Source organism: Balaenoptera physalus (assembly GCF_965194825.1).
Source record: "Balaenoptera physalus genome assembly, chromosome: 16".
In the NCBI taxonomy this organism is placed as follows: Eukaryota; Metazoa; Chordata; class Mammalia; order Artiodactyla; family Balaenopteridae; genus Balaenoptera; species Balaenoptera physalus.
Window position 1 is genome coordinate 83,335,269 of NC_138898.1, and position 121,896 is coordinate 83,457,164.

The 121,896-nt window shown below is 53.7% G+C and overlaps 6 protein-coding genes and 1 long non-coding RNA gene across 26 annotated transcripts; 4 read left to right on the forward strand and 3 right to left on the reverse strand.

Annotated features, from left to right (window-relative positions):
- Positions 1-17,982: 17,982 nt before the first annotated feature.
- On the forward strand, positions 17,983-20,470 carry ABHD11 (abhydrolase domain containing 11). 6 transcript variants are annotated; one of them, XM_082432393.1, is made up of 6 exons: positions 17,994-18,185; positions 18,339-18,474; positions 19,157-19,330; positions 19,499-19,669; positions 19,773-19,954; positions 20,261-20,470. In XM_082432393.1, the coding sequence occupies exons 1-6, from the start codon at positions 18,070-18,072 to the stop codon at positions 20,307-20,309; spliced, it is 828 nt and encodes a 275-aa protein (XP_082288519.1). In that variant the 5' UTR covers positions 17,994-18,069; the 3' UTR covers positions 20,310-20,470. The 6 variants fall into 6 exon arrangements, with proteins under 6 accessions (XP_082288520.1, XP_082288517.1, XP_082288516.1 ...); XM_082432392.1 differs by having other exon boundaries at positions 17,999-18,185; positions 20,177-20,470; XM_082432391.1 differs by having other exon boundaries at positions 17,987-18,474.
- A 48-nt stretch (positions 20,471-20,518) lies between these two features.
- Positions 20,519-27,718, reverse strand: LOC309646280. 2 transcript variants are annotated; one of them, XR_014255241.1, is made up of 4 exons: positions 21,480-27,718; positions 21,064-21,158; positions 20,719-20,839; positions 20,519-20,636 (listed from the first exon to the last, which is right to left on the reverse strand). It is a non-coding gene; the product is annotated as an uncharacterized lncRNA (long non-coding RNA). The 2 variants fall into 2 exon arrangements; XR_014255242.1 differs by having other exon boundaries at positions 20,583-20,839.
- Positions 27,719-31,818: 4,100 nt separating this feature from the next.
- STX1A (syntaxin 1A) lies at positions 31,819-48,710 on the forward strand. Of its 3 annotated transcripts, XM_082432411.1 has the most exons (10): positions 31,819-31,881; positions 39,595-39,672; positions 40,048-40,147; positions 42,978-43,052; positions 43,830-43,903; positions 44,002-44,110; positions 44,201-44,274; positions 45,124-45,261; positions 46,843-46,953; positions 47,274-48,710. In XM_082432411.1, exons 1-10 carry the CDS (start codon positions 31,852-31,854, stop codon positions 47,349-47,351), a joined length of 867 nt encoding a protein of 288 aa, XP_082288537.1. In that variant the 5' UTR covers positions 31,819-31,851; the 3' UTR covers positions 47,352-48,710. The 3 variants fall into 3 exon arrangements, with proteins under 3 accessions (XP_082288537.1, XP_082288538.1, XP_082288539.1); XM_082432412.1 differs by lacking the exon at positions 42,978-43,052; XM_082432413.1 differs by lacking the exon at positions 47,274-48,710 and having other exon boundaries at positions 46,760-46,940.
- A 734-nt stretch (positions 48,711-49,444) lies between these two features.
- BUD23 (BUD23 rRNA methyltransferase and ribosome maturation factor) lies at positions 49,445-60,809 on the reverse strand. Of its 4 annotated transcripts, none has more exons than XM_082432414.1 (12): positions 60,678-60,807; positions 60,537-60,574; positions 59,089-59,184; positions 58,911-58,993; positions 58,719-58,815; positions 56,411-56,507; positions 55,134-55,184; positions 54,302-54,387; positions 54,025-54,070; positions 53,800-53,858; positions 49,880-49,969; positions 49,445-49,737 (listed from the first exon to the last, which is right to left on the reverse strand). In XM_082432414.1, the coding sequence occupies exons 1-12, from the start codon at positions 60,723-60,725 to the stop codon at positions 49,683-49,685; spliced, it is 846 nt and encodes a 281-aa protein (XP_082288540.1). In that variant the 5' UTR covers positions 60,726-60,807; the 3' UTR covers positions 49,445-49,682. The 4 variants fall into 4 exon arrangements, with proteins under 4 accessions (XP_082288540.1, XP_082288541.1, XP_082288543.1 ...); XM_082432417.1 differs by lacking the exons at positions 49,445-49,737; positions 49,880-49,969 and adding exons at positions 51,043-51,061; positions 51,961-52,018 and having other exon boundaries at positions 60,678-60,809; XM_082432415.1 differs by lacking the exon at positions 60,678-60,807 and having other exon boundaries at positions 60,492-60,553.
- An 87-nt stretch (positions 60,810-60,896) lies between these two features.
- DNAJC30 (DnaJ heat shock protein family (Hsp40) member C30) lies at positions 60,897-63,861 on the forward strand. The gene has a single exon (XM_082432418.1). It carries the CDS (start codon positions 60,936-60,938, stop codon positions 61,614-61,616), a length of 681 nt encoding a protein of 226 aa, XP_082288544.1. The 5' UTR covers positions 60,897-60,935; the 3' UTR covers positions 61,617-63,861.
- MLXIPL (MLX interacting protein like) lies at positions 61,975-117,986 on the forward strand. Of its 9 annotated transcripts, none has more exons than XM_082432315.1 (17): positions 61,975-62,113; positions 64,720-64,878; positions 104,254-104,360; positions 106,904-106,979; positions 108,594-108,676; positions 108,841-108,930; positions 109,228-109,272; positions 109,790-109,991; positions 110,116-110,196; positions 113,187-113,356; positions 114,721-115,249; positions 115,476-115,769; positions 115,926-116,248; positions 116,413-116,540; positions 116,621-116,744; positions 117,302-117,431; positions 117,718-117,986. In XM_082432315.1, exons 2-17 carry the CDS (start codon positions 64,788-64,790, stop codon positions 117,834-117,836), a joined length of 2,592 nt encoding a protein of 863 aa, XP_082288441.1. In that variant the 5' UTR covers positions 61,975-62,113; positions 64,720-64,787; the 3' UTR covers positions 117,837-117,986. The 9 variants fall into 9 exon arrangements, with proteins under 9 accessions (XP_082288441.1, XP_082288444.1, XP_082288445.1 ...); XM_082432316.1 differs by lacking the exons at positions 61,975-62,113; positions 64,720-64,878; positions 106,904-106,979 and adding an exon at positions 100,066-100,427 and having other exon boundaries at positions 115,476-115,543; positions 115,619-115,769; positions 115,926-116,038; positions 116,129-116,248; XM_082432317.1 differs by lacking the exons at positions 61,975-62,113; positions 64,720-64,878; positions 106,904-106,979 and adding an exon at positions 100,066-100,427 and having other exon boundaries at positions 115,476-115,543; positions 115,622-115,769; positions 115,926-116,038; positions 116,129-116,248.
- VPS37D (VPS37D subunit of ESCRT-I) lies at positions 68,665-72,649 on the reverse strand. Its single transcript, XM_082432389.1, has 4 exons — positions 72,402-72,649; positions 70,908-71,079; positions 70,354-70,436; positions 68,665-69,750 (listed from the first exon to the last, which is right to left on the reverse strand). The coding sequence occupies exons 1-4, from the start codon at positions 72,537-72,539 to the stop codon at positions 69,388-69,390; spliced, it is 756 nt and encodes a 251-aa protein (XP_082288515.1). The 5' UTR covers positions 72,540-72,649; the 3' UTR covers positions 68,665-69,387.
- Positions 117,987-121,896: the final 3,910 nt, after the last annotated feature.

Genomic DNA, 121,896 nt, shown 5'->3' on the forward strand with positions numbered 1-121,896 from the left:
AAAGAGCACATTCAATGCTATGATTTCATATTTGGGAAAGGAGAACAAAAAGATCTATTGTTTTGGTAAAACACACTACCAAAGAAAGCTGAGTGGAATCTTCTCACCAGGAGAAGAGGTGAGAGAGGGGCCTCATTTTCTTCCTGAAACCCTTGAGGGAGGGAAAGGGGGGGGGACTCAGAACTCTCTGGTGACATTCTAATGCTAAGGTAAACAAGGTTTGGAAACACTTGTGTCTTGGAGAAGGTGTAAGAGGTTCAGGCAGTGGGAAAGGGGGATGGTGTCCAGAACCAGGAAAGTGGGATTCCAGTGGCTGGGTAGATAACAAGGTGACGGAGGAAGTGGCAATGGGGCCCTGGGCCCAGAAGAGGCCAAGTCATGGAGAATCTCGTGTGCAGAATTACAGATTTGGGACCCTAATCTAATGTTATGGGAATCGTGGAAGGGACGTACCTGGTCAAATTTACACTCTAAAATAACCTCTCCAGCTGCCCCTGCAGAACTGGGACTCAAGGAGGGGGATGAAGGCAGGAGACCATCTTAGCGGCTGTGCAGCTATCCCTGTGTGAGATAATGCAGCCCAGAAATAAAGCAGGGACAGTGGGATGGGGGACCAGGCCTGATGGGGAGGGGGCGTTGTAAAAGAAGCAAGACGAGCAGGGCTGGAGAACCATTTGGATATGCGGGGTGAGGGAGTGGAAAGAGCTAGGATAACCCCAATTTTCTGCCTTAGGTCACTGATTGGCTGGTGGTGCCATTTACCAAAATAGGACCAGGTTGCTGGGGGAAGATGACGGTTTCAGTTGTGAGTGAACAGAGTTTGGCAAGCCTGTGGGACCTCCAGGCAGAGACGTCCAGGAAGTGACAGGGCATATGTAGAGATCTGGAACTCAGGAACAGTAAACCTGGTTGTTGTTAGCATACATATGGCAACCGAAACCACGGAAGTGGATGAGGTCAGTCTAGAAACCAAAGAGAAAAAAAGAGTTTCAAGAAGGCGGGCGTTGGCAATGGCATCCGAGGCTGCGGAAGTCGTCAGGCAAGAAGAAGCCTGAAGATTAAAAGCAGCAAGGTGGTCACTGGAGGCCTTAACTAGAGGCGCGGGGGCAGATGCAGTGGACAGAAAAGTGAGTGGGAGATGAGAAGCAGAAACAGAACATGTAGACCATGCGTCCTAGAGGTTTGGGGAATCCAGGCCAGGAGAGCCACTTTCAGGGGAGCAAGGGTCACAGGACAGGTATTTGGGATTGTGGAGGCTTGCAACTATTTCGAAGTTATTGTATCTCGAACTTCTTGGCCTGCAGCAAAGCGAAAGCAAAAGGCCCCAGGGGCAGGCAGATTTTTTCAGTAGAATGCTTCACATAGCTCCCAAAAAATTCTCCTCTAGTTAAGGAACAACAGACATGTTTTTACCCGTTATGACCCGAGGAAGAGGAAGTAGGTTACCATGAACAGTAAGAGTACCCTGGCTTTAGATCCTTCTTTCTCTGTGGGATTCCAGGAAAGGACTTGGGGTTGCCATTACTCTCTCTCCAACCCAGTCCCCTTTGGGAACCAGTCTTCTAGCCTGGGGGGAAGGAAACAGAGGGACATGGAATATGAAGGTGAGGGGGGCTGCTAGTGATGGATCCTAGGGAGAGCTAGAGGGAGGGGATGTGGGCTCGGGGCGGGGGGTGGGAGGGCTCCATGCGGAGGCCTCAGGGGAAGGGGGCTTAGCCACGTGGAAGTGAGGGGAGGGAGCCCAGTAAGAGGGAAGGGACTCAGAGAAGGGGGTCAGCGAAGGGGAGGGGACTCCGTGGGGGGAAGTGTCAGAGAGGGAAGAGGCTTAGCAGTAGAGGGGGAGGGAACTGAGATGGGATTTGGGGGTATAGGCAGAGGACCAAGGGATTGCATTTGCCTTCACCCAGCCCCACGGTCTCTTGGCCAGTGGAACCAGGGAGTCAGGTTGGCCCAAGCCAAAACTGAGGGGCACCAGGTGGCTTCTTTGTCCCAGAGGGCCCTGCAGGCAGGAGCAAGTTTATTCATTTACCACCGGCTTCATGAGGGCAGCCTGGATGCAACGCCTCCCAGCCACACTGTGGCAGAGCTGCAGCCTGAGGCTCTGAGCCAGCCAGCCCACTGTGGTCCATCCCCAGCACGCCCGCCAGCACCCCCGAGCCAGAGGGATGTGGCAGAGAAGGTAGACAGACCCAATCAGATCCTCAGGTGGGGTGGGAAGGGCTCCCGGGCCTCAGACCCTCCCCTGGCTCCCTAGTCTCTCCCCAAGCCTGGGCTCTCCTGGGCTCCCCTGGCGGGTAGTGGTGAGGTATCCTACCCCATCCTACACCCTCCCACCCCAACTCGCACACACATCCTTGCCTGGCTTCAGGATCTGTCCTAACTCAAACTCTTCTTATTCTTTCTGGAGTTTAGGGTCTAAACAGAGGGGGTAGAGTCTGCAGCCTAGAGACCACAAACTGAGGAGGGTCCCACGTGAGGGGTCCCAGGAAATCTTGATACTGCTAGAGGAGAGAAAGGCGTTTGGTGTGACTGGACTGGGAGTCAGCTGGGATCCGCTTCTTTCCCTGTGTGACTCTGAGCAATTCCCTTCCCTTCTGGGTCTCAGTTTCCCCATCATTTCAACATAGGGCTTGGACCAGATGATCCATGAGGGCCCCCGTAACTTGTCTTTTCCATCCCCATTTTTATCCTTATCACCCCCTGCAGAAGAAAATTAGTCAGAACCAAACTGACCAGGTAAACAGGCAGTTCACTCTCTGAGTCTCAGTTTCCTCATCTACAAAATGGGTATGATAATAGCACTGAGCTGTGTTGAGGATTAGCTGAGCCATCCTCTGGATTCCCATACAGTCTAGTTTCACCCCATCACAGCACATACTACACTATGTTGTTGTTCTGTTTCTTGGGAGATGTCCCCCCCCTGCAGAAGGTCATCTCCCAAGGTCAGGGGCACTATCCTGAGCTTCTCTCTGTCTGCAGCACCCAGTACAGGCCAGCGCCCATTTGTGTTCCTGTCTATGTGCAGGAGTAGCACCTGGCACAATGCTAGGCACACAGTAGAACGTCAGTTAACTTGAGTTGGTATCGTTAATATTTTGGTGTATTCAGCCAGGCAGGAGTCTGGGAACATGAGGGAGATGGCTGGGTCGTGAGAAAGTCCTTGGATTTCTTCAGAATCCACAGCCCCTGGAGCCCCCTGCCAGGCCCTGGGGCTCTGTCCCACCCCACCTCCCACTGTTGTGCTGCAGGCTGCCCTGGTCTTGCCACACCTGTTCTAGCTCTTCCTCCTACCAAAACCAAAAGCCAAGTGTTTTATCAAACAAATACAGCATTTATTGTGGCTCCCTCAAGGTCTGCGGCAGGCCTGGAGGGACAGACAGTACCTTCCTTCTCCCTCCCCTGCCAGGGCTCCATTCGAGGTCATCCTTGCCAAGACAAGTATGCACTGCAGAGGAGATGAAGAGAGAGAGAGCGCATTGGCCCTGGTGAGGGACCTTGGACAAGTCACTGGCCACCTCCCACTCTCCTCTGTAAGAGAGGTGATGTTGTCCCTGCTCTATTTGATCTCCGTAAGAACCCTTCAGGGTAGGCATTACACGATGAGACCACCGAAGCTCACAAGCTGATAAGGCTGGGCTCCAGGCTCTGCCACCTCCTGTCAATTACCAGCCTGTTATTATTTCTAGATACGTCCACCTCTCTTCTTCCCCACTTGTACCACCGATTCCAACCAGGCTAGCACCATCTTTCTGTAACAGCCTCAAGAGGGTCTCCCATCTCCAGATTGCCTCTCCCTACCCTCAACCCTGCTCAGTCCATTTCCAAGCCATTTGGAATAGCCGAGTGACACAGTCCTGCATCTGGCCATGTCACTCCCCTATTTAAAATCCTTCCAGTACCCCAAGCCGACATGGCTCTTAAGAGCCCACCCAGACACCATGGCATGCCTAAAGAGCCCCTACAAGGGCAGAGCCATGCTTGCCTCTCAGTTTCTGCCTGCACTCTCCCCATTGCCCCATTCTGCCTCCCCACCCCAGCCTCCAAGGCCCAACCCCACTAGACAGCCTTCCCTTCCTCAAAAATTGTGCTCTCTGGACCCTCAACACAAGTCATTCTCTCTTCTTGGCACAGTTTCCCCATCTTCACTTCACCTGTCTTAGGAAGCTTAGAGGTCATTTTATATCCCAGCTGAGGGATGCTTCCCTGACACCCAGCCTATTCCTATAGAGTCCTGGGCATCCCGGGCAACACCATAGCATTTGTCCCTCTGTGTCAGAATCACCTCTTTTTTTCTTTTTCTTTTTTTTTTTTTTTGGCCGCGTTGGGTCTTCGTTGCTGCGCGCAAGCTTTTTCTAGTTGCAGTGAGTGGGGGCTACTCTTCGTTGCGGTGCACGGGCTTCTCATTGCAGTGGCTTCTTTTGTTGCAGAGCACGGGCTCTAGGCACGCGGACTTCAGTAGTTGCAGCATACCGGCTCAGTAGTTGTGGCACACGGGCTTAGTTGCTCCGCAGCATGTGGGATCTTCCCTGACCAGGGATCGAACCCATGTCCCCTGCATTGGCAGGTGGACAGATTCACCTCTTAGCTTGTCTTTCTCCTGCCCTAGACCATCAGCTCTGTCGGGGAAGGACCTAAGCATCCTGTTCACCTTTGTATGCCCCAAGCCTAGCAGAATGCCCAGCACAAAGCTGATACTCAATAAAGGAGAGACAAGGTTAATGTCCATGGTGCCTTTTGGAGATAAAAATGACTGTGTCTTATGTGCAATCAGGGAACAGCAGCAGATTGGTTCTAGAAGAGTTCAGAGGTCATGAAGAGCTGTAACGGTCTAGGAAGGCTTTGTGGGCGGCGGGGGGGGGTCCCTGAAAAGGTCTTGAATAAGTAGGTTTTAGATGGGCAGAGCTAAGAGGAAAAGGCTTTCCAGGCAGGAGTCACTGATTGGGCAAAGGCAAGGTGTCAGACCAGAAGTCAGGAGCTGACCGAAAGGTCAACCTGGTTGAAGTACAAAATTTGTATACAAGCCAGTAAGAGAAAGGTTGAAAAACTTGAGTAGGGACACGGAATTACATTTCAACCCAAATTTCTCTGCCTGGTATTCCAGACCCTTCAGTGCCTCCTTCCCAGACCCAACAATGCAGCCACCTAGAGCTGTTCCAGCCTCCACAGTTTTTCTTTTATTGAAGTATAGTTGATGTACAGTAATGCTATATAAGTTACAGGTGTACAATATAGTGATCCACAATTTTTAAAGGTTATACTCCATTTATAGTTATTATAAAATATTGACTATAGTCCCCATGTTGTACAACATATCCCTGTAGCTTATTTCATACCTAGTAGTTTGTACCTCTTAATCCCCTGCCCCTATATTGCCCCTCCTCCTTTCCCTCTCCCCACCCAGTCTCCACACTTTTTTTTTTTTTCGGCCATGTCGCACAGCAGCATCGGGGATCTTACTTCCCTGACCAGGGACTGAACCCGTGCCCCCTGCAGTGGAAAAGAGGAGTCTTAACCACTGGACCGCCAGGGAAGTCCCAACACTTTTTGCTATCCCTATCCTTCCACCTTGCCTTCTGTCCACATGCTAATCATTGGCAATTCATTGGGAATCCAGATGCATTAAAGGTCTAACACAACAAAACAAACAAGCAAACTAGAAAGAACTAGAAGACAATGCAGAAAACATTTTTATGATATCAAAATGAGGAAAGCCTCCCTAAGCAAGACACAAACCCCAGAAGAAGTCAAACAAAAGACGATCAGATTTGAGTGCATAACAAATATAAAATAAATAAACAATCTGAAAAGGAAAGTAAGAAAACAACTCCACTTACAATAACATCAAAATGAATAAAATTCTTAGAAATAAAACCTAACCAAGGAGGTGAAAGACTTGTACACTGAAAAGTACAAAACATTACTGAAAGAAATTAAAGAAAACACAAATAGATGGAAAGACACCCCATGTTTAGGGACTGAAAGACTTAAAATTGCTCAGACATGCATACCACCCAAAGTGATCTACAGATTCAATGCAACCCCTGTCAAAATCCCAATGGCATTTTTGTTTTTGTTGTTGCAGAAATAGAAAAATTCATTCTGAAATTCATATGGAATCTCAAGGGAACTGAATAGCCAAAAAGAAGAACAAAGTTGGAGAATCCACACATCTGGATTTCAAAATATTACAAAACTATAGTAATCAAATCAGTGTGGTACTAGCATAAAGACAGACATATAGACCAATGAAATGGAATAGAGAATCCAGAAATACACTCTCACAAAAATGGTCAAATGAGTTTCAACAAGGATGCCAAGAACACTCAATGAGGAAAGAACAGTTTTTTCAACTGGATATCCACATGCCAAAGAACAAAGCTGGACTCTTGCCTGACAGCATATACAAAAACTAAAACTGGATCAAAGACCTAAACATAAGAGGTGAAACAACAAAACTTTTAGAAGAATGTGGGGGAAAAGCTTCACAACATTGGACTTGGCAACAATTTCTTGGATATGACATCAAAGGCACAAGCAACAAAAGAAAAGAATAGACAAATTGGACTTGATGAAAATTTAAAATTTTGTGCATCAAAAGATACTATGGACAGAATGAAAAGGCAATCCACGGGATGGTTTTGGAATATATTTGCAAATCATGTATCTGATATATGATTAATATCCAGGATATATAGAGAATTCCTAAAACTCAAAAAGAAAAAAAAAAAAAAACAGGAAATAACAACTGTTGGCAAGGACATAGAGAAATTGGAACTTTTGTGGACTGTTGGTGGGAATGTAAAATGGTACCGATGCTGTGGAAAACAGTATGGGGGTAAAAAACTTGAACTACCATATGATCCAACAATGCCACTTTTGGGTATATATACCTGAAAGAGTTGAAAGCAGGGTCTCAAAGAAATATTTGCACACCCGTGTTCATAGTACTATTCACAATAGCCAAGAGGTGGAATGCAAATGTCCATCTATGGATAAAGAGATAAGTAAAATGTGGTCTATACATACAATGAAATATTCTTCAGCCTTAAAAAGGAAGAAGGGGCTTCCCTGGTGGTGCGGTGGTTGAGAATCTGCCTGCCAATGCAGGGGACGCGGGTTCGAGCCCTGGTCTGGGAAGATCCCACATGCCGCGGAGCAACTCGGCCTGTGAGCCACAATTACTGAGCCTGCGTGTCTGGAGCCTGTGCTTGGCAACGAGAGGCCGCGATAGTGAGAGGCCCGCGCACCGCGATGAAGAGTGGCCCCCGCTTGCCACAACTAGAGAAAGCCCTCACACAGAAACGAAGACCCAGCACAGCCATACATACATACATACATACATAAATTAAAAGAATGTAAGCAGACAAGAATAGCATTAAAAAAGTAAAAAAAAAAAAAAAAAAAGAAGATTTTGACATATGCCATAATATGGATGAGCCTTAAAGATAAATACTAATTGAAATAATCCAGCCACAAAAAGACAGATACTGTATGATTCTACTTATATGAGGTACATAGAGGAGTCGAATTCATAAAGACAGAAAGCAGAATGATAGCTACCAAGGCGAGGAGAGGAGGAAAAAGGGAGTTGTCCTTTAATGGGTATAGTTTCAGATTTACAAGATGAAAAAGTTCTGGGGACTTCCCTGGCAGCCCAATGGTTAAGACTCTGCACTTTCACAGCAGGGGGTGCCGGTTCGATCCCTGGTCGGGGAACTAAGATCCCAAATAAAGAAAAAGAAAAAGTTCTGAATATATGTTTCACAACAATATGAATTTATTTAAAATTACTGAACTATACTCCATAGTTCAGGTGGTAAATTTTATGTTATGTGTTTTTTGCCACAATAAAAAAATTTACATAGAAGGGAAAAATGAACAAATGTCAAAGATAAGCAAGAAACAGGGAGAAAATGTTTGCATCATATGTAACAGAAAAATGGTTAAAACACCTACTATAAAGAGTTCCTGGGCTTCCCTGGTGGCGCAGTGGTTGAGAATCCGCCTGCCAATGCAGGGGACACGGGTTCGAGCCCTGGTCCGGGAAGATCCCACATGCTGCGGAGCAACTGGGCCCATGAGCCACAACTACTGAGCCTGCGCGCCTGGAGCCTGTGCTCCGCAACAGGAGAGGCCGTGATAGTGAGAGGCCCGCGCACCGCGATGAAGAGTGGCCCCCGCTCACCGCAACTGGAGAAAGCCCTCGCACAGAAACGAAGACCCAACACAGCCATAAATAAATAAATTAATTAATTTAAAAAAAAAAAAAAAAAAAAAAGAGTTCCTGCAAATCAACAAGAGAAAGTACAGCAGTCCAAAAGAATAATCGGCAAAGGAGAAGAAGCAATTATAAAAATAACTATTTATGCTAATAAACATATGAAAAGATGTATAACTTCCCTATTAAGTGGTATTTCTCTAAATTTTCTAAGTGAAACAAATTTTTCCTCCTTTTAGATTGGCAAACTTTAAAGACTGATTGTGTCACTGGGGGCCTGGCAGAAAGCAGACAGCATGCTGGATTTTATTCTATTTATTTATTTTTTATTTTTTTGGCCATGTGGCCAGCGGAACTTCCCCAACCAGGGATTGAACCTGTGCCCCTTGCATTGGAAGGGCAGAATCTTAACCACTGGACCACCAGGAAAGTCCAGCATGCTTGATTTTAAAGAGACTTTATTGGAGGGACTATGTACAGAGAGGTATGGGTAGAGCTAGGGATTTCAGTAAAGGATATTGAGGTACCAAGAAACTAACAATTAAAAAAAAAAGAAAGAAAGAAAGAGGGCTTCCCTGGTGGCGCAGTGGTTAGGAATCCACCTGCCAATGCAGGGGACACGGGTTCGAGCCCTGGTCCGGGAAGATCCCACATGCCGTGGAGCAACTAAGCCCGTGCGCCACAACTACTAAGACTGCGCTCTAGAGCCCGCGAGCCACAACTACTGAGCCCACGTGACACAACTACTGAAGCCCACGCGCCTAGAGCCCATGCTCCGCAACAAGAGAAGCCACTGCAATGAGAAGCCGCGCACCACAACGAAGAGTAGCCCCCGCTTGCTGCAACTAGAGAAAGCCCGCGCACAGCAACGAAGACCCAACGCAGCCAAAAATAGATAAATAAATAAATAAAAAGAGCTGCATCTCCAGCAGCATTAAAAAAAAAAAAAAGAAAGAAACTAACAATAGTGGGGAGCCATTACCACCCCCCAAGGCTAAAGAAGCAATGGGAGGAAACCGAGTTACAGGGTTGAAAGATGGAGCCATGGGAAACAGGGTTGCTGGACAGTAGCCACAGCTGTAGAAGGACACACCCTCTGCTGGAACCACAGCAAACCTGGGAGCAGCAGGAGAAACAAATAGGCCAGCATTTCTCTTTCTATTAGCTTTGCAGGCTAATACAGCCTGCAAAGCTGAGCCTCCCAGAGGCCCAGTCAAGAGCAGAGAATGGATCTGCGACACTAACCAGCACTTTGATGATATCCCAATGAGAGAAAATAATAGCTAACAATTTCTAAGTGCAAGTGTTGACTGAATAGTGGTATTATCATCATTATCCCCATTTTATAGATAGGAAAACTGAGGCACAGAGAAGTTATACTAGTTGCCCAAAGTTCACACAGACATTACACAGAGACGCTGGGCTTTGAACTCAGGCATCTGGTCTTCTAGAGCCCAAGTTGTTAAGGACTGCACTCCTCTGCCTCTTGTTTTCCTTTTCCCTTGTTGGTGAAGTATATATTGATACAATAACCAATTTTTTGGAGGGCAATTTGACCACTTCTACAAAAAATAAGGTCCTTTATAAGTATAAAAAAAACTGAGATCCAGTAACTCCACTTCTAGGTAACATTGTTCAGAAATACTCAGTGTGCAAAGATATGGGATATTCATTTTATGCATCTATAGATAACTAGAGCAGACCCCCACCCCCAGCTCCAGTAATAACTCCTGATTAGACTAAGCCAATCATGGTGGTTGGTCTCTTTCCCTCCATGGTGATTGGCTCAGAGTGGGCATGTGACATTTTTGCAGCCAGTGAGATAGGAGGGAAGGTCTGTTGCCGGGCCGCAGGACTAGGCTTCCACTTGCCTAGGAAAGAAATTAGAAAAGTGAACACTGAGTGTATAATTGATAATATTAAGAAATATTAAGTGGTCCAGTGGTTAAGACTCTGTGCTTCCACTGCAGGGGTACAGGTTCAATCCCTGGTCAGGGACGTTCCACATGCCAGTGGTGCGGAGGGGAAGAAAGAAAAAAAGTATGTAAATGATATGGTGGTTTATGTTTAAAAAACAAATAGGTCCTTAGCTTTTAGAGAAACATACTGAAATATTTACAGATGAAATAGTATGATGTCTGAGGTTTATTTCAAAATAATGCAGAGATGGGAGAGGAGATACATGGAGTACAGATGAAACAAGATTGGCCTTGAGTTGATAATTGTTGAAGCTGGGTGATGGGTGATGGTGATTCTATCTCCCTTCATATATGTTTAAAATTTTTCATAATAAAAAGTTTTTTTTTTTTTTAAAGGTAGATCCAGGGAATTCCCTGGCGGTCCAGTGGTGAGAACTCTGCACTTTCACTGTCGTGGGCCCGGGTTCAATCCCTGGTCAGGAAACTAAAATCCTGCAAGCTGCATAGCGCAGCCAAAAAATAAAAGAAAATAAAAGTAAAAATTTTAATTTAAATTATAAAGAAACGTAGATCCAATAAACTAAATTAAATAATAAAAATAAATTAAAATTTAAAAATTAAAAAAAAATTTTTAAACTAAAAAAGGTAGATAGAAAAAACGATCTCCCTCAGAAATACCTTATTTCTCTTGCATTAGCAAATACCACCCACTCTCTACAATATCCTTCACATCAACATATAAACATGTTTATCTCCCATCTTAAAAGAAAAAAGTTCCGTGACTTCACACCTCCAAAGAGATGCCACCCCTTTTCTCTGTTCACCTCAAGAGTTATCTCACCCCTGATTTTGCTTCCTCCCTGCCCACATGCCAATCAGCCCCTCCTGTCTGCTCCTACTCCCACCCCTTCACCACTCCAAGCTGCTCCTGGCAAGGTCCCTGGGGCCTCCAAGTTGCCATGGCCAACAGTCACCTTTCCATCTGGAGTTTACTCATGCTCTCAGCAACTGTTGACAGAGGTGACCTCTCTCTCTCCTCCTCAGAACTCTCACTTGTCCTGCTCGTTGTGACACCACCCTCGCCTGGCCTTCCTCCTCCTTCTGTGCACTTCCTCCATCTCCCTTCCTGCCATCCTCCAAAGGTCCTCTGTCTTAGGCCCTCTTCTCTTCCTCCAATGTACTTTTATCCCCTGTGAGCGTCTCTCCCATTTCCATGGCTTTAACATCCTCCAGCTCCCAGACCTCTCCTCCGAGCTCCCCACTCATGCATCCACCTGCCTCCTTGAATGCCACGAAGACAGTAGAGGACACTGGCTAACAGCATGGTCCCTGGAGCCCAACCACTTGGGATTGGATCCCGTCCCTGCAGCCTCCAAGCAGTGTGATCGTGGGCAATTAATTAACCTCTCTGTTGCTCAATTCTCTCAGCTATTAAAGGAGGGATTAAATAATACATGTACCCTCTCACAGTCATTATGAGGAGTAAATGAATTAATGGATATAAAGCATTTAGAACAGCGCTTGGCATGTTAAACTCAATAAATGTTAACTATTATGCTATCTCATGGGCATCTCAAACTTAACATGCCTCAAGTGGAACTCTAGATTCTCCCTTACCACTTGTACCCTATAGAGGGGGGAAAATAAATTCCTCTCCAGCCTTCCCCATCTTTGTAAATGGCACAACTACCCATCCAGAAACCTGGGAGTTGTCCTTGATTTCTTCCTTTTCCTAAGCAGCATCTTCCTCTCTATCCATCTAATTCTTCATCCAGGGAATTCCCTGGTGGTCCAGTGGTTAGGACTCTGTGCTTTCACTGCTGAGGGTGCAGGTTCGATCCCTGGTCGGGGAACTAAGATCCCACAAGCCACGCCCTGCAGCCAAAAATAAAAAATAAAAATAAAAATAATTGTTCATCCAATCCTATTAATTCTAACTCAAAATATATCTCAAGTCTATCTACCGCTCTCTATCTCCACAGCCACCTCACAGTCAAAAGTTACCATCTTGTCTCAACTAGATAATACAATAGCTTCCTAGCTGATTTTCCTTCCTCTCCTCCACCTCCCCTCTAATCTTTCTCTCCAGCCTTCTCCTGCATATCCAAATAGTCTTTGTAAAATGGAAATCATGTCTCTCCCCGCTTAAACCCTTACTGGCTCTCATTTCTCTTTAATAAAGACCAAATTCCTTACCAGGCCCCTACATGGACCCACCCCAGCCCATCTCTTATATGCCTTTTTCCCCTTGCTTTCTCTGCTCCAGCTTCCTCTGCCTTCCTCTCTGTTCTTCTAACAAGGGAAGGTCTTGTGTACTTCAGGGCCTTTGCACATACTATTCCCTCTGCCTAAAACACTTTTCCCCCTGGTGTTTATATGACTGCCTCCTTCTTATCCTCCAAATTTCACCTTACCTGAGATCTTTCCTTACCACCCTACTTAATATCTCCCACCCCAATTATTGAACACAGCACCCCTGCCCACTTGAAAGCAGAAATGCTGGGGGGTTTTTTGGTTTTGGCTTTTTGTGTTCCTTGAGGAAGAGGGCCATGTAACTGCCATATCCCTGACTCTAAAATTCATATTTAGCATCCGCGGGTGCCCAGTAAATATTTGCCGAATGAATTATTGGATTGTTGATTTATAAAGAAAGTCCGTGCATATGGCATTGTGGCAATTATGAAAGTCAGTTCATAAACTGAGCCATGCAATAACATTATTTCCTTGATGCTCCATTCTGCTGAGGCAGTGGCTGGGCCACAATTCCAGGACATTCAGCAGGGCCAGATTTGCTGGGGGTGTGTTGGAGGGGGGAGATGAGGGAGGAGGCTGGGGGGAGGGTGAAGTTGGACAGTATCCAGCCCTCAGGCAACAGTGATCACTGCTGAGGCATCACCATCTTGTCTCCATGGTCCCTTTGGTCCTGTGGTTTGTACTGTGTCTGCTTTGGGCTCAGAGCTAGGAACAATTTTGCAAGCTGCCTATGATCCTGCCTGCCTGGTAAGCCCATGAGCCATTCCTTTCTGGGGACCCTGCTAAGAAGTAAGTGGCAGACCCCTCCCATTCTTGGCCCAAACACTTATCTCTACTGAGGCTTCCTCTTCCCCTCTGGGCTTCAGCTTTTGAAACACAAAAACCAGCTTTTCTACTCTGGTCTGCCACATGCATCCCCAGGAGCACTGAACACAGAACCCAGAGCACAGAAAAATAGGAAAATGTAAAAAGGAACAAACTAGATTAACGTAGAAATATATTGTATGTTTGGAAAAGATCAAGCTGCCTACTATGTAGGGAAAATACTAGAAAGGCCAAAATGGACAGGTCCAGTGAGAAGGTGGTGATGGAGGGGCGAAATGGGGCCGTGGAGATGGACAGAAGTCGATGGATATCAGAGCTATTTGGGAGATAAAAATCAACAGAACTGGGTGAGGGATTGGATGGGGGTGGAGGAGGTAAGGAAGGAGGCATCAGAAATGACCCCTGATTCTGCCTTGAGAAATGGGATGGCTTTGTCATTGAACATGGTGTGCCAACTTCTGGAACACCGTCCTCCACTGTAACCCGTTCACCTGGCCGACTCCTACTCATCCTTCAGATCTCCATTCAAGCCTCACTTCTGCAGGGCCAGTCGGATTCCTCGGTTTTATGCTCTCACTTTCCTTTGCATATTTACTGGGTGTGTGATCACACATCCATTCGAATCTTCCCCACCAGACTGTCAGGTCTGTGAATTGATCCGGGCTCACCCCTGCATCCCCAGTGCCTGGCACATAGCGCTCAGTAAATGAAGGCTCCAAAATGCAGGCAGAGGGGGCTGGTGTGCAACCTGCAGGCTGCTGTTTCTCAAGGGGAGTGAAGGCTGCTGGGTTTCAAAATACACAGACTCCCTCCACCCCAAAAGAGGAGGTGTCCTCACCCCACCTACTTTAAGAACGTGTGCCTGTGATGAGGCTGTGACTGGGGGTACAGTGACTGTGCACGTGAGTCTGGAGGTAGGAAAAATGTTGACAAGAGTTAGCAGGGCCGGTACTTCCCTGGTGGTGCAGTGGTTAAGAATCTGCCTGCCAATGCAGGGGACAGGGGTTCGAGCCCTGGTCCGGGAAGATGCCACATGCCACGGAGCAACTAAGCCCGTGTGCCACAACTACGAAGCCTGGGCTCTAGAGCCCGCGAGCCACAACTACTGAGCCCGTGTGCCACAACTACTGAAGTCCGTGCACCTAGAGCCCGTGCTCTGCAACAAGAGAAGCCACTGCATTGAGAAGCCCACGCACGGCAACAAAGAGTAGCCCCCGCTCACCGCAACTAGAGAAAGCCCGCGCACAGCAACGAAGACCCAACACAGCCAAAAATAAACAAATAAATAAATTTAAAAAAAAAAAAGAGTTAGCAGGGCCTGTCGGGAGTTCTGGAGCAGAGGAACAAGTAGGTGAAAGCAGGAGATGGAGGATCTGTGGGTCTGGTGGGGAGCTTGGAGGGGAGGAGGTACAGGTAAGGCCTGGAGGTGGCAGAAATGGTCCCCAGAGGTGTTCTGGACACCAGGGCTAGAGGATGATCACGCGCAGTCTCTGTCTTCTACACGGGGTCCCCAGGAGCCTCCCCAACCTGCTCCGAAGAAAATAAATACTCCACACCATCCACTGTTGTGTGGTTCATTAGTCTGTTGTTTTGTTCACTGGCTGTCTCTAGAAAGGCGCCTGTGTCTAGAAAGGCATGAGGCCCCAAGAATATCTGTTGATTGTTGAATGAAAGAAGGCAGGAGCAAATGTTCTCAAAGTGTTCCCTGAGTCGGGGGGAGGCACAGGGGATTACCACCACTTCCACGCAGAACAGGCTGCTGTGCTGATTAAACAAGATAATGCATACGAAAGTCTTGGCAGTTTAATAAACTCAGGGAAGAGAGAAGTTGGGTTGGGGGTGGGGTGCTATGGGAGGATGCTGGATGGGAGTCACCTGAGGGGGGCCACGGGGACAGCCCCAAGGGAAACCTCGAGGGGTCTTCCAGGAGCCCCGGTGACACCCGCCTGACCGACACCCCTGCCCCACCTGGCGGCGGGGAGGAATTTGCCCTGTTGACCTCCCCAGGCGCCCTCCTGTCACCATGGTGACCAATCGCGGAAACAAGCAGCCTGATTGTCCCTGCTCAGCGGGGCAGGTGAAACCCTGGCCACGTGACCGATACTGAGCCAGGTGCGGTTAAGGGACACCCGCCACCTCCCTGTCTTAACCCATTCAACGCCGCCGCCACCAGGGTGCAGTGTTCCTGCGGCCGCAGGCCGCACCCCCTTGGCTCTCAGTCCCCAGCCAGAAGGGCGGTGACGAAATACTCGGAGCACTGCACTAGGAGTCACACAGCCGGGGAGGGACTTCGGGTTGCGCCACGCGGGGGCTGCATGATTGGAGCTGGGTGACTTCACCTCCCAAGTCTCCATTTTCTCAGCAGTAAAATAAGGATGCTAACACCTTCCCAGGTTGGACGGCTGGGAACAGAGATGCTGAAGTGGAGAGTCGATCACCGAGGTGGAGCGTCCTCATTCTGCACCCCGTTTCTCCACCTACATCAACCTCAGCATATCAGGGGCTTGACACCCCCCAAGAAGGAGACCCTCACCAACCACCAGCGAGGCCACTGGCCTGTTCCTGACAAGATGGGAGGGGTGGACGGCCCTAAGGTTGACCCCTGCCCAACACCCCATCACCAGAGTCCTTCCAAGGTAGCAACAACCCCTCTCCTGGCCCCACTGCTTCTTCTGGAGTGTTCAAGTGAAAACCTCAAGCCAACTGGTTTTTCTGCTTGCCAGCCAGCCAGGTCCTGACCGGCCACGTGACACAGCTGGGCCCCAGGATGCAGAAACGTCTCAAGACTGCTTCTGCCCCTAGACCCAGGACTCTGGCTGGGGGCAGATGGTCAAGGGTTGTGGGCCAGGCTCAGGTTACCCAGTTAGACAGTAGGCTGGGGTGGGGATGGGGGCCCACCTGAAACCACCTTTGAAATGCTACTCTTCTGAATCACCACCATGACGTCAACCCCCTTCTCCTTTATTCACCAGTTCTAGAAAAACTTCCTACCTGATCTCCTCCAAAGACCCTCCCAGGCCTTGGACCAACCCCCCTCCAGGGCTCAGATGTTCTCATCATGCCCCTATTGACTATGCTGGCAACAAATGATCACACCACCTGGTGTGTTTAGAGTCCCCAGCGACCTCAAAGCCCTCCTCAGATTAGAACAAAACACCTGCCCATCACCAGGCTGGCTCAAGATGGGGGCCACTTCGTTAGGCAAGGCATTTATGAGGCCATGGAGTTAGGATGCATCCTACTGTACTGACTCCATCAGGCTTGTCAGAAGGAGGTGGGGGAGAAGCCAGTGGAACCCTGGCTAGCCCAGGTGCCATGTCCTGGAGGGGGCACTGACCCAGCTACCAGCTGAACCTACACCTAAGCCTCAGCTAGTGCTTGAATCTCTCCATAATCATTCAGTAAAATTACTATCGCACTTTGCGCCAGATGAACAAACACGACCCAGGTCCTTCAGGAGCCCCCAGCCTATGGTGGACACATAGAAGTCCAGACTCTGACAAATGTTTAGAGAACATGTGGTGGAAGAGATTAGTTTCAACTGGGAAAAGCTGGGAAGGCTTGAGGAAGAGGTGGCAGTTATCTTGGACCTTAAAAGATGTGGAGGACTTTTAAGGTGGTGGGGGAAAGGACCTGAAGGGAGGTGTGCAGTATAGTCCTTGGGGGTGCCTGGCACTGCGCAGTTTGTGGGATCTTAGTTCCCCGACCAGGGATTGAACTCGGGCCCTCAGCAGTGAGATCACGGAGTCCTAACCACTGGACCACCAGGAAATTCCCCCTGACCATTTCTGAGCAGAAGAATGCTGTAGAAAGAGCAGCTACTCTTGCAACTGCTGAAGGCTGGACTGCTGTGGAAGCCAGCTGAGACCTGAGACAATGTCGCCACTGCCACCACTACCCCAGACTGGTCAGAGAAGATGGCAGCCAGTCAGTGTTCCAAAAGGAGGCGACTTCCCTGCATGATGTGCTGAGCGGGGTGGGAAGATTATTTATTTCTCTGCTGGTAAATGCGGGGCGGGGGTGAGCAGATCTGAACCATTTCAGCTCAGTGCAGCAAATGCCCCCTTTAGTACAAACACCTGGCCTCCCACCTTGACTCGCAGACCAGAGGTTACAGTTATACCGCTTGTAAAAGTTATTTGCCTCAGTTTCCTCATCGGTAAAGGGCGGGAGCGGGGGTCGAGGGGCGGGTTGGAAATGACCTCTAGAGTCTCTCCTAGCTCTTTCTAGAGTAGACTTCAGGATTGGTAAGAGGTGCTCCGTCCAGCCTGCATGGGCCCCCGGCTGTGGAGCGCGGCGCCTCCAAGCTGGCGCCTCGACGACGGGAGCCACTCACGGCGCCTCTCGCCTGCGACCGCCAGCGGCACAGAAAATACAGCATCCGGAGCGGGCCAGGTGCGGGGTCCGCAGCGGGCCCAGGCAGCGCCTCCTCGGCTTGCCAAGGATCTGCCCCGCGGCCAGAGTTCAAGCCCCAAACCCAGCACGTTACGAGCTGCGGGAATGTGATTCCAAAACTCAGGCTCCGACTCCCCGCAAGAATTCTGCGCGGGGAGGGGCCGGGCGGAGCTTAGCAGGGCGGGGCCAGGGTATTGGTTGGCTCCGCCCAGGGCGTGGCCAGGTGCGGTGCTCTCGCCTGTGGGCGTGGTGCCCACAGGGTTACGTAGTGACGCAAGGGGCGGAGCCGGGGGGGGGAGACAGTTTTCCGGGATTACGTAAGGAAACGTAAGCGAAGGAGGAGCGCTCCGCGATAGGGGGCGGGGAGAAGGCGGAGCTCCAGTCGGAATTGGGCGGGGCTGTGAGCGAGGCGGAGCCGGGGGACACCACGAGGTGCGCGCCGGGTAGGAGATCCAGGAGATGCTCCGCTGGGCCCGCGCCTGGAGGCTCCCCCGTAGGGGCCTGGGCCCCTCCAGTCCCAGCTTCTCCAGAGTGCCTGTCGCACCCAGCAGCAGCCAAGGCGGCACCGAGCCAAGGTCAGTCAAGGGTGTCAGGTGCAAGTTCGTCCTTCGCCCCTCCCCCTCCAGTCCGACCCAGATGGCTCCACTTCCTCCGCTTGGGCCCGCCCTCTCCCAGGCCGCTTCGCCACCCGGCTCAGACCCTTCCCCTACCCTTGCTCCTCCCGCCAGGCCGGTGCCGCTTTCCTACAGACTTCTGGACGGGGAGGCAACCCGCCCGCCCCTCGTCTTTCTGCATGGGCTCTTCGGCTGCAAAACCAACTTCAACTCCATCGCCAAGGCCCTGGCCCAGCAGACAGGCCGGAGGGTGAGCTTCCGGGGGAGGCGGGGACCCGAGGGAGGCGGGGCCTGGGTGGGCGGGGCCCTAGAGGAGGCCGAGGTGTGGCCAGCTTCTCTGTCCTCAACTCTGGGAGTGGCAGGTCCTTCTAGGCAGAAATGAAAGAAGGGATTGACCTTCTAAGGTTGGAGGCCCCAGGGCAGACCCAGGCCCTAGATGAACCCCATTCATTCCCTCGTGCTTTCACCCATCCAGTCCTTCATTCGTGTTACAGGTCTGCGTGCTGCACCCTAACCTAGGCTCTGCTGTCAGATGCCTAAGCACCAATACCCTACCCTCTAAGGGGGCCAGACCCTGCTTGTTCACCAGGGATGACACGGGGCTTTCCACCTCATACAGCAGCCCGTCCTGCTGTGCTCCAGCTGTTGCCAATTCTTGGTGTCTGCTTTCTCTGGAGTTGCCACCCAGCTAGGCCAAACCTACAGAGACGTGGTCACATTCCTTGGGCCTTCTGGCACAGTGGCTCCAGGTTCGTCATCTGGGCCTCCAAGGTCTGAGAACTGGGCCTTCTCACCTTTCGGGCCCTTCTTCCCCTTCTGGATCTCCCCCCCCCACCCCAGGCTGTCCACCTCCCTCAGCCTGCAGATCTGCCAGGCTTTTGGCTATGCCCTGAATGTGGATGCCAGAGCTGCCCGCCTCGCCCACTCCCCAGGTGCTGACAGTGGATGCTCGGAACCATGGTGACAGCCCTCACAGCCCGGACATGAGCTACGAGGCCATGAGCCAGGATGTGCAGGACCTCCTGCCCCAGCTGGGCCTAGTGCCCTGCGTCCTCATTGGCCACAGCATGGGAGGCAGGACAGCCATGCTGCTGGCACTTCAGAGGGTGAGCCGTCTCTATCCAGGGCTTCTTCACATCCACTGTAGACCCTGAGTGCCCAGCAGGCAACCTGGAAATCCAGTGAGCCTTGGATGGCCAAGTTCAGGATCCGGGAACTAGGCCTGAGACCTGCTATGCCTGCCCTAAGGTCCCCAGTCTGATTCTCTCCCACAGCCAGAGCTGGTGGAGCGCTTGATTGCCGTGGACATCAGCCCAGTGGAGAGCCCGTCCAGCTTGAACTTTCCAAACTACATAGCAGCCATAAGGGCCATAGACATCCCGGATGAGGCATCCCTCTCTAGTGCCCGAAAACTGGTGGATGAGAAGCTCAGCTGTGTTATCCAGGTAATGCACCCAAGCCCCTGTATGGTGTTGTGGGCAAAGGAAGAGTGGCGGCCCCGGGCCTCACAAGGATTCCCTCCCACCTGCAACTGCTGGACCCCCACAGAGCATAAGCATGCGGCAGTTCCTGCTCACCAACCTGGTGGAGGTGGACGGGCGCTTCACGTGGAGGGTGAACTTGGATGCCTTGGCCCAGCACTTGGACAAGATCTTGAACTTCCCACCACGACCAGAAACCTACTCTGGGCCAGCCCTCTTCCTCCTGGGTGGAAACTCTCAATTCGTGCTGTAAGCCAGGCTGGGTGGTGGGAGGCGCATACCTGACTTACCCAGCCCCCAGCCTGGGGAGGGCTGGGGTGTGGGCAGGGGGCGCCTGAAAACCCAGAAACACCACTGGGCAGGTGGACTCACGTGGCTCTCCATCCCTCCCCACTTGGCCTCCACTTCTCTCCTTCTCTCTCCATCTTCCTACTTTCACCCCCTCTCGGTGGCCTTCTCTCCGGCGGACAGTCCCAGCCACCACCCTGAGATTAGGCGGCTCTTCCCTCGGGCCCAGATGCAGACCGTGCCTAACGCTAGCCACTGGGTCCACAGCGACTGCCCGCAGGACTTCATGGCTGCCGTCCGAGACTTCCTGGCCTAAGGGTTGCTGGCCAGAGGGGACACGAAACCCCAGGCTTCAAGGCCCTGCGGGCTGCTCCTTGTTTCTGCACAGAAGGACTCAGGTGGGCACTGAGAGGGCACGAGGATGCGTGGGGGGTGCGTCAGACCTTAAACTTTAATGAATAAAGTTACTCCTCCCAAGGTCTTGGGTTGAGCTCTCTCACCGCCAACGTCCCCACCGACTCAAGGTGAATCGGACCCAGGGGGTCCTGGCAGTTCCAGGGTCCATGGGGGCTCCCAGAGCGCCCCTGGACTCTCTCTGCAGCTGACTCTCGACCTGCTGCCTCACCAGCCGCTGCATGTCGTCCTGGGGGCGGGAGAGCAGGTTCAGGGGCCAGGCTTGTGCCCGGGGCCCTGCCCCCTGAGCCCGGCCGGCAGGTCCACCCTACCTCCCAGGCCTCCACCTCCTGCCTCAGTCTCAGCTTCTCCTCCAGAACTTCCAGCAGCTGGGCCTCCACAGCTCGCAACTTGGCTTTGAATATGTCCAGCTCAGCCTCCACTGCCCGCTTCCTGAGGGGCAGAGAGAGCAGCCTGGGCGTCAGGCCCTGCAGAGCTGGTTCTGGGCCCTGGGGGTGGACAAGTATGGCCACAGCCCCCGTCTTGTGACAGAGTGGGTATTTGTGTGGCTTTTCTTCCAGGAATGCCTGACGTCCCCCCTTCCCCTCCTGGCAGGACAGAGCTTGCGGGTGAGCCAGCCACCACCCTCCCGTCCCCCACAAGCAGCTTCCTCTCACTTGGCAATGGCTTCATCCCGCTCCCGGAGGACCTGGTCCAGCGAGGGCTCTGTCTGGGTATCCCCCAGTGCTCCAGCCACTTGGGATTCTGGGCTCTGTGGTAGGGTGACAGAGGAGGGAGTAGTGGTTTGGGGCTTGCCTGGATGAGGTGTCCCACTTGGCCTTTCCGCCCTGGCCTTGGCCCTGATGCTGATGTCAGGAGGGGAAGGGTCTGAGACGTTCCATACCTGCCCCCCAGTGCCCTGGTCTCGTGGGCAGGGGACTGCATCATGCTGAGGGGATAGTAGGTGTGGCCCCTTCCCACCCAAAGGAAAGCAGAGGGGGCAGGGTGTTTGGACCCCCCCGCCCCCAAGGAGGAAAGGAATTCTCACCTGATCCCCAGGAAAGAGACAAGGTGGGTTCAGAAGGACACTTACCCCTCGAGGGCCCCAGACTGAGAGGGTGGCCTGGTGACTGGGACTCTTGTCAGCGGGGTGGGGCAGGCGGAGGACGTGGCCCTTTGCCCTCCCTTCCTGCCAAGGCACTCCCTGTCAGGCCCCGCCCCGGGTAGGCTGACCATGCCCCTGCCTCCACTCCTGGATCCTGGAACCCTCCAGCCAGGCCGAGTTTCCTCACCCGTTCCTTGCCCAGTCATGCGTGCCCCTCACCTCAAGGGGGCGCTCTACTCACATCAGGAGATAAGAAAGGAGTGACAGCCGGATGACGCCAACGCTAAGAGACAGGTGCCCCAGTCCCCCATGGTGAAGAGTTGGCATCTTGGAAGCTTGAGTGGCATCACCACACATACAACCATAACCTTAGCTCAGCAGAAAACAGAAGGGCAAAAGCTTAACCGTTCCTGGCAAATGCCTCCTAACATCTTGAACGGTCCGTCCTCCCTAGCAATATCCTGCAGTATTCCCACAATAGTGCTCATTATTCCTCCAGTATTCCCAACATTCTGATCCTGGAGTGTGGGAGGAGGGGCTGTGCTCTGAGCGGGGGGGCAGGGGTAGTCTCAGAATCTCAGTATCCCACACCCCCCTCGATGTGACCGTTGAGAGCACAAGTGACCTCAAACGTGTAAAAGGGCCTCCCCATTGAGAGGCCTTTGCAGCAAGGTTCCATCTTGGGGATTAGACCCTCAACCCCACTCTAAATAGGACATACTTCCTCCAAGACCCCCCAGGAAGCTCCCTGCAGACATGACTCCTGATTATCCGGGTCCCACTCAGCCAGGTGCACCTCTAACAGCCAGACTCTAGTTTCTTTGGTTGAACCCAGGTGAAGAGGTGGAACTGAGCTGAACCCCCAAAAACCCCTTTTGTGGAGGAGATTCATTCAGTGTGTTTCTGGAGGCTGCTCTATGTCATGATCCAGACAGGACCTCTGCTCTCGGATCTCTGGGGCTAGCAGGGATGAAGCACAGATAGAATCAGAAAAGGGTGTCAGGGAGTCCAGGGACAGTGGGAGCACAAAGGCCCCTCACATCCAGTCACGGGGGTTCCACAGGAGCTTGTCCAGTAATGAATCCTGCAGGCCAGCAGGAGTCAGCCAGAAAGGTCTAACACTCATGCCAGGCATTTCTTTTATTTAACTTTTTACTTTGAAACAATTTCAAACTGCTCTTCAATGTCAAAAAAAACAAAACAAAACAAAAAAAAACTAATATGGTATCAAACATTGCACACAGTTGTCACATCTCTCTGGTCTCCCTCAATCTAGAACAATTTGCAGCCTTTCTTTGAATTTTGACCTTGACGTGTTTGAAGATTACAGGGAACTTATTTTGTAGACTGTCCTTCAATTTGGGTTTGTCCATTTCTTTCTCACAATTAGACCATTGTTATACATTTTGGGCAGAAATATCACAAAAACGATGCTGTGCTTTTTTTTTGGCCACGCCGCACAGCTTGTGGGATCTTAGTTCCCCGACCAGGGATTGAACCCAGGCCACGGCAGTGAAAGCGCTGAGTCCTAATCACTGGACCACCAGGGAACTCCTGATGCTGTGTTCTTGTATTCAGTATCATTTGGAACCATGACTGGTGCTGGTAATGTTGATCGCTTGATCATAATTAGTAGGTATTGGGGAAGGGAGGTACTTTAAGACTATGAAACATCCTTTTCTTCATCCCACTTTCACCCATAGGTTTCAGCATCCATTGATGTTTCTTGCCTGAATTAATTATTAATACAATGGTTTGCAAATGGTGATTTTCCAATTTTATCATTTCTTCTACATTTATTAGTTGGCCTTCTATTATAAAAAACTTTTTCTTCACCCCCATTTATTTATTCATTTACTTATTTATCAGATGAACTTGTGATTTCCTATTTTATTCAGTAGGTTATAATCCATTCCTATCATTTATTTTGATGCTTAAATTGTCCCAGGATTGGTCAACGGGTGCCCCTTGCTGACCTCTTGTCATTTAGATGTGTCACATCATTCTTTGGACACGTCCATTCTTTCTGGCTCAATAAGATATTCCAGGTTCATCTTGTTTTTCCCTGCCCCAGCCCTGAAATTAGCCATTTCAGCAAGAATACCTGTTTCTTTTTGGTGGAGAATAATATTTAGAAACCAAGATCTGGGTGTTAGTTGTGCTCAATGCAATTAGGGTAACCTCTACTGCCAGGCCCGCTCAGTAGACACATGTTTATATACACACATAAACATACACATTTATACCTATGTTTATTCCTTTATCTGTGTGATGGTTAATTTTATATGTCAACCTTACTGAGCAACTGAATGCCCAGATACCTCGTTAAACATTACCTCTGGGCGTGTCTGTGAGGGTGTTTCCAAAAGAGGTTAGCATTTGACTTGGTGGTCTGAGTAAAGCAGGTGGCCCTCCCCGATGTGGGCGGGCATCATCCAATTCATTGAGGGCCTGAATAAAACAAAAAGGCAGAGCAAGGTTGAATTCTGTCTTCCAGACTGTTGAGCTGGAATTGGTCTTCTCCTGCCCTTGAACTGGTACTTGCACCATTAGAGCTCCCTGGTTCTCAGGCCTTCTGTCTGAGTCTGGAACTCCACCACCCTGCTTTCCAAGTCTCCAGCTTGCAGACAGCAGATTGTGAGACTTCCCAGCCTCCATAATTGCATGAGTCAATCCCTCATAATAAGTCTCTTTCTCTATATTTATCCTATTGGTTCTGGTTCTCCGAAAACCCGAACTAATACAATTTCCATATATTGAAAAATAGTTTCCATTCAGACCTTAAATTCCAATGGCACAGGGTTCATCCTAGCTTTCCCCCTTTCCAGATTTTTACTTCCTTTTCCCCAATTGTCTTCAATATATTTTATAATTTGTTCAATCTCCCTGTAGGTAGCTAATCCTCTGAGACAACAGGCTGCCCCCGACTTAGATGCCCTCCTCACATGGGGTTGGGTCCGGCAGGGCTGCCTTCCCATCCCACTCCAGTGCCATCTGCATGCATGGTCCTGGCTGCCACTGGACTATCAAACATTTCTAAGACTTTTGTATTCATTCATTCTACAGATATTTATTGAGCACCTACTATGCTTCAGGCATGCTTCCAAGTGACGGACATAAAACAGGAAGATAGACAAAGTTCCCTGACCACCGGAGCTCACGTTCTAGGGGAGGGAGATAGACAATAAACAATAAACAAATAAATGAGTATACCAGGTGGTAAGAAGTGCTGTGAAGAAAAAGAAAGGGCAAGAGAATGATAAAAGACTAGGAGATTGCCATTTTATATAATTCTGTACTACCCTAGGGAGATCACAAATATTAACCTACCACTGAGATGAAAAATAACCATTCTCATGACTTGGAATAATTTTTCCAGCAACAGCATCATTCATGGATTCAAAAAGCTCTGGGTTCCCCTGATGGTTCAGTGGTTAAGATTCCGCGCTGCCACTGCAGGGGGCACGGGTTCAATCCCTGGTGGGGGAAGTTCCGCAAGCCATGCAGTGCAGCCACACACAAAAAAAAAAAATTCTGTATTTCCAAGCACAAGTGCAGATGACGCATTCGAGAAAACTGTAGTAGGGAACTCAGAGGAGATGCTAGGGATGACACGTGGCATGACAATGAGAAGCAGAAACGCAAGTGAAGGGTTTGAATAAACCTTCACAAACCGTGAGCGTGGAAAAGAATTGTTTCGAAATAAAGTTATTTGTAAAAATATGTGATTTAAAGTATTTCCATTTTACATGTTTTCACTAAATATCATTACTAGGGAGCTGCTTATTTCATTTGCATCCCTAAATGTTTTAATTAGACTTTTGGGCCAAATTTCTTTTTTAAAAATTTTCTCTTTGGGAAAAGGAGGGCAATGTATTCAGGCATATAGTCAATTCCATCACAAATACCTTAAATATCACACACTGAGCAGTGAGACTCACCCCCCAGCTGCCTACTGCCCGTATCTCCTTCCTCTGCTGCGCCCCCAGGGTGGCTGAGCCCAGGCCTCAAGAGTGAGCTGGAAGGTGGCGGGCTGGGGTTGGGGAGTCTGGAAGGGGGAAGGAGAGCTGCCTGCCGGGCAGGGCTGGACTTTGTGGTCAAAACAGCTTGGATTTGCAAGGCTAGGTGGCTTACAAACCATGTCACCCAACCCTCAGTACCTGGTTTGTGTTTACCTCTCTGAGCCTCATCGTCCTCATCTGTGAAATGGAACTAAAGGAGGGCCTTCCTGATAGGGTCACAGTAAGAGTGACCCTTACACAATGGCCAGCACTTTGTACTATAATGGGCCAGGGCCAGACTTCCCAGGGGAGGAGAAAGAGGGAGTAAATCTGCCAGAAAGCAGCAGAAAAGCCACAACAGGAGAACATCAACAACACACGCACGCGCACACGCACGCACGCACACATGCACGCGCACACACGCACACACATGCACACGCACTCTCCCCAGCCTCCGAGCCTGGGTTGGCTGGCCCTTCCTGCTCTGCGCCGCCCCGGGGACAGAATTCCTGAATTCTACACAAGCTGCCTCCCCTTCCTCCTCCAGACCCCGAAAGCCCATATACTTCCACATCATTGTCTTGTCACTGTCAGGGTGTCTCTCCCACCAGCCCGAGAGCTTCTGGAGGACAAGTAGTGACTGTCATCATCCCAACCTGGGCACGCAGGTGCTCAGCCGTGAGGGCGTGGGCAAGGCAACACCGGCCTTGCCCAGCAGGTGGCAGCAGTTCCCAATATTAGGGATCCCCACTCCCACCCTCCCAGCTGTTGGGATGGAAACCCCAAACCGTGCTGGGGCGAGGGAGCTCCCAGACGCCCAGCCTTTCCTTCAGTGCTCCTTTATAGGAACACGCCTCATTCAAGCATGCAAGTGTTTACAGCTCAGTCTGCAAACACTTTCTGTGCCAGCCCTGGGGAATCAACAAGAACATGACCCCGTGCCTTCCCTTTATGTGTCCCGATCTAATGAGGGGACAGACACTTAACACACACTATATGCACACAGGACAATAGTGCTATAGTCGGGATAAATACAGGCCTTTGTGGGACCACGCAGAAGGAGTCCAAAGCTCATTCTTGGGTGGTCAGGGACAAACTCTTGGAAGAGGTGATGTCTAGGAGGGAAGGACTAGAAGTCATTGGCCAGCTGCATGGAGAGGAGGAGAAAAGAGGGAGGAGAGGGCCCCAGGCATGTGCAAAGGCCTGAGAGGAGGGTGCAGGTCAGGCATTACGGCTGCTCACAGGGTGGGAGGGAAGGCGGCCTCCAAGAAGCGAGGCAGGGCCAGACCACAAAGGACCTGGAAAGCTATATTGTGGTACCAGCATTTCCCCCGCTCCTCAAGGAAAAAAGGAAACCTGAACAAGTAGAGGGGTGCAGAATGCCAATGTTGGGGCACAGTGATGCCCCTTTAATGAGAGTGGGGACAGGGCTCTACAGAACATTGGTCTGGACTGAATCTCCATCAATTACCCACATTAAAGAATGGAAGTGACGTGTGTTGTGGGGACTGTCTGGTTTCCACAGGGACTGAGCCCTGCTCTCTCACTGTCCATGTCCTTGTTCACAGCTTTGCCCCATTCTCCCTTCCCCCATCCTCCACCTGGCCACCTCCTACTCATACTTTAAACCCCAAGTCAAATGCCCCACCTCTGCGAAGTGGTCCCTGATCCCAGGGAGGTGGCTGCTCGGGTATTCATGGCATCTTGTGCAGCAGCTTCTACTTTAGCTCCTGCCGTGGTTCTGGCTCCTCCGTCTCTGGCCATCCCTCACCTGTCAGTTTCATCTTCAGCCCTTCACCTTCTTCCATAGACACACACACACACACACACATATGCACACACTTCCCTGGACTGTGGCCCACAACTTCCATTTCCACCCCAAGCCGGACTCCTCCTGCCTTCCAAGTCTCCAGCCTGTGTGCCACACTAACTCCTCATTGACTGTCTGCCTGTCTCCTCTGGATGTCAGGGCAGACACCTTAAATGCTACACATCCTGGTCGAACCCCTCCCCCAGGTGCCAGTTCTGTGCTTATCTGCACATGGTCAGTCACAGGGCCTGTGGCTTCTAGTTCATAATATCTGTCACTGTTTTGTTTTGTTTTAAATAAATGTATTTATTTATTTGTTTGGTTTTTTTTGGCTGCGTTGGATCTTCGTTGCTGCGCGTGGGCTTTCTTTTTAGTTGCAACGAGCGGGGGCTACTCTTCGTTGCGGCGCGCAGGCCTCTCATTGCGGTGGTTTCTCTTGTTGCAGAGCACGGGCTCTAGGTGCACAGGCTTCAGTAGTTGTGGCTCGCGGGCTCTAGAGCGCAGGCTCAGTAGCTGTGGCACACGGGCTTAGTTGCTCCGCGGGATGTGGGATCTTCCCAGACCAGGGCTCGAACCCGCGTCCCCTGCATTGGCCGGCAGATTCTTAACCACTGCCACCAGGGAAGCCTCTGTCACTGTTTTAATGTTTTACAACAAACATATTCTTTTCATAATTGAAATAAAGTGTAGTCGTATTAAATAAATCTCTCTCTCTCTCTTTTTTTTTTTCTTGGCCACATGGCTTGCGGGATCTGAGTTCCCTGACCAGGGCTCAAACCCGTGCCCCCTGCAGTGGAAGCACGGAGTCCTAGCTATAGCTACTGGACTGCCAGGGAATTCCCTTAAATAAATCTCCTGAATGCCTTTGACCCTTCTCTCCAGCTGATGGGTCCTGCTCTTGTTCACACAGTCCCCGTCTGTCTCCTGGACAACACAGCAGCCTTCCAGCTGGCCTCCATGCTGCTACAGATGAGCCTCTTCCTTTGCTTTAAGACCATCTATGCTGGCCGCTTCCAGCCTGGACCTCTCCCAAGAATTCCAGATTCCTATGGGCAGTGGCCTACTTGCCCTTCCTGGTGGGATGTCTAATGGGCCACTCAAACTTAAGGGTCCAAACCCCGAATCCTATTACCACCTGCCACCCACCTGCTACCTGCTCCTTCTCTAGTTTTTCCTCCATCTTTGCAAATGGCAACACCATCTTTCCAGGTGTTCAGGGCAAAAAACTTGACTCCAGGCATCCTTGATGCCTCTCTTTCTCTCAGTTGGCTCTGCCTTTAAAATGTGTCCAGGGGAGTTCCCTGGTGGTCCAGTGGTTAGGACTCGGCGCTTTCACTGCTGTGGCCCAGGTTCAATCCCTGGTTGGGGAACTAAGATCCCGCAAGCCACACGGCCCTGCCAAAAAATAAAATAAAATAAAATAAATAAAAATAAAATGTATCCAGGATGTGACCACTTCTCATCACCACCATTGCCATCACCTTTGGCCCAGCTGCCTACATGATCACAACAACTTCCTAAATATGTCCCTGCTTCCTCCCGTGTCCCCTTCCGTCTGTTCTCCACCCAGCAATCAGAGCAATCCTGCTGAAGCCCAAGATGGATCAGGTCCCTTCTCTATTCAAAACCCTCTGGGGGCTCCCATCACCCTCAGAATCAAAGCCAAGGGACACACAGTCAATTCCAACGCCCCTCCCTCGACTCCTCTGACTTCACCTCCTTGGAGCTCTTCCTCACCCACCGCACTCCAGGCATCCTCACGTCCTTGCTGTCTCTCCGATATGCTAGGCACACTCCCTGCTCCTGGTCATTGCACTTGATGTTTCCTCTGCCCAGAATGCTCCTCCCCCAGAGACCTACATGCCTCACTCCCTCACCTCCTTTATTGATTGATTGATTGATTTTTTTTAGAAAATCTTTTTTTTTAATTTATTTTATTTTTGGCTGCGTTGGGTCTTCATTGCTGTGCGCGGGCTTTCTCTAGTTGCGGCGAGTGGGGGTTACTCTTCGTTGCCACGCGCGGGCTTCTCATTGCGGTGGCTTCTCTTGTTGCGGAGCATGGGCTCTACGCACACGGGCTTCAGTAGTTGTGGCATGCAGGCTCTAGAGCGCAGGCTCAGTAGTTGTGGTGCACGGGCTTAGTTGCTCCGTGGCATGTGGGATCTTCCCGGACCAGGGCTCGAACCCATGTCCCCTGCATTGGCAGGTGGATTCTTAACCACTGCGCCACCAGGGAAGCCCCCCTCACCTCCTTTAGATATTTACTCAAGTGACACCTTCTCAGCAAGGCCCTCCTTGACCACCTGATTTAAAACTGGAATCCTGCCTCAAACCCGGCACCCTACTCCTTCTGTCTTGCTTTAACTTCTTCATAATATATTATCACTGGTATGTATGTTATTTGCTTATCATCTCTCTCCTCTATTAGAACCCCATGAGGGCAAGGACTTTGTCTGGTTTTCTGCCATGTCCCCAACATCTAGAATAGTCAGCACATAGTAGATGCTTTTTGATTAAGGGAATGGAAGTTGGACCCTTGATTGCCTCCCCCCTTGTCTGCACAATGAAGTTTAACGTTCAAGGCCTCCCTCACTGGACTCATCTCCCACCCACGTTCATCCCCACACCTGAGCACCGCAGCAGGCTCCTGAGGTTTTCCAGTTGCTCTCCACCCTCACCCCAGCATCTGGGCACACTCCTTCTGTCTAGAATGCCTGCACCACTGCCTGCTGCAATGCCACTCCTTCAATATCCAGCTTGAACGTCACCGGCTCTGGGAAGCCACCCTGAATCCTTCACATATTGAAACCATGTCTGTCTCTCCCACCACTCTAGGAGCACCTTAAGTGCAGAACAGTGTCCCCAGAACATGCATTCCCAGGTAATGTTTGATGAATGAATGAATGAATGAGAGTAAGACCTGTATCAGAAAGGCAGTTTAAGTTGAAGGGCATACATTCATTCTCTATTCATTTTTCATGCTACCATTTAATATTCATCTCCATAAGTGATGCTTGGCATGACACCAGGATTCTCTGAGGGCAGCAACTGTGTCTCCCCTTCCTGCCCTCTCCCCACAGGGCCAGACACTGGGCTCTGGGGCTGCACCCATGACTCACCCCACTGAGTCACCCTGCACAGAGGAAAGTACTCTGAACCAGGAATCAGCAGCTTCCCTGCCACCTGTTCCCTGTAACCCTGGGCAAGTCCCTCTAGCAGGTGAGTCCTGGTCTCGCATCTGTCAAATGGGGCACCACCAACACTTGCTCTGTGGGACACTGAAGGTTGAGGTCTGGACAAGTGAAAGGGGTGTGGCTGCCTCTCATGCCAGGCTACATCTGAGCTAGTCTTGGACCAGACTTTCCAGGGAAGGAGGGATGGCTGGAACAGTGTCTCCAGCCTGTCTGGCAGCCAGCTAACCTGTGCCCACAGTCTGGGAGAAGTGCCGGGCCTGGACACACTGGTCAGCAGGGGGCTGGCCCAGCTCCAGAGCAACACCTTGGCAGCCCTGGGGAAGGGAAGGGGGAGTGCTTGGCTTGAGGTCAGAGCATCTGGGCCAGGGCACAGAGGGGGCAGCTGGGGGTGTGTGTGTGGCTGCCGCTCAACAAGATGCTGGCAGGAACCAGAAAAGAAGCATCTGCTACTGACTAGCCCCCACCCACCACCCCTCCACAGTACTGAGAAGACCTTCCCATTAGTCCAGAGGAGTTTGGCCCCTGCTTAGCTACTCCCAGCTTCTAGCTAGGAAGTAGGATCTCAGGCCCGCGGCTGGGATGCAGGGCTGGGAATACAGGGAAAGGGGAAGGAGATGGGGCTATAACTTATATCACCTTCCGCAAAAACAGAGGGGTGCCTGCATCTTGCTGGGAGTGGAAACTAAAGGAAAAGTGGTTGGTCACTCAGCATCAGACTATGAACTGAGGAATCCTGGGGAAAGAAGGGGCCAGAGCCTGAGTCTGGATGAGACGCTAGGAGAAGGCAGGACAGGTAGGGGCTCAAAGGCTGGAACTCTAGAGGGTTTTGGCTGGAGGAGGCTTTTGGAGGCGGATGCTGGAGGTCCCAAGGCAATAAAACTAAGGAGTGAGGTGGGGTCTAACCTCTAGCATATCCCCGGGGATATGAGGGGCTCTGGGGGTGAAGAGCCAGGGTCCAGAAGGAGGGATGCTGAGCGGCTGAGTCGAGGAATGGGACGGGGGGAGGACGGAGTTGGGACGGGAGGGAGCAGAGACTCTGGGAACCGACCCCAGGCAGGGATCAGGCGGGCGTTGAGAACGCAGGGGGATGAGGTCCCAGGGCTGTGACCCTTCGGAGGACCTGATTGGGTGCGGGGGAGGGTGGGCAGTGGGAGCGGGGAGCCAGCGTCCCAGAATTGGGCTCTAGGCTGGGACCCGCCAGGGCGGGGCGGGCGCGGGGCGGGGCCGGGCTGGGGGCTGGGCCGGGGTCCCGGGGGCCGGGGCGGGGCCGGGCTGGCGCTGCGCAGCCGCGGGGCGGCCGCCGCGCATGCGGGGCTCACAGGGCTGCTGCCGGTGCCGCTGCCACTCCCGGGAGCATGAAGGACCGAACACAGGAGCTCCGCACGGTGAGTCCGGCCCCTGCGCGGCGCCCCTCGCCGCCCGCGCCCAGCGCCCGGGCCGCTCCCCGACCAGCTCTGGCGACCGCTGGGGCGGTAGTCCCTGCGTCCCTGGCCAGGGTGGGAGGGAGCAGTGCCGAGCCGGGGACCCCCATCCGGGTCCCGCCCCTTGGACCCACTGGGGTCACGGGCTCGCGTGAGCTCGGCTCCGATGGTTCGCGGACTGGCGGCTGGAGCCCGGGGTCCTGGATAAACTTTTCGGCGCCTCCTTCTTTTCGGGGGTCGGAGGGGTATTCTGGAATATCGGTGGCGGGACCGAAGCCTGGCCTCTCCCTCGCCCCGCGGAGCAGGTCCCGACTCTCTCTCCCCACGGTGCCTCATCTCTGACTCTCCTGCCCTCCCTCTGGTTTAGACAGACGGCGGGACCGGTGGGAAGGGGCCGCGGGCGGTCCCCTGTCCAGAGCCCCGCTGCAGGGCGCGCTGCGGAAACGGGGCGGTCGGGTGGGGCCGGGCTCCTCCGTTGGGCGCGGTCTCGCGGGGCGACCGCCGCCCCCATCACCTTCCATCACCTGTAGCTCCCATCACCTGTGGCTCCCCACCCGGTGGCGATCGGCATCTGCTGCCCGCCCTGGTCCAGGAGGGCTCAGACCCGCTCCCGGTCCACAATCCTGGCTTCTGGGCAGCCCGGGCCGGCGTTTCCAGACCCTTCCGGGGTTCCCTGGTCTGATTCCGACCTGAACCTATTTTTCCACCTGTGTTTCGGAGGCCCCTGGGGTGTGGCTTCTGGGGCGAGGCTCCGGTGGGGGAAGTAGAAGGATGCGCAAAGGTTCTGAGTCAGAGCCCGCCCTCTCCCAGCCCTGACAGAGACCCCTGCCGCCTGCTCCTCATCATCAAGGCCCCCCTCCCCTGGCCTCTGCTATTAACCAGGGTGTTCGCACCTCTCCCTTTAAAGATGGCATTCCTGGGGTGGGGGGGCTGGGGGGGACAGAGAAGGAAGGGAAGCCTGCCTGTGGGGAGAGGGGCATCAGGGCTCTAGACCCAGTTGAGGCTCCTCTGATGCCCTGGCTGACCCCCCTGCTGGAAGGCCCCCACCTGCTGATCTCTGGGGCGGGGGCGGGGCTAGCTCAGTGTCTCCCCAGAACACTTCCCCTGCTACCCACCTTAGAGCCAGAGACCTGGGTCCCCTTCTATGGAAAGTTCCAAGGGTCCTTTGGACTTTTGATCCCATTGCTTGTCCTCTCTGCCCATAGGTTCCCTGCATTTGTGCCTGGGTCTCCCGCCCGTTGTACCAGTCTTGTCTCCTGGGCAGCGTGGGGCTGGGACCTGTGCTCTCCTGCCTCCGTGTCCCCCTTGCTCTATCTGCCAGCCCCCACTCTCCCGTCAGACCTGTGTTATTCCTGGCTGAGTGCCCAGCCCCCGGAGTAAACCCCACGAGGTTTCAAAGGAAGAAGATGGTCCCTCATGTCGTGTATGGTGTCTAAACACTTCCCCCGCCAGCCCTTGTGGTTGCCCTCAAGTTTCCTGTGCTTGGTTGAGTCAGAAGGAGTGTGGTTATCTTGGTGATGAATGGCCGTGTGGTGCATTTGCTGGTGTTTGGGTGCCTGGTGGGTCAGGCGAGGGTGTATGTGGGAACCAGGTGATCAGGGAGAACACAGTCCTTTACATCTGACATCCTCTGACTCATCAGCTTCATCCCCTCTGCTGAAGGGAAAACTGAGGCACAAAAGAGATGTGGCTGGCCTGGAAGATGAAGTGGGATGGTAGAAAGGGGCTTCACCTAGTCCTAAAAATAGTCACACTCAGACCTGGCTGAGACCTAAGGCCTAAGGGATCTTGGGCTGTAGGAAGCTTGAAGCCAGCTCTTTGGTGTGTCTGTGATTCCCTCCTTCCCCCCAGGCAGCACACATACACGCACACACGCTAGCCAGAGTGGTCTTTAGGTGTTGAGGCCTGGCTTGTCTGAAAATAAACTGAGTCTTCCTCTCCAGACAGTCCCCTAGTCCAGGCATTCAGCGCCCATGCAGGCTGCTGTACTCATGGCCGGGTGGCTCTTCCCCTTGGGGGTTTCTAGCAGCCTTGAGGGTCCGCTGGCAGGAGCCCACACTGGGTGGGGTGGAACCATTAGTCTAGGGGGGCTGCCATTCCCACAGGTCTCCCTCTGGGCTGCACAGATTCCTATCTATGAAGTGGAGGTAGGAAAACCTAGAACCCAGTTTCTCAGGGCAAGAGGGGTGGTCACAGGTCTCCTGACTCTGACTCCATATTTGGGGGAGACCTTGAACCCCAGGAGCCAGAATCCCCAGGAACTGAGACTCCAGTGCTAGCTGGGCTGGACAGAGGGTGGTGCTTGGGACAGCCACTTGCACCACACCCAGCCTCCCTCCCTCCTCCTCCCCCCTCCTCCTCCTTCCCCACCACATTTGGAAGGAAGGCGAAGGGAGCTTATTTATAAAAGTCACACTTGGGGAAGGAGCTAGCACGTTTCCTCAGCGCTGCAGGCCAGGCCCAGCCCTCCAGCCTTCTCCATCCCTCATCTCTTCTGGAGCTGATTCTCTCATGCAGAGGGAGAATGAAGGGGTCCTCACGGGCCGGTGTGGGGACCTGAATGCTCTCCACAGCCCTCAGAGATCAAAAGGGCAGCCTGGAGGCCAGAATGGGTGAAGACCTGGGTCACCAGAGTATACAACCGGGGAGACTTTGGGGACAAGGTGTCCCCAGGCAGCCCCGCCTGGCCTGCAGCTGCCTCCTTCCCCCAGTTCAGAGGCCTCCCTGGTTTTCTTTCCGAGAACTCCTCGGAGCTGACCCACCCCTCCCTGGGCCCAGAATGTTGTTTATCTACATTCTGGGCCATGTGAGACACAGAGGGGCCTGCGACAGGAAAGAGGAGGGAGAATGGGGTAGCCAGACCCAGGGAGAACCTTCCTGGAAGGAGAGGACTTGGGATGGCCCAGAAGGAGGAGTTGGATTTGAATGGGAGGAGGGAGGGTGGTCCAAAAGAAGGGACCAGTGTGAGTAAAGGCAGAGGGGCTAGGATGCCCAACCGAGAGAGAATGGCGGGTGGGCCTGACATCTGGTCTAGAGCAGGGCCCAGCTCACCGGGGCAGCACTCTGCTGACCAGTTCCCTTTTTCTCTCTCACTACTGGGAAGAGACTGGGGGTCCCAGGGCAACAGCAGGCAGGTTGGTGCCTTAACCTCTCCATGCTCATTTGTCTGTACAATGGAGCCAGCCGGCTTTGCCCTGCAGAGCAGAAGAAACGGGGGGTGTAAGAATAGACCCAGGCTAGGGGTCCCCTCCTTCCTTCGTTCCTTCTCATCACCTCCTTGGAGTTTCCCCCCCAAAAAAAACCAGTGGATTTGGGCACGTGTTCATCTGAGGTACAGATGGCCTCCAGGAACTATCTAGTCCAACCTGCTATTTTACAGATGGAAAACTGAGGTCAGAAAGGGCCAGGAGTTTATCCAAGGTCACACAGCACCTGGAGGGAGGTAGAGCTCAGCCCCTACCCACAGCCCGAAGCTGCCTCCCTGAGCTGCTCTGGGGCCCTGCTAAGGGGTAGACCCGGCTGAGGGCAGGGATCTGGGGGAGGGGGAGGTTTGCAGGATGGGGAAAGGAGGGAGGGGTCAGAAAGGAGAGCCCTCTCTTTCTGGAGACCCAGCTCGGCCTCTCACACACCCCTGACTCAGCTCTGGGCCTCTCTGCTTTAGTAACATCGGCTTTGATTAGTCATTAAAAAGAACAAGGGGAAAAAAAAATAGCCCTCGAGACAGACAACAGCAACTCCTGCTCCAGCAGGAATGAATCAAGCCTGCCTGCCCGCCTGCCGCCATCCCCCCGGACGGGCCTGGAGGCTGCCTGGCCTCCACACCCCTTGGAGGATTCACACTCTTACTTCCAGGGGGGTATCCTGGAATCCTGGAGCCTCTGCCTGGAGAGACCACCAGGGCTGCACGCGTGGTGGTTCTAGTGGGATATCCTCTCCCCTGTTGCAGCAGGTCCCTGTGGTGGGGCAGTGCTTGCTCACTCCCGCCCCGATTGTCTTTTCTGATTGCTCAGGCCGGAGGTGATGAGGCTGGAGCCGAGATAGCCAGCCGGCCAGAGAGGAGTGAGACCAGACCAGTGATTCTCAATCCTGGGGGTGCTTAAAAAGAACTTAACCTCACCAGCCCCAGCCCCATAGATTCTCATTTGGTCTGGAAGCTGTTTTGTTTTGTTTTTTAATCCCCCACCGAGAGACTCAGGTCCTGGGCCAGGGTTGAGAACCCATGAACACTAGAACCAAAAAACAAACACTAAGACAAATTGGATGTTGGTTGGATGTGAGAGGAGGAGGAAGAGTGTGGATGCTCCCCCCAGTTTCTGACTTGGGGGACTCTTGAGAACGGGGGTTCTGAGCAGGGGGGTTCAGAGAAGGGGGCTCAGGAGAAAGAGGTGGAACTTAGTTTTGGCCAGGTGGCAGGCAGGATGCCCATATGATGTCTGGGTGGGTTTGTCCAGAAGATGTTTGTACCTTTGAGCTTATAACTGCCTCACGACTCCAGCTGCTGCCAACACGCTGCAGCCTCTCAAGTCCCCAACTCTAGTCCAGCCCTCTTTCCGGAGCTGTGACTGCCACTTAGAGAGGGCTGGCGGATTCCTAAGGGAGCTGGGGCCCTGATCATTCAGGGCTTTGGCCTAGATGTGGATGAAGTTGCAGGGGGCGACAAAGGCATAAACCGTCAGATTCTCACAAACTGAAGCAAGGATCAGAACAAATGAAGATCCTTCCCTTGAGCCCAAAATCCAACCAAGTAAACAGGGTGGGGAAGGGCTTGGGGGCTTTCCTTGGCAGGAAGAACTATATGATCACTTCTGTGATCCCTGGCTGCATTAACAGAGGTAGACTATGTAGAAAGAGGGAGGTGATGGGTCAGCTCTTTGGCACTGCTCAGACCACAATCAGCAGCAGATTCAGTTTATATCTTGTACTGCTGGAGAAGACAGAGGCTGAGTGGAACAAGTCTGGGGCACGGGCTGCAACTTAAGGCCCTGGGAAGGATCTGAAGGGGAGGGAATGGTCAACTTGAGAAGAAAAACCCAGGAAGGATGTGGATGCTACCTTCACATCTCTGGCGGGGCCAGCCCAGGGAGAGGGCACCAACAGGTTCTTTACAGCCTGGGGCCACACCGCAGGAAAGGGAAGGACTTTCTAACAATTGGGGCTGCCCCAGATAGGCAGAAGTGCCTGGGAGAGCTGGTGGGCTCTCCATCCCCGGAGGTGTGAAAGCTGCGGCTAGATGCTGCGGCCAAGGTGACTTTTCAGGTCCCTTAGGGCTTGAGAGTGTGTGCCTGTGGCTCCAGTAGGGATGCGAATAGGGTGTGGGGAACCAGAGGAGCAAGATACCCACCCCAGGGAGCTGAGGAAGGCTTCCGAAGGAGGTGGCATCTAAGGACGAGGGGAATGTCAGCTTCATGGAATTGGCACTGCCAGCAGAGGGAGCCACATGGGGCCAGCAGGGAGGATCATGGGTAGATTATAGGGGCAGGGAGAGGGTTATAGGTTATAGGGCGAGTGTGGTGGGATCAGATTTCAGGCTGGGGCAGTGAGATGAAAAGGGGGGTGACAGTGAAAAGGTCCTGAGGAGGAAGAAGTAGTAGCACTTGGTAAGGAAGGGTGCCCTTGGAGCATCCCCTCCATGTTTTGCTCAGAGTCACAGCTGTTTGACCCAGGCTGTGAGGTCAGGCCCTAAACCTTCCAATTGATAGAGAGCATGGAGGAGGGTGTGGCATCTCTCCCGCCACCCTTCTGTTGGAGAAACTACTCAAGTCCAGCCTCTATGCAGGGAGGCTGTGCAGGTAGCAGGTCAGAACTGGCTGGATGCCTGGAGAAGATAAGTCCGTTTCACAGATGGGCAAGCTGAGGCCCAAAGGGAGGCATCAGCCCCGGGGTCCCTGGCAGTGACTCTCATCTCCAGTGACTCCGGCGCCCTTGTCTTTGGCTCTAGCTGGTCATCACTCCGGAAGGGAAGGGAGCTGGAAAATTCTCCTTCTGCCTCTTCCCATCCACCCCTATCCTCCTCGGCACCAGAAGGACAGAGAAGCCAGGATGCTGAATGGCAGGAACTCCTGGGGCCACTTCCCAGCCTGGCAGGCTGCCGGGGAGGGGGCCCTGGGGTTCTCCAGGCTGCACCCTGCCTCGGTGTCCCTAGGGAGTGCTCCTCTGGCTTGGTTCCCGGGCCTTAAAGTATGGAAATGGCTCCTAGATTCTCTGTGGCTAAGGGTGGGCTTAGTGGGGGATGGGGGCCACCTGGCGGCAGCCACAGGCACTTGTGGGAGCGAGGATTTATTTTAGCTGCTGGGGGAGGAGGTGTGATCTCTTGAGGAGGGGGGCCGCCTCCATAAAGCTCCCAACCAACCCCCTCCCTTGGTTGGTCCCACTTTGGTGGGGTAGTGGGACCCCGAGAGCCCCAGGGTCACAGCCCTTACCGAACATGCTGGGCTTCCCCATCCGTTCTCAGCCCGCCTCCCCCAGCATGGCATCACTGTCCCCATTTCACAGAGGAGCAAACAGACCCAGAGGGGAAGTCCCTCAGCCAGTCAGTGTCTGTGCTGGGCCCAGAACTCGGCCCCTTCCCCAGCCGGCGGGGCCCCAGCCTCCCCGGCCCCTCAGCCTCCCGGTCCCCTCAGCCTCTGCCTGCCTCCATCCTCGCAAGAGAGCATCAAGGTGAGGGCTAGTGCCTCCTCCCTGTGGGACGCTGACAAAGGAGGAGGCATGACCCAGCCCGAGAACCCAGGTGACCATCCTGCCCTGAGCATCTGGGCCTTGGCTGTGGAGAGGGACCTTGGCCTTGCCAGCAGAGTGGGCCGACCATGGCTGATTCCAGGTGTGGGGCGGACAGTAGTGAGCGTGGCCGGCATGCTGGGAGGTCAGAGGTGTAATCACCCCCACCTTCTGATGGGCTGGCTTTTGTACGGCTGCCCCTGGGGCCGCGGGGTGAGGCTTGCACCTGCAGCTGAGGCAGGCCCTGAGCCAAGTGGCAACGTGACTGGCCTCTTGTGCCTGCCGGACCCAACTCTGGGCCTGGAAGGAAAGAGGATCAAGGTCAATGTCAAGACTAACAAGGAGGGAGAGTTCCCCGAGCCGTCTGAGGGAGCAAGCCTGGCGGATCACAGAGGCCCCTCACAGGCAGTAGCTCTCAAGCCGGCCTGGGTGCTGTGGGGATGGCCCATATCTGAGCCATTCCACCTTTTGGCAGGGAGGTGGTCGTGGTGCCCAGGCCTCCCCCTGCAAGGCCCTCTCCTGAGAGGGAGCTTGGAACTCAGGGCCAGCTTGGGAACTCCAGGCAACCTGTCTCAGACAAGGTGTGAGCTGGGGCCAGTGGCCGGGGGACTAAGCCCTGAGGTTTGCTTGCCTAGCCTGTGGCTGGGAGGACCCCAGTCCTGTGGGGGAGGGGAGGCAGCTGAGCAGGGGAAGGAGTGCCTGGCACGGAGGGGGATACTTGGCCCTGTCCCCAACTTGACAGGCAAGGCCTCTCTCCATGATCATGCTGGGTCCCCAGGGATCCTCCAGGTCTCACTGCGGCTGGAGCTGAGGGCACAGCCAGGCCTTGTCCCTGCCAAGGGCCCTGGAGCTGCAGCCTGCGGGCCTGCTGTATGTGGATGCTGGGCAGTTTGGGTGTCCCAGGTCCAGCGGGACCCAGTGGTCCTAGCACAGGTCCGCTCATGCGTGCACACCCCTGTGCAGGCCAAGGACAGCGATGATGATGATGATGTCACTGTCACCGTGGACCGAGACCGCTTCATGGATGAGTTCTTCGAGCAGGTGGGAGCAGCACACCTGCCTCTCCCCAAACACTGGCAGACCCGGGGTGGCCACGTCTCACCTCTGAGGCAGGCCGGGCTCTTACACACCTGCGCCTGGCTCAGCAGCCCACAGGCGCCAGTTAATGAGCCCATTTTGAGAGTGAATAGACTGAGGCTCAGAGGGGAGCAAAGTTTGGGATGGCCCATTCCTCCCCACTCCTACCCCGGTCTAGAAGGATCCTTGGAGCAGCCCCGCCTCCCCTCACCTACCCCCTGAAGCCTGGCCCAGTCTGGCCCTGAGCCCTGACCTTTAGCCCTACTCTGGGCAAGCCCTGGGCCCAAGAAGCCCCCTCCCTGGAGTTTTGCCTCCAGACCACCTGGCCTTGGTCCACAGGTGGAGGAGATCCGCGGCTTCATTGACAAGATCTCAGAGAACGTGGAGGAGGTGAAGCGGAAGCACAGCGCCATCCTGGCCTCCCCCAACCCTGATGAGAGTGAGTGTGTAGGTGTGAGGGGCCCCACAGGCCTCCAGGAAGGCGCTGCTGCGGAGGGATGCCCTTCATTGCTGGTCGGCTGAGGGCTGCCTGCGCCTGGCCAGGCTGGGGAGGGCTCCATGGGAAGCCTCAGGAAACACAGCTGTCCCAGGCTCGGGGTGCGGGTGGTCAGTGCCCAGTACCACCTGCCGGATGCCTGGTGAGAAGGGCGGGGTCAGGCGCCGGAGCCACCCTCCCCAGGTGAGCTGGCTGTTTTCTAAGGCAGCACGGCTGGCCGGCTGTAGCCCTGGGATTCTGGGAGGGAGCAAGGAGGGAGGCAGCAGCCTCTGATCAATAGCAGGCCTCTCAGCGCAGCCTCTCCCTTTCCCTCGCCTCCCCAGGGGAGCAGATGGCAGCTCTGAGGCATCAGCGCTGTGGGAGGGCAAGCCGGCCAAGCAGGCAGAGTTTCCGGAAAAGGCTGGCAGCCCTGGCACTTGGCCATTGGTACCCCGGAGCCGGGCGTTCTCAGGGCTCCAGGAAGTCACCTCTCTCCCTCTGCACAGGGAGGCGTTTGCGTTTGTGTGGGTCTGCGTTTCACTCTGTCCCCAGACGGGTCCCACTGACCTGGCTGTCACGATTCCTGTGGAGGTGTTGATTACTACTACACTAACACGGGCCAGGCTGACAGCATGCAGGCCCGTGACCCCCTCCCACAGAGGGGGCTCACCCTCAGCCCTGGGGAGGCAGTGACGGGCTGGGGCCCAGGCCAGCCACCTGGACTCATGAGATTGGGTGTGTGCACTGCCTGCCTGTTCTCGCGGCTTGCTCACCTCCTCTCTCCCTTCTCCAGTTCCTTTGGAAGGCGCCAGCCTATGGGGCCCCAGGACAAAGCACGGGGGAGGGTCCAGCTGCTGCCCAGGTGTTCATGGGAAAGGACCTACGGCCCATAGCCCACCACCCAGGCACCCAAAGCTTGATTTTGTTCTCAACCCCAGCAATGCCTCTCTATCCATGACCTCTCAGCCCCAGGCTCACAGGCATCCTCAAGCACCCAGAATAAATCTCCCCATGGCCCCAAAGTGTGCTTGAACCTGAGGCCAGTGCCAGGCCCTCTGAAGGCAGAGTGAGTCAGCTGGGAGCCGGGGAGACTGTCCCAGGAAGAGGTGGAAAGGAAAGAGGGACACCCCAGAGCGGGGCATATATCCAGTGCAGTCGCTGTGTCCTTCTGCTTTGCCCCTCTCCCTAGAGGTTTGTCTGGGATGGCAGTATGTGACGTGGTTTGTCTGTGGGCTCATGTGTATCTGGGTCAGTGCGTGTCCCTGGTGGGTCACTCCTGGTGAGGCGCAGGAGGGGGCTGACTGTGGGGCGAGACTATAAAGAGCTGGGAGTTGGCCCCTCACCTGCTGGAAGGTGGGGCAGGCGGGGGGCGACGGAACTGCCCAACTCCCCCAGCCTTGGCTGCCTTGTGCCAGCTTCATCAGACATCACTAGTGACCAGTTTAGAATCGCCACCCATGAGCTGGGCAGTCAGGACCCGGCTGACGGTCACTGATGTGGGCTAACAGGCGCTCCCCAAGGGGAGGGGCTCCCCATTAAGGGTTCTAGGGCAGAGGCGGAGCAGAGTTGAGGGGGCATCACAAAGAAAGTTGGCGGTGAGTGGGGGCTTTCCTGGGCCAAGGCTTGCTCTGCCTCCTCTGGGGGCTGCCATCCAGGCTGGGCTATTCTGGGTCTGAGCAAAAGAGGCTGCGACGTCAGAGCAGCTGGTAACCGAGTTTTCCTTTGTTTCTACAAACAAGGCCTCTTCCCCCGCTCCTGGAAGCCCCCAACTCCACCTCATTCACATTCCACTTGGGAAGTGGCCCTCCCACTTGATCAGCCACTGTAAATGCCCCTCCCGAGTCCCCTATGGGAGAAAACCCCAACCCCAGAAGCAAGCACAGAGTGGATGAGAAAGGTTCCAGCCAGGAGCTCAGTCCTGGTTTCTCCAGGGAGTGGAGCCATGGGGGGCTGCCCTGAGGCTGGGATCCACCCAGCACCTCAGAGGGAAGCAGCCATCTTGCCCCACTTTGCCAGCCAGCCCCCTGCAGGGAGCAGGGCTAGCTGGGCACCTCCATGGCCTCTGCCAGCTTTACGGAGATGGTTCCGGTTGGAACAAGGGCCAGAAACTACGCCACAGCCCTCCCCCAGCTTCGCCCCCTCATAGGCCCCACTGCATGCTACCTCTAGAGCTGACTGTACCCCAGGGGCCCACCTCTTTGAAGCTCTTCTCCCAGCTCCCACCCAGCCGGGTGCCTCCAGCCCCCATCCACCTACCGGGCACTCAGCAGTTGGCCTTCACTGAGCTCAGCACCTGGGGAGCGGGGCTTTGTGAAGAGAACAGGGTCTGCCCTGCCCAGGGTGCTTGATGGCGGCTGGTTTCTGCCTCCTTGGCCCCTGGCCCGCATCAGCCCATCAGCTGGATGTTCACCCCCAGAGCCACCAGGTAGCGCTAGGTGAGCCCGTACCGCCACCTTCGACTCAGGCAAGTATCAAGTAAACGTTCCCCAGTGCAACCTCCAGCATCACCAGCTGCTCCACAATTACTTCTGCCTTAAATTTAGCCCCATCTGTTTTCTGCAGGGGGTTGGGGGGAGCCAGCGAAGGCGGAAGGGAGGCTCCTTGGAAGGCACACGAGAAGGGGTGAGGCTGCAGCTGGTGTGGCCCCAGCCCGGGATTGGAGGGGCAGGCAGACTCTTAGCCAGGGGACGAGGGGAGACCCAGGGTCTGCCCAGAGCCCCCCTCGGGCCTGAGCCTGAAGATCAGGCATGGGGGAGCCCAGGGTGTCTACCCGCCACCCCTTCTACCTCCCCAGAAACCAAGGAAGAGCTGGAGGAACTCATGTCTGACATAAAGAAGACAGCAAACAAAGTTCGCTCCAAATTGAAGAGTGAGTCTGGGCTCCAGGCCTTGTCTGGGATATGGGGGGCACTCCAGGCCTGCTTCCCCCACACAGCCCATGGAATTTCACTGACTCTGAGGGGTACATTGGGTCTTGCTTTCCTTTGTGCGCCATTTACTCAGCAGCTACCTGGCAAGGCCTGTTTGTGCCAGGCTCTGGGCTGGGCCTTGGGACACATGCCTGAGGCTCCGTCCAGCGAGTGTTCCACTCTGGGCACTGTCAGCTAAAGAGAGTTAAAGGAGTGGCCAGCAGTGCCTGGTCCCACACAGGAGCCCCCATGCGCTCACGTGAGCACAGGCAGGCATGCCCCGGAACGCACAGGCCTAGGGGTCCCGTGCCCTGCGCTTGTGGCCACCTAGCCCTGCCCACCCCCCGACCCCCTCCACGGCATGTCCCGCTCCTCGCTCCATGCACAGCCTTCCTGAACAGGAGAGAGACAGGGTGGGCCTGAGCCACCAGGCCTAGCACATAGTAGGTGCACACACACACACAGAGATACACAGCTTGGTGTGTGCCCGAGGCCTCACAGGTGTGTCTGTGTGTGTGTGTGTATGCACGCACCCACACACACATCGTGCCTGGAAGAGCCCTTGTCGGTCCCTCCTCCATCAGTGCCTGGAGCTCCCTCTTGCTCTGCTTCCTGTGTGACCCCACTCAACAGACAACACAAGTCCCCCCAGGGGACGTCCTGAGCCAGGTCCTGGGTGTGTGGGTGGCAAGGCAGCGGTGAATGGGGCAGGTTATCAGCAGCCGGCTGTTCCCCAGGCATCGAGCAGAGCATCGAGCAGGAGGAAGGCCTGAGCCGCTCATCCGCTGACCTGAGGATCCGAAAGACACAGGTGTGGGCGGGACCTCTGGGGCGGGCAGCCGGGCACCTGAGGCTCTGGGGCCCGGTGGGGCTGGGCCTAACACCTGCACCCCCATCTCGGGCCCCCAGCACTCCACACTGTCCCGGAAGTTTGTGGAGGTGATGTCCGAGTACAACGCCACGCAGACTGACTACCGTGAGCGCTGCAAGGGCCGCATCCAGAGGCAGCTGGAGATCAGTAAGCTGAGGGGGTGGGGCCGAGGGGCGGGGCCGGGCTGCCACCGACCACCCTGAGGAAGGCCGGGCTCAGAGTGACCCCTGCTCACAGCCGGCCGGACCACGACCAGCGAGGAGCTGGAGGACATGCTGGAGAGTGGGAACCCCGCCATCTTTGCCTCCGGGGTGAGTGTGGACCCCTCCCCCTGGGGACCCTGGTGTGCGTGCAGAGCGCTGGATCTGGGCAGTCTTTGGACACAGCCACCTGTGAGGCAGGTTTTAGAGAAGAGGAGGCCGAGTCCCAGAGAGGGTTAGGGACCAGACAGAGGTCACACAAATGTTAGGGGCAAAGGTGGAATTAAGACCCCGTCTCCCGGTTCCTCCCAGTCGGGTCCGCTTCCTAGCTACCCCTGCACATTTGCCACTGGCTAGGGGCTCCTTCCACCAGCCTCAGGACCTTTTACCCCTCTTGGAGGACACAGTGCCCTTGGCCTCTCTACATTCAAGTGAAGCTCCATGTTCTACCCGGCAGGGGGGCTTCCTGAAGGAGGTGGCACACAGGTAGGGGAGGCTGCTTGGGCGTGTGGTTCTACGAGGGGGTGTCAGCTACATTCAGTGTGGGAGGAAGAACAGGAGGAGAGGGGATGGGAGAAAGGCCGAAAGGCCGTTCAAGGCCTGGGCCCCTCGGGGCAGTCGTCTCGGGCTCCTACAGCACTGGTGGTTAGAACTACCACTCAGCTGTTACTATGCACGGGCACAGGTGGGGAGCGTTAGCCCTGTGTTACAGGTAGGAAATCTACAGGTAGGAAATCAGGTCTCAGAGAAAGTAGGTAACAGCTAGTAAGAGCCGAGCAGAAAGTTGGGGGAGAGCTGCGGCTAAGGAAGAAGCCTCAGGCTCTGCTTCCAGAACATTCTGCTCAGGCCACTGCCCATCCCAGTGGCCTGCTTCCACCCTTGGCCTCTTGCTGTCCCGGTCCCCACCCCGGCTCCCTTCAGCCGGTCCCTGGGTCCCAGCCCACTGCTCCCACCCTCTAGATCATCATGGACTCCAGCATCTCAAAGCAGGCCCTGAGCGAGATTGAGACGCGCCACAGTGAGATCATCAAGCTGGAGAACAGCATCCGGGAGCTGCACGACATGTTCATGGACATGGCCATGCTTGTGGAGAGCCAGGTGAGTGCCCGGGGCCCCACTGTCCCTCGCCCAGCCCCCAGCAGCACCCAGGGCTGCACTAACCCTACCCTCTCTGCCTGCCATGCTGCCCTGCCCGGGAGGGACCGAGTCTTCAGGTAACTAACCACGTGCTGTTGAAAGTGCCCCCAGGGTCCTGCCCACCTGAAGGATCCTCTCTGCATGGCTCTGCTTGGCCCTCCAGGACCCCAGGCCCTGCATGGCCCTACCCACCTTCACCCAGCCTTGTCCTGTCTTGTTCACCAGCTGTGTGTCATGTGGGCACTGTGGATGGGCACTTTTCTAGAAGCCGGAGGTATAGCCGTGACCAGGACAGCTGAGGGCCTGCTCCCTGAGAGCTAATGTATGTTGGGCAAAAGGGCAGCATAAGTAAACGATGAATGGCATATTCTCCAGTTGTGCCAGACATTAGGAGGAGGCGATGTGACACAGCAGCGGTTCTCTAACTTTAAAGGGCTCAAGAGCCACCTGGAGGGCTTGTTATACGTTTCCCTATTCTGGTCCCCGTTCCCAGAGATTGGTAGGCAGGGTGGGGGTTCATGAATTTGCACGTCTCACAAGCTCAAGGGTGATACCGACGCTACTAGTCCAAGGGCCACACTTGGGGTGACACAGTCACTGCAGTGGCCACTTTGGACGGGGTGGTCAGGGAAGGCCTCTCTGAGGAGGTGGCATTTGAGCTCCGAAGACTGCCCAGGGGAAGAGTGAAGAGTTGGCCCAGGCAGAGGGACCAGCAGCACCACAGTCCTGAGACCAGCAAGAGCCTGACTTAATGTGAGGAGCAGAAAGGAGGTCCGGGCGGCTAGAGCACGGGGAGAGCTGGAGATGACAGGGATGGGGTCTCGGCAGGCGGTGCTGGGCTGCTGGAGTCTCTTCTAGATTGGAGGGTCTTAAGTGTGGGAGTGGCACGGCCCGAGTTAAGAAGCAGGGAGGCCTTGAGGAGGCTGCTGCTTCCACTGGGGCGAGAGACCATGGCGCTGTGGACGCCAGCGGGAGCAGTGGGCTTGGAGAGAGCGGCCAGCCATCAACACGCTGCTGCTGGGAGTCCTGGGCATTGTCATAGTCGAGTGGCCTCTGGGGGCTGCCTGGGACCAGACTGCAGGGCCCACGAGGCCTGTGGGACTGGGCAGGGGGGTCTCAAAGGTTGAAGACCAAAGCCTGTCAGGGCTGGACGGAACCATCATGCCTGGGGAGGATGGAGTGGGGGGCTCACCGTCGTCACTATGGCCAGACTCCAGCCCACCCACTCCCGCCCCTGCCCTCCTCTGCCCGGTGCTGTCCTCTGTCCAGCCCCGGGGTCAGGGCCCCTTCTGAGCGTCCTCTGCATGGTCCCCGCCCCCTTGGCTGAGGCTGCATGGCCAGTTCCCGCCCCAGGATGGCTGCATTTCAGGGAGCTGCGCGGGGTGCCTGGCAGAGGCGAAGGGCACAGGTGAGAAGCTCTACCCCATCCTCCTCACACTCCCCTTCTCTCTAACCTCAGGCTGCTTTCCCAAAATCCTGCCCTGGGCCCCCTCGTAACCCTGAGGGGGGCCCTCTGGAGCTCGGGTGCCCCTGGCCCTGCAGGGAGAGATGATTGACAGGATTGAGTACAACGTGGAACATTCAGTGGACTACGTGGAGAGGGCTGTGTCCGACACCAAGAAGGCCGTCAAGTACCAGAGCAAGGCTCGCCGGGTCAGTAGCCCCAACCCTGCCTGAGCCCCCATCCTCACGCATGCACAGAGCCCCCGGACCATCACAAACCCCTCCGCATCCTGCCTGCACCCTCCCTCAGCTCTGACCAGAGCCTCCAGCGCCCAGTTAAAACCCCACCCAGACATGTTCCAAGCCATCACTCTCTCCCTCATTCAATCCCCCAGACTCTCCAACCCTTATCCCTCACCAGAGCCCCCTCCCCAGCGGCCCCACAGCCTCAAAGCTCTGCCCAGAGGCTCAGCCTCCCTCCTGGCCCCACTTCTGCGCTCCCTGAGGCCCCTCCTTGCCTCCCTGTGCAGAAGAAGATCATGATCATCATCTGCTGTGTGGTCCTGGGCATCGTCATTGCCTCCACCTTCGGAGGCATCTTCGGGTAGAAACCACCCCACCCGCCACTCTGCTCTGGATGGCCCACCCCCAGGAGGCCCCCTGGCTGCTGCCACCTTCTGGCTCGAGCCCTCTCCTCCCCACCCCATACTGCTCCTTTCTCTGCACAGGGCCCCCCATTCCCACCCTGCCCTGAGCCGTCGTGTGCATGATCTTTGTGACAGTGTGCGTCTGTACAGAGGAGGCAGAGGGGAGCCAGGCTGGGAAACAGCCAGCCGGGTGGGGATGGGCCAGCAAGGGACAGACTCAGGCCCTGGCCCAGGCCACTCCCCTTCTAGGCAGGGCCGCCTGGGGTAGTTAGCCATGCTCCCCTCCCCCGGCCTTCAGTAATTCCACTCCAGCCTGGGGTCTGCCCTCTCCTGGGATCAAGGCTCTCTGGACCCCAACCTTGCCTCCTACTGACCAGCCCATCTGCCCCATCCTGTGTCCTCTCCAGCTGTCCCCATAAGCCAAGCCCCCTGAGGGCTGGGGACCAGCTGGCCACATGGTGCTGCTTTTCAGGTTAGGGGAAGGGTGGCCTTGAGAGACAGCCCAGCTCTAAGCCTCTAACAGCCACTCACTGCCAGGGAGGCTCAGGGTGCCGTGGCGGGTATGGCTTCTGGCCGTGTCAAGACCAGGCTTCCTCCCCTGCCTCGGGGCAGAGTCCAACAGGTCTTCAGCTGCCTCAGCCTCCCTTCCCACATTCCTACAGCCCCAGGAGCAACCCCTTTGGGCTACGCCTGACCCCAGGTAACATTCTGGAAGAGGCTGACTGGTGCCTGGTCTCCAGCCGCCCTCGGAGCTAGGGAGGCAGAGCAGGCCCCGGTCAGGCCTCTGCACTGGTGAAGCCCACGGCCCGGGCCAGCCACTCTCCCTGGCAGGCCCTAGTCGGGTCCTCAAGCCATTGTGTGTTGCATGTTTGGGACAGTGGTCCCTGCTCTCTTGTGCTCGGGAAGTCAGCGTCCCTTCAGGCACCCGCAATCTCGTCCTGCCCTTGCTGCCCACCACTGACATGCCACGTGGGTGTCAGGTGTCTAGGATGCAGTATTCAGCAGCCAGCCAGGGAGGGGCACCTCCCTCCTCCCCACTGTCTCGGGACTTCTCAAGTCTGAGATGTGCCCCCACCCAAAACCCGTCGCCCGTTGACAGGCAAGGAGCGTGCATGCGAGCGCATGCAGCAGGGGCCGGGGCCAGGTCTGGGCCCCGCCTTCCCTCGGCTTTGCTCCTGTCCAGTGACTGTGACCGCTGTCCGTGTTGCCTTCTTGAACAGCGACTCCCCTCCCCCTCCTCCACCCCTTCACCAAAGGTCTTGGTACAACCAGCTGCCCATTTTGTGAAATTTTTATGTAGAATAAACATTTGTACCTGTACCATGCCTCTGCTGTAGACTTCTTAGTGTCATGGCCTTCGGACTGGAGCTGATCGTATGTGGCACCATGGGGCTCAGAGACCAAGGATCCCAGCCGCCTCCCTTGGCCTTCAACTTCCAGACCCTCTGGCCCCTCCACCCCAGCTTGAACATCTCTCAGCTCCTGCTTAACACCTGATGCCTATTCTGTACTGTGGGCCCAGATCTACCCCCTCTTCCCACTTTTCCAGGAGTCACAAGCCACCACTGGATCCCCTCTCATCACCCTGCTAGACAGTCCCCCCCACCAACCCGGGGCAGAAGCTGCCCTTCTGACCACTAGTGATTGGAGAGAAGACAGGCCCCAGAGGCAACCAAGTGCTGGACTGGTCAGCTGATGCGGCGGCTCAGGGTTAAAGTCAGCCCAGGCTGCTGGGCTGGATAGTGCCTTCAGACCAAAGGGAAACCAGAGACTGGGCAGAGGCCTCAGGCCAATGGGTACCACGGACACCTTTCATTTCATCCTGCCCATGCTTCCCAACTTTGCCTGGTGTTCTAATACATAATATAGTCTCATCTAAGTCACATATGAGCAGCCCTAAATTAATCTACCTTGTTCCTTGCAGGTTAAAAGAATGCTTTCATACATTTAAGTTCTTTAAACCTAACTCATAACCTGGGAATCAAGCCCCCACCAATACAGGAACTTCAGAAATCTGTTTAGGATCACAGAGCTGGAAAATGCCAGAGCCGGAGTTCCACAGAAAGTGGTTTATTGCTCTTAGAACAAAATAAGATGCTCTCAGAACTTTTTTTAGCGAAGAAAATACTTTTAAAACTTTAAACCTTTTTAGAACTTTTCTAAAACACTTTTTGTCAGCTGATAAAGTAGGCACTTCAATATAGAAAACCCTCCAGAAGCAAGTGCCTGGGCTGGATGGCACAGCTCACAACTGTGTGGTCCCAAGCTGTCCCACTGGACGCGGCCGCCTGCTCAGAAGCGGGGCTTGCGCTTGCGGCCGGTGTACTGAGTGTCAGGTCGGACCTCTCTGTGTGAAGAAGTAACAGGGGCGGGAAGAACAGAACCGTCTCAGGAAAAACAACAAGAACCCCTGGGACCCCTGAGGTAGGTGAGCCCCGGGCCATGGGTGGGCAGACCCCCGCCCCCCCCCCCGCCCCACCTGCACTCACTTGCCCTGCCGCCGGCGGCGCTCCTTCTTCTCCAGCACCCACTCTCGGCTCTTCCTCACCACCCCCCGCCTCGCCAACCTGTACGGGACCCTGTGCAGGAGACACAGCTGTGAGCAGACGGACAGAGTGGCCTGGCTGGCACCCAGGTTAACCCCAGCAGGTAAGCGTGGTGAGCTTCCCCCGAGTCAGGTGGCCTCAGATGCCCCCTCCACAACAGAAGTCCCCATTCTGGACACCCCCTTCCTGGTGACATCTGCTGGCGCCAGAGCGGTTGTTTAGGAGGAGGCAGGAGAGGTGGGGTCCCCCCCTCGCTCGCAGGCATCCACGCGGTTGACCACGTGGTTAGGCATACATACATACCTGCCTGTGGGGCAGGCAGGGGCCGAGCTACTTTTGGAGCTCACAAGAGCCGATCCAAGGAAAGCAGGCCCTAGTCTGGCTGAGGCCAGCACGCTTGGTATAGACCAAGTTGGGGCTCCCAGCAACTACAGGTGTCTGAGGCAGGAAAACAAGGCTGCCCCGCTTGTGGCAGCCCTGACAATGATCCTCAAGGGGTGATCTTGGCCTCCAATCCTGGCTGAGGAGAAAAGGGACCTCCCACAGCTCTATGGGAGAGAGGCCCTGAGAACAGGGCAGCCTGGGCCCTCAAACCACATCCCCACCTGGCAGTTGGAATCCAACTGTTTTCAGCGTCGAACACACCACGGAGGCTGCTTGCCCTCTGAGTAACCATTCCCCGAGTACCTGCGTGCACGGCCCATGGATGTTCTACAGTGGCTGTGAACCAGCCCTGCCCCTAAAGAGTCCACGGCTGGGCTGTGGTAGCGACCACCCGCACGAGGCAAAGCAAGTGCAGAGAGACCAGGAGCTGCTAAGGCAGTGATGGGGAAAAGGAGAGGGCCACAGAGATAAGCTACTTCATGCAGAAGGTGGGCCAGTATTCCAGACAAGAAGCAATACATGAAAATGAGGCACAGGGAAAGGACTGAAGAGGAAGCTTAGGGAGCAGAAGAGCCCTGTTGCCTGGAGTCATTGAGTGTAAGGAGAGGAAGGGTCCAAGTGAGACTCTGAGGGTCAGCTGAGGATTGAGTCATCCTCATAAGTTTCCTCCTTGCCTGAGGACCAGAGGAAGCCGGACTGCATGACACACCCTTCCGGCTGCTACTTCTCATCTGTTCTAACCTAATAATAAAAGTCAGATTAAAAAAAAAACACCAACTCAGAATCCCACTTGGCTGGTCCAGTTCATGGAGGCGTGAACACCAACCAGCAAGGAGCGTGCTCTCCCTCCAGGAAGCAGCGAGGCTTTCTACCAAAGGAGGAACACAACATGTCCTAGACTTTGGGGTGTGCAGAGATAGCAGTTCATGAAAGAAAGTTAAGAGGGCCTACAATGAGGGGGCAGGAGTCCGACGTGCCAGGTGCAAAGCAGGCTGCTGGAGATGCAGGACTAATCCCAGGAGTCTCTAAGGAAGGACAAGCTCTGGGGTAGCACAGTCTGGGGTAGCACAGGGGGCAAGATGTGAGCTGTGGGAGGGACGATGGGAAAGAGTCATCAGCGGAGACAAAGGGAGCAGTGAAGACGGTGAGCGACCCCGACCACAGGTGCCAAGAGGGAAGTGGAGTCCACAGTGCAAATGCTGGAAGGGACAGAGCCTTTGGAGAGAGCAGCTGACGAGTGGTAGGGTAGAGGCTGGGTGGCGAGGATTAAGGAATACATAGGTCAAGCAAAGTTGTTGGGGGGTGGGGGGAAGAAATTAGAGATAAGTTAGGTAAAGGTTTAAAATACTTTTCCTTGATTTATCTATTTATTTACAGTAAGTGGCCTGAATGTGATCAGACAGAAGTGACAGCACCGGGAGAAGCCCCATCAGCCTTACAGTAGACAAAGGCCTCCTCCCCGCCCTCCTCAAATCCGAGGACGTCAAGGGGAAGAGCCTGTAGGGAAATGAGGTCCGCGCCAGGCACTGTGCCGAGTCCTGTACAGACATGCCCTCGACTCAACACACTGCCCGAGAGGGTGGCACATCCCCCCCAATTTTAAACAGACGAGAAATGGATGATCAGGTCCCATAACTTACCTAAGTTTACAGTTAGGACACGTCGTCTGTAGACACCAGTGTGAGGACAAGAGGGAGCCTAAGATGGACGGAGGGGAAGCAGGAGATGGGACCACTCCCTGAGAGCAAGCGATGGGCACCTTAGAGCAGAAACGGCTAGGAGAGCCCCCAAGTCCCCACGGGGAATGGGCTGAGGAAGCTAAGGGAGATGACCGCAGAGGGCCAATGGGTCAGAGGGCATCAATCCATGGTGGACACGAGGACCGCACTCATGATTTTCACCACCGGTGGGCCTTCCTAACTCATCCATTCTCGGCTCATTTTTCCTCTTAAATGTCTTAAGAGTCTGAAAACCTTTCACCCCTACCAATCAGAACTAAGAAATCACCTCCTTCTTTACTACCTTATAATCAATTGTTCCTTCAACAAATATTGAACACTTTTTGCTAACAAGACACTATTCTGGTGTCAGGGATACAGTGCAAGTCCCCACCAAGTTTTCATTCTAGTTGGGGACAGAAGTAATACCAAGTAAACGAATACTTAGGATTTAGAATGGAGGGAAGAAGTTCGGGGATGAAGACCAAGAGCTCTGTTTTGTGAAAGGTGGTAGGGAAAATAAAGGTAACGAGAACTCAACTGAAGATACTGAACAGAGAAGTGGCAAGATATGATTTACATTTTTAAAAAATAAAAGATAAAGGGAAGTCTCCGTCTTGCTGCACAGCAAATGAATTCAAAGAGGCAAAGTCAGAAGGAGACAAGTGAGGTAGCTTTCAGTAATCTAGGCAGCAAACACAGACCAGGTAGGAGTGGGGAAAAGGGATGGAGTGACTAGATGTGAAATGTAAGGAAAACAGGAAGGGCTGAGAATGGAAAGAATGGAGGGAAGAAGTTCGGGGATGAATACCAAGAGCTCTGTTTTTTTCCAGAGACCTGTGGGAAGTCCAGGTATGGATATTTAGGAGGGGAGGTGGTTTGGAAAGCAGAGGTGGGACTGAGACCAAGGATAGAAACCTGGAGGTTCTGAACCTGTAGCTGGTGTCTAAGGCAGCAGCACAGAGAGAAAAGGGGTCCAGGGTGGGCCCCAGAGTGGACCAAGAAGGAACAGCCAGTGAGGTTAACAGAAAACTGGGACCGTGGGTGGGAGGCCAAGTGAGGAAAGCATTAGGGGCGCGATCGGCTGCATCAGCTCCTAATGAGCGGGCAAGTTACAATGAAGATGGAGAAAGAAAGAAGACTGGGAAGTGACCATGGGTTTGGCGAGACAGCCTGGCGGTGGCCTTGATCAAGAGAGCAATTTGTGATGAGACAAGCGTGAGCCAGCGGAGAGGACTGAGAACGGCAGGGGAGGCAGTGTGAGGAGTTCGGTCACAAAGGGAAGCCGATGAACAGGGTGGCCGCCAGGAGCTGTTATGGGGTTAAGGGAGGACCCTTTTTGAAGACAGGAGAAATCGCACAGGATGTTTGTGTGCTGATGGGGATGACTCAGGAGGGTAAACATGAGGATGCGGGAGAGGAAAGGGAGCCACAGGGGCCAAGTGGGGATGGGGTCCGGGATGCAGGTGAAGGAGGCAGCCTTGGGAGGAGGGGACAGCCTGCTGGGTGTGGCAAGAGGGCAGGCAGAGAGGAAGGCTGCCCACAGACATCCAGAAGGGCTCCACTAGCTCAGCCAGAGGCAGGTGCAGGCACAGGTCCAAAGGGTTCCCAGGTCCTATTTCCGCCTTGGTGTCTCTGCCACACCGGACCCTGACAGACTTGGTGAAAGCAGAGAGAAACGGAGGACTCTTGCTGCTGTGCCTAATGAACCTGGTGGCAGCAACCGCCTGCACCTTAGGCAGGGCTGAACAACAGCCTTACCTCTCAACCGTGAACGTGGACTCCCTGGCCTCCTCTTCCTCATTCTCTTCGCTCTGGGCCTGCAGGAACCAAAGTGCTCTCAGATCACCCTGGAGATCTCTCAACCCACCTGCCCCACCCCAGAAGGCCTGGCACCCAGGCCTGAGCCCTTCTAACAGGCAGACGGCCCGGCCCCACAAGAAGGGAAGCCAGAAGAGATGGGCCTACAAACTCAGGGTCCCTCACCATTGGTATAAAGGTCGAAGGTCCAGAAAACAAACAGAGGTAGAACCTGAAACAAGAAAGTGGAGAGTGAGGGCTGGGCTCAGAAAGCCTCACAGAGCAAGACAAGTCCTCCCCCTCCCGGCCACAAACAGGTACAGACACAGCCAGGCCTCTTGCCTGCCCGGGGCCCCAGTGACCCAACCCAGCACTGCTCTGGTCCACGCATCAGTGGCCTGTGAGGGCCACACCGCCACCCTCCCTCCTGCAGCACGGCAGCACCCTGGCCCCCGGCACTCACTTCTTGGCTCTGGCGCTGTTGGGATAGTCCACCACCACACCACCAGTGAAGCCGGCCTTGGTGGCCTGGGTCGTGATCAGCTCCAACTGGGGAGAGAACAGCACGCAGTCAGGCGGGGCGGCTGGGGGAGCAGCAGCTTCCCGCCCCCTCCCCTGGCCCCCGTCCGGTCCCAGAATGGACCTTGTCTGGGAGAAGTGAGGGTCTTTATCAGACTATTCCCAATTCCGAGTCCCCGAAAGCCACGCAGAGAAGGTGCAGCCTAGAAGCAGCCACGGCAGATACCTCCCTCGGGGGATTACAGGATGACCAAGTCCCCCTGATTCTCACTTTCTAGCCTAGGGACCCACCTCCCCACTCAAATCTCAGGAAATGAATGGCCACCAACTGCGAGGCAGACTCATTCACGATATCAGTGAGGGACAGCTCGCCACCTGTCCGTCAGAGTCGGTACCTCCTGCCCCTCGCTGCTCAGGCATCACACTCCACAGAACAGACAGCTGCTGATGTCCTCCCCCACCCCCAGCTATTTCTTCGCTTACGGAAATCAGTAATATCAGATGGTTTATCTGTCAAGAGAAGACAGACATCCTACCCACCCCCCGCCACCGCCCCAGGTACCCGTCTTCCTTAGGACATTAGGTCATAAAATGTGCCAGCAGGGGCCATGGCGACCACTCTCGGGAGCTCAGCCCCTCCCTTCCCACCAAGCAGCCTAAGGTTGCTGGTTCTGTCACTTCCCAACAGCAGGAGGGCAGGTGGGTGAGGAGCAGGACAGTTTACCTATTCCGGGTCCCTCCCCCTTCCCTGCACCTCCACCAGCCAAGGGGTTCACCTGCTCTGAGTTCTCAGGGTACAGCTGCAGGACAGCCCGGGCTCCATGGACCTGCAACAGACACATGGCTATCTTTCAAATATCCCATGGGGTCAGGACCCAGGCACTCCTCCCTTCCTTATTCACGAGATATTTATTGAGTTCCCATTATGTGCAAGGTATACTGTTCTCAGGGCTGGGAAACAGCCATGGACAAAAGAGACAGCCTCCGCACTTCTGCAGCTCACATTTTAGTGGGTGAGGTAGCTAATTTACAGTAGTGATTAAGCGCCAAAAAGAAAAATAACATAGGACAAGGGATGGTGCACGACAGAAACTACCAAGTTTACTTTTGGCTCAAGGAAGGCCTCTCTCTGAGGGACGATGGAGCAGAGACCGGAATGTAGTAGAGGGCTGGCTATTTAAATGTCTGAGGGAAGAGCATTTCAGCAGAGAGAAAACCAAACACAAAGGCCCCCAGAACTTCAGGGTTAACCCCAGGACCTGAGAGAAAGAGAAACCACATAACGAACAAGACCCAGCTATCTGCCAGAACAACCCACTCTAAGAAAGCCAGCGGTGAGGTGAGGGGACTAAGGGGACCAAGAAACACCTGGATCCAAAAAAAAAAAAAAAGTGAAAGAACTCACTTTTAGGACTTAGAATCGCAGACTATCATCTAATCCTAGTAAACAGTGGAAATCAACACCATCACTTCTAAAGACAAGATAGGGAATTCCCTGGCAGTCCAGTGCTTAGGACTCAGCGCTTTCATTGCAGGAGCCTGAAGCCAAGGGGTATGGCTCAAATAAATAAGTAAATAAACAAATAAATAAAGACAAGAAAAAAGCTAATAAAGGCTCTCTCAGTGGTAAATAACCACCCTGCTCCCCATCTGAGCATTGGCAGTAGGTGGAAGGCAAGGTGGGAGTCGGAGGATGTGAGCACTCTGGAAGGTGTCCTCTGTGTGGCCTCGAAATGCTGTCCCTGTCCTCACTCTGTGGAGTCCAGGCCCCCAAGCCAACTTCTGAATATCAATTCAGCAGAGTGGACAGAGGAGTTGTGATCAGTCTCAGCTTCTGACATCAGTGTCTTTGCATTTCACTACAGTGTCAGCCCCCTGAGCTTTCCTTTTTTGGTGGCTGAAGACTTGGACCGAAGGAGCCAACAATGAGGTCCTGCCATCCCGTGTGGTCCCATCTAAATGGCATTCCCACGGGGCACCTCCACTTCATCATGCTATCTGCAGGGCAAGGGAGGGACAGGCAGCCAACCCAGTAAGGAGATCTCATACTCACCAGAACAGAGTAAAGAGAAGAAAAGAAGCAGTACAGGCGCTTCGCAGGAATGTCGGACTTCTTGTTAGCATTACAGAGCCACTGCACCGCAGAAATGCTGAAAGAGGAAGGGACCTAGTCAGCAAAGGGAGCGATACGCAGGTTCGATCTCCAGGCGAAACCCTCCTGCCCACGACTCTTTGTTGGCACGTGCAGGTCTACTCCAGGTCACTATTCTAAAACGCTGGACCAGGGCTTCCCTGGTGGCGCAGTGGTTGAGAATCTGCCTGCTAATGCAGGGGACACGGGTTCGGGCCCTGGGCTGGGAAGATCCCACATGCCACGGAGCAACTAGGCCCGTGAGCCACAACTACTGAGCCTGCGCGTCTGGAGCCTGTGCTCCGCAACGAGAGGCCGTGATAGTGAAAGGCCCGCGCACCGCGATGAAGAGTAGCCCCCGCTTGCCGCAACAATCAATCAATCAATCAATAAAATGCTGGACCAAATAGGGTCTACAGAAGGTGAATGTGAACTTCTCGAGGCCAGTCCAAGAAAACATTTCCTCAACCTTGCTTCTGCACACATCTCAAGTTTAGCGTTACTCAGCAGGCGCTCTTCCTGCCACCTACCCCTTCGTTCCCTTCCTCCAGTCAAGGGAAATATGCTTTGGACTTACACAAAGCCATTCGCTCTCCTCCTAAATCACTTCCTTCAACTGTACCTGCTAACTGTTTCCACAATCCCCACATTTAAAGCCTCAAGCAGCTAGTATGTCCTCCTTTCCAACATTCCCCTCCTCACTGCTGTGCACATACATCTACAGAACCCCAAACCCCGCTGGTGTGTCCGACCGCCTCTCCCAACTTTTACGTTCCTCCACTACTCTCCTGGGTCGGCACTCATTACCGCCTCCATTACTTCGACAACCTAACTTCTCTCTCCTCTCGCGTCTTCTCTCTTCTTTTAAATAATCCTCCTACAACACAGACCCGATCTCGTCACTCCCCAGCTCCCCATCAACTACTGAATAAAACCCAAACTTCTCAGGATGGAGTTAAAAGCCTCTAGGAACCGACCCCACATGATCTCATCTTCCGTGGAATTTCTCATTCCTCCCTACATCTATGAGACTCCTTTCCCCACCCACTTCTGTGCCTTTGCTCACACTGTTCCTTCACTCTGAAACCCTCTCCTTGACCATCCAAATTCCTCCCAACCTCAGGGCCCAGCCCCGGCCTCTCCTGCTTTCCTGTGCTCTTACTTCTCTTCCTAACTCTGGTGGGTCCCATGATTCGCTAGTGCACACCCCACACTGGGGCTCACGTTTAGTAACTTGGTCCACATCTTATAGCACCTAAAAAACCATGGAGAGTCTTAAAAACACGGACCTTTATTTCCACAAACAGCACAGCACCTCGGACAATTTCTTGCAGGTAACAAATGTTGAAAAGAAAAAGCCTGCCATACCACCCCTCCTCTTAAAAACAAACTAAAAATGACTATTTACTCCTGAAACATACAGTACCAAATTGCTGGCCTTTGGTTTTCTGCAGCTTAGAACATCTCACCTGATCACTACTAAAAAGCAATTGCTATCTTTGAAATGTTTTTTTCCCCTCCTATTTGTTCCCACATGTAAGCTAATCCCATACCCTAAAAGAAAATCTTCAAATCCAGATTTGTACTCCTCACCCAGATTCCTACTGTGTATCGCTACAGCTCAATCTATTATCACAGGAGGTCTTCCCCCAGCTAATGATTAAACTGTGACTTCCTACCCTAGCCCCTACCTCCACCCCACCAACAAAACACTAAACCAAATACTAAACAGAACTTACTACAGAAGACAAAGAACAACTTCACGTTTCTAACTGTAATTTCAGTGTTCTAAAATCTGTTATCAAAGTACTACGTACACATTCAAAACTTGAACCTGACGCCACAGAAAGGACTCCTAAGCCACCGAAGAGATTGGAGCAATTGGGGCCACTCTCCACTACAAAGTCCTTTGAAAAGAAGTCAACAAAATGGCTGCTGGGGCCAACAAGATGGCTCCTAGAGGCTCAGAAGACCACCCCCCCCACACACACCCCCCACACACAAAGCAGAGAAACCTATACCATGGTGCCTGAACCTGGCAGTGCAAGATAATCACAGGAGTAGTTTTGAAATACAAAAAAATACATATTTTGGGGCCTTGCTCTGACCTTATACATCTGAAAATCCCAGGGATGTGTATTTTTAAGTATTCTGTGTGATTCTGCTGCACAGCCAGGTTTGGGAAGCACTGGCCTGCAGAGGACTAAAAGCAGGACCTGAAGACTCTCACCTGATACAACCATCAAAGGAGCCCGGTTTGAAGGGGATGCCCTGACCCATGTCCCCCAGAAGCAGGTCTCCCTCCGTGTCTCGGTCCAAGGCCGCATCTACATTGGAGAAGAGTAGGTGAGGAATCCATCTGCATCACTGTTCCACACTCACGCAGGGGAGTCCACTCCCGTGCTAAATAGGACACACTTACCCAGCATGGCAGGGCTGATGTCAAGGCCCACCCAGTAGTGCCCCTCATCTGAGAGGTAATCTCCACTCAGCCCAGAGCCACAGCTGGAAGACACAATCAAATGGGGACTCAACAGTGTGAGTAGCAAAGACATCCCACCACCTACCTGGACTATCTGAACTGAGCCCCAGGATCTCACCCAATATCCAACAGGTAACAAGGCTTATCCTCAGGAAGACAAAGGAGCTCCAACGCTCGCCCAGCCATCTTGGTTTGGACATCAATCATCCGTGAGCTAAAAAGGCAGAAACACAAGCAAGTGGTAAAGGAGTTCTGGGCTAAAACCTCACCCAGACCAAGAAAAGCCGAAGAAAGAGAAAAAGGAACAATCATCCTGAGGTACCCTTTCCCGGTCAACAAACTCGACTACAACTATTTAAAAGTGACCCCAAAAGTCCATGTAATACAACGTTGTTATTTGGTTCTGACAAAATTAAAACTGTACTAGCTGCAGAGCTAATGTGAAGTTAACAAATCATTTATCTACTGACCAACCATTGGGTATTTTCAACTCTACCAGGCTTTGACATTGTATTACTTAAATACATGTTTTCTAGAAGAATTATCCACTGTAGCTACTCCCATATAGAAGGGTGAAGAAGACACAATAAAAATTATAGCAGTGCTGTCCATGAGAAACATAACGCAAGCCACTTGGGGCATTCTAGAAGCTACATTTAAAAAAAACTTAAATATGTAAAGTTAACTGTAGTAATAGTTAACCCAACATACTCAATATTACACTTTATTTAACCCAGTATACTCAAAACATCATTTCAATACATAACATAAAAAACAATAAAGCATTTTACATTTTCTTCATACCAAGTATATCAGATTAAATATGTTTCAATAGATGGCTGATGGCTACTGGTTACCATATTGAACAGAAGAGGTCTAGAGTGTATCTGGCTTTCCCAAGATCCAGGGAGAGTCACACGTACCAGTTTTCAAAATGCCTGAAACAGGGCTCTGCAACTGGAAAAAAGTTTCTATTTGCTACATAATGACAACTGACCAAAGAGTTTTTGCTGACTCTGTCTGATGCTCCAATTTGAACAAAAAAAGAGAAAAAAGGTTATCTGAAGAACTTTCTTACAGAGTACTGTATCGGAAAAAATAGGTTTGGAAATCCTTGCTCTAACCCTCATCTGTTAACTGACTTCATAATTATACAAAAAACTCTCCTCTACACAATTCAGATACTCTACCAACAGCTGTCCTAAAGATTTACTGAGATAATGTAAACTGCGGCGTACAGTAAGCATTCCATGAATATTATTTCCTTCCCCCCAACAGCACTGATCCCTTACACATCTCCACTGCGTCCTACCTGTTTTATCACATGCTTAAAATAAGCTGTCGTATGAGAGAAAGTAGGCGTGATCCCTCCCATTCTGATGCTAAGGTTACTGAGACCCATCCGAAGGTTTAAAATTGACTCTTCCAGTGTCAAAAATGGGATTAACTCAGGTCTCTTCCTTCTCCCACCCCCAAATTCTGCGTGCTTTCCAAGCAACCTCCGCAATCAGGGCAACTTGCCGGTTCCCGACCCCCGACGCCTCGCAACATCCAGGCTCCCCTTACTTGCGCACGTATTTCCGGGCTTCATTCTTGTCGTAGAACTGCAGGGACGAGAAAAAAAAAAGGCGGGGGAGTCGGGGAAGAAATCAAGACGCGGAGACCCTAGGAGAGGAGAGAGGGGTGTCCGCGGAACACAGGCCTCACCAGCTCCGGAGGCCCGCTGTGCTCGGGTCGCTGCCCACGGGACGCCATCCCCACGCCTCAGCAACTGGTCTCGTGCGATTTGCTCCGGGAGTCCGGCTTTTACGTCCTCGGCCTGGCGCCCTCCTCGTAATACGCATGCTCCACCCCCTCTCCCCGCCTTCTCTTTTACTCGATTGGCTACAAGGGCCGACCGGATGCGAAAAATGCACGCCTCCCATTGGCCAGTTCATCTTGCACCGCCCGCCTGACTCATTCAAGATGGCAGCCCAGCGCGATGTGAGGTGGTCGCGGCTATTACTGTGGAGGTTGTGGCAAGCCCGGGGGGTTCCACAAAACTTGGGATCGGGCCTGGGCATAGAAGCGAGAACTTATTCCCGGAGCGACGGCCCGTACTCGCGCACGGCGCTCTATGAGCTGCTCGGCGTCGCCTCCACGGCCACGCAGGCGCAGATCAAGGCGGCTTACTACCGGCAGAGCTTCCTCTACCACCCGGACCGCAACGCCGGGAGCGCCGAGGCTGCCGAGCGCTTCACGCGCATCTCCCAGGCCTACGCGGTGCTGGGCAGTACCACCCTGCGTCGCAAGTATGACCGCGGCCTGCTCAGCGACGAGGACCTGCGCGGCCCCGGGGTCCGGCCCTCCAAGACGCCCGCCGCCGACCCCGACTCGCCCCGCACCCAGCCTCCCGCCTCTCGGACCCAGGGCCGCGGTCAGGCCTCATCGGGAGCCAACCGCACCATGTTCGACTTTGACGCCTTCTACCAGGCGCACTACGGCGAGCAGCTGGAGCGCGAGCGGCGCCTGAGGGCCCGGCGGGAGGCCCTTCGCAAGCAGCAGGAGGACCGGACCAAGAAGGGCTTAGGCTGGGACGAGACCCGAGACACGGCTTTATTCTTGTTTCTGCTCACAGTCTTCATCATCATGGGCTTTCGTTTTTAATCGGAGAGCGGAGGGAAGGGGAGCAGCCGCGCCCCCACCCCCCCAAGAAAATGGCCTTTCCTGTCTTCTTGAACCGGTTGCCTCCATTGTCTACTGTTGTCTACCTCTACTGGGGTCCGAAGGAACTGCTCTCCCTTTTCCTTTCCCCACCCGGCCAGCTTAGCCATTGACCTGCACATCCCTACCCCTCTGGTCCAGAAAAGGAGGCTTTTTGATGCCCAAGAAAAAGGCCCCCAATGAGGAGTCCCGAAAGCCCGAGAGTGAGGGGTTTCCTGGAAGCCCTGGGGTGCCTGCTTCCAGATGTTGTCAATTTCTGGAACACTTGCTGTGGCTTTCCTGTAAAGCTCCGAGCAAGACTCGTCTGCTCCTGCCCCACGTGTGTAGCGTGGGGCTCCTCTGTAACCTTGAAACGTGCAATGTGACCAATTGTGACTGCCAAAAGAAAAATTCTGGGCTTATAAGAAACTTGTCTTTCTGTGAGCTCCCCAGGCCACAAGGTGAGACCCAGTGTAGGGTAAGGATGTGATCTGTGGGAACCTGGCCATTCTTTGGTGGTCAGACCCCACTCCGCCTTCTGTTGGTGGTGAGTGTGAGGGGGAAAGAAAGCAAGGTCATGAGCCTAAGGAATGATCCTTCCTGTGCCCATGCTTATCTAATGTATGACCTCGGAGAAGTTACTCTGTGGGCGTGATGGCAGAGGAGCAAGTCGTTTGCTCTCTTTCGGTCTGTCACACTCGATTATCCACGTTCTAATAGGCTCAGTGATTAAAGTATGATGCCAGGGACTTCCCTGGCGGTCCAGTGGCTAAGACTCCGTGCTTCTACTGCAGGGGGCGCAGGTTCGATCCCTGGTTGGAGAACTAAGATCCCGCATGCTGCAGCAGCAGGGGGGGGGAAAAAAAAAACATATATATATATATATATATATATATATATATATATATATATACACACATATATATATATATATATACATATATATATATAGTGCCAGTAGAGTCAAGTTTGTCTTTGGGACCCTGTGCCTGGCACCTGGTCATCCCTTGACCAGCCAGCCCCATTGCTAACTGTGCAGCTCCTCCCTTCCCAAAAATAGAGCAACAAACTGGGAGTTTGGGTCGCCTGAGTGTGGCCCAGCCTCCTGTTTCGCTGGCAGTGCTTATCGCAGGCCCTACAAGCCAAGTCCTTGAAACAGGGCTACTTGAAGCTGTGGGAACTGGGGGAGTTTGAGTAGACCGGATGCTGAGTGACAGGAGGCACAGGATGGAAGCGCGCTTCCTTATTCAGAGCTGGCTGAGGGTTTTTTGGTTTTTGTTTGTTTCCTCTTTTCCTAATTGGTGCAGTGGGTTGTCACTTGGCTAGAGCTGTGGTAATCCAGTTCTCTTAACCATGAATCACTGCACGTGGGGTGTGGCTTAGCTGTGAGATGGTAGGTACTCAGGTATGTACTGTGGAGCGTAAAGCTGTGGGGTAGGAAAACCTTTGCAGGAGATCTTCTACAAGGGTAAGGGCCTAAGTAGGTTCTAAACAAAGCCAGAGGTGCTTTGCTATATTAACACCAATTCCTGCACTCCATCTTTTGTGGCGGTCCTTGGATAAATTGGGAGAAACCCATAGCTGGTGCTATTTGGTCTCTTGGGAACCATTCTGTTTTCTCTAGCCTTGGAGGTTGGGGGCAAACTCTTAGTCATGGCTTTGCAGTGACCATATGATTCAGTAGGAAAGATTTAAGCCTACTCTGGTTCAGACATGCTGGGCTCATGGAGCTTGGTTTGGGGGCAAGGGCATATGTACTTTAAAAAAGAACATTTAATGTTATTATGTTTCATATCTGGAAAACAAGAGGGAAAGTCTTTTCAAAGCACAAACTACAGGAAGTGAAGCTTAGTAAAAGGTACAGAGACTGGTGATTCTCAACCAAGGAGTTGGGGCATAACGGAGTGTCCTTGGGGCAAGATTCTATCAAAGTTTCAATCAGATTGAGGTTGGGGTTCTTTTGGGTCTTGTTTGTAAAAGCACTAGTGGTCTGTGATAATCTGGGATCTTTCTCATGGGCTCTTTGACATAGATCTCTCAAGTTTGTTTTCTCTCAGTGAAGATCACAGCGAAGAACATTCCCTCAGGCCCCAAAACGTGGAGGTAGACCCAGAAGGTTCGGAGTGGTGGGGTCCAGACTCTGTGAAACTTCTGGAACATTCCATGCAACTCCAAACAGGGTAGTCAATAAAATTTATTAATCATCCAACTCTAAGCCTCTCCTTAGGCCTAGAACTAGGCCCACTCTATTCTGTAGTGCCATCCTGCCTGCCTCTGGTTTTTTCAGGCCAGAGCTAAACTCTGAGAGACCCCACGCCCTACCATCCCTGAAACTCAGTCTGGGCTCTTCATGAGAGGGGAGATGTGTGGGAGGCTTTTTGAAGGACCCTCCCCAGCTGGTTCCTGTTACATCGTTTCTCCCTTTCTGGCCCCCCTGCAGTTGTCCTTTCTCAGCTTCTTACCTGCCCTGGGGAGGAGAGGCTAAACCAGGCCATGGACATTAGCCCCTGCCTTCTAGGGGCTGCTCCCCAGTTCCTGATAGAGGAGGAAGGCTGAGACATGGTCAGCTTCAGTCCCTTTTCTCCCTTTGGTCACAAACTGAAACAACTGTAAGTTTGGACCTAGGAAGAGGGGCCCAGCTTGCTCCATGCTGTGCTCATTGGGTAGGGGGTGAAGAAGAGGACCAGGCTGAGTGAGCAGCACACACAGATCCTAAATGGGGAGACACGGACAAGAAGATAGGAATCAAAGGTGTACATGTCTAGGCAATTGTGATATTATCTTTGGGCTTGATCAGGACTTCATTTTATTCCTCCTGAGCCGAAATGTTTTCCCCTCCATTGTCCTTTATTTATTGCTGGGTGAAAAGATCCTTTACACATCCCAGTGCTGAAGGAGTAAGATTTCTTGCTTCCTTCTGAGGTTCTGGCATTTCATTCGCTGGGTGCACCTTGCCTTCTGTAATGGTCCCAGCATGAGCCAAGATGAATAAGAATAGCCTACCTTAGGCCAGTGAGTTGTCCGTTGGTCATTACTGACCATGTATATATATCTCCATCCCTTATAGCCACAGCCTGAAGCTGAGACACCAAGGGTGGAGCCCAAGTGAGTGGCCACCACACCTGCTTATGGAAAATGGCGAGGAGTAGGGGTCTTGTCTCGGGCCTTTGGGCTTCCAGGAAGGTCACCAGATCCCATGAAGGGAGGCTGAGAGGAGGGACAGCTGGTAAGTAGCGGTGTTACTTCAGTCCACTCTCTGGAATTCAGTGCTCTCTCCTGGCCTTTGCCCTCTCAGTTCCTCAGCCCTGTGATGAGGTCACACACTGTCTCCTGCCTCTGAGCAGGACTGTAGGAGGCGCGCCTTGCCTGCCCTCAGCGGCTTGGCTCTCAGGCCAGGCTTGGAGCCCTGGGGGCCATCGGGTTTGTGCAAAGCAGCTGGGGTCCCTCTGTTAGTGTTTTAGGGTGATAGCAAGACCTGAGTCTGGACCTCATGAACTTGCATATGCTGGAGATTGCTAGGTGCTCTTATCCCCCAGAAGCAGAGAGCTCACCTTCACCATCTGTTGTAAGGTCATAGCGTCACTATGGATCTAGCCATCTCGCCACTGTCTCTTAAGGCTATACAAACCCGGGGCCCCGTCGCTAGTCTTGAGGTGGGTTGGCCCTCCCATCCTGCCTCTGCCCTGTCAGTGTTCACATCCTCGGTCCTGGGAGGGGACTGCTGCTAGACAAAAGAAGGCCTGTTTCCGGAGGACGAAGAACTGACCGAGATTCGTGGTTCACAGGCCACAGCTGACCTGCACACAGCGTTTGGCTGCGGCTAGCACAGTGTCTTAACTTTAGGCAATATTCAAAATTTGGAAGACTTTGCATAAAAATCTAGATTTCTGACTTCTCTCAAAAAAATGAGAAAATGTGCCACCATTGAGCTTCCTCCCATACTTTCATGACCACTTGGGCGAAGCTGTAAGGTCTGCCTTTCAGATAGGACCTTGCTCCCCGGTCCGCTGCACTGTCACCAGCAGAGGGGATGTGTCAGAGGCCGTGATGCACACACTTGCACCATTTTGCTCTTAGTAGAGAAATCTGTCTCTCTATCCATGTCTATTAAGAGGAAAAACAAAATAAGGGTGGGGGGGAGATCATGCATTTCCAGGAAAATGGGGGAGGATGTACTTTGTGGAAACAGAGCTGCTTTGCACTGTGACCTTCTGGCCTCTACAGGCATTTGAGTTTGCAGATCCCTAGGTTACCTCCTATGTTAAAAGAGCTCACACTTTATGCAGGGAGGCAGAGTGTAAGTCTTATTTTCATTGTGGGACAAGAAGAATCTTTTGAGAGGTCTACAGCAGTGGCAAGGTCCCAAACAAAGCCAGAGGTCCCTTCGTACAATAACACCGATTCCTGCACTCAATCTTTTGTGTAAAATCCTTGTATAAATTGGGATAAACCCTCAGCTAGTCCAACTTGGTCTCTTGGAAACCATGAGATTCTCTCTAGCCTGGGAGGGCAGGGGCAAGTTCTTAGCCATGGCTTTGCAGTGACAACAGGATTCAGTGGTAAAGACTGAGCTCAGTAAGCCTTGATTAGCACGCACACACAAAAGTACATTTAATGTTATGATGTTTCAAATTTGGAAAACAAGGTGGGAGGCTTAGGAAAATACACAGAAGCTAGTGATTTCCAAACAAGGAGGTGCACATAGACATTCTTGAGGGGGAGGAACACCTTGTTTTTATCAGAAAGGAGTGAGAGTTTTGTTACTTGGGCAATTTTTTTTTTTTTGGCTGCGTTGGGTCTTCGTTGCTGTGCGTGGGCTTTCTCTAGTTGCGGTGAGTGGGGGCTACTCTTCGTTGCGGTGCGCAGGCTTCTCAGTGCAGTGGCTTCTCTTGTTGCAGAGCACAGGCTCTAGGCACGTGGGCTTCAGTAGTTGTGGTTCGCGGGCTTAGTTGCTTCCTGGCATGTGGGATATTCCCGGACCAGGGCTCGAACTTGTGTCCCCTGCATTGGCAGGTGGATTCTTAACCACTGAGCCGCGAGAGAAGCCCTTTGGGCAATTTTTTGGTTTTGGTTTGTAAAAGCACTGGTGGCCTGCAATAGGTAGGACCTTTCTCATGGGCCCCTTGAGGGTCTACCTCAAGTTTATTCTCTCTCACAGAGGATTATAGCCAGGAGCATTCCCTGGGACCCCAGACCTGGAAATAGAAAGTTCCAGAAGTGATCTGGCAGGAGAGCCCAGACTGCCTGGAACTTTCCAGAATATTTCATGTACCTTCAAGCAGAGGGGTTAATCAAGTTTATTAACCGTCCAACTCTAAGCCTTTCCCATGGCCCAGAACTAGGCCCATTCCACTCTGGTGGTATCTATACCCACCTGCCTCAGGTCTTTGGTGTTTTTCATGCTGGAGCTGAATACAGAGGGGCCTTACTCCCTGCGTGCTCTAAAACTGAGTCTGAGCTCTTGAGGAAGGTGAGGGGCGTGGAAGGCCTTTTGAAGGACCCCATCTGGTTCTCATGGTAATACTTGTCTCCCTTCCCAGTCCCTCCCTTGCCTGGGTCATTCCTTCCTCTTCTTCTTACCTGCCCTGGGGAGGGGAGGCTGAACCAGACTGTGGACATTAGCCTCTGCCTTGTAGAGGCCGCTCCCCAATTCACAATAGTGGAGGGAGGCTCAGGCATGACCACCATTAGCCCTTCTTCCTTTTGGTTACAAACGAAAAACTCCCTAGAAGCATGGACCAGAAGTGGGAGGCCAGGCTGAGAGGGGCCCGGCTTGCCCCAGGCTGTGTGGAGAATGTGGGAGGTCTTCTGGGGCTGTTCAGTCTTCTGTCATCCCAGGCAGGCACCCGGTATCATCTCCAGCGTCCCTTGTCTCCAGCACTTCAAGTGCTAGTAGTGAGGAGCAGGAGAACCAAGGCCACTGTGGGATGAAGCTTCTCAAGGGGGCACCATCAGTGCTTTGCCCCTGCTGGGGGTGAATCTGACTGGACTTGAGGGGCTTTCAAAAGCTCGGATGGGCCAGTCCCTCTAACTATTGCCTGTATTTCTTAAGAGCTCATCAAGCAGTCACTCAGGTGCTGCTCACTCATCTTTAGGGATGGGGACCAACCTACCAGCAGTAGCAACCGTGAATCAAGAGCCTCATACTGAGCCAAAATCTGGCTCCCAGTGGTTTCCACCCATTGGTCTTGACTCTAACGTCTCGCTCTATGTGAAGCAGTCCTTTAGAGACTCAAAGGCTAGCCATCACATACTTGTATGTCAAACAGATCCCTCAACTGTTCTGTAGGGGACTTAGCCCCCATCCTCTTTCTTATTATACTCCAAAGGTGCTGTTTTGGGGTTCCCTTAGAGTTTAAAACTTCAGTAAAACGTAAAGCCAAACCAGCACTTGCCTCATTCTAGATGGTTTTAGCCCCACTAACATGGACCAAGATCACATTAGCTTCTACAGCACTCTGACTGTCCCGTTACTTGCAGGACCTTCTGTGACTTCCTGCCAAACTTCATCTCATTAGACTTGACCTAAGCTGATCCAAGACATATTCCCATTCTCCCATCTTCTTGTCCCACAGTCATCAGCCAAGCTGGCCACCTAATGTTTACCCGAGCTGAAGACAGGTAGCTTCAGCCCTATAGAACCCTCTCCATCACTCAGTGGGGGTGGTCATTTGGCAGGCCAGAGAAGGAGCAGGTACCATCCTGGTTGGGCTTACAGGCCACCCAGGAAAAGAAGGTGCATACAGGTGAGGCAACTGTGATGGAGCAGAGTGTGCTTCTGGCCAGAAGTGCTGGGAAGTTTAAGACTTAGGGAAGACTCCCATGGGTTGGTAATCAGAGAAGGCTTCATGGAAGAGGCAGAAGCAGTGCTGGACCTGAAGGACAGCCGGGCTTTGGATGGGCAGAGAGGAGAGGAGGGCATCTCGAGGGTAGGAAGCACAGGAGCTGAGATGTGGAGGCTGCAACAGCAGAGTGGCTGGATGAGGGAGCAGAGAGGAGTCAGGCAGCATCGTCATCCTCATCATCACATTTATTGACGGCCCCTGGGAGGCGGGGCTGGGGACAGAACATACAAAGACAAGGACCTGCCCTCAAAAAGTTTCCATTCTAAGGAGACGGGGACAGAAAAATACAGAATGGTCTTTCCGGGGGAGGGCCCACTCTCACCTGGTGCAGGTCAGAAGCCCCTGGCCTACCTTGCCCCAGGGTCTGGAGCATGAGCGGGGCAGGTAGTAGCCCCATGGCCCTGCCCCCACAGCTGGGGCCTGACCACCTGGCTCCTAGGTGGTGGACCCCAGAACTGGGGGAAAGGTAGGCTCAGGACATGATGGAAAACACTCCTGTCAGCCTTGGCATTGTGCGAGCCTAGTGGAGTGGCAGGGGGCGATAGGCCCCCTAGGCAGGGCCCCTTGAAGGAAGTGGGCATCTTCCCAGGCCCCCATGAGTAAAGTTCTTTCGCTGGGGCTGGCCCATCACCCGGGAGGCCCCAGCCGGGGAGAAAAAAAGGCAGAGTTTCCTCAGCGGCAGAGGCATAATACCCTGCCCACCCCACTCCCGGCCCTCTCTCTGGGCATCCTCCAGGTGACCCTCCTCCCCAGTTCAGCCTCCAGGGCCAGGGCCTGCCTAGGGCCAGGGGGAGGGGCCTGCCCCTCCCCCCACCCCAGCAGTGGGGGAGGAGGAGGAGCCACGCATCAAGTTTGTCTGGGCCCCCCAGTGGGGAGCCATACCCTGGATCCTACCGGTGGGGGGGCTCTGGCTGCGAGGGCCGAGGGCTCAGCAGAGGGGCTGGGCCTAGAGGGCACCCGGGGGAGCCCTTCAGCGGGGGCACTGGGCGGGAGTCCAAGGGGGGCAGGCTCCGGGGCACCGCTGGTGGCCCCCGGGCGGCCCCAGTGGGCAGGACAGCGGCAGCGGGGAAGGATTTGGGGGGGTCCGCAGCAGCAGTGGGGGCGGGCTGGCCAGACCGCTCCCGGCGCCGCAGCAGCTCCTGCAGCTTCTCCGCCTGGGTCCGCCTCAGGTGGGCCAGGGCACGGCCTCGTTGGAAGGCGGGCAGGAAAGCCTCCAGGCTCTGCTCGCCCAGCAGCAGCTGCTCCATCTGCTCCTGGGACAGGAGGAAAGGACAGTTTGGGAGGAACGTGACCAAAGACTGAGGGCTCTCCTCCCACCCTGAATCCCTCCCGATGGCGACCACGCCACAGCTCGGGGACGGGGCACCTGAGTTCCAGCCTGGGCTTGCCCCTTGCTGAGTGACTGTGGATGAACGTCCTCTACCCTCAAGCCTTGATTTCCTTACTATCACCAGACCTGCCAGGCCAGGGATGAGGCGGGATCAGAGATGGAGACACACTTGAAGTAGACAGGTGTCTCTCATCAGGGCCAGGGCCCTCCTCCTCCACCTCTTCAGCTCACTGAGCACTGTGCTCCCAGCCCAGCACTGAGACGTCTGTCCCAGCTCCTCTATAGACCCAGCCTAAGCTGCCCTGAGATGTTCACAGGAAGTTGGGGGAAAGTTACAGGTGGGGATGGTGGGCCTTGTGTCCAGTGCGGACAGCAATGCAGCGGGCACTCCTGGGAGCCAGGCACTCAGGGCAGGCTTCCTGGAAGGGGGGCTCTCAAGCCTGCAATGTAAGAATTGAGGGGAGGGGGATGATGATAGGATGGGGCCCCCCTCCCGGTCCCCAGGCCCAGCTGCCCCTTCTCTCACCTCAGCCTCCTGCTCAGCTTCTTCCAGCTCAGCCTGCAGCCAGCCCAGCGCGCAGTGGGGGCTCCAGCGGTGCATGCTCTCCTCTGAGGGCCACAGAGGGACAGAGTGAATTAGCCCCTGCACTCAGGGCCTGTCACCCAGGACAGACAGACCAGAGCCCCAGGGCCCAGACCTGACTCTCACTGACCCTGTGTGTGATTCTACGCTTCCCCTCCCCTCTCTGGAGCCTCAGTTTCCTCATCTGCACAATGCCCGCCGGATCCATTTATGCGCCTCCCCGCAGTCCTAGTGCGAAAGAGGGAGCAGGGGCTTTGTCTCCTAGAGCACCCCAGGCCCTTGGGTTTTGGGCCCCACTTTGGCCTCTCAAACCCAGCTCTACCCATCAACTGCTCACTTTCCCAACTCGGTAATTTTCCAGCAGTAGCACCCCTCAAACTTGCCCGGGGAATAGGTCTGCCCAAGTCCCAACCTTCAGAGCCTGGCACTTCCCAAGGCCACCCAGCCAGATGGCCAGCTGCCCCCCACCCCAGGCATTTCTCCCGGCCGTCCCTCACCCAGTCGCTGCAGCTTGTCTGCACAGCTCTCGGCCACCTCCCGAAGCTCCTGGTACTTGATGGCCAGGGCAGCGCGGCCCATCTCCAGGCGGGGCCGCAGTGCCAGGTTCTCCTTGGCTAGCGCGTAGTTGGAGGCCAGGCATGCCTCGCGCTCCAGCTGCAGGCCCTGGAACTGCCGGCAGGGAAGAGCCCAGAGGCCCATTCAGGGAGTCTGCCCATGGCCACCTACTGCCACCCTGGGCGACAGTGCCCACGGGCCAAGCCGAAAGCACCCCAATCTCAGGATGGCGAGCCAACAGGTGGAGGGACGATAAGAGCCCAGACCCCGCTTTGCCTCAGTTTCCTCTTCCACAAAGTGAGCTAAAAGCATCTACCTTATAGGGTTGTTGGGAGACTTAGGTGAGGAAAACTACGAAGGCCTCTACAAATGTTAGTTAATTTTTAATTTTTCAATTAATATGTCTGCTCAGGTCCCCGAGGAGTCCCCCTCCCTCCTCTGTCCCATTTTCCATGCATGGGCAGCTTCCCTCTCATTCCAGGCCTTTGTCTGTTTCCTCCTCAGGTGTTTGTGCCGAAAACACTCCCACCCCCTGCTCTTACTCTCCAGTGATGTCTTCACCCTGTCCCTGCACAGCACCCCCTCAAACCCCCCTCTCTTCCCTCGCACCCCGTCCTCTGCCCTCCAGTGGAATCCCCACACCCCAAGGAATACACACCCCCTTTTCCTCCCTGATCCCCTAGCACCTGCTCCCAGCTTTCCTTCTCTTGCAGAAAGCAGACCCCTTTCTTTCCTGGCCCTGGAGAACGCTATTTCCTTCTGTTACTAGGCGGGCCGAGCCTCCACTCCCTGCCCCTGGAGAACGCACTACCCTCCATCTGTCCCCTATAGGATGCACACGCCCCTCCTGCCTGCCTCCCTCCAATGTACACTTTCCCTTTCTGCCCCCCCCCCCCCGCAGACAACCAGCCCGGGCCTATCGCCTGTGAAATATACAACTTTCTCTTATGGTGGCCTATGGAATACACGCCTCAGCTTTCAGTACCCCTCCCCACCGGAAGACACAAAGCTCCCTCTTACACCCCCAGACTACGGACGCCCTCCCAACGGCCCCCCAGGTGTCACACAGGCCCCTAGTTCTCTCCATGGAAGGCGCCTCCCCTTTCTGGCCCTACAGAACGTGGGTGTGCGAGCCAGGGCCCCCACAAACAGCCGCCCCCCGCCCCCCGGAACACACCTCCCTGGAGCAGCCGCTGTAGGACACGCCTCGCGGCCATCCCGGGGGTGCACGGGCGCCTCCCTGGGTCTCCGGCGCCCCACCCGCCCCAGGCCAGCTCAGGGCGCCCCCTCCCCCGGGGGCGGCTCCGCCGGGCCCACTCATACGTGCCAGGCTCCGGCGGCCCCTCGGCCCGGCCGGCGCGGCCCTTCGGTCGGTCGGCAGGTCCGGCAGGCCGCGGCCCGTCCCCCGCGCCCCCCGCCCGCGCCCCCCGCGCTACCTTCCTGCTGAGCCGCACGATCCGGTCCAGCTTGGGCTCATCCTGAAGCAGGTCCCGGAGCTGCCCGGTGCTGAGGATCCCAAAGCGCCCCGGGCTGCCGGGCTCCGGCCCCGCCCGCGCCGCCCGGGCCCGGTACATGCCGCCCGCCCGCGCCCCCAGCTCGGCTGCTGGCTCGGCCCGCTCGGCCCGCTCCGCCCCGGCTCCGCTCCGCTCCGGCTCCGGGATCCGGCTGGGGCTCTGGCTCCGGCAGCGCGCGCCGCTCCGCCGCCAGAGGGCGCCCCGCCCGCTCTTAAAGGGGCCGCGGCGTGGAGGCTGGGGGTGGGGCGGGGAGGGGGCGGGCCGCGCCTCTTCCCACCCCGGCCGAGCCGCGCCTCGCCGCGCCTCGCCGCGCCTCCCGCATCCGCAGATCGCCTGGCAACCCATCCTCCTTCCGCCGTCCGGATATCTAAGGCGCCTCTCCTTTCCTCTCCTCCCGGCCATCATTCACCACGCCCCCAGGCAGGGACTCTCCCACCCCAGGCCTTTACAGTTCGCAAGGCTATTTCACATTTACCCCGTGAATTCGCACAATTTTCTGAATTTGGCCGGGTGCCAGGAGCTCCTGCCCGCTGCTAACTTGGACAAGTCATTCACCTCCCCCAGCCTCAGTTTTCCCTTCTATAAAATAGGATGATGATAACACAATGTGAGGATTAGAGGTACTGAATGTTGAATCATTTACCTGTAGTTAAATGAATACCTAATACGAGTTATTGTTATTTTAAAGGTGAAGGAACAGATTCTCAGAGATGATGTCACCTCCGCAAAGTCACATTACAAGTAAACGACAGGCAATCTCAATTCTTCCTTTATGTGCAGTGTCCACGGAGCACACGATGCTTCTATGCTAGGCACTGGGCTGGGCCCTGTCGGGGCATGGTCTCTACCCTCTAAGAGCTCATGGATTAAGGCAGAGTCACATTCTCACTCAGCTTACTTTAGTACAAGACACAATGGTGGGTGTCATGGCTCGATGTCTTCCTTTGTGAGTCCCATGTGATGCCTGAGGATGTCATGTACCTTATCTTCACAACTAGGCTTGGCCAGTGCCATTGTCAGGAAACAGACACTCAGAGATTGTCACCTGTCTAAAATCAAACAGTAGTGAGTGAGCTTTTTCCACTTCACCACACTACTAAGAAAGCACCAAGGTGGCACCAGGGCAATCAGAAAGGCTCACCAGCAGAGGTGACATTTGAGCTGGGTTTTGAGGGATGAATAGGAGTTCTGAAGTTGAAGGAGAAAATAGTGAAACCAAAGAGAAGTCCATAAGCCAAGGCATAGAAGCTGAAAGTGCCCAACAAGGACTCTCCCAATCCAGCCAGAGAACAGGGGACGTGGTGGAGATGTCTGAGAAAGAGACAAAACTGATGGAGTGGGGCAGGACAGACTTGCTGATAGACTGTGAAGACAACACTTCTTCCACATTTTTATGGCAACTGAAATTTGGTTTTCCTTTTCAAGACTCAGCTGGAACATCACCACCTCCAGGAAGCCCTCTCTACCTCCCCAGGCTGCACTGTGTGCCCCACGGTCCCTGATGTCCCTCCACCATGGTCCTGGGTATTATCAAGAGCTCTTCCACCTTTCCCAATTTCCTGGCTATGATCTCCCTGGTTCTGGTCTGCGTCCTCCAGACCCACTGTTTCCACTAAGCTTCCAGGGGTCTCCTAGACACTCCCCCTGTCCAGCCCTCCTTTGGCTGGGCAACAGGCATTCTTCACTCTAAGAGGCCCTGGTGAGATCTGATGGGAGCTCCTGCCTTGGCTTGTCCCCTCTTCATCACCAATCCCCCTTTGTTCAGCCCAGTGGGTCCCCTGTGGAATCCCACAACAACGGCCCCTGTGAACCTTCCCCACACTCCTCAGACCTCCTACACCCACTCCTGCCCCCTCAGTAGGTGACTCCACTGCCCATCACATGGGAGAACTTCTGCCTCTTCCTGCCCCACCTCTTTGGATCTTCTCTGCACCTGCCCCAGTGCCCTTTCTTCTCTCCTTCCTCCAGGAGGAGGAGCCTCCCCTCATTCCAAAGCAAGCCTAGGTACCCTTGTGCTATGGGTCTCACCTTCACCTGCCCCCTCCAGGATGCCTCCCCCACTGTGGTAGTTATGTCTCTTTCTTTCTCTGTCTCTTTCACCTTTAATTTCTGCCTTTAGACTGATACTTCCCTTTCACCACCCCCACCCAATATTTTGAAAGTACCCTGTTATGAACTGAGTACTTCCCCCCAAAATTGATATGTCAAAGCCCTAACCCCCAATGTAATGATATTTGGACGTGGGGCCTTTGGGAGGTAATTAGGTTTAGATGAGGTCATGAGGATGGGGCCTGATGATGGGATTAGTGCCCTTATAAGAAGAGGAAAAGAGACCAAAGTTCTTTCTCTCTCCACCAGTGTGAGGTCACAGCTAGAAGGCCACTGTCTGCAAACCAGGAAGAGAGCTCTCACCAGAAGCCAAATCTGCTGGCACCTTGATCTTGGGCTTTCCAGCCTCCAGAATTATGAGAAATAGGTATCTTTTGTTTCAGCCACCCAGTGTGTGGTATTTTGTTATGGCAGTCCAAGCCTACTAACATACCATCTAGACTCTGTACTCCCTGCATCCATTTCCTCATGCCCGCCCCCCCCCTTATTCCTTGACTCAGTCTGACTTCATCCCCCCCCCACCACTTCAAGGGCACTGCACTAGCCAAGGTCATGGACTGCTTCTTACTGTCAGGGCCCTTCTTTTTCACATTCAACCCCATTGACCATCATGTCTTTCTTGACCGCATAGCAGTCAGAGTCCAGACATTTCACAGGCGTCAAGTTGGCAAAAATTAAAAAGTCAGATAATATCAAGTGTTGGTGAGGATGGGAAGTGACAGGAATGCTTTTGTACTGCTAGTGGGAGAGAGAATTCACTTTGGAGGGCAGTTTGACAAACTCATAATTCGAGTTTGTACGAAAAGGTGTTCGTATCACACTACCCAGCTGTTCCCCTCTGCAGTGGACAGAATAATAGACCCCAAAGGTGTCCACATCCTAATCCCTGGAACCTGTGAACATGTTACCATCCATGGTGAAAGGAACTTTGCAGATGTGATTAAATCAAGGATCTCGAGATGGAGAGATTATCCTGGATCATCCAGGTGGGGCCAGTGTAAGCACAAGGGTCCTTATAAGGGGGAGGCAGGAGGGTCAGAATCAGAGAAGGAGGTGTGACAGTAAAATCGGAGGGTCAGAGTGAGAGAGAAATTTGAAGACACTATGTTGCTGGCTTTGAAGATGGAGGAAGAAGCCACGAGCAGGCAGCCTCTAGAAACCGGAAAAGGCAAGGAAATTGATTCTCCTTTGGAGACTCCAGAGAGAGTGTGCCCCTGCCAATACCTTAATTTCGGCCCAGTGAAACCCATTTCAGACTCCTGACATCCAGAAATGTAAGATAATAAATCTGTGTTGTTTTAAGGCACTAATTTGGTAATTTGTTACAGCAGTGATAGGAAACTAACACAGACTCCTAGGAATTTTCGCTGTCTTGGACTAGGAGACAAGAATGGGAATGTTTGCAGTGGCTCTACTTGTAATGACGAAAAACTGGAAACAACCCAAATGTCCAATACAGTGGAACACTTCATACTACACAGCAACAGAAATGGGCAAATTACAGCTACACATGTCAACTTGGCTGAATCTCACAAACAATACAGTGAAAAAAGGCAGCCTCAGATGACTACATTCAGTATAATACTGTTTATGTAAAGTTTAGAAACATGCAGAACCGTACTTTATATTATTGCTTGGAGATACGTACAAAGTAAAAGTACAGGAACAATAAATACCAAATTCAGCAGTGTGGCCGTCTGGCAGAAGAGGGATGGAATCGGGGAGGAGACAGAGGGGACTTCAATGGCATTAAGAGATAGTTCAGTTTCTTAGGCTGAGTGAGAGTATGCAGGTGTGCACTGTATTATTCTTTATATTAATACTTTGGGGTAAGCCTGAAAACTTCTATATAAAATTAATAATTTTTAGGGTCTATTTTTAGACCTTAGCTTTGAAGTCAGACAGACCTGGGTCCCATTCTGACCTCTGCCACTTCCTATGTGACCAAGAGCAAAGTCCTTAATTCCCTGAATCTCAATTATATCATCTGTAAAACGGGTAGTTGAAGGATTATGTGACTTGATATGTGTCTACCACAATGCCTGGCACTTAGTCGGTTCTCCGAAAACAGCAACTGCAATGGGTTCCTCTTTCTAGAAATGAGCCATTGGATTTAATTTATGGGGTACCTACTATCTTCCAGGGGCTGACTGGAGAAAGGGAACACTTCATCTTCATGGTTCTGCTCCCTGATTCAGTCTTTTTTTTTTTTTTTAATAAATTTATTTATTTTTGGCTGTGTTGGGTCTTCGTTGCTGTGCGCGGGCTTTCTCTAGTTGCGGAGAGTGGGGGCTACTCTTCCTTGCGGTGCGTGGGCTTCTCATTGCAGTGGCTTCTCTTGTTGCAGAGCGTGGGCTCTAGGCTTGGGGGCTTCAGTAGTTGTGGCGCGAGGGCTCAGTCATTGTGGCTCGCAGGCTCTAGAGCGCAGTCTCAGTAGTTGTGGCGCACGGGCTTAGTTGCTCCACGGCATGTGGGATCTTCCAAGATCAGAGCTTGAACCCGTGTCCCCTGCATTGGCAGGCGGATTCTTAACCACTGCGCCACCATGGAAGCCCGATTCAGTCTTTAAATTCATTATTCTCCAAGGATTCAATCACCACCCCTTCAGAAAAAAAAAACAGCTTTATTGAGATACATGCCATACAATTCAACAATTTAAATTGTACACTTCAATGGTTTTTGGTATATTCACAGAGCTGTGGATCCATTGGCACAATTTTAGAACATTTTCATCGCCCCCAAAAAGCAGCTCTGTGCCCTTTAGCAGTGACTCCCCATTTCCCCCAAATCCCACCCCGACCACCAGCCCCAGGCAACTAACCTACTTTCTGTCTCTATAGATTTGCCTGTTCTGGACACTTCATACTAATGGAATCCTATAATATGTGGTCTTTTGTGACTGGCTTCTTTAATTTAATATAATTTTTTTAATAAATTTATTTATGTATTTATTTGTTTATTTATTTTTGGCTACGTTGGGTCTTCGTTGCTGTGCGTGGGCTTTCTGTAGTTGCGTTGAGCAGGGGCTACTCTTCGTTGCAGTGCGTGGGCTTCTCACTGCAGTGGCTTCTCTTGTTGCGGAGCACAGGCTCTAGGCACGTGGGCTTCAGCAGTTGTAGCACACAGGCTCAGTAGTTGTGGCTCATGGGCTCTAGAGCGCAGGCTCAGTAGTTGTGGCGCACGGGCTTCGTTGCTCCATGGCATGTGGGATCTTCCCAGACCAGGGATCCAACCCGTGTCCCCTGCATTGGCAGGCGGATTCTTAACCACTGCGCCACCAGGGAAGTCCTAATATAATGTTTTTAAGATTCATTCATGTTGTAGAATTTATTAGTAATGATTCCTTTTGATTTTTTTTTTGTGGTACATATGTGACATAAAATTTCCCATTTTAATCATTTTAAAGTATACAGTTCTGTGACATTAAGTCCATTCCCCTTGTTCTGCAACCATCACCACGATCCATCTCCAGAACTTTTTTATTTTCCCAAACTGAAACTCTATGTCCATTAAATACTCCCTCCCCATTCCCCCCTCGCCCCAGCCCCTGACACCCACCATTCTACTTTCTGTTTCTATGAATTTGACTACTCTAGGTGCCTCATATAAGTGGAATCATACAGTATTTGTCCTTTTGCAACTGGTTTGTTTCACTTAGCGTAATGTCTTTGCGGTTCTTCCATGTTGTATAGCATGTCAATGTCTCCTTTTTTAAGGCCAAATCATATTCCATTGTATATCTATTGATTCCTTTTTATGACCAAATAGTATTCCATTGTATGTATATACCACAATTTGTTTATCGATTCATCACTTGGTGAACATTGGGGTTGTTTCACCTTTTTGGCTATTATGAATAATGCTGTTATAAACATTGGCATACAAGTTTTTTTGTTTTTTTTTTAAATAAATTTATTTATTTATTTATTTATTTATTTATTTATGGCTGTGTTGGGTCTTCGTTGCTGTGCACGGGTTCTCATTGCGGTGGCTTCTGTTGTTGTGGAGCACGGGCTCTAGGTGCACGGGCTTCAGTAGCTGTGGCTCACGGGCTCTAGGGCACAAGCTCAGTAGTTGCGGCGCACGAGCTTAGTTGCTCCGCGGCATGTGGGATCTTCCCGGACCAGGGATCAAACCCGTGTCTCCTGCATTGGCAGGCGGATTCTTAACCACTGTGCCATCAGGGAAGCCTGGCATACAAGTTTTTATGTGACGTGTTTTTTCCTCTTGCTTATATACCAATGAGTGGTTATATGATAATTCCATGTTTAATCTTTCTGAGGAAAGGCCAGACTGTTTTCCAAAGCAGTTGCACCATCTTACACTTGCACTAGCAATGTATGAAGTTCCAATTTCTTCACCAACACTTGTTATTGTCTATCTTTTTTTATTATAACTCTCCTAGTGGGTGTGAAGTGTTATCTCATGATTTCAATTTGCATATCTCTGGTGACTAATGATGTTCACCATCTTTTCATGTGCTATTGGTCATTTTTATATCTACTTTTGGGAAAAGCCTATTCAGACACTTTGCTCATTTTTCAGTTGGTTATTGGTCTCTTTATTTTTTTTTAATTAATTAATTTAATTCAATTTATTTTTGGCTGCGTTGGGTCTTCTTGCTGCACATGGGCTTTCTCTAGTTGCGGTGAGCCAGGGCTACTCTTCATTGCGGTGCGCGGCCTTCTCATTGCAGTGGCTTCTCTTGTTGTGGAGCACGGGCTCTAGGCGCACGGTCTTCAGTAGTTGTGGCACATGGGCTCAGTAGTTGTGGCTCGCGGGCTCTAGAGCAGAGGCTCAGTAGTTGTGGCGCACGGGCTTAGTTGCTCCGTGGCATGTGGGATCTTCCGGGACCAGGGCTCGAACCCGTGTCCCTTGTATTGGCAGGCAGATTCTTAATCACTGCACCACCAGGGAAGTCCCCTGTCTCTTTATTTTTGTTGTAAGAGTTCTTTATATATTCTGGAAACTAGTCCTTTATCAGGTATATGGTTTATAATTTTCTCCCATTCTGTAGGTTGCCTTTTCACTTTCTTGATGGCGTCCTTTGATGCACAGAAGTTTTTATGAAAAGTCTGATGAAGTACAATTTATCTATTTTTTTCTTTTGTTGCTTGTACTTTGGCATCATATCTTAGAAAGCATTTTCTAATTCAAGATCATAAAGATTTATTATACCTTTATGTTTTCTATTAAGGGTTTTATAGTTTTAGCTCTTCCATTTAGGTCATTGATCCATTTTGATTTAATCTTTGTATATGGTGTGAGGTAGGGATCTGACTTCATACTTCTGCTTGTGGCTATCCAGTTATCCTAGCACACACACACACACACACACACTCACACACACACATATCCCTTTTAAAATCTGGACCTCAGGACTTCCCTGGTGGTGCAGTGGTTAGGAATCCACCTGCCAATGCAGGGGACACGGGGTTCGAGCCCTGGTCTGGGAAGATCCCACATGCCGTGGAGCAACTAAGCCCGTGCGCCACAACTACTGAGCCTGCGCTCTGAAGCCCGCGAGCCACAACTACTGAGCCTGTGTGCTGCAACTACTGAAGCCCCCGCACCTACAGCCCTTGCTCCATGACAAGAGAGGCCACTGCAATGAGCAGCCTGCGCACCACAACGAAAAGTAGCCCCCGCTCACCGTAACTAGAGAAAGCCGACGTGCAGCAACGAAGACCCAACGCAGCCAAAAATAAAAATAAATAAATAAATTTAAAGAAAAAAAATAAAGTTCCTTTATGTTCTTTTGTAATCACTCCCTCCAGTCTCTCACACACCCCTCAACTCCATCCCCAGATAACTGTGAGCTGCTTCCTGTCACTGCAGATTAGACTGCATTTTCGAGAATTTTACATAAATGGAATCATACAGCGTATACTATTTTTCTTATTTGGCTTCTTTCACTCAGAATAATTCTTTTGTTATTCATCCAGACTGTTGCATTTATCAGTTTGTTCCTTTTTATCTCAGTATACTATTTCGTTGTATGGATATACCACAATTTGTTTATCCATTCGCCTGTTGCTGGACCTTTCGATTGTTTCCAGTTTAAGGCTTTTTTTTTTTTTTTTTTTCAGTTTAAGGCTTTTACAAACAAAGCGGTTATTAACATTGCTTATGTCTTAGTATGGACATAGCCTTTCATTTCTCTTGACTAAATACCTAGGAATGAAATGACTGGGTCAGGTGGTAGGTGTCTGTTTAACATTTTAAGAACCGCCAAACAGTTTTCCAAACTGTTTTAACATAGCCACCAGCAGTATATGAGTTCCAGTTACTCCATATTCTTACCAACACTTTATATGCTTAGTCTTTTTCTTTTTAGCCATTCTAACAGGTGTGGAATTCCTTTGTTTTGTTAAAAATAGTTTTGGTATATAGACACAGGAGTCTAAACAATAGATCATTTGTAGCTGTTTTGAACCTCATAAAAAGTGAAGGCTCTGACTTCAGCCATCTTATCTTTCTGCTGAAGGGGACACTCTCCTACCACATTATGAACATGTTCCCACAAGCACGGGGCTAGGTACATGGGAGGCGTCAATCCAGGCTGAAGAAATAAGCAGCCTGACACCCTCAGCAGCCTCAGAGCTCCACCACCTTCCTTATGAGAGGCTCAGACATTACCTGCCATCCTGAGGACAGCAGCCTTCTGGATGTCACCCCACAGCAACCCTTCGATGCAGTATCTCCCACCTCTGCCCACAGTCAGTTTCCCCCATACCTCCTTATTTGATTTAGACGGTCAGCATCCTGCCAGGCACTTAGGCTCAAATCAGGAAAGCCTTTCTCACCCCTAAACCTTCGATCTGTCGACAAATCCTCTTCACCCAATTCTGCCGACATTTACAAGTGTGTTATTTTGTTAACAAAGGTCCTGTTCTGGGGCTGGATCTAGAGTTGAATGAGACCCAAGACCTTTGGCAAAGTGACAGTCAGTCCCTTCAGCTGGGCAAGTCCTCCCTCCACCTCCCCAAGGCAGTTGTGCAGTCCTGGCCCAGCTGAGGCAGACATGCCACTCCTCGGCTGAGTGCCCCCTGCCCTCTTTTATGGCTCCCTGTCCTCTCCCGGATGGGGTCTACATTTCTTTGTCTAATGTCTGTGTTCCTCTATGATTTTCTTCCTTTTTCCTTTTCCCCCATCTCATACTTGCCTATAGACCCCCTTCCAGTCAAGCCAGACTCTTGACTATTCCCCAATCTCACACTGCATCTCTATAACTCTCCTGCCTTTGCCCAAGATGTCCCTCTACCTAGAATGCCCTTCATGGGAATTCCCTAGCAGTCCAGTGGTTAGGACTCCGTGCTTTCACTGCCGAGGGCCCGGGTTCAATCCCTGGTCGGGGAACTAAGATCATGCAAGCTGCGTGATGTGGCCAAAAATAAAAATAAAAAGAATGCCCTTCCTCCCAATGCCTTGTCCTAAAACTATTGAAGAACTGACCCATCCTTTTGGCCTAGCACACACCTCCTTCTCCACAGGCAGAATCAATCCTACCTTCCCAGCACACTCTATCCCAGCCCTGATCCCAGCCTGACCTGTACCAGAGTCATTAAAGACTCACACATCCCCACTCTTTGCTAGACTTGAGGTCTCCTGTGAGACAGAATTTGTGTCATTTTTCCAATCCCAGCCCCCAGCACAGGCTCTATTACATGGCAGGTGCAGGGCCAGGACACCTGGGCTCCAATTTCACTGTATGAACCTCAGACAAATTACTCAGTCTCTCTGTGCCTCTGTTTCCTCATCTGTAAAATAAGGAAAAACACCCACCCCATTTGGTTGTTGAAGGGATTCAATGAATTAACCCACATAAAGGGCTTAGGAAGTGTAGGCAGGACCCTGGCAAGTGGTCAGTGCTTGACAAATCTTAGCTAGAAATGGTAGTAATTTGTTGCTGAAATGAGACCCTGTCCTTACTCTAAAGAATCTTCATATAAAGGGGGAGATACCTTCTACTTATCTTCAGGAGACTTCCTTAAATGAGGAGACCCCCAACCCTTCCCAGTTTCCATTAAGGGAGGGGGAGCCATCCACCAGAGTCATTTAACTCACCTCCCTTCTTTCTCAGCGTCAAAGTAACCATGAACGTCCTGCTCCTTCAGGAGACCTTCCAGGATTGGACTGCCTCAAGGAACTTCTGCTTCCCTCTGTCTTTCTCTGATGTGAAGGCCATCCCCTCCACCCTTCCCATCTTCACCTTGCTCTCCTCTTACTCTGCAAGGGATGTAACATCCTCCAGACCACTTCCATGTCAACCTGAGGTTTTTCTGTAAGTGTAGCTGGAGCTAAGAGGGGCCCTGGAGAGAGAAGATCCTGTCGGAACTCCCCTGCCTCCCCTGTTTTACATATGGGTAGGCTAAATCCAGGATGCTCAGTTAAATCTGAATTTCAGATAAACAGTATGAATAATCTTTTAGTATAAGTATGCCCCAAATATTGCATGAGACATACTTAGACTTAGTGGTGGGGTTCAGGGAGAGGGCAGAGGCATAGGAGGAGACAGGGACCCAGGGGAGAGAAAGGAGGTCAGAAAGAGGTTCCAGGAGGAACCGGGAGCTCAGGGAGGGTAAAGGGTGTGGAGGGGGAGGGCTCCGTAAGGGGTGGGGGTGTGTGAGAACGGGAGGGCTGCTCAAGGAATGGGAGTGGGGATCGGTGAGGACGATGGGAAATCAGGGAGAGAGAGGAGGTCTCAGAGGCAGGAGGGGGCTCAGGACGGGGCACGAGTGGAGCTGGCGCTCAGGGAATGAACGGGGCTCGGTGAGCAGGATGGGAACTCAAGAGAGAAGAGGGGCTGCGGCTCAGGGCGTAACCGAGGCTGTCCCAGGCTCTGCCTCTGCCCACCCGGGCCTGGCTCCACACCTACGGCTCCTCCCTTCTCCAGCCCAGCCCGCGGGTTGGGAGCCGGGCACTAAGCCCCGCGGAGAGGGAGGTTAAAGGTGAGCGGGCACGAGCCGGTCGCAGACGGGGATTGGCAGGCGCCTGGGCCCGTGGCCCGGGCCAGGGCTGCCCCACAGGCCGCCGGCTGGGTGAGCGGTTGCCACCCACGTGCTAAGGAGAGAAGGAGGCACCGGATCAAGGGGCAAAGGACACCCTAAGGGGGCGGGAGGGCGGGGGCCGGGCAGTGCCAGCGTCCACACCCGCTGCGTAGACAGCGCAGAGCCCTCTGCCGCCGGTGCAGAGAAGGCACCGAGAGCGAGTAGCCTCTGCCCGGAGCATCCCGCGTGCGCCCCGGACACCGCACGGACGCAGCACGGGAGACCTCGTGGCCCTGGCTGGGAGCCACCACGCCCTCCGCAGATCGCGCAGAATCCAGGTAAGGGGCGTAGAGGGGGTCAGGTGGGGGCAGGTGCTTAGCCCGAGGAGAGTCGGAGCCTCCATTATGCTGGACCTCAGTCTCCCCACCTGTCAAATGGGGAGGAGCGCTTCTATGGCTCTGCTGCGCTGAAGGGGTTAATACTCTCGTGTACCTGCCCCCCTCACTCAAGCGGGGGGTGGGTGGCTGGGTAGCGAAGAGGCAAGCTCATACCCCAGAGAGGGCTCAGGATCAAGAATCCAAGAAGAGTTCATCCTGCCTGCCCTTCCAGGAGGCCCACAGGCTCCCACTGCTTCCTCTGTCCCACTGGCTGGGCTGGGATTGAGTCTTGGTCCAGGGGGCTCTCCATGGAGCCGAGTGTGGGTCCAGGAAGCCAAGAGGGAGGGCCTTCCTCCCTGTCATTCCCCCCTGCCCTGAGCAGTTGTGGCTGCCAGTAGAGAAGCTGGTTCCAAGTGGGCCCTGGATCAGGGGCAAGGACCCAGACTCCTCCTGGCCGGTCAGGAAGAAGCCAGCTGTCTCCGTGGGGCAGGGAAGCCATGTGGATTCCCAGTCACCAGGCTTCTAGTCAAGAGGTAGGGACTAGGGAAGTGGTGAAAGGCATCCCCACTGGTCTGGCTCAGGGAGGCCAGGGCTCCCTGCCGGCTCCCAGCCAACCTTCTCCCAGCCACCCTGCCCCCAACCCCAGGTCCCCTGAGTCCACCTGGGGGGCCAGGAAGCCAGAGTCAGGCCTGGACTGGGTTTAGGAGCTTCGGGCTCTTGTCTGTGTCTGGCTGTGTGACCACGGGCATGTTACTTCCTTTCTCTGGGCCTGGCTCTCCCTCTGTGACATGGGGAGGCTTGTTCCTGGGCCACTAGTATGGAGACAGGGACAGAACAAACAGGGACACCAGGATGCTTTGGGGTACAGGGCAGCCCCCTCCAAACAAGGTCTCTCTGGTCCTTCACAAGGAGGAGGATGCGGCAGGGTCAGTTGGATCAGGTGGCAGGTGAGGCCAGGGATCTAGCCCTGGCCTCCATCTTGCCCAGGTTCCTCAGCATCTGGCCAGATCCTCAGAAGAGGGGCCTGGGGCGCTCAGGCCTGGGAGCTAAGCAGTGGGCTCAGGCCCGCCCCAGGGAGGCTCAGGGCCTCAGCCTCAGGCAGGGACAGCTTCTGGGGGAGGAGGGAGAGTCCAGCGGAGGAGCCCTGAGCTGTGACAAGCAGGCTTCTCCGCCTCTTGAGAGGCTCATTCTTGTGACTGTGCCCCTCCTCCCCTACCCCCTTACCCCGCTAAGGACACGATCTACCCTAGACCTCGGCTCAGTTTGGAATCGTGCTCAGGGCTCAGGCTGGGATCAGGACTCAAGCTGGGCTCAGGTGAGAGGGCCGCTGAGAGCTGGGGTCAGGGCCCCACGTGGGGTCTTGGAACGCTGTGAATGAAATCTTCTGACACTGGTGCGGGTGACTTTGTAAGCTGAGGTGGATGGTAGTGAGCTTTGAAAACTGCAGAGTGGAAGTGGGAGTGGGAGAGGCCGCAAACTGCAGAGTGGAAGTGGGAGTGGGAGAGGCCGCAAACTGCAGAGTGGAAGTGGGAGTGGGAGAGGCCGCAGACTGCAGAGTGGAAGTGGGAGTGGGAGAGGCCGCAGACTGCAGAGTGGAAGTGGGAGTGGGAGAGGCCGCAAACTGCAGAGTGGAAGTGGGAGTGGGAGAGGCCGCAAAATGCAGAGTGGAAGTGGGAGTGGGAGAGGCCGCAAACTGCAGAGTGGGAGTGGGAGAGGCCGCAAAATGCAGAGTGGAAGTGGGAGTGGGAGAGGCCGCAAAATGCAGAGTGGAAGTGGGAGTGGGAGAGGCCGCAAACTGCAGAGTGGAAGTGGAAGGGGCCGCAAACTGCAGAGTGGAAGTGGGAGTGGGAGAGGCCGCAAACTGCAGAGTGGAAGTGGGAGTGGGAGAGGCCGCAAACTGCAGAGTGGAAGTGGGAGTGGGAGAGGCCGCAAACTGCAGAGTGGAAGTGGGAGTGGGAGAGGCCGCAAACTGCAGAGTGGAAGTGGGAGTGGGAGAGGCCGCAAACTGCAGAGTGGAAGTGGGAGTGGGAGAGGCCGCAAACTGCAGAGTGGAAGTGGGAGTGGGAGAGGCCGCAAACTGCAGAGTGGAAGTGGGAGTGGGAGAGGCCGCAAACTGCAGAGTGGAAGTGGAAGGGGCCGCGCTTTGGAGGCTCCCACGACCTCACCTGCCCAGACACTCAGACTCCCCTCCCAGGGTCTTCCCTCTGAGGCTGCCCTTGACCCCGCTGCTGGCCCTGTGGCGGGCAGAGGCAGGTTGAGACCTATGTTGGCGCTGTCGGGCTGGGAGGGGCCCTCTTTAGGCCAATTCTCGCTGCCTGGTCAGGACTGAAGAAGGGGTTTGGGCTTGGAAGCAGAGGAAGGAGAAGAGAGGGTTAGCTGGGAGTGGGGGGAGGAACTGAAATTTGCTGCGCACCTACTGTGTGCCAGGCACTGTGTGGGGGCTTTTCTGTCTCTGTTTCCTGCTTCCTGATAACCTGAGATGGAAGAGGATATTCTCTCCACTTTACGGATGAGGAAACAGAGGCCTAGAAAAGTCAAGGCACTGGCTCCAGGTCACACAGCCTGGAAATGGCAGGGCTGGGTTCAAACCCAGGCAGCCTGATTCCAAAGCTCTGGTTTCTGTTCCCACTGCTGCCTCTGACTCTCCTCCAGGTGACCCGGGCCTCACTCTGCTCATCTGTAACCTGGGCCTAAGCATTCTTACCCAGACTGTTGGGCAGCAGCTGTGGGCGAGTGTGTGCTCTGCATCCAAGGAGCAGCACACAACAGGGGCTGTATTCATGCGTGGTCATGGGTGTCCTCGTGCCTGTGCCCGCCTCATCCATTTCTCCATCTGTCTTTCCTGCTCCCGAGATACAGGGGCAAGGCAGCTCATGTTTGTCTCTCCTTTGTGAGGTGGGCTAAGCTGACTTTGTGTAGGGGACCCTGACAGACCCCAGCAGGAAGGAACAGAACATTCCCAGGGCAGGGCCTGGCACCAATAAATAGGTGACGCCTCCTCCTGGCTGGCCCTGAGTTATGGAGGTCAGCAGGCAGGTGGGTGAGCAGGTGACAGTCAGCTGCTGGGGCCCCCCCCCCAGTAGCCGCATGACTCTGGGTGAGAGAGATGTGCCTCCCTGGGACCCCCTTTCCATGTCAGTCCAGGAGTCTGAAGCCCTGATGAGGCTGGTGTGGGACCACAGTTGGTATGACTCCCAGAGCTCCCAGCACTGAGGAGGCCTGGGGATTCTGGGCAGGGCCGAGCTGACTGTTGCCCGCCCACAGCTGGTTTGAGAAGGCTTTTTCCATCCCTGAGTCCCCTGGTGGAGGTTGTCCCCTCATTGTCTGTATCCTGTAGCACCTGGTTCTTTCTCTAACACCATACCCAGAGCTGTTGGCTAGGAAGGAAGGAAAAAAAGAAAGGGCAGGGGTGGGAGAGGCAGAGAGAGAAGGAAGAAGGAAACCCACACTTACCATGTGCCGACCACTGGCCATCATTCACGTATTTCATTTAATCTTCACAACAACCCCCTAAAGTAAATATTACATCATATCACCACACCCATTTTAAAGATGAGAAACCAGGGGCTTCCCTGGTGGCACAGTGGTTAAGAATCCACCTGCCAATGCAGGGGACATGGGTTCGAGCCCTGGTCCAGGAAAAGCCTGTGCGCCACAACTACTGAGCCTGCACTCTAGAGCCCGCGAGCCACAACTACTGAGCCCTCATGCCACAACTACTGAAGCCCGTGCGCCTAGAGCCCACGCTCCGCAACAAGAGAAGCTACCGCAGTGAGAAGCCCATGCACCGCAACAAAGAGTAGCCCCCGCTTGCTGCAACTAGAGAAAGCCCACGCACAGCAACGAAGACCCAACGCAGCCAAAAAATAAATAAATAAAATAAATCTGTTAAAAAAAAAAAAAAAGATGAGAAACCAGTGCTCAAAGCCCATTATACCATTGCCTCCTTGTATAGGGATCGCACTCAGAGAGGACCCCAAAGTCACAGAACAGGGGCAGGTTTGAAAACTACAGTACATGCCTCTGTGCCAGGGAGCCCTGGACGGCCCAGGCATCGTCTGACCCTGATGTTTCTCAGGCAGGCAGGGGTCTGAGCAGCCAGGGAGGTCCTGGCCTTGACAATCATTCCACTCCTCCAAGGCACCCCCATTCTACTCTCCGGAAACTGACTCTGGCAAACCACACCCACACCCCACCTCGACACACAGAGGTGGCCAGAAATGCACAAAGAAGGAGGCTGCACTGCCAGGCGCACCTGCTTTCCGGCCCTCTGTTTCCTCCTCTGTAGAATGGGTCGACTAACACAGTGGGCCCTGTTCTACCTCTCCTGGCCCGCTCTCGTGGGACTCCGATGGTGCAGCTTGGAGGGCCCAGAGCTGGGAGGCAGGAGGCCTGGCGTGGTCACTGACATGACATGCTGGTGGTCTGAGACAGCCCCTGAGCCAAATCAAGCCCCACTTTCCCTCTGCGTAACATGTGGTCTGCGGACACGTGGTCTGCAGCCCTCTCCAACTTACAAACTTCTAGGTCGTGGATATGAGTCTTGAGCAGCTGATGAGACCCTAATCCTCACACCCCCTCCTGGAGAGCGTAGGGAGAAGGACTTGCCGGTCCTTTGTTGACTCAGCAAGTATTCACAAAGCACCTACTACGTGCCAGCTGCCCCTTCCACCCTGGCACCTGCACTTCAGCTCCGTTTTGGGTGGGCTTATCTGATACTTGATATTTAGGGGCGGTCAGGTCATCCTTTAGTGCCTCTGAGCAGCCCAGTGGAAGGACACACTTGGGCTCTGCCATCGGACACACCTGGGTTCAAATCCAGGCTACACTACTCATTAACTGTATGACCTGGAATGACTGTCCTACTCTCTCTAACACATGTAAACAAACAACTCCCTGAGCTGGGTGTGTTCTGTAAACTGGGGACCATCAGCCCTATGTGACAGGTGTTTGGGTGGGTTGATTAGACACGACAACCAATGTTCAGGGCCTGGCAGGCCACTGGGAGGCCCGGTTGTGGTACAATGGGAAACATACATATCTAGTTTTTGTCTCTGGTTCCTAGCACACAGCTCCTAAAACCCATGGAATCTTCAGAGTGATAAGTGTCTTTTGTATGCTAATGAGATGACTGGTGGCCCCCTAGATAGTTTTGAGCTGGTCACTAGGAAGATCAAGGCATGATTAGAGGGTTGGAACTTTCAGCCCCACTCCCCATCTCTGGGGAGGGGAGATGGCTGGAGATTGAGTGCAGTCACCAAGGGCTAATGATTTAATCGATCGTGCATATGTAATGAAACCTCCATAAAAACCCCTAAATGAAGGCGTTCAGAGAGCTTCTGGGTTGGTGAACACATGGAGGTGCTGGGAGCGTGCGCACCAGGAGAGGCGTGGGAGCTCCGTGCACTCTCTGCTCCCGCGCCTTGCCCTATGCGTCTCTGCCATTCGGCTTTCCTGAGTTGTCTCCTTTATGCTAAACTGGAAAGTGTAAGTAAAGAGATTTCCTGAGTTCTGTGAGCCTTTCTAGCAAATTATGGAACCTCAGCCAGGGATCACAGGATCTCCTGATTTATAGCTAGTTGGTCAAAAGTACAGGTGACAACCTGGACTTGTGATTGGTGTCTGAAGTGGAGGCCGGCTTGTGGGACCAAGCCCTTAGTTTATGGGATCTGATGCTAACTCCAGGTAGACAGTGTCAGAACTGAATTGAATTGGAGGACACCCAGCTGGTACTGGCGAATTGGAGAAGTGGTGTTGGAAAAGACATCACGCATTTGGTATCAGCAGTGTTGTGAGTAAAAACTGCCCGCTGGCAAATGGCAGCCATCGGCATTTTTACAGACCACAGACTCTTGGTGAAACACCAACTCCAGGCTGGCCCCCATCCTTTGCTCTGCTGTGATGCCAGTGGCACATTCTTCTCCCCTAGCTGTTCACAGCACACAAGAGGCTGGGCTGCTTCTGCGCATGTTACAGGGAGGGCAGCTGAGGCCCAGAGAGGGCAAATGGCTTGCCTGAGATGACCCAGCCTCCCTGATGAGCCAGCCTCCTGGGCCTTATGCCCTGAAGAGAAGGTGTCCCCATGGGGTCCTTGGGCCCTGCAGAATGAGAATAAAGTGTCAGACAAGCTGGGGTGGGAAGCTGCGCCCTGACTTTCCCCAGTGTCTGATCAGCCAAACAGGGAGTCTTTCCTGTTGTTTAGGCAGCTTTGATCTCTGGACTTCGGGGTCCTCAAAAAGAGGGGAGGGGTTCCCATACCATCTTCTAATCCTCTTGTTTTCTTTACTTTTTTGGAGGATTTTCCCCCCTGGTTTCAAAAGCAATACACAGGTATTACCCAACTTTAAAATTTATAGAAATTTATAAAGTAAATGTCTCTGTTACCCACCCCCCAAAGACTACCAGTGTCATAGTTTGGTGCCTGTATGTCCAGACTTTTCTTCTTTTTTCATATGTGTGTTTACTATTATTAATTTACTCACATGGGATCACACTTCACCTATTGTTTTATAAGTTTCTTTTTTAATCAGCATTGCGTCTTAGTGATTTTTTCCTATTTCTACAGCTGTAACAATGATGACAGCTAGCATTACTATGGAAGCACTTTGCAGGTATTAATTCACTTAATCCCCGTTAAAAACTATGAGAGACAAATCCTATTATCACTGTTTTATAGATGAGGTTGTTAACAGCTACATAGTATCCCACTGTAAGGACTTATCAAAATTTATTCAACCATTCTCCTGTTTCTCAGTATTATAAACAGTGCTGCAAGGAACATCCTGGTACATCTTTGCACGCTTATGAAGATTTTTTTTTTTTTAAATAACAAATTTATTGAGATATAATTCACAAACCATAAGATTCACCCCTTTAAATGTGCATTTCTTTGGTTTTCAGTATATTGACAAGTTGTACAGCCATGAACATTATCTAATTTTGGAACATTGTCTTTGCCCATGTACCATTAGCAGCCACTCTCCATACCCCCCCACCACCAGAAGCCCCTGGAAACCACTCATCTTTCTGTCTCAGTGGATTTGCCTGTTTTGGATATTTCATATAAATAGAATCATACAGTATGTGGCCTCTTGAGACTAGCTTGTTTCATTTAGCATAATGTTTTCAGGATTCCTCCATGTTGTATGCATCAGAACTTCATTCCTTTTCATGGCTAAATAGTATTCTCTTATATGAATATATACCATATTTTGTTTATCATTGAGCGGTTGATGGATGTTTGGGTGGTTCCCACCTTTTGGTTATTCTGAATAATGTTGCTGTGATCATTCATGTACAAGTTTCTGTGTAAACGTAGGTTTTCAGTTCTCAGTGTATGACTAGGAGTAGAATTGCTGGATCATATGAAAATTCTGTATTTAACATTTTGAGAAACTTCCAAACTACTTTTCAAAGTGGCTACACTATTTTACTATCTCACTAACAGTGTGTGAGGGTTCCAGTTTCTCTGCATCCTCATCAACACTTGTTATTGTCTGTCTTTTTTATTTTAGCCATCCATTTGATTTAGTATGTGTGAAGTGATAGCTCATTGTGGTTTGATTTTCATTTCCCTAATTGCTAATAATATTGAGCATCGTTTCATGTGTTTATTGGCTATTTGTATATCTTCTTTGTAGAAATATCTATTTTAATGATTTGCACATTTTTTTTTCTTTTTTTTTTTTTTGAGACAATCCATTTATTTATTCATTTTTTGTGTGTGTGTGTGTTAGTTTCTGCTTTATAACAAAGTGAATCAGCTACAGATATACACATGTTCCCATATCTCCTCCCTCCCACATCTCCCTCCCTCCCACCCTCCCCATCCCACCCCCCCAGGTGGTCACAAAGCACCGTGCTGATCTCCCTGTGCTATGCGGCTGCTTCCCACTAGCTATCTATTTTACATTTGGTAGTGTATATATGTCCATGACACTCTCTCATCCTGTCACATCTCACCCCTCCCCCTCCCCATATCCTCAAGTCCATTCTTTAGTAGGTCTGTGTCTTTATTCCCATCTTGCCACTAGGTTCTTCATGGCCTTTTTTTTTTTTTTTTTCCTTAGATTCCATATATATGTGTTAGCATACTGTATTTGTTTTTCTCTTTCTGACTGACTTCACTCTGTTGAAGATATTTTTATAGGACAGATTCCTGCAGTTGAAGTTGGTGGGTCAAAGAGTACCAACATTTTTGGTGTAATAGATTTTGCCAAATGGTCCTGCAAAAATATAGTCCCATGTTACTGGTCCACCAACAGAATAGGAAAAAAGCCTGACCTGGCCCATGTTATTCCTGCCTCTTCCTGGCCTGGGATAGGGGTTCTCAGGCTGCCCAGGAAGCAGCCACAGTGCTGGATAAGAAGTTTCTAGGCAGGGAATTCCCTGGCGCTCTCACTGCCAAGGGCCCAGGTTCAGTCCCTGGTCGGGGAACTAAGATTCCACAAGCTTTGAGCCGAGGCCGGAAAAAAAAAAAAGTTTCTGGGCAGATAACCCCTCCAGTTATGCCACAGGCCACTATTTTCTTCCTCCCCAGCTGGCACTACACACCAGCCACCCACTCCCTGCCCCACTATGGGCTTCACCCCAGGGCCCTAAGGGAATGGCTTCCCTCTCCTCTCTACTATTCAACAATACTAGTCAAAAAGTACAGGGTCAGGAATTAGAGCCTTGTGACCTCAAGCTCATAAGTGAGGAGTAATCATAATCCCTGTTTTTCTAGTCTCCCCCAGGACAAGAGGAGAGGATGTGTCTGAAAGTGCAGTGGCTCCTGCCAAGGGCCAGGCAGAGACCCGTTTTGTTGGCTGAACTTTGGGCTTTGGGCACAAGAGGGATGGGCAGAAGCCCTAGCCTCAGGGATCCCACAGGGTGGCTGATGGGGGGGTGGATGCAGAAGGAGAAGAGGAGGGAAGGAGCTGGAGAGGGATTGAAGTGGGCCGGGCCTGGCACTAGCCCCTCCACACGTTCCCAGAGATGCTGGGGCCTGGCCTGGTTCTTCTGGGACCACATGGGGAAGCCCAGGCTGACGCTCGGGCCGCTCTCCTCGGGAAGTCTTCCTGTCCTCCCCCTCAGTGCCCTGAGCACCCACTGACACCCTGGGACAGGCTCTGGACTGTTCTTTCTCCAGGTGCTTCCCCTTCCTCTCCTGGGCCCATCCCCCAGCTCAGCCTACCCTGGAGCAAGAGCTCATGGGAAGCTGCCTGATGTCGTGTCAGCCCTGGGTTCAAATCTCAGCCCTGCCACCTACTCTGTGAGAACCTGGGCCAGTCATGCTATAAAATGGGGCCGATAGTCCTCGCCTTGCCCCGCTCTCAGGGAAATGTGATAATGACCTTGAGGTCACTTCGGCAAAGGGTACATGGGTGTAGGCTGTGCCTTTTACCAGAGCTTCTCTAAGTGCCTGCAGTCCATACAGACGGGCAAAGGGCTCTTTTTTATTTTCAGTATGCCATCGATGCATAAGTATGCAAAAAAGAATAGAAAACGAATTACTATAAAAATTAAATTGAAAAAATAGACAAATTATAAGCTCAGCTTCTTCTTATTACATTCAACTATCAGATTACTCCATTAAATCAATATAAATGTTTCTAAACACTTGCTCGCAATTTATGTATTTTTCTTATCACGAACTGGTAAGGGAATCCACGAGCTGGCAGTGGCCCATGGGGCCCGCTTTGGTGTAGATGCCTCAGTGCACACTGGAGCCAGATGAGGGGCAGGACCGGGAGGTGGCTGCCAGGAGCACAGCAGCTGTGTGGGCTGCTGGCTCCCTGCTCTCCCCAGGCCTGCCAGTCTGTGGCTCCCCAGCCCTGCCTTTGCCCCTGCTGTTCCCTCCCATAACACCTTCTCCCTTCTCTGTGTGTCTGCTTCCCACTTTGTCTTTTGAGGCCCACCTCAAGCACACCTTCATCTAGACAGCCTTCCCTGACTCACAGCCTGGGGGACAGGGAAGGCTCTCTAGAAGAGGATGTGCTTGAGGTAAGCCTCGAAATAGTCCCAGGCACTATTTCTGCCCCTCTCTGAGTTGCTGGTGGGCATGCCTCACTCTCCATGCTGAGTTGCTTGGAGGCAGGATGCAGGTTATAAGTATCTGAGCATCCCCCCACCCCCCTACCCCTGGCTTAACTGAGGGCCTGATACCCGCAGCCAGTTCATATGTGTGCTGGATGGGCAGGTGAGTGGGTATTTGGGTAGGGGGCTGGATAAAGAGATAGAAACTTAGGTAGATGTATAGATGGAAGGACGGATGGGCAGATAGATTGACCGGTAGGAGCTGGATGGATGGATAAAGAGATGGATGGATGGATTGACAGATTAGGAATGGATAGACAGATAGATGAATGGGTGGATAGGTGGACAGTCTGACTATCAGGGGATGGATAGACGGATAGGTAAATGACCAGATGCATAGATACATGCCCAGGTAGATGAATGGATGGGTGGGCAGATAGCTGGATACTCACTTGATATATACTCTGATGTGTTTCCTCCTCTGCCCCTCCTCCTCCTCCACTCTCACAGTCTCAGAGCACAGACAAGTGGTTCTCGATCCAGATCAGAGGTAGTCTATTTAGGATTATTTTTTCACTTGGTATTTTCATAATTTAAAAATGTATGGGGCTTCCCTAGTGGTGCAGTGGTTAAGAATCCGCCTGCCAATGCAGGGGATGGGGGTTCGAACCCTGGTCCAGGAGGATCCCACATGCCGTGGAGCAACTAAGCCCGTGCACCACAACTACTGAGCCTGCACTCTAGAGCCCACGAGCCACAACTACTGAGCCCACGTGCCACAACTACTGAAGCCCGCGCGCCTAGAGCCTGTGCTCCACAGCAAGACAAGCCACTGCAATGAGAAGCCTGCCCACTGCAACGAAGAGTAGCCCCCGCTCGCCGCAACTAGAGAAAGCCTGCACACAGCAATGAAGACCCAATGCAGCCAAAAATAAATAAATAAATTTATGAAAAAAAATATGTATGAACTGGGACTTCCCTGGTGGTGCAGTGGTTAAGAATCCACCTGCCAATGCAGGGGACATGTGTTCGAGCCCTGGTCCGGGAAGATCCCGCATGCCGCGGAGCAACTAAGCCCATGTGCCACAGCTACTGAGCCCACGTGCCGCAACTACTGAAGCCCGCGCACCTAGAGCCCGTGCTCCGCAACAAGAGAAGCCACCACTGTGAGAAACCTGCGCACCACAACGAAGAGTAGCCCCCTCTCACCGCAACTAGAGAAAGCCTGCGCACAGCAAGGAAGACCCAATGTCGCCGAAAAAAAAATGTATGAACAATATGACACTACTTGTAATATCACTATATGTAAATATAGAAGCAGAAGGTCTATAAGCATGAAGTGTACTTTTTGCAAAGAGAAGTGACTTTTTTCTTTCCTCATAGGATGAGACCCGTATTTTTTGATAGAACTGGGTGCTTCTGATATGAAAACTCATCCAGTCCAACTTCCTCTTTGATGTAGTCATATTTATCAATTTTCTCTTCATGATTTGTTCATCCATTTTTCAGATACAGAAACTGAGACCCAGACTGGGGAAATGACTTCCCAACTTGCCGCCGGTTAGACACACAGCTAAGACTCCTCTTTCTCACTCTCATCTACCTCTCCATCCTCTATTCCCTCAACTCACTCAACGATCTCTCCCCCTGCCAAATCCTCCTCTGGGCCTGATGCACCGTCGCTCTCCCCACCTCCTAGATGCCCGATGCACCCCCAGCCAAGGCAGGCTTCTGTGAGGCCGCATGTGCACGTGCAAACTGAGTCTCTCTTTTAAAAAACTTGTAAGTCTACGTCCATATAGAAAGTGTACACATCATAAGTATCCAGCTCAGTGAATACTCACAGTGAACACACCTGTTACCTGAACCCAGATAAAGAGACAAAATGTTAGCAGCCCCTTCTTGATCCCTTCTAGTCATCCCAAGGCTAAAACACAGCCTAACACCAGAGATTAGCCCGTTTTGGAGCTCTATACAAATGAAGCCTTACAGCCTCCACACTTCCATGTCAGGCTGCTTTTGCTCAACAGACTGTCAGTGAAATTCATCCATATGGTTGCATCTGGTGGTAGAGTGTTCGTCTCATTGCTGTGTTAAGATTCTGTAGTGCGTCTGTGCTGTGATATATTTATCCGTTCGCCTGTTGATAAACATTTGAGTTGTTTCCAATATTGAGCTAATAAGAATAATGCTGCTCTGAATACTCTTGTACGTGTCTTTTGGTGCACATACGTGCACGTTTCTGTGGAACTGCTGGGTCATAAGGTACATGGATGTTCAGCTCTGGTAGATAGTGACAGATAGTTTTCCAAAATGATTGTGCCAAGTCACACAGCGGTGGTGGCAGTGGATGGGGTTCTGTGCACACCACATCCTCACAAACAATTGCTAGTCCTTTTAATTTGAGAAAGTAGGTATTTGTAAGGCAGGCTTCCATCAGATTGCCTGGGTTTGAATCCCATTCTCTTTTTTAAAATTTTTATTTTATTTATTTATGTTTTTTGGCCGTACCACGTGGCATGTGAGATCTTAGTTCCCTGACCAGGGATCGAACCCAAGTTCCCCTGCAGTGGAAGTGCGGCGTCTTAACCACTAAACCATCAGGGAAGTCCCTCCCATTCTCTTTTTACCTTGTGACCTTCAGCAAAGCCTGTTTCCTTGTCTACAAAATGGGTTGAAAGTCATGGGGCTGTTAGGAAGATTACCTAGACTGAGCAGGTTAGACTCCATAAACATTAACTATTTATAGTTAATTCTCACAACAACCCTCTGAATCACTTCCCTTCCTCAGTTTCCCCTTCCGTAAAATGGCAATAAAAATACGAACACACCCGCACACACACACGGGGAGGATTATCAGTGAAATATAAGTGAAATAATATATTAAATGCCTAATTTTTTTTACTGAGATATAATACACTTATTATCAAATTTACCCCTTTTCACTGGCTTTTAGTATTTCACAAAGTTGTGCAAACATCACCACTATGTAATTCTAGAACATTTTCATCACCCCAAAAAGAAACCCCATACCCCTTGTAATCATTACTCATTTTCCCACACCCAGCTAGTCTCAACCCCTGTCAGCTGCTAATCTACTTTCCATCTCTATGGATATTAAAAGTATCAAATCTTTGCTTTTCTATATGTTTTAACTTTCGCAAAAGTGAAATACCTAGCACTGGGACAGGCACATAATGTGCACTTAATAAATGTTATCTATGTGTGTGTATGCGGATGGATGGATGGATAGATGGATAGATAGATAGATAGACAGACAGATAGACAGATGGATAGGTAGAGCACACTTAGTAGATATAATATAAACTCATTCATTCAACAAATACCCATTTGCACTTGAGAGGAGGATGGTCCATTGAGAGAAGTAAGATGTGATTGTTGCTTTCAGGGAATTTGCCATCTAGTGGGAAGAGAGGTAAGTGCATGTGAACGCAGGGCAGAATGAAATTACAGTTGTATCTGAACAAGATGCCAGAGGAGGAAGTGGCATCTAGGGTCCATCTAGGATGGGTAAGCTTTCCTGACGATGAAGGGCAGTCTGGGGGAGCAATCCTGAGAACTAAGGCTGGGAGACAGGGAGGGTTTGGTGTCAGGCAGGACCTCTGGGACGGCCACGTCTTCACACCCCAGTCAAGACCCCATCCTACATCTCCACAGCTGTGAAAAAGACTTGTCTGTAGCGAGAGGTTATAAACACTGGGTGATACAGGCCAAATGGGAAAGGAGCGAAGGGGTGACCTGGGCTAGCGCACGCAAGTCTGCACTGTCATCTGGGCAAGGACACTCTGAACTGGCTATGCCCTCAGTCCGTGGAGAGTGGCAGCCTCATAGGTGTAGGAACCAGGACTTCCAAGTCAGATCTGGCTCTGCCTTTTCTCAGCTGGCGACCTTGAGCAACTGCTTCCCCTCTCTGAGCCTGTCTCTTCAACTCTAATATGAAACTAACAACACTTACTTCAGTAGCATACAGAGATGATGGTTCAAAAGTGTTGGACACAGTGCCTGGAATGAGGAATACATACTCCCTTAAATGGCCATACAGATAGGTTGGGGGATGCTAGACAAAGTGAATGAAGCACACATTCAAGGCCTCAGGAAGGTTGAGGCATTTAGAACACTTATTTATTTATTTATTTATTTAGACTAGTGATGGATTTTATTTATTTATTTATTTATTTATTTATTTATTTATTTATTGGCTGCGTTGGATCTTCGTTGCTGTGCACAGGCTTTCTCTAGTTGCGGCGAGCGGGAGCTACTCTTCATTGCGGTGCGCAGGCTTCTCATTGCAGTGGCTTCTTTTGTTGTGGAGCACGGGCTCTAGGCGCGCGGGCTTCACTAGTTGTGGCGCGTGGGCTCAGTAGTTGTGGCTCGTGGGCTCTAGAGTGCAGGCTCAGTAGTTGTGACACACGGGCTTAGTTGCTCCGCCGCATGTGGGATCTTCCCGGAGCAGGGATTGAACCCATGTCCCCTGCATTGGCAGGCGGATTCTTAACAACTGCACCACCAGGGAAGTCCCAGAACACTTTTTAAAATTTAGTAATTGATATACGTATTTTTAAAATTGAAGATGTCATCATGGGAGAAATTAGAATTTGTGGACTTCCTTTTTTTATTCAGATAAGTGAGTTTATTTTTTTTCAATATTCATTTGGGTAACTGTTTTGTATTTTTTGTGTCATTTTTTTTTAATTGAAGTATAGTTGATTTACAGTGTTGTGTTAGTTTGTTAGGTGTACAGCTAAGTGATTCCATTTTTTATATATATATTCTTTATATATATATATTTTTTTCATATATATATAGAATATATGTTCTTTTTGGATCCTTTTCTATTATAGGTCATTACAAGATACTGAATATAGTTCCCCGTGCTATACGATAGGTCCTTGTTTATCTTGGACTTCCTTTTATTTATTGTAGTGTTGTTTTGTTTTGAATTATGTGCAGAGGGATTGTCTTTTCAGTGCTTAGGCCTCCAAAGGTATTATCAGGCCCTCAGGAGGGCAGAAATGGGGTGCAGATTTCTGTGGAGGGTTAGGGCAAGGGGTGAGGGAGATAATCCACCCTACTGAGAACCAGCTCAAGGGAAAGTCTTCTGAACCGCAGAACACAACTCTGAGAGTTCCTCCTGGGCACACGAGGCCTGAGGAGCATGGGAGGGTGAGCTGGAATGCTGATAGCAGGGACTTAGAACCAAGGGTGGTTCAAGTTGCAGGACCCTAAGAAATCACTGAATTCAACTTCCCCATTTTTTAAAAAAATTTATTTATTTATGGCTGTGTTGGGTCTTTGTTTCTGTGCGAGGGCTTTCTCTAGATGTGGCAAGCGGGGGCCACTCTTAATCGCGGTGCGCGGGCCTCTCACTATCGCGGCCTCTCTTGTTGCGGAGCACAGGCTCCAGACGCGCAGGCTCAGTAACTGTGGCTCACGGGCCCAGTTGCTCTGCGGCATGTGGGATCTTCCCAGACCAGGGCTCGAACCCGTGTCCCCTGCATTGGCAGGCAGATTCTCAACCACTGCACCACCAGGGAAGCCCCAAATTCCCCATTTTACAGAGAGACAGATCCCCAGTAAGACAGAGACTTGCCCAGGGTCATTCATGGAATTAGTGGCAGAGCAGGATCAATTCAGGTGTCTGCTTAAGCCAGGGCCCCTGAAGCTAGGAGGCGCCAAGGGAGAGGCGGCCCTGCTTCCTACTCCTACCTCCACAGTGCGTTCCCCAAGTCCCTGGGTGCCCAGCATGGGGGCTCAGATATTCTAGGACACAGTTCTGCCTCAGGGCCTGGAGGCCAGGGGAGAAGTCAGACGGGCACATAAGGGAAATCCACTGTGACAAGGATCCCAAAAGGGCCACTTAGGGAGGGCCCTCTCCCTAAGGAAAGACGGGAGGGGAGATAGGGACCTCCTCCTCTTCCAAACTCTAGACCCGCGGGAGCTCCAGGCCAGCGTTCTCACACCTGGAGCATTGATTATGCTAATTTAAGCCAGCCCCGTCCACTCCTGCACGCCACGAGGCTCCGCCCCCTCGAGCGACCTATCGCGGTTGGAGGGCGGGGCTATGCTAATGAGCCGGCCTGGCCCCAAGGGCTGCGCGGGCAGCTGCACCTAGCCCCAGGCGAGGCGGCGGCGGCTATGGCCACGGCCGGAGCGCTGGCGGGTCTGGTCGCGGGCTTGCAGGGCCCGCGGGTCGTCCCCAGCCCGGATTCGGACTCAGACACAGACTCGGAGGACCCAAGTACCCGGCGCAGCGCGGGCGGGCTACTCCGCTCGCAGGTCATCCACAGCGGTCACTTCATGGTGTCATCGCCGCACAGCGACTCGCTGACCCGGCGGCGCGACCAGGAGGGACCCCTGGGGCTCGCCGACTTCGGGCCGCGCAGCATCGACCCCACACTCACCCGCCTCTTCGAGTGCATGAGCCTGGCCTACAGGTGAGGGGGCTTAGGGGCCGACGGCCTCGGCCCTCCATGGCGGGACCGCGCGCTGGGGCCCCGGACACCCCACCCGGCCCCCAGCCTTGGTCCCGGCTGCTCTCAGAGACTCCAGCCACATCCTGGATACCCTCCTCTCCCCAGCCCGGAGCGTCCTCTGACCCTGGCCCAGCCCACTGGCCCCGACATGCTTGCGCGCCTCCTGGTTCCCATTCCTCACCACCAAGACCCCTTCCCTAAGGCTGGGATCTCCTGCTCTCCACCTCGACCTCCTTAGGCCCACCGCGGGCCTCTCTCCCCCGTCCCGACCCCTCTGCCCCCAAAGAATGCCCTCAGGGCATCCCTTGCGCTCCCAGGACCCTAGGCCATCCTAACATCCCCACCCTCCACTCCGGGGGCCACTCCACCGGACAACCTGCAGCCTTCCGCTCCCAACGCGGCAGCCCCCGCCCAGGCCCGCTCTATTCTTGCACCCTCGCGATATACCTCGCGCCCATGGTTGTCCCAATTCATAGCCAACGTCGACTGAAACCCAGTCTCTCGTCCACCCTGCACCCCTCAATTGCCGGGACACCTGTTCTTGACCTGCTAGGTCGAGGGTGGCGGGAGGAGGGTGCCCCGGCCGTCCCAGAGGGGCGCAGCTCTTAGTTCCCCAGCCGTGGTCCGGCAGGGGGTGTTGCAGGCCGCGCGGGGCTGGTCCCCGGGAGGCCTGGCCTCGCCCACCCGGGCCGCCACGCGAGGCTGAGCGCCTCATGTTGTCTGGGACCCCTGCTTGGCGCGTCGCAGAGCACGCCGGCCGCGCCCGGCCCCAGCTCCACGCCTGTGTCCCAGGGGAGGGCGCGAACCGGGGTCCTGGCTCAGTGCCCCGGAGAGCAAAGTTCCCCGGAGCGGAGGGACCAGGATAAATTATCAACCGAGAACCGTAGGGGAGAAAGGGGGATCGGCCAGCCTTGATCTTTTCTCTGTGTAAATATTCCTCTTCCTCTGCGGCGCCTCCTCCTCTTCTGAGAACCGCTGGCCACAGACCTGCACTTGCTCTGACTGGGATCGAGAGCTGGGGTGGGGATTGCTGGGGAGTGTTGCCCACCCCCCACTGTGGCGCCCAGCCTCGACTCCATTGGCTGGATGCTTTGTAACCTTGGCCCACAGGCTCTGGCCCCGGGCCCAGGTCGTGTTGCAATCTGATCATCCAGAGCACCAGACCTGTGTGGAAAGTTCAAATTCCCGTCCCTTTCCTCCCTCCCCTCCTCGGACATCAGGGGACCTCCTGGGACAGGGCATCTAAGGTCATGGTACACCAGATTCGGGCACCCCTGCTCCCCAGGCTCCCCCAGGATCCCCCTTTTCCCATCCATTCCCAACTTAAGCTTTCTGCTTTACATTACACACTGCTCTGCCTGGACTGGCTCACGCCCCTGTCCCAGACCACAGTGACCAAAAGGGGAGGAGGTTCAGGGGAAATGGCAAGGCAGGGGTCAGAGCACACTCCAAGAACCGCCCACACTAGGAGGCTGACTGAAAGCTGATGTGACCCCATTCAGGGGCAGCTGGGGTAGAGAGGGCTGGGCTTTCTCACTAAACACCCAGAATATTCAACCTCTGTGGCCCGCCCCAGTGGGGTCCTAAGTGCCAGGGATGGTAGTGGCTCGGTATCAGAGGAGTCTTTGAGTTCCCCCATAGAGGAAAAAACTGAGGCTCAGACTGGGACAGTGTTTTAGCCCTTAAAGACCCCTAATTGTGGGGGTTCCTTGGAGGGGAGAGGATTGTGGAAGCCGGGGTATCCCAAGAGAGTAAGGAGATGGGCAGGGACAGCAAGGCAAGGAGTCCAGAGGTGCCAGGAAGAACTGGCCAGCTTGACCCAGAGGACAGCCTGCAGACGTCTGGCCAGCTTTCACCCTCAGCAGGGCTGCATGGGCAGAGAGACGACTGCTCCACTGGGAGGGGGCCCGTGTCCCATGGTTCTGCGGGTGGAACCCTCAGGGAGGCAGGTTCTGGAAGTTCTAAGAAAACACTTGTTCATGGTCAGAGCTGGCTAGCTATGGAAAGAATGGCCTCAGGAGTGAGGGGGAGCAAGCAGGACTCTAAGGAAATTTCCAGGGAAATTTCCACAAGGTAGATATGTGTGTGTGGGCGGGGGAGGGGGGGTGTTCTGAGTTTTCCCCATTCCATCCCCAAGATTCCCAGAATTTCTGTTGGTCAATAAGAATCCCTTGAACCCTGGTCACAGGCTTTTGGCTCCAGGCTGGGCCCCTCTCCTCCCCTCCCAGCCAACAGGCCCAGCACAGACCAAATTCTTTCCTCCTGGGTGTGGATGTCACTGTCTCACCTCCCCCAGCCCTGCCTGGCCACAAACGCTGTAGCCTCAGCAGGGAAATGGAGGAGGGAGGGCAGGCAGGCTGGGGGTAGGGTGCTGGGTGATCAGAGTGGGCTGGGAGGTTGCTGGGATACAGGCTGGGGCAACAAACTCAGGAGTCCCCCCAGGTGCCACAGAAGAAGCTGGCCCAGGAGGTATCAGAGTGCCCCTACTCCATGTCTCCCTACTAGACAGATGGTGTTTATCTGACTTAGGAGGGAGAGGGGCCAGCCAGTGGGCCTGGGTGCTTGGGCCATGTACTCTATTTGGGTAATGAGGCCTGTTGTGCCTGGGGGTAGCAGTCCCCCCCAACCCCAAAGCAAACACAGGAGCTTGGAGACCAGAGAGTAGAGGAGACCCAGTGACCCATGCACTCAAGGGGCTGCAGGAGCCAGACTGCCACCCACCTGCCCCTCACCCCCAGGAACTGGGAGAGGGCCCCGGAGAGAGCAGGCCTGGCGTTCTGAAAGACTAAGCCTTGGGGCCTCAGCCTTCCATGTGAGCAAGGGTTAGAGAAGCTGGGCCAGAGGGGACTCATGCATAACCCCAGCTTGTGAACCATGAGGAGCGAGGGGGGAGGGAAGAGGGAGGGACCAGCAGGGGTCTAAGACCCTGAACATCTTGGCCTCCTAGGTCAGCTCCCCGGGGGTGGCAGACTTGGCCTGTGCCCAACAGGACCCTGAGAGTCAAGCCCCTCACCTGGTAGAGCCCTTCCGTCTCATGGATTTGATTGACTACTAGGGTTAGAGTCAGGGGTCAGGGTTAGGGTCAAGGTGCCCCCTGCCCATCACTCCACCATCCTAGCTGCCTTCCTTTGGGCGGGCCCTGGTGGCTATTGTCTTGCGCACACCCCTGGGAAGGGGCGCACCTTCCAGGTCAGTCCAGATTGCCATCCTGGGATTCTGGGCTGGGCAGACACCAGAAGGGCAGTGAAAAGGCAGTGGCTGGCTGCTTGGAGGCTGCCTCTGGTGAAGAGGCTCCGTCTCTACTCAGACAAACCTTACCCATCCCCTAGGCCTAAGGGGGCCAGTGAGACTGATGGAGAAAAAGCCACAGGTCCTGAGTGAGTCTCCATCGTGTCACGTGACCTTGGGCATGTCCCCTTCGTTTCTTGACCCTCAGTTTCCTTAAGTAAGAAACAGGCGAAAACCCTCCTTAGCCAGCCTAAGAGATAGATGCCTGTGAGGCCAATGGGCATTGTCTTTCTGACACCTGAGCTGATAAACAGATTTCAGCAGGTCTCACCAAAGAACACAGAGGCCCCAAGTGGGGACCTGGAGAGTATTTTAAAGGTCTGCCTCTCAGGGTAGGCATTTCAGGCAGATTAGAGTGAGGGGCAGGATTTGGGAGGGGTGTCCCTCAAGTTGCCCACCATAGATGAGTGCCTCATGTACGGGAAGAAAGTGGAGACAGCCCCCTCCAACCATCCCCTTTCTCCACGCCCCCCCTGACCCAGCCCTCTCCCTCTGACAGTGGCAAGCTGGTTTCTCCCAAGTGGAAGAATTTCAAAGGCCTCAAGCTGCTGTGCCGGGACAAGATCCGCCTCAACAACGCCATCTGGAGGGCCTGGTATATCCAGTGTGAGTGGGCACCACAGGCCCCAGCAGGAGGGCTGACGAAGGGGCTGCCCCGGAAACCCCCAGGGTCCTCAGGGCCAGCAGCCACAGAGAGCTCTGGGGGAGGCCAGGTCCCCAGCATCAGGACCCCTCAACAGCTTCTAAACCCAGAGGGTCTTGGGGGATGTATCCCAAAGGGCGCTCTCCACTGTGAAGTTGGACACAGCAGGGGTCACCCTTCGGAAGTCCTAAAGTGAGCTGAGATTTGGGGAACAGTTCAAGGCCCATTCTGCATCCCATTAGTGTAGTCAGGTGCCTCAAGTGCCAGGGTAGAAAGAGGCGTTCAATACTATCCGGGCCAATCGTACCCCTTTGCAAAGGGGAAACTCAGATCCTGGTGGGTCTCCACCAGCCTTCCATTGACGTCCTTAGGTTCCCCACCGTGGAGATTGGGGGGGAGGGGGCCCAGAGAGGCCATGTGGAAGGGACTCTGGTCTTGGAGTCACCCAGAGCTGGTTTCTCACCCTGTCTCTGCCCCTTGCTGGCTGTGTGACTGCAGGCAAGTTGTCTAACCTCTCTGAACCCATTTTTTCATCTATAAAATGAGGCCAAGAGTCCTAACTTTGATGGCTGGCATGGGGATAACGGGTATGAACAGGGCTGGCACAAAGTTGGTGCTTAATAAATGATGGTTGAATCCGATGTACCCTTGAGGAGGTCACAGTCATTCATTTGGGGATACGAAACCCACCTATGCCCCATGGCAGGGTAGCAGAGGCTGAGAGTCCTGTGCTGGACCTTGTCCAGCTCAGTAAGGTCCTCCTGTAGGATCAAAGGCTGCACTGAGTTGGGAACACACAGCGTAGGAGGGACCACACGTGGTATTCTCTGTAGTGGCCCCACTGGATTCCATTCAAGCAGAGAAAAGAAGTGGTTTCTTTTGTTTTGTTTGTTTTTGGTTTCTATTCATCTATGTGCCCGGCACTTTCCTAAATCATCTTATTTAAGGCTTCCTAGCAACCCTGGGACATAGGTTTTATTATCCCCATTTTATGGACGAGCAAGTGAGACCCAGAAGGCGAGTGACTTACTCAGGGTCACTGAGCATAAAAGGAGCAGAGCTATGACTGGCTGTGAGTTCAGGGCTCTCCAACTCAGCCCAGCACTTCTTCCACTGCTCCCGGCTGGCTGGCTTCCAGCCCTCGCCTGAGAATGTTAAGGACGGGCCCTGCCTAAACCAGGAAGCTGATAGGCCAGGGGGAGAAGGTGTCTCTAACTCTCCCACCCCGAGTTTTCACCCTCTACCCTTTCCCCTCAAAGCTGGATGGGGTGCAGACCCTTCTCTCTGCAGAAGAAATTTCTGATGCCACCCAGGGGTCCTCAGCCAGCTTGTGGCACAAGTTGATGGAAGGACCCCAAGTTCTAAGTCAGAGGGGGGTTGAGTCAATTTCTAGCACACCCTAGCTGTGTGACCTTGGGAAAGTCCCTAGCCTCCCCCAGTTGGTGCTTGCTCATCTGTAAAGTGGGAATCATAATAGATCCTATTGCTGAGGTTTGCTGTGAGTTTTCAGCGAGGTATATGGTCCGTATCTCAGCACAGGGCCTGAAACACACAAGGGCTCCCTGAAGGTGAGCTGCTGGGATTTATTACTATTATTGTGATAATAGCAACAGCAGACCTCTAACAAATGTCAGGACTCCTCCTCCCTGAACACGGAAGGTTTGAAGGGGGGCGTCAGGAAAGGGGGAGGAGTGGGATTGCTGGAGGGCTGCCTGGCTCCTCCCCTTCACACCCCCACCCTTTCGGCAGGCTCCTGGCCTCCAAGAGCCCTTCCTTTTCCACACCCCCAAGTCATCTTGATTTCCTCTGATATCCCAGAGCACCTCTCATGAGCTGACTCTCCACCTTGCTTTAGCTCATGTGATGTGTGTGCTTTCCTTGTCTCTCCCACTAAGCTGGGCGATTCATCCCCGATTCATTCATGGATCCCCTGTCCCAGCATCTGTCCCAGCATAGGTGCAAGGGCCTAGGAGGCTGCATGAGTGGATGAACTTATCATTGTTAAATAAAGCATGTCCAAAAAAAAAATAATAATAAAGCATGTCCCAGCCCTAGGAAGCCACGTGATCCCTGCCCTTCTGTCCAGAGCACAGGGTTGCCAAGTGGGGGAAGGCAGAGCCTGACCAGGCCTGCTCAGCGCTGACTCTCTGGGGGCCCTGGGCAAGCCCAGTCTTTCCTGGTGCTCATATCCTCAACTAGGAAGCCAGGAACAGATACTCCGAGATCCTCCTTGCTCTAACCCCCAGGAGTCCATGCAGCCAAGGACCCATCCCTTTGTTTTCTGTCCAAGCTATGTTCACAACCAGGATAACCCCTACCCCCAATCCCATAGGAATAATCTTGGAGAACGTCCTTTAGGACAGAACTTTGTAAGTGATGCTGAAGGTCCCAATAAATTTCATGTTCAGGTGGTCCCCCCTCCTCTGTGTCAATTGTCCCAGAGGAACTTTGCTGTGGGCTGAGGCAGGATGGGCCCCACAGACACCCCTAAATTCCTCTTTGTCAGGACTGCCAGGAAAAGTCACTGCGTGGGGAGCCCCAGGGTCTTGAAGGACTGCTGTGTGCCAAGCTCTGTGCCAGATGTAAGGATTTGGGGCTAAAGGGCACAGCTTCTGCCTTCACTCCCAATGGAGAGGCCAGCATGTAGAGAAATGGCCAAGGCAGAGTGGAAAGTGAGGCACATGGGACCATGGGGTTTCAGAAAAGGGAAGGCTTCCTAGAACAGGGGCAACCCTAGGCTATCCTGATGGGAGGGCAGACGTGATGAGGCAGAGGGAAGGGAAGGGGATTCCACGTAGAATAAAACCAGAGGGCTGTTGAGCAGGGGGTGGGGGGTTAGGGTCTGGCTTCAAGGTGGGGCATATGAAGGCGATGGAAAGGCAGGAGAAGCAGTGGGGCCAGTCCCGGAGGGCTTGGAAGCCAAGCTAAGGGGTGTGGGCGTTATCCTGGAGGTTCAGGGAGCCATGGAGGGGTTTAGGCCTGTACTGCCCTTTAGGAAGAATGACTTGGCCGCAGCAAGAAGATGGGCTGGAGGGCGTGAGGCTGGAGTCAGGGAGGTCTAGGCGAGAAATGACACCAGACCGGGGGGAACAGTGAGAATATGGAGGGGAGGGGACGGTGGAAGAAATGCCACACACCCTTGGGATTGAGAGGGTTAGTCCATGGATTAGATGGGGACACTGGGAGACGGTGGGGAGCTGGGAGACTGGGAGGCATTGTTGGCAGTCCAGAGGAGGCTTGGGCTTGGGAGGGAAGTTTCCAAACATCTGAGAGTGATGTTTTGAGACATCCTAGTAGAGGTTCCCCAGGCAGCTGGAAGATGGGTCTGAAACTGGAAAGGAGCAGGATGAGAGAGGTTAGGGGGAGTGGGCCTGGCAGAAGGGCCAGTGAAAAGTGGTCAGGGAGGTAGGAAAACAGAGGGGAGGTTCCCGGGGCTTAGGGAGGAGGAGGGTGCCCTGCAGCCAAGGTCTCGGAGGACAGGACTGGGGAGGGCCAGAGCCTTGAGCTCAGGAGCTGGGCCAGCGGGGTGGGTGTGCGGGCAGATGCTGAGGTACCAGAGGTGACAATGCAGCTGGGAGGGCAGAGGTGGATGTGGTGAGTGACAGGTCTGCCAGAGTCTGGGAGGAAAGCAAAGGGGTGATGGGAAGAAATTTAGCTTGTTGGGAAGCAAAGGAAGGGGAAGGTTTGAGAGGTAAAGGAGAGCCTGGAATTTGTTTATAGGCCAAAAAGGAGCCTGGAGAGAGATCAGGGTTGAAGACAGGGATGGGAGTGGAGGAAGCAGAGAAAGGGCTCAGGCAGGTGGCCTGAAGTGGGCCAGCGGTGGTTCTCTGAGATGGAATTGGGCATCCTGAAGCAGGGGACCAGGGCTCTGGACCTCTAGCCCGCCAGCCTGACCAGGACCTTCTTGGGGCAATTAACTTTGTGTGGCCCAACAATCCCATTCAGCAAGCATTGCCTGCACACCTACTAGGCTCCCAAGGGGGCAGATGGGGTGTGGGAGGTTTGTTTTACAGGGTCGCATAGAAGAAGGAGATCTGGGAGAGCTAGAGCAGGCAGCAAGGCTTCCTGGAGGAGGTGGCACTTAATCAGAGCATGGAAGGCCAGGCAGGATTTCACAGTGTGGCACTTGAGTCCCAGTCCCCTTGGAGTGGGAGATGAGGGAGCTGGACACCCCTGACCTGGCGCCCTTCTCTCAGATGTGGAGCGGAGGAAAAGCCCCGTGTGTGGCTTCGTGACCCCCCTGCAGGGGCCTGAGGCTGATGAGCACCGGAAACCGGAGGTAGCTGAGACCACGGGACCAACCACCTGCCGCCTCACCAAGCCAGGCCCCTCCTGCCCATCACTCCTCATGCTGAGCGGGAGGGGCTGGCCCAGAGGGAGACTGGGTGAGGGGTGGGGTCAGTGCCACCCCTCGCACTGAGTCCCCTATCCGGCCCTCCTCAGGCCGTCGTCTTGGAGGGGAATTATTGGAAGCGGCGCATCGAGGTGGTGATGCGCGAGTACCATAAGTGGCGCATCTACTACAAGAAGCGGGTCAGTGGGGGGCCCTTTCCCCTGCGACTTCTGGCCACGGCCTCTCTTGCAAGAGCCCCGGAGGGCTTCCCCCCAACCCAACCCCGACCCTGTCCTCCATTAAGACCCAGGCCGACAGCGCCACCCAGTGGCCACAGGGCCTCCTCGCAACCTCCTTACCTCCCAGGGCCAAAGAGCTTCCGAGGGGAAGTGAGGGATCCGGTTGATCTGGGGGAGCTAGTGAGTACGGGAGGCCTTGGCGGGGAGCGATGGAGGAGCGGAAAGGGATCCAGTGTCCACCTTTGTGTGTTCCTGCAGCTCCGTAAGTCCAGCAGGGAAGGGGATCTCCTGGCCCCAAAGCAGGTGGGTGCTCCCTGGACCCAGAGAATGGACGCTTCCCTCTGCGTGGGCGAGGCAGTGGCGGTGGGGTGAGGGCGGGACGTGAGTGGAGGGGGTGTGGCCGCTGTCCTCTGGTTGATTAATTGAGCTTTTCTCCTCTTGGGAAGCGCAGCACTGGAGCGCAGTGGTGGGAAGACCCCAAGCCTTCCGGTTCACTAAGCAAGTGGTGGGGAAGCATGGGGGAACAGAGGGCTCTAAGAACTGGGGACCCAGGTAGGGAAAAGTGTAGGGGCAGGAAGGGACCCTCATCTCTTCTGCAGGCCATCCCAGCCTCTCTCCTGGGAGGAGTTGTTGGAGGCCAGTGGGGTAACCCTAGCCTTTCAGGCAGCAAACTGAAAGGCCCTCTGCAGAGAGGCCCTCTGGATGGCTGACCACTTCATCCCCCAGGCAGGGGGCAGTGGGAGACCCCCTGTGCCTCCAGACTGGGAAGGAGTCGGGCAGTGGAGCCCGCCCGGGGCTGCTGACAGCTCTGTCTCCTCAGGTGGAAGGGGGGTGGCAGCCACCGGAGCGATGGTGCGAGCAGCTTTTCACCAGCGTGGTGCCCGTCCTGCTGGCGGGCCCAGAGGAGGAGACCGGCGGGCGGCAGCTTCTGGATCTCGATTGCTTTCTGTCCGACATCTCCGACACACTCTTCACCATGACTCAGCCCGGCCCTACACCCCTGCAGCTGCCCCCCGAGGACGGTGAGGGGCTGCGCCAGGAAAGGGAGGCCTGAGGGGATCCAGGCAGCCAAGGGAGGATGGCCAGGCATGGGTGCCCCCACTCCGCCCTGCCCGATGCTGCTGACACCACCACTGCCCCCTCCAGCCTATGTCGGCAACGCTGACATGATCCAGCCGGACCTGACGCCTCTGCAGCCCAGCCTGGATGACTTCATGGAGATCTCAGGTGGGGCAGGCCCCTCCCCCTGGGTGAGTGGATGGTCAGGGTCAGTGGGAGGAAAGCCCCAGTATGCTTGAGACCTCAGGCCAGTCCCAGGCCCCTCTGGGAGGGCGGATGATCTGGGTGATTTCTGAGGGATCTTCCTGGTCTCCCTTTGTCTGGCCTTGGGATGCAGGTGGTGTGGCCTCAGGTGAGAGCAAGCCAGCCAGGGTACCTAGCAGGGGACAGGGGACCAGGAGCATTGAAGCTCCAGGCTCTGGGGAGTTCCCAGGAGAGCAGTAGATGCTGGGACTCTCTCAGGGGAGAGAGGGACTTTGATGGCTCTCCTTTGTTTGGGTCTATTTATTAGTATTTATATAATTCATTTAAAAAAACTATTTATTAAAGAACATTTGAAGCATACACACAGGTAGGGAGAGAGAGTAGTTCACTGACCCTCATGGAATCCTCATCAGCGTCAACATTTATCAACTCCTGGCCATTCTTATTTCACCTAGACCTCACCCAGTTCTCCCCTCCTATGTTATTTTTAAGAAAATCCCAGGAATCATATCTTATAAAGCATTCTTTAAAGTAATCCTTTGCCCTGGCTCCCTCTCCTGAACCCCAGGGCCACCAGTCGCTGGTTTCTCGTGTCCCGCCAGAGATACCATGTCTATATAGCACATGCGGACAAATGTCTCTTTTTTGTCTCTGTAGCAGCCTGTTTCCCGCATTGCTTTCTTCACTTAGCTGTAGACCTTGGAGACGGCTCCTGATAGGCACACACTTAGGGGACTCCGGAGCCGTGCTGGGGGTCAGACATGGAGGCTCAGCCTGTCTCAGCCGAGGCCTCGGGCGCAGAAAGGGGGTTCCTGGGATAAAGGCTTGGATTGGGTGACCCCTCCACTCCTTCCTGACTGGCAGGGTCCTGGGCCTGTCAGTTAAGAGGTGGAGGCCTATGGGGCGGGGACGAGGGAATGAGGAACCACCCCCATCCCTGCCTGAGTGGGGGCTGGGGGCTGCGGGGACAGCAGCGTTGATGGCAGTGCCCTGGGAGCAGACCAGCCTGGGAGGGCAGCAGCCCCGTCTGGGCACACAGACCCCTGCCGCAGGTAGGAGCCCAGCCGCTCCCCCCAAAACCCGGCCTCTGGGCAAAACCTGACCGACCGGGGCTGGGAAGCGGCTTCTCTCAGCGCAGGGTGGTTGCCAGAGTGGGGGCCAGAGAGGGCAACCTACAGTAGGGGTTGCGGGTCACACAGGGGAGGGGGCTAGTGTGGCCCCCTCAAGCGCCCCGTGAACTGGGAGGGCAGGGAGCACCAGGGCCGTCAGGGCTGTCGCTTGGTCCCCAAGAGCTCCTCACTTGAGAGGAAACCTAGTGGGGGGGCCATAGCTCTCTGGAGGGAGGGGGCTTGGTGGAGGGGGCTCAGGGAGCAGGGAGAGGCTGGGTGAGGGCCACTCAGGGAAGCATGGGGCGGGAGAGGGGCTCAGCCAGGGGATGGCAGGTCAGTGGGGGGGGACAGGTTGGGAGGGCTCCGTGGGTGGCTGGGACTAGTAAGTGCCTTCTGCCAACGTGGGGTGGGGACACGCCGTGGTAAGGGGACATGGTGACTCAGGCTGTGCTGGGCTTGCTGCTCTGCGGCTCTGAGCATCCTGGGGCTACGTGATGAGGCCCATGGTCCCTGGGGGCCTGGGGTGGAGGATAGGCGGCCACTCACCCTCTACCACCCAGTCCTTCTGTTGAAGGGAGGCAGGAGGACAGCAAGAAGATCCCTTCTGACCTTGTGGCCGAGAAAGACACACAGACACACACAGAGGTGGGCACAGGGCAGACATGTACACACTGAGCACCTCACACCAGGGCAGGTGCACACGGACTCAGACAGAGCTCCAGACAGCGGGACCGACACACAGGGAGGCAGACAGACTGGTGCTAGTGAGACTGACACATGCAGAGCCGGCCACCCAGCAACACACGGGCCCCCAGTCACATGAGATGCACAAATAAGACCCAGTCAGGCTCGAGGTTTGATGCTGGCTTATCCCACTCCTGAGTTTCCTTCAAGGGGGCCCCCGGGGGGAAAGGCCTGACCACCTGTCTTGGCCAGGGGGCTGGGGTCCATCCAAGGCCAGTGGGGTCGCGTCTGACCAGACCAGGAGGCCTTGGGAGCTGGTGCAGACAGGAGGCTGCTCAGGGTCAGAGAAAGGTGCCCGGAAGGGAGCGGGCGGGCGGGCGGCGCCCAGGCCCGGGATGTGGTTAGGCCACAGGCAGCTGCTTCCCAAAACCAGAATAGCCTGGGGCTTACACAACCCGCACCTCAAACAATCTGGCTGCCCCACTCCCCGCCAGCTCTTCCAGGCCTTCCAGCACCCCCTCACTCCTGCTCCCGCTCTGAGCCCACCCTCTGACCCCTGCTCTGAGACCCCCCTTAGCCCCTTCACCCACACTCCTGAGCTCTGTCCTTGTAGCCCTATCCATTGACCTTCCAACAAACCCAAATTGTCCCAGACCCACTGACCTTCTGACCCCTCTCACCCCTAACTCACTCCATGAACTCCTGACACCACGATGCCCTTCCCCATCCTAGACCTCCTCCCCTTGGACCCCACCCTTTCCCTCTCTGGTAGTCTCTAGTACCACCCCACCCCGCCATGTCCCCACCAGAGCTGGTAACAGGAGCAGACAAGGCCTGGGATTCCCAGGCCGGGGGTGGGGAAGGGGGGCCTCAGGAGCCAGTTTTGGGGCTCGGTGGGAGGGCTGCTTCCTGGGGTGTCCCACTGACATCCCCACACATCCCCCTGCTGTCTCCCACTCAGGCCCGTCCCACCAGAGCCTCTGCTGTGGCTTCCCCTAAGTGAGACAGAAACTCTCCCAGTTTCACAATCTTCTGTGGAAGGCCCCCCCTCCCTCGCTGGCCCCCACCCCACTGCCAGCCCAGCCTGGGGACAGGGCCAGCCTGCTGCTTCCAGCCACGGCCTTAGCCCTGACAGCTGCCACCTGTGTGTCTGAATTACAGATTTCTTCACCAACTACCGCCCCCCACAGACGCCTACAACTTCAAGCTTCCTGGAGCCCCCCAGCTTCGGCCCCATGGCTGACCCTGTCCTCAGCAGTGGGATCCTGGGCTCGGAGGTGCCCTCTGCCTGCTCGGGCATGACCCACCTCTCGGGACATAACCGCCTGCAGGTGAGCTCACCCTGCCCAGCTCACCTGCCCACACCCCGGAGGTATTCAGGGTACTTCCTGAGTATGCTCAGTCCATCGAGAGAGACTGGAGGGGGAGAAAGACCCCATCTGTGCCCTCCAGGAGGGCACTGTTCAGCTGGGGAGGAAAGACCCTCGTGAAGCAGAACTGACAAGATGGTTGAGGGGGGGGGAGCCTGAGGACAGAGGAGCGTGGAGCTGGGCTGCTTGTGGAAGACTTCCTGGAAGAGGGGGGAGTTCTGGGCCTTAGTGAATGACTCGGGTTTGGGCAGAAGAAGAGACCAGTAGAGGGGAGGAGAAGCAGGAACGGAAGCATGGAGGCCGAAGCTGAGCATGTGCATTTAGGAAGCAGTGACTCTATCATTTTGGTTCAGGAACTCCCAGGCCCACTTCAGATGTTGTCCCCATGATGCTAGGATAGTTAGTTGCCTTTTCCCTCCGTTATCAGACTTCTCAGGCACTAGCGTAGTTCATTGTTTAAGAGGTCTCTCTCCTTGACTAGACCGTGAGCTTCTTGCTGGAAGGGCTGTGCTTTACTCACCACTGCATCTTCTCATACTTAGCACAGTTCAAGCACATTAACAGCACTGGGTAAATGGTTGCCCGATGACTGAGCAAGTGAGTGAACGGATGAGTGTGTGGATGGATGGGTGTGTTGGAGAATAGATCGCTGGGTTGTAGATGGGGGTAGATGCTTACTTACATCGTTGGTATATATATAGGTAGGTGAGTGGTTGATTGGATGGATGGGCTGGTGGATGAATTTGTAAATGAGTAAGTAGTTTGGTGGATCAGTAAATGGGCTGGTGGATGGATGTGTGGCTGGTGAATATACAGATGGTGGATAGATGGACGGACTATGGATGGGTTGGTGGGTGAGTGAAGGAAGTATAGGTGGTTGGATGGATTGGTGAATGGGTTAATACCTGGTAGGCTGGTAGAAATATAGGTAGATGAGCTAGCTCATAGATGAGAGACTACATAGGTAGGTGAATGGATGGAGGATGGATGGATGGATATGGATGGATGGATGGATGGATGGATGGATGGATGGATGGATGGATGGATGGATGGATGAATGGATGGATGGATGGGTTGGTAAGTTATTTGGTGAATGAATGGGCAGGCAGGAAGATTGACGCTCTTTCTCATGCCTAATTTGTGCATAAATGGGTTCCCCTCTTTCCCCTCATTAGATTATAATTTTCCTGGGGTGTGTGTCTGAGGCCAGGGACCATTTCTCCCAACTCTCCCAGTGCCCAGTCCAGAGCTCAGCCAGGGCAAGAGGCTGCCTGGGAGGCCTCAAAAAGGCTAGCTCTCTCCCCTGCTCTCTGTCCCCCAACCAGGCTCGGAGCAGCTGCCCTGGCCCTCTGGACTCCAGTGCCTTCCTGAGCTCTGATTTCCTCCTTCCTGAAGACCCCAAGCCCAAGCTCCCACCCACTCCCACACGCCCACCCCTCCTCCAATACCCCAGCCCTGCCAAGGGGCTTGGCCTGGAGCCCTGTGCCCCACCCCCTTTCCCTCCGGCGGCTCCACTGCCTGCTATGCTGCAGGAAGAGCCTCTCTTCTCTCCCAGATTCTCTTTCCCTCCTGTCCCTCCTGCCCCGGGAGTGTCCCCACCGTCTGCTCCCACGGCCTTCGCACCCACCCCCCCGCTGGGTCCAGGCCCTGCCCCCGCCCCCTTCCCCATAGACCTTCTACCCTCGGGGTATTCGGAGCCCCCGTTCGGGCCTCACTTCACCGTGCCCCAAGGCACGCGGCCCAGAGGCAAGCCCCCTACCCAGTCCCCCAGGGGACGGAGGCCCAGCCCCCCCACCTTGGCCCCTGCCACTGCCGGGGGCAACAATCCCTGCCTCGCACAGCTGCTCACAGCAGGTGAGCTGGGAAGGGGACATGGAGACCAGATGCGGGAGCGGGGAGCCTGTGGGATTAGAGGGTGAAGGCTAAGGGGCAGGCTCAGCCGGAGGGCAGGGTGGCAAGGAATGAGGGACCTGGGCCCTGATCCCAAAAGCGGTGTGGGCTGTGAGGAGCGGAGGGACGGGGTCTTGGGAGATGATGGGATGGGGGCCCCAGCAGCCCTCACAGTTCTGTCTGTGCACAGCCAAGCCTGAGCAAGCCCTGGAACCAGCGCTTGTGTCCAGCGCCCTCCTCCGGTCCCCAGGGTCCCCGGTAAGATGGTGGGCACTGGGAGGTGGCGGTGAACCCCGGGGCTTCACCCCGACTCTCTGCCCTTCTCCACCCCAGCAGGAGATAGTCCCCGAGTTCCCCTGCACCTTCTTTCCCCCGACCCCGGCCCCTACACCGCCCCGACCACCTCCGGGTCCAGCCACATTGGCCCCTCCCAGGCCCCTGATTGTCCCCAAAGCGGAGCGGCTCTCGCCCCCAGCACCCAGCGGTAAAAAGGGGTTGCAGGGATTGGGGAACTCTGCGGGAGGGAGGGAGGGGAAGGAAGAAGGGGGGACTACATCTGGGGCCAGGATGAGAGGGACAGGGCAATGGGACCCTCTCCCCTGTGTTGGTCTGTCTGTGGGTCTGTCTGTCTCTGACACAGGTGGTGAGCGGCGGCTGTCCGGGGAGCTCAACTCCCTGCCGGGCCCGGGGACTCTGAGCGTGTGCATCTCTTCCCCTCACCGCGTCCTAAGCCGGGGCCATCCGGACAACAAGGTGGCACCATTTCTCACCCTAAGGTCTGTTTGCTCCCCCCAGGCCCTCCCACGCCCCCTCCTAGGCTCACCCCACTTTCTTCCCCCTCAGACCGAAACCCGGCGCATCACACACATCTCTGCGGAGCAGAAGCGGCGCTTCAACATCAAGCTGGGGTTTGACACTCTGCACGTGTTGGTGAGCACGCTCAGCACCCAGCCCAACCTCAAGGTGAGCCTCCAGCCCAGGCTGGCACCCCCGAGCCGCAGGGCCCCACTGTGGAACACCCCAGGGCCCTCCACACACCCGGTTGCCTCCTCCCATCCCAGTGCCTCAGTGGGGCCCAGGGTGGGGGACCCCCAGTCCCTGAGCCCAGCCCTACGGTGCTGCCGTAGATGAGCAAAGCCACCACGCTGCAGAAGACGGCCGAGTACATCGCCATGCTGCAGCAGGAGCGAGCCGCCAAGCAGGAGGAAGCCCAGCAGCTCCGGGACCAGATCGAGGAGCTCAATGCCGCCATCAAGTGGGTGGGGGGGACCTGCAGGCGCTGGGCCAGGGGGCCTGCGGCCTGACTCCCCGCCCTGACCTGCCCCATGCCCCCAGCCTGTGCCAGCAGCAGCTGCCTGCTACGGGAGTGCCCATCACACACCAGCGGTTCGACCAAATGCGAGACATGTTCGATGACTATGTCCGGACCCGCACGCTGCATAACTGGAAGTTCTGGGTAGTATCCTCACTTGGCCAGTGGCGGGGTGAGCGCTGCAGCCGGACCAGGCTGGGCCCGATGCAGGCTCCACTCCCCGGGCCAGGCAGGGTCTCAGAGCTGCTCCCAGAGGAAAGGGCTCCGATTCTACCCCCTCCTTCAAGGCCCCTGGCATCTTGGCCAGCAGCATTACCCAGTGGTGGGCTGGGAGCAGAGGGAAACTGAGGGGGAGCCCCCTGTCCCAGGGGCAGTTTGGGAGAACCTGTACTTGGAGTAACATGACCGGGGTGGGCCCGTGGGAAGACATAGAATCTCTCACTCCCTTACCTGGTCAAGCCCTTGACTGAGCCAGGGCAGGAAGCCCAGGGATGGGGGATAGTCCAGCCCAGAAGGAAGGTCCTGGAGGAGCTGGGGAAAGGGCCTGAGAGCCAGAGAGCTGGGAGGGCCTTAGTGTATGGGAGGGCGGCTACAGAAGGAGTCCTCAGGGTTCAAGGCTGGACAGTGGCCAGCTGTCAGGGCTACATGTGAAATGGGTGGGGGTACCAGCTGGATGACAGAACTGCTCCTTGACCCGGGTCCAGTTCAGCATCCTCATCCGGCCTCTGTTCGAGTCCTTCAATGGAATGGTGTCTACGGCAAGCCTGCAGAGCCTCCGCCAGACCTCACTGGCCTGGCTGGACCAGTACTGCTCCCTGCCTGCTCTCCGACCAAGTACGTGAGCCACCTGCCTGCTCAGCAGAGTGTCCAAGCCTCAGGGCAGGGGGTTCCACCCTACTCAGACCCCAGGTCTAGCCTGTCTTCACTGTAGCCTAGGGTTTTGTCCATCCCCACCATGCCCCCAGATGGGCCACCAGGACACCTGCAGACAGAGATCCTAGGAGGGGCTGACTGACAGTCTTGCTAACTAGTACCTCCCCCGATCCCTTTGTCTTCAGCATCCAAGGGTAGGGCCCTGACCCCAGTAAGTGTCTCTCCCTCTCTCTCTCTCTTTTCCCAGCTGTTCTGAACTCCCTACGCCAGCTGAGTACATCTACCAGCATCCTGACGGACCCGGACTGTATAGCCGAGCAAGCCACACGGGCAGTCACAGAGGGCACCCTTGGCAAATCTTTATAGTGCTGGCCGGACCGTGCTGCTCACTCAGCTGCCCTGGGGCTGCTCTCCCTGGGCACGCCCCTCCTGCTCCGGGTCCCGGCTGTCAAGCAGCGTTTCTTCTGATCTCCTGGGAGCCAGGAAGAACTGAGTTCCAGTCCCTGCTCTACTATAGCGACAACGCTGTGACCTGGGGAGCTCATCCTCCCTCTTTGGACCTCCATTTTCCAGTCTGCAAAATGGGGACGGGGAAGCTTCAAGTAGAAGAGGATCCCAAGGCCTTAGCAGCTGTGGCGCTTGGGGGCCTAAGCTGGCAACTCAGGGAGTTTGAAAGAGGGAAGGGGACGATGCTTCCTTGTCACTCCCACCTGCTCCCCCCACAGGTCAGGCACAGGCCTCTGTTTCTAAGCCGGGAAGGAGAAAAGGAGGTTCCTTCTCTCGGCTCCTCCACTGGTAGCCTGGAGGGGCTGCAGGATGGCATCCCTGCGTGAGGCCAGGAAGGTCTGATCCCAGGAGGGAGCAGGGCAGGGGGTGGCCAAGCCAGGGGAGGCACCTGGTATGTGTGTGGATGAGTGTGTGTGGATTTTGTAAAGAATTCTTGACCAATAAAAACAGAAACTGTCAGGGACTGTGAGAGTTTCTCACTCTGGGATGGAAAGAGAACGGTTTGCAGTGGGAGGTGGCCTTATAGAGGGCCTCGCTGGCCAAGAAGGGACCTTGGCTTGTCCTCTGAGCTGGAAGCTCCTGGAGGGTTTTGAGTGGAGGTGAAAGAAGATCAGACAGAGCTTCTTAACAGGATCCCTCTGGGGGCTGAGTTGTGAATAGGCCACAGGGAGTCAAGGGAGAGATGACAGACACTCAGCCTGGAAATCCTCTATGGCCAGGGGGGTAGGTTCAGGGAGGCTCACCACCTTCCACGTTGGAGGAGGGCAGAGCCGGCACCCCAGAGTGGAAGTGGCAGGGCCTTCCATCCGAACCATCCAGGAGGAGAACGTTGCCTTAGGGGGTAGTGACGGCCTCACTGTGTGAGATGTGCAAGCAGAGGGTGGGTGACCACCAGGTCGGGATGTCTTAGAAGGAACTGATAGCAGATGGGAAGTTGGGGTAAATGGCCCCAATACTTCGTCGATCCTTTTATTGATCCTTTTTTTAATTTTCTTTTTTGGCTGCACTGCTCGGCTTGTGGGATCTTAGTTCCCCGACCAGGAATTGAACCCGTGCCCCCTGCAGTGAAACTGCCAAGTCCTAACCACTGGACCACTGGAGAATTCCCTTTCATTGATTCATTTAACAAATATTTCCTGAGGGCCTACCACGGACCAAGCTATGGTCTTGGCCCTGGGAAATCTGTTCACTGCTGCACCCCTCTCGTCGTGGAGCTTACATTCAGGCCTGGCGAGTCTGAGCCCTCTCAACGTGCTCGGAAACCTCTGGAGACGTTTGTGGAGACATTTGCAGGCTAGAAACAGGAGCCGGTCTTCTGGGGTCTTTGACTTTCCCTCAGTCATGTAGAACAATAATAACGATAACATGAGTAACTGCACCGTCATCTAGTGTTTACCACGTGCCAAGCACGATTCTAGGCACTTTATGTATATTCACCCACTTAATCCTCTCCACACCTACCTCTGTAGGCCTGCGGTGAGGATTGAAGAATAAATATACATAAAGCACTTACTACAGTGCCTGGCATATAACGCAATGGAAGAGTTATCGTAACGATTACTATTGTCCCCACTTTACAGATGAAAAATTGAGACATAGAGAGGTTAACTAGCCCAAGTTTGCACAGTTTTTGAGGTACCCACCCAGACTGTCTTACTTCAGAGTTTCTGCTTTTAGCCACTTTTTACTGTGCAGGTGACAGATGTACCCAGCCCTTAGGTGGTATTTGCTGCTGCAGACAAAGGCTTGAAGAGGCTCTCTGAAAGGTAAATTCCTGGCAGTTTGTGTTCTGCTGTTTTCACCCACTCATCCTGCCAGGAAGGTCCCCATAAGACATCCCCTTGACCCTGTGTCCTCCTCTAGAGGCCACCTTCCCTTAAGAGAGTCGTCTACACCTGCCTTCTCTCCTTCCCCTCCCATCTGCCCCCAGCCCCCTGCCTTTGGGCTCCTCCTCCCTCCCCCGCTTCCACCCCAGCCTCACCCCTGCACAGACTCTGCTCTCTCCAAGGTCACTTGGCTCCCTTATTGCCAAATCCAACAACCACTTCGCAGTGGTCCTGGGCCTTCAGACCTCCTTCTTGAATCACTCTTTCCCTGCAGATCCAGAATTCTCACCAGGCTCTCCTCCTCCCTGGCAGTGCCTCCCCAGTCCCTGCTGTGGGAGCCTCTTCCCCAACCCATCCTTTCCTCGGCCCACTGCCCTTCTCACTCTATGGCAAGCCCTGGACACTGCCATCCCCTTCAGCCTCTCTGCTGAGGTCTCCCTATTCTGTATCTGCGCTGCCCTCTCCCCAGAGGGACACAACCACGTATCTGACTGCCACCCTGACCTCCCCCTCTGAAAGTTCCACAGCTCCCTTAACCTTGAAGGAGCCAAAATAGAACTCATCATTTCCAAGACTATAGCTCACATTCTTCCCCCTCCAACCTGAACCTTTCCATGCTCCCCATGCCCAGGAAGGGTACCACCATCCAGACACTTGTGCCAACAGGAAACAGTCATCTTTGGCTCTTGCCTATACCCCACTGCCCTGTGGTGTGTTACCGAGGCCTGGCCAGTTTGTTGCAGGAAAATGGGGCAGGAGAGAATGGTCATGTCCCAGGTCTCAGGTGAGTCCCTGGGATGGGTCACCAAGTGAGGGTCCTTGGCTTCACCCAGGAAAGAATTCAAGAGCGAGCCATAGTAAAGTGAAAACAGGTTTATTGAGAGAGGTACACATTCCATAGGCAGAATGTAGTCTGTCTCGGAAGGCAAGAGCAGCCCCAGGGCATGGGGTCGTCTCAGGAAATGAGGGCACCCCGAAATATGGGTGGTTAGTTTTATGGGCTGGGTAACTTTATAGGCTAACGAGGGGGAGGTTTATTCCAACTATTTTGGGAAAGGGGCAGAGATTTCCAGGAATTGGACCACTGCCCACTTTTTGGCCTTTTATGGTTGGCCTTGGAACTGTCACGGTGCCTGTGAGTGTGTCATTTAGTATATGCTAACGTGTTACAATGAGCATATAGTGAGGCTCAAGGTCTACTGGAAGTTAAATCTTCCGCCATCTTGGGTCTAGTTGGTTCTAAGCAGTTTTTGTTGTATCCTCAATGGCTATGTCATCCTTTTAATGGTTGTGCCCTGCTCCCTTCCCTCTTGTCTCAAGTTGACTCCATAAGCATCCATACACATGGCCACCGCCCTGGTCTGACAGAATATCACTTTTTTTGGTTTTGTTTTTCTGTTTGTTTTTTGTTTTTTTTTTTTGTTTGTTTTTTTGGTTGCATTGGGTCTTCATTGCTGCGCGCGGACTTCCTCTAGTTGCGGTGAACGGGGGCTACTCTTGTTGCGGTGTGCTGGCTTCTCATTCTGGTGGCTTCTCTTGTTGCGGAGCACAGGCTCTAGGTGGGCGGGCTTCAGTAGTTGCAGCATGCGGGCTCAGTAGTTGTAGCACATGGGCTTAGTTGCTCTGCGGCATGTGGGATCTTCCCAGACTAGGGCTCGAACCCGTGTCCCCTACATTGGCAGGTGGATTCTTAACCACCATGCCACCAGGGAAGTCCAGAATATCACTTTTACGTAGACTCTTACATTAGCCTCTCGTATCCCTTACAGCTACAACTCAAACTTAAAAGTACATTTGAATAAGTTGGGCCTTTTAAAAATCTTCTTGAGCAGGTCTAATCTAGGCCAATTAAATCAGAATCCCTGTCTGTGGGAATTAGACATAAGCATTTTTAAAGGTGATTCCAATATGCATTCAAGGTTAAGAACCACTGTAATGGAGGCTTTGAGCTGCAAATAACCTACATCTGGGGCTCAAGTTAGTTTAAAGCATTGGTTCTTACACTTTAGCGTACATCAGAATCACTTAGCAAGCTTGTTAAAATACAGATTGCCAGGCCTCCACCTCCAGAATGTCCGACTCAGCAGATATGG

Bases quoted from the DNA above. Each gene is read 5' to 3' on its own strand.
- DNAJC30 (XM_082432418.1), top strand. From the start codon at position 60,936: ATGGCAGCCCAGCGCGATGTGAGGTGGTCGCGGCTATTACTGTGGAGG.
- STX1A (XM_082432411.1), top strand. From the start codon at position 31,852: ATGAAGGACCGAACACAGGAGCTCCGCACG. The intron at 43,053-43,829 runs GTGAGTCTGGGC...GCTGTTCCCCAG, and splicing joins AGTTCGCTCCAAATTGAAGA to GCATCGAGCAGAGCATCGAG. The intron at 44,275-45,123 runs GTGAGTGTGGAC...CCCACCCTCTAG, and splicing joins CCGCCATCTTTGCCTCCGGG to ATCATCATGGACTCCAGCAT.
- MLXIPL (XM_082432312.1), top strand. From the start codon at position 100,129: ATGGCCACGGCCGGAGCGCTGGCGGGTCTGGTCGCGGGCTTGCAGGGC. The intron at 109,273-109,789 runs GTGGGTGCTCCC...CTGTCTCCTCAG, and splicing joins ATCTCCTGGCCCCAAAGCAG to GTGGAAGGGGGGTGGCAGCC. The intron at 109,992-110,115 runs GTGAGGGGCTGC...TGCCCCCTCCAG, and splicing joins GCAGCTGCCCCCCGAGGACG to CCTATGTCGGCAACGCTGAC.
- BUD23 (XM_082432414.1), bottom strand. From the start codon at position 60,725: ATGGCGTCCCGTGGGCAGCGACCCGAGCACAGCGGGCCTCCGGAGCTG. The intron at 58,816-58,910 runs GTAAGTGTGTCC...TCTCCAATGTAG, and splicing joins CATCAGCCCTGCCATGCTGG to ATGCGGCCTTGGACCGAGAC. The intron at 53,859-54,024 runs GTGAGGGACCCT...TGGTTCCTGCAG, and splicing joins CTTCGACCTTTATACCAATG to GCCCAGAGCGAAGAGAATGA.
- ABHD11 (XM_082432390.1), top strand. From the start codon at position 18,070: ATGCTCCGCTGGGCCCGCGCCTGGAGGCTCCCCCGTAGGGGCCTGGGC. The intron at 18,475-19,156 runs GTGAGCTTCCGG...CCCACTCCCCAG, and splicing joins CCCAGCAGACAGGCCGGAGG to GTGCTGACAGTGGATGCTCG. The intron at 19,955-20,176 runs GTAAGCCAGGCT...TCCGGCGGACAG, and splicing joins GGAAACTCTCAATTCGTGCT to TCCCAGCCACCACCCTGAGA.
- VPS37D (XM_082432389.1), bottom strand. From the start codon at position 72,539: ATGTACCGGGCCCGGGCGGCGCGGGCGGGGCCGGAGCCCGGCAGCCCG. The intron at 70,437-70,907 runs GTGAGGGACGGC...TGTGGCCCTCAG, and splicing joins AGACAAGCTGCAGCGACTGG to AGGAGAGCATGCACCGCTGG. The intron at 69,751-70,353 runs GTGAGAGAAGGG...CTCCTGTCCCAG, and splicing joins AAGCTGAGCAGGAGGCTGAG to GAGCAGATGGAGCAGCTGCT.